The following is a 144,179-nucleotide window of genomic DNA, read 5'->3' on the forward strand; positions in this document are numbered from 1 at the left end:
GCAGCAATAGGAAGCTAAGACAACCCTCTAATTGGTCCCCCTGCTTCTTGCTTTGTCTCTCTGCAGTACCTTCACACCACAGACAGGGGGATCTTTTAAAAATGTAAATTAGATTGTCACCGTTCTTTTCAAAACTTCCTTAACAAGTAGCTTTTCTTTGTATTTGGAACAAAATCCAAATTTATAGGCCCTATATCAGTGGGTCAACCAGCCACCTCTCCAAGCTCTCCGTACTTCTTCACCCCTCCTTCCACACAACCTCTCCGCTCTTACCCCACCCTCCACCCCTACCCAGCAGCTTTGTGGACACAGGGCAACTTGCTTCCCCTTTGGGGTCTTTGTTCTAGCCATTCCCTGTGTCTGAAACACTCTGTCCCCAGATCTTTGAAAGGCTGGTCCCTTTAGCTTTCAGCTCAGAGTTCTCCTGGGAGAGATTTCCCTGACCCCATCCTAAAGTAGTCCTCTCCTCTCATTTGTATCATCCTGTTTAGTTGTCTTCATAGGCACTCATTATCTGAAGCTACACTTTCTTGTTTATTTCCTCCCTACTCCTTTAACCCAAGATTCAGGAAATCAGGAACTTATCTTGTATCCTCCTGTACCCCCAGCGCCTACAACAGTCCTGGCACAGGCTAAGAGGCCCTCAGTGAAAGCTCGTTACACGATTTCATGCTTGACTCCACCGAGGCCTAAGGTTCAAGGTGGCTACTGGCAGAGCCAGGCCTAGACCCCAGGGCTCCTGACTGAACCCAGAGGTGAAACTAATTCCCAGCTCCAGGCCCTTGTGCTAGAGCTGGGGTCAGCCTTTGCTGCCAGAGGGAGTCAAAGAAGAGGGAGAGTTCAGCAGACCACCGAAATGTATTATGATGACAATGATAATGAAAGCCACAAAAGCTAATGCTTATTGAGCACCTTCTATGGGCCAAGCGCTGTTGTAGGTGTTTATTTATTTTTTGTTTCATTTATCACGTTTATTTTATTTTTTTATTGAAGTATAGTCAATTTACAATGTTGGGTCAATTTCTGGTGTACAACATAATATATTTAACTAAAACTATCCTTGTACAATGTGCAATCAAAAGACCACATGCAACTGAAAAGAAATTCAGTAATTTAAAGTTTCATGAAAAATTTAACCCAGTGGAACATATATACCTTTGTATAACCTTATTCAAAATTGTGCCAGTCATTTATCAGAATTCAGCAGCAGTTTATCAGAATACTGATTAAAAATCCAAAAATAAAGAGAAAACCGCAAGATTAAAGGAAGCAACAATGTTAACATCTATTTACCTTTCTGAAATAAGAGGTCTGACCAGTAAATTAGAGAAAAATCATAAACAATGCTAAACCATTTAAAATTTCCATTTAGAAACCTCGTTTGTGCTTTTAAAATGTTGATGAACAGGCAGTGATCTGCGGTATGATACCTCGTATCATGTTGTAGGTGTTTAACGCAAATTCGCTCACCCTTCACAACCACACTGTGAAGTGGATACTATTATTACAGGTTGAGGAAACTGAAGCGCCAAACTGTTACGTAATGTGGCCAGCATACAGCCGAATATACACAACCGTAGATTTCTATCATATTCTCCCCGCTCTCACTCCCTCCCACTGCCTGGGGGAGAGGATCTCTTCATAATGAAATCCCGGGAAGCCCAAGGGAACTACGCCTCATAGCTCTCCGGGGACGGGGGCGTCTTAGAGCGCAGGCGCGGGGCGGATGGGGCGGGGAGAGGGCAGAAGCAGCGATTGGGTGGAAGCCTAATAGCGGAAGCCCCGCCCAACCGGGGTGAAACTTCCGGCTCCAAACGTTTGGGCCTTATGCTGACGGAGCGGAGCCAGCAGCGCCGGGATGGTGCTGCTGGAGAGTGAGCAGGTAACGCCAGAGCTGGCCGGCCGGGGGACTGATGTAGTTCAGGGCTTAGCTCGGGACCTGTCCCCTGTGGGAGGGACTGGGACGTGACGAGGCAGGACGGGGATTTGGGTTGCCTAACGGGGCCGGGCTTGTTGTATTCCAGTTCCTGACGGAGCTGACCAGGCTGTTCCAGAAATGCCGGTTGTCGGGCAGCGTGTTCATCACCTTGAAGAAGTGTAAGCAGCTGTGGACGCCGGAAGAGAGCTGGGAGGCCGCGCGGGTGCCTAGTGACTGGGAGCCACAGGCAGTCTGTCTGCCGCACAGCCCAGCCTTCCCCTGCCTCCCTCCATCTTGTACTGGGCATGTTCGTACTGGGCATGTTCAGGGCTGAGGGACCGAACGAAGTATTAGGGACTGGCTGTTGGCGGCCCCCAGCACTGAACCACTTAGACCGATTCCGGTTCCAGAGGGCCCCAGGCATGTTAGGGCCCTTCTTTTTGTCAAGGATCCCAAACCTCGCTACGATTAGTGAGATTTAGGCTGCTTTGATATTACAATGTTCCCATCGTGGAAGTAGCAAAGCAAGTAGTTTTCCAAGGTGTGGCCAAGCCGTCGGTGATAGCAATGATGTAGTTCACAGAACTGGATCAGTGGAGGTGGATTAGGTATCCTGTGTATCCCTTCCCTACTAATTAACTTTTTGTCTACCTGCTAACAGCGACTGTGGTCATGTTCACTAGGATGTATTTTTCATGCAGATGATGGTCGGACTAAACCCATTCCAAGGAAAGGTTCTGTGGAGGGCTTTGAGCCCTCAGACAACAAGTGTCTGTTAAGAGCTACTGATGGGAAGAAGAAGATCAGCACCGTGGTGAGTTGGATTCCTAAAACTAGTTTTGGAGTTTAAAGACTTGAACTTAACTGAGGACGGGGTATATCTGAACCAGGTGTTTTTGTTTTGTTTAAATAAAGCCTAGTGTCTACCTCCACAGCTGTTTGGGATCAGGGTCTTCTTTTATTATGTTAGTAGTAGAAAACTCAAGAGCAAAATTAAAATGAAGGGTAAAAGTCAAACACCTGTTAGAAATAAAATTAGCATATTGGTCCTTACTCTTAGTAGCACTGTCAGGAGCAGTTGGTGTATTTGATTCCTTATTCCTTTACTGTGCTGGGCTTTCAGTGAACAGTTTCCTGGTACCAGATGATGCTTTTACTTTTAAGATGATTATTATGTCTTTGTGATTCATGTACCAAACATGTATTATGTTAAACTTTGTATTTGAGAGCATATAATTTAGTCAAGAGTCCTAGTGTTCCTTTCAAGGTGGAGGTTGAATATGAAAGCAAGAGACTCCTTGGATTCCAAATGAATACTCTTTTATGCTGCTGGGGTAGAATTGGACTGCCCTCTAATCAGATGATAAGATATGATAGACCATAATTAGTTGATTAAGTCTCCCTATTTTAGTTACCTTGAAGACTTTTACAGTAAAGCAAGCTTATGTGGCTTTTAAAAATAAAGTTGGGCATCATGAAATACGGAAAACTAAGGAGACTTCAGAGGTAGAATTTCTCTTGTTGCAGTAGCGTTCATTTTGCTTAAATGGGTCTGAATTAATGGAAGGTAGGTTTAAAATAAGATGGGGAGGGAGTAACTTAAATGTATCTTGTATAAAAGGTTAATACCAAGTCCTCTGATATCTCTCAGAGCCGAGGGGGAAAAAGTCAGTGCTACATGTGTAAGATTTCAACAGAGGGGAGAAGCATCTCTTCTTAAGGAGCCCACTTCTGCCTCTTTCCTATCTTGGAACAATTCTCATGTGGAAAAAAGTGCAGAGCTACTTTGCATGTTCCTCAGGTAGAGGAAGGTGAAGTAGAAAGATAGCTTTTAGCATATTGTGATCTCTGCAATTGGGAAGAAGTATTTTTAAGGATTAGGATGTTGGCTTCATGAGGCTTCTGAATTGTTACTGGGTGAGGCAGATGATTCCTCTATGGATAATGGGTGACCTTTCCCCCTTCTTTTCCAGGTGAGCTCCAAAGAAGTGAATAAGTTTCAGATGGTGAGTTTCTGGTGATCCCTGTGTCCCTTTCCTCAGGGCAGGAGTCAGCATGTTTACCACTGGGTTAAGATTGCTGTTCAGGTTCACTGCTGTCCTGTGATGTTTTACCAGCAGTTTATAAGTAAAAGCTGCCAGGCTATGAGTTTTACTTTCAATACTGATTTTGTCTTTTTTAACTGGATTTTGTTGTCTTAGGCTTCAGATACTCTCTACTTACGGCATGGCTTAAGAAATTGCCTGCAGGTTTCCATTTTTGCTTAAAAAAAAAAAAAGTAAAAAACATGCAACTCACCGTGGGTGAGTGTTGCAGAACTGCTATAATGTGAGGGTGTTTTCCTTATACCATTTCCCATAGGATACAAGTGTCCCATAGAATTATATGCTTTATCAGATCGGCTTTCTGAGTTTGGCTCCCCTAATCTATTATGGAAATGAGGCAGCTGCTCCACCAGTTTGCAGCTCTTCCCACTAAGGTCATGCTCTGTCTTTTAGGCTTATTCAAACCTACTGAGAGCTAACATGGATGGGCTGAAGAAGAGGGACAGAAAGAGCAAGAGCAAGAAGAGCAAAGCAGCACAGTGAAGGGACCCAGACTTCCTGCTTTCACCAACTAACCACTTAACATGCTGTTCTTTTGGTTTTACTTTTGGCCACAAAGCTGGGTTTCTGATTCCCATATAATAACTTGTCACGTGAGATTAGGGTCATCTTTGGATGGAAGAAGAGCTGCAGTGTTTACACGGTAGTTGTAAGAAACCAGTCTATTTTAGAGCTGGCTAAGTGGTCTGTGTTGCATGGTCGTATATTCTTGGATTATAGTTTAAAGTCTCTGTAGCCACCTATGAAGAGGACTATATCATTAAACCTGTATTTATCAGCACTGACCATCTTTTATTCCTTTTCTCTCCCCATAAAGTTTGTGGCAATAGTTACCAATTCTGGAATGATGTAATTACGAAGAGGCTCTAAGCCCTATCTCATGGGTTACTAGAATTGAAACCTGACAATTTTATAAAAAGTTGTGTTGTTTCATGGATATTTTCCTTAACTAGCTGTCTAATTGTATCATCATAGTTCCCTTAGAAAATTTGAATGAGTTCTCATAGCCAAATGAGTTTCCTTAACTAAACTTAAAATAAGCTGACAAAATCAAGAATAAAGATTCCAAGTTGTTAACAATATTTGATTTCTTTATGCCCTTTAATTTGGACATTTTTATGTGCTTACTCAGTAAGGCTAAGAGAGGAACAAGGCTGATTTCTCCTGTTCTAGCTCCACAAAACCTTTAGTTCTAATAGATTTGCAATTAAAAAACAGCAAATATATGAAAACATTTTTTTATATTCAAAAAGACAAATGTATAATATATTACACATGGAAAACTTACAAAGCTCAACTTTGTAGGACAGCTTCTTAGACTGTAAAGTTAATTTAAAATTACAATGAATGTACAATATTTTATAGTATAAGCTCCTGTCTGAACAGTGTAATGATGGTTCTTTAGGATTAAAATAAGATTCTGTAGTAGTCATCTCTGTAGCTATACAGAAATAGTACAGACACCCTGCAAAAGAAGGAAAAGACAGGATAAGGGGTTGATAAATTGTTTTGAGAAGACTTAACCGTAGGAGGTTTTTGCTTAATCAAAAACAAAATCTAGTCACTAAAAAACTACATTAAGTTTTACAGAAGCTGTGACTGGCAAGGGTCCACAGTATAAGGGTCTACATAAGGAGCCCACCACTTGCCCCACAGGTTTTGCTGTTGCCTTTTAAGCGGATGACAACATGAACAACTGGCATTTGACAAAAGGACACAAAGCAAATTAGTCACACTTGTTTTCTTTCATATAAACATTGCTAGGAGTTACCTGGGTGATTCCCATTATGACTGGGATAGCTGCTACTGGGACCACTGTGTTTTGTTATTGACAAGATCATGACTGTAAGTCACAGTCCTGGGGAATATTTACGGGTTACCAATTGTAGTTCTCACATAGCAGCTTATTAACCATCTAACCACAAGACAAAATATGTGTCACTTTAAAACCCCTCCTTCAATAACAAAAACAAGAACCCCCCCCAAAAAACCCTCCTTGAGTCTTAACCCATGTTAAAACCTGAAATGCCTAAGTGATAACTTACTTTTTTTCTACTTTGATGTTGTAAATTTCATCACAGACTAATTTGAGGTATCTTTGCTTTGGCAGGCGTGACAGCAGCTGCTTCACAGTTGTGTTAAATGCCTGTTCATCAGCATCCCACTAGGAAGAAAAATAGCTAAGACTTAACAGGTAGTAGAGTGTATTAACTGGCTTTTTCAGGGTCACTAATGAAAACTCTGTCATTCCCCCCCGTAAATACAGTGAAGAAATCAGTGATAGGGAGAGAACTAGTGGGGAGACTGCTGGGGTTCTTTCCTTTGCAGCATCGAGTTTCTTTATAAGACTACCTTACCAGATCCTGGTTAACAGTGCTGCAACCCCCGTGTGCTCATGGGACTTTATATGAGTTATTTATGCCAACTGTTTACTTTGTGTGAAATGGAGATACCACCTCTGCTGTACATGCATCTGAGTGGCTCACAAAGCAGTGAGCTGCCAGGATAGTGCATAGTGCTATGTGCTTGCTTACAGGGCAACATGACCAGTAGGGGGAAGGGGAAGTTAGCTTGTAAAATAAGCTACGAGGATATGCTATACAGCACAGAGAATACAGCCAGTATTTTATATAAATGGAGTATGACCTTTAAAGAAAAGAATAGAAAATGTATTAAATGTTAGTTCTGGGGCAAAGTTCATTTGTCATCTAACTTAATCTGTGACTAAACATTGGAGAAACAAAAGTATTCTTTGATATGACATGTTGCAAAAATCATCTGTGGCCATTCTTATAGTTAAACATACAGCAAAGGTATTAAAAAATTTTAAAGTTCAATTAGGCTATTTGATAAGGGTATGTACCCATTTTTTAAAAAGCATATAAAATAGGACCTAAATTCATTTAATTTTTACAAAAAGATCTTCCATATTGTTCTAGTTCTGCAAATGAGCTTCCCTAGTTGGAATAAAGGTTTGTTCGAAGCAGCGTAGTTCAGCGGTTAACAATATAGATCCCTCTAGTCTGCCTAGGTTCAAATCCTGTCTCTGCAACTTACTAGCTGGGGTGACTCTGAGTAAGACATTTAGCCTCTCTGCTTCTGTTCTCCATAAGACGTAAAATGATTCTGTTTATCTGTAAAAAAGGCTAACAGTACATATCTCTTGGGGTTGTTATGATTAAATGAGTTAATATTTGTAAAATGCTTAGAACAAGGCCTGCCAGAGCCTGACACACAGTAAAAGCACTAAGTGTTAAAATAAAGGCACCTGAAACTTAAAAGAATGTCACTAGAAAAGTATGATTCCTTCAAAATCTGATTTAGTAATAATATGTCACGTAAAAGGAATGATATTAGTAAATTCCTGGAATTGCCAGAAAAATACTTAATTATCACTAGGAAAATAAAGCCACTTTCCATTTTCTTTTGGCAAATCAACAGCAAAGCTTTGGGATGTTAAAGGCCGTAATGCAGAAGAGTTCATCTTGCTTACCTCTAATGATAAAAACTGTAAGATTGTTTCTTTGGGTAGATCCACCTGTTGACACACACAAACATATGTCATACGTCAGGGAACCTGGGCAGACTTGTGGCTGTGGTGTCACTTTGGATGGAGCGACATGAAGGGGATGCTCCTGTGCTGTTAAGCAGCCTTACCAAGCCGGACAGCGCTAAGACCTCAGCACTGGTGAACTAATACTCCAAGCCCACGACACCCCGAAGTTTTGACACTGCTACGAGCAAAGGACGGAAACATTTAGAAAAATGGTGCTTTTCATTTTCACTCCTCCGAACCCCATCTATCAGAGAAAGTGGGAGAAACAAATACAAAACCTATTTTCTCCCCAGTTCTTTACGGATTTAGATTATGTAATTCACCACAGTGGTAACAGGCCTGCATCTCAGTGCTGCTGACATTGAAGAAAAAAAACGGCCTGACCACTGCGGAAACTGCTTTGACAGTTATGTACGGACAGAAGCCATTCTCAAAATGTTAAAGTGACTTACAGCCAAAATTTCAATTTCACTGCTCTTCTGATGTAAGTTGGCAAGAGAGGTCTGAAGTCGGGTTTGTACCTAATAGGGAAGAAAGCGTGTCAGAATTCAGAACCTGTCAAACTGAGCCATCTTTCTCGATAGTTCATTTCCCATTGCAGAAAACAATCATGGGTGGCAAACCAAAGCCTAGGAGGGATCCCAAATATTACCTAAGGACTTGCTCTTAATCCACCTTGGAAAGATGAGTGTCTAGTGTATCATGATCTCTAAGGAAATGAGATTTTATAGCCTATCTCGATTATTTGTTTAATAATCCACCCAGTTGCTTATTTCTCTATAATTTTGAAATGACACCTAATAAAAGCTCAGTCCTATTAAAAAAAATGCATGTAGATGGTTACCAGGAGGGTAAGGGGGTAGGAAGAGATAAATTGGGAGTTCAAGATTTGCAGATATTAATATATAATAAACAACAATATTATACTGTATAGGACAGGGAACTACATTCAATATCTTATAGTAACTTAAAATGGTGAAAAAGAATATGAAAACGAATATATGTATGTTCATGTAAGACTGAAGCATTATGCTGTACACCAGAAATGGACACACATTATAAACTGACTATACTTCAGTTAAAATATATATACAAAAAATGCATGTAAAAGATTTTAGCATTAAGCTAAACTTAGAAAAGGGGGAAGGTGACAGCAATGAGAACATGGAACTGAAATATGGTAGAAAGATAGGAAAAATGAGTTTTCACCCAACATCCTGAGAAATAGCCAGGAAAGCTTACAAAATGAGGCAACTTGACCTTTTGTATTTCAGTCTAATTCCATTTCTGAATAATGATGCTCTCTAACCCTCACCGGTTCCTAAGTGACACAAGTGTCCTGATTGTGCTCATTAGCCTTGTCTGTACTGCCCGTCCTACTGTCCCTCCTTCAGGGATCACCTCCACAAAGCCTTTCTTGATCATCCTTGCCAACATTGATCTGTCTCTCCCCTATGGCTGCAGCATACTCTAACATGCATTCAGTTTATTTAATTCAGCATCTTATTACTTAGTTATAAGGAATATTACTTATTCCTTCTATTGTTCTCCAGCTATATAATGTGTGTGCTTCTAAGGTTATAAACTCTTCAAGGACTCGGGCCATGCCATACCTTTTCTGTCTCACCTGGCACTTAGCACAGAATCAGGCACAAAGCAGATACCAAAAACATGTAAGCAGCAGTGAGAAACCTGCCTCAAGTTTTGTAGACAGATCTCTTCTGCTCTGTTGTTTACAACAAAAACAAACCCCATTTGCTATTAGACCCAGATCAGGAAATTTTTGTTTAGATCCAGTAATTGTGACAATGGCTGCTTCTAGGGCCCAGTGTACACTGATGCCATTGGAGGACAAATGGCACAGGATCCTGGCCCCAGAGGTCCTCTGTGTTGGTGAAATTTTCTCCAGCCACCAAGTTTGGGAAGAGGGAAGAAAAGCATTTCCAGGAAACTTTCTTTTCCTTTCTCGTTTTCTTCCTCCTTTGCAGCTCACATTAGAGAGCCCAGGAAACTGACCATGTACCTGAGTTTCATACCGCCTCCTAGTGCTGGCGGACAGCTTCTCTGGGGCCATCACACTCACAATGGGAACAACTGTTGTTCCATGGACTTCAAACAAACCTGAAACGAAGAGTTTTAAAAATTATGGCCTTATCTGGCCCTAATTTCTACAACACACCACAGAGATGGCAGAGATGATGAGAATCCCCTCAGGGGTGATCCTGTGGATTATGTCTGGGCCTTGTTTCCTATCTCTGCACTTGAGCAGGAGCCCAGAACCCCACCCCAATGGTTTTGATGCTTCTGTCAAGATCACCAGCCTTCTCTCCTCAGGTGGCAGCTGACAAAGGCATAGGGAGGCAACGTGGGTCAAACCTCATGAACCCAAGAAGAAAAATCAAACTTAATGCCTCCCAAGCTCTAATTAAAGTTCCTCACGTATTTGAAATCTGATGGTAGAAGAAAGTCAGTGCTAACAGAAATGAACCCCAAAAGACCCACTTCTGTTAAAAGCCAAACGTCTTCCCATGGACTCCACTGGGACATTCTTTTTCAGTCAGGATGACGGAGGTGGTGAGACTAAAGGTGTAACTATCACCACCGTCCCCTCTTGGCTGTCATGAAAACAAAGGTATATATAGTGTCTTTCTGCAAGGCATTTCAAAATCCTTTTCTTCAGTCTTCTGTGTGGGGAAAATTTATCCACATTTGATCTATACAATAAACTGAATTGAAGGAGGATTAAACTACTTGTAAAAGTAAGACAGTAGACAGAGAGATATCAGGCTCAAAAAGAGTCACCAAACTCCCGGTGGTTTTATCATTTTCTAGGATTTGGGTTTCAAAGCAGAGGGGTAAGTTCCATTTGGTATAATTAATCGTATATATATTACCTTAAAAGTGTATTTCTGATGTAGTGAGTTAGCCGTAGTCCTAAGTGCTTAGAGCAAACACACACAGAAACATTATTAAGTTTAGATTACAATTAGTAATTATACCTGAAGCATTAGAAAATGACCCCTTCAGATTTTGTACTGCAAGATTATCGGAAGCTTCTCTAAAAATAAGCAAACAAAAACAATTAGAATAAACAGTCAAGAAGACAAAAGCAACACAGGTAATTTATAGTGAGCTATATACTTGGAGGCTTTTTTTCTATTAAAAGTATTTAATAAATACTTTTTTATTATTTAATAAATACTTATCAGTGGAGGAAAAAAACAAAAATTTGCACTTAATTATGCTTTTGGTTAAGAGCAAACAAAAATTTAAAAGGATGCCATTTCAAATTAACATTCTAAGGACAACATTCTGATTTATTCAGTTGGGTCTTAAATACTGGCTCAACATAAGAAGCTAATTTCAATGAAATATAATGGGTGTTCTTTCTGCTCCCCGCACAAGACAAGGAAACATTAGCAGTGCCCCACCTTCATTATGGCAGCAACCTTGGTGACCACCCACAGGAGAACACTTAGTAAATGAGATTCTTTCAAAAGCTGTGAATGGATGTTCTTTCAAAGACTGAATTAATTTATAGCCTTTGAGAGACACAATGGCACTCTATCTTGGGAAGAGGGAAATAATCATTCACATGGAAGAAAGATTTTAAACCTCTTCCTGCTAAAACCAAATCCCATCTGGCCTTTTAAGTGTCTTAATAATGTTTGCCTATACTATTACTAATAGTCACTCTTAATAAATTGTTTTCTATAATTTGTTTTCTCTTCTACACCTCTGCTTTTGATTTGGATCCTTAATCCTAATACCTGGTGACTTCGAGAACATTATATTCCCTTAGAAAAAGGCTGAAAGTGAATTTATTCAAGCTAGGTGCAGATGGGCAGTGGCAGGGGCTGGGTAAGGAGAAAAAAGCAAGAACTTTTATTTTTAATACAAGCCAGGATTTCTCAGTCTTGGCACTATCAACATTTTGGGCCAGATAAATCTTTGTTTTGCAGGGAGCGGGTGAGGGAGGTCAGTCTTGTGCACTACTGGATGTTTAACAGCATCCCTGGTCTCTAATAGATACTCGTAGTACCTCCAATTGTAACAACCAAAAATGTCTGCATGCAAACATTGCCAAATGTCCCCTAGAGGGCAAAGCCGCTGCTGACTGAGAATTGCTGATGTAAAGCCAAAAAAAGTGGGGTACTGTACTTTCTGATTATGAGCATATATATGAGTTCCAAATATATGGAAAAGCTTAAAGAAAATTAAGATCCCTTGTAAATCACACTAACCAGAAATAACTATAATTAAAAATTTGGTACATTATACCAGACATTTTTCTATGCATGGGCTATATATTTTGGTTGAAACAAAAATGGGATCATATCATACATCTTATTTGTGGACACACATCCTTGTAATTAACTCAGCTTTACTAGAATCATCATTTTTAAAGGCTGCACAGTGTTTCACTGTATTTACCATAATTTGAACAACTTTCTAAAAATGAGTACTGTGATATACTTGAAAATTTCACAAAAGAATCTTGTGATATTGTAAGTGAGGACTGGAGGTCCCTGAGATCCTTTCACAGGGTGTCGGTGAGGTCGAAACTATTTTCACAATAATCCTAAAACGTTAATTATCCCTTTTATTTTCATCCTCTCATGAACGTGTAATGGAATTTTCCAGAGACTACATGACGTGTGATATATCACAACAGACTGAATGCAGAAACAGGTAAGACAATATAGTTTCTTCTAAAGCATTAGAGATTATGAAAGTGTAGAACAATGCCACTCTTTCTGACTAAATTTATTTTGTTTTGGAAAACAGTTATTTTCTATTAAAAATGTTATTTAGGTTTGCACGTAATGGGTTTATTATTATCTAAAATATTTTTTAAATGTTCACATTTTAATTTCTAACAGAAATTATTGACAGATAAAATCCACATAAACAAAGCTTTTGTGGTCCTCAAATAATTTTTAAGCGTATAAAGGGGTTCTGAGACCAAAAAGTTTGAGAACTGCTGTAATAAACAGTGCCTTCATAGACATCTTTGTGTATATATCCCTATGGAATACTTTTTATTATGAATTCCTACAGTGGAATTGGTGGGTCAATTTTTAAAGTTTTAGTTTCAAGGCTTTTAACTTTGATAAATCCTATCCAGAGCTGAACCAATCTGTATGCCCATAATAAGTATGTGAGTTCTTTTCCCAGAACATTATTATTTCTTAGAATGTTAAGATATTTCAAAACCACTGACAAAACACTACTGAAATTCACTGATTAACAGACCAAATAAGATAATGGCAGACATATTTGGCTCCTTGGGCTTTTCAAAATGATAAAATAGTCTCTGACGTGTTATGAAGAACAAACACTGAAAGTAAGATATGACTAGTCTTACACAGGAGGTCATATACTTTTAACTGCTGAGTTATTCATAAGCAATAGAATGGATCACGAAAAATTATCCTGACCCATCTTTATTTCCCAAAAGGATCAAATTGGCTTTCTAAATAAATGTACAGAAATTCTATATAGGCAATTGCAACTGGTTTTCCGCGCTTTTGTTCACTAAATTACCTGATAGTCCTCTCATCACTGACTTTTGTCCTCAGTTTCTGTACAACGTGGTCTACAAGATCAGACTCCAACACACGTTTCTCTGTTTGTCGTTCCTTCTCAAAAGACTTAACCTTAAAAAGAATGAAACAGATCCATTATTTCTGAAGCCAATAGGCTCAAGAGTACCACAGTAAGACTAAGTCAACAGTTGAGGTTGGTGGCTCTTAACCAGGGATGACTTTGCTCCCCACTGGATGTTTGGCAATGATTAGAGACATTCCGGTTGTGACAACTGTGTGGGGGGATACTGGCATCCAGTGGGTAGAGGCTAGGGAGGCAGCTAAACATCCTACAATGCCCAGGACAGCAGTCCCCACAAAGAATTATCTAGCCCCAAATGTGAAATTGTGGCTGTTGACAAACTCTGGTGTAAATTAGAATAGCTTTTTATAGGTGACAGAATTAAAAAAAAAAAAAAGCCAAGATGAACCAACTCCTATTTCATTCGATTCTTTCACATATTTTTCCCTTCAGCATCCTCTGGTCAGTCACCAAGGTTTCTACAACTCCCCTGCTCCTTTCCAAACCCTTGATCCCACTTTTATGGTGCCTGTCCTTTCATCTTTACTCCATGGCCAGCACCCTGCCTTGGCTTGGGAGAACCTGGTGTTCTTTCCTTGGCTATCCCTGTCTTCAGTTTTCCCTCACTCCATTCTATGCAACACATCCTTGTGGATTAATTTTTCTCATCTACAACTCTGATGTCCCCTTCTGTCCAAAACATACACTGGCTCTCCACTAACTGCTAAATAAAGTCCATATTCCTTGGTTGTGCATTTTGGCTCTCCACGATCTAGCTAGAAACATTCTTTCCTGCTGAAGTGCCCTTTGTCACAGTCTCGCTTCACCCCAGACAGACTATTCAGAGTAATGCCAGAATAGTTCTCTGCTGGACTGCCTCTCTCCTTGAGACAATCTGCTGAAAGAACTACCATTACTATTGCTATTCCTTTGCTTAAAAGCCTTTTTAGCACATACCTATACTCATCCATGAGGGTCCAGCATTAATCCCACCTCCACTCGAAGACTTCCGTGCTACTCAGTAGTAATCTCTTGGGCTCCTCAGAGAACTTTCTTGTAGGATTCTTATGGTATTTAGAATTTTCTAGCTCACACCGATGCATGAATGTCTTCTGTTCTTGACAGCAGGGCTTGTGGATTAAATGGCCCTGCACCCTCATGGCCCTAAATTCAATCCTTTCTACAGTGTGAATGCTTAAAATGCATTTACTGAATGGGTAAATGAAGTGATGTCTTGCCTTTCAAATATGAAGATGATGCTACTGACCCACCATTAACAGAGGCAGAAAGGTCAAAAAAAGCTGGATGAACTGGAACAATGTATTGAAATGAACAAGATCACATTTAACAGAGATAAACATGAAGTCCTGTAATCATGTTCTCATTGTAGAAGGCCAGTCAAACATGTGATGACTGTGAAAAGGCCAAAAAGTTTTAGTTGACGATAAATTCAGTATAAGCCAAAAGAACCACATGGTTGCTAAGAATTCGCTTGTAGGCTATATTAGGAGACTTATGTTTTCTGGATCGACTCTGTCATTTAGTCAGAACATGCTTAGAATGCTCTGTAGAATTCTAGTATTGCATTTAAGGACAGACATTGACAGAGTTAAGTGTGTCTAGAGGTTAACTAGGAGAGTCAAGGATTTGGAAATCATGTTATACAGAATGGCTTAAGTAACTGCAATGTTTAAACCAGAAACGAGGACACTTAGAGTGGCATGGCAGTGGTCTCCTAAAATTTATTTGAAGGTAGTTAGGAAAAGGAGGAAGAATTAGACTTGTTGTTTTTGACAATTGTAGAGAGCATAACTAGGACCAGTGAATGTAAATTTGGGAAAGCAGATACTGATTCAAGTTTTTAAAATTTGCTAATCATTACAGCAGTGCATTACGATGCCGGAATTACCCAGCAGAGGCTAGCTGGTCATCTCTCGGTAATATTACAGGAGCAATCATTGTTCTGCAAGGGGCTTGCTTGATTAGTAGGACTTACGGTCATTTATGATTTTGTGACTAACAAGCAGACTAGTAGTGGGGACCTACAAATCTTCCCATGAAGAATTAACTACTGTAAGAACTGCCTTCCTGCCTTAAACAACTAGAAAATTAGACAAAATATATAAACAATGGTTTTCAGACCCTGGACAACAAGCAGTGGAGGACTATTATCTTAGAGGAGGTAAATAAAGTGAGCCTACAAGTGCCCCAGATTTTTGTAGTTGAGGAAGTCTGCAGTCTGCAATGGAGGGAGGAAGAGACCAGAAGTCTTGCCATTCTGGGGAGACTGACTGGAGTTTAGACAGGCCAAGATGGCTAGAAATTGTGGGGCAGAGGACTGAAGACGAGAGAGCTACACACAGAGAAAGAGAGATTTCTGAAGCTTTAGAGAGAAGTCCACTCACACCTTTGGCAGAGAACTGATCTGTGCACGAGTGAGAGGAAACTATCCAAGGCTGGAGAAACAACCACCAGAAATGAGTAGGCATAATAATTTCTGAAATCCACAGGCCTGGGAATAGTGCTTGTTCTTACCAGAGCAGAAAGACCTCCTAGTTCACAGGGCTTCAGGCAGAATCCTCCAAAGAGCATTGCCTTAGGAGTGGGGCAAAATTAGGCCTAGACTAAAGGTTGCTTTGGACCTGCTCTAACAATACTTAAGTCAAGCCTGGAAATGATCAAACAGAATCCAAGGATCTTGACTACATCCCAGAACAAAGTCCAACAGTATTTATAGGAACAGAAGAAAAGCCAGCACCAAAAAATGTAAAACTCGTAATATCCAACAACCAACCAAAAATTACTAGGCATACAAAGTAGAAGCAAAATATGACTCATAACCAGGAGAAACATCAATAGATACAAACAGACCAGAGATGTCAAGATGATGGAATTAAATGATTATTATAAGTCTTATAAAGAATATAAAGGAAACAAGAACCATGATGAGGAGAGAAATGGAAGACATTAAAAATAAGACACAAATGTAACTTATACAGATGAAAAAAATACAATATCTGAAATAAGGAATGCACTGTATGGGACTAATAGCAGATAAGATATTACAGAAAAGTTCAGTGAATGATCCAGAATAAAGCATAGAGAAAAAACAAAAATCACAAAAAGCAGAGCCTCAGTGAGCTGTGGGGTGATATCAAATGATTCATATACTATAAATCAGAGTCCCAGAAGGAAAAAGGACAGAAAAATATTTGAAGAAATAATGTCTGAAAAATGTCCATATTTGATGAAAACTACAAATCTATAGTTCAAAAAAGCTCCATGAATACCAAGTATTAGAACATAAAGGCACAGCTTTTTCAAACTGCAGAAAACTGTGACAAAGGAAAATCTCAAAGGTACCAGAAAACATACATTATATACAGAGGATCAAAGCAGACTTTTAAACAAAAATTATCAAGTCAGAAGACAATAAAATACGTTTGACGTGCAAAAAAGAAAAAATGTAAATCATGAATTCTATACCTAGCAAAAATACCTCTCAAAACTGAAGGCAAAAAACAAACAAACAAACAAAAACTGAAGGCAAAATGAAGACTTTCTCAGACCAATAACAACTAAGGGAATTCATCACCAGGAGACCTGCACTCCTCAGAAATATTAGAAAATTCTTCAGGCAGAAGGAAAATGAAATCAGAATGATATCTGTCTGAACACAAAGGAATACACAGTTCCAGAAATGATAACTATGTGGATAAAAATAAAGGACATTCCCCCCTTATTTGAAAAATCAGTTTAAAAGATAACTAATTAAAACCCCCAAAATAACAATGTATTATGGAGTTAGTAACACATGTAGGAAAAAAACTGGCAACAACAGCACAAAGGATGAGAGATAGGAAATGAAAGTATTCGTTATAAGGTTCTTATATGTAAAGGCATATAATATGTTTTGACAGCAAAATGTGGTAAGTTAAAGATGTATACTATAAACCCTAGAGAAGTCACTAAAAAATCCCACCAAAAATAAGAATTATAGTCAGTAAACCAACAGTAGAGATAAAATGGAATACTCAATCTAAAAAGAAGGCAATAAAAGGAAAAAAAAAAAAAGGAAAAAAAAAGGAAAAAAAAAGAATAGGTGGAACAAAGAAAAAATAGTAAAATGGTAGATTTAAATCCAACCATTTCAATAATTGCATTACATATAAATGGTCTAACCATTCCAATGAAAAGGCAGGGATTGTCAGAGTGGATAAAAAAGCAAACCTCAACTAGTGACTGTCTCTAAATCCAAATTTAGCAGAATGAAGAAAAAAAATGAAATCAATGAAATAGAAAACCAACGTTGGGGGGAGGTGTTAGTATAGCTCAGTGGTCGAGTGCCTGCCTAGCATGCACAAGGTCCTGGGTTCAGTCCCCAGTGCCTCCATTAAAATGCATAAATAAAAACAGAAAATAAACCCCCAAACCAAAAGTGAATAAATAAACCTAATTACAACCCCCCAAAAAAATTTAAAAAAAAAGAAGAAAGCAAGAAAGCCAATGAACAAAAAATAAGAGAAAAATCAATGACATCAAAAACTGGTTTTCTGAAAAGACAAAATTGATAAATGTCTAGCCGGGCTGATCAGGAAAAAAAGAGAAATGGCATAAATTGCCAATATCGGGAATGAAAGAAGGGATTATTACTACAGATCCTACAGATAGTGAAAGGGAGTGTTTGAAAACTTATGTGAAATGGAAACATTCTGAGAAAGATACAAACTACCAAAAACTCATTTAAGGAGAAAGAGGCAAACTGATAGCTCTGTATCTAGGCCTCTGCAGCTTTACTGGTGAATTGTGCCAAATGAGGATGAAATAACAGCAACTCTATAGAAAATGATCTGGAGAACGTAAGATCCAGCTCATTTATGAAACCAACAACACTCTGCTATCAAAAGCAGACAAAGACATTGTAAGAGAAAAACAAGGGGAAAATATGTTGATTTCTTTTTCCCTTTAAAACTAGAAATAAAGGTTATGAGGTGACACATATATGATTATTTTTAGTCAAAAGCAACATAGTAAAATTGGTTAGGAAGTAGCCAGAGGATATGCCAGCCAGCAAGTATCACCATTAGTTATTATTCTCATTTTCTTAGATGGAAAAACAGAACAAGGGGAAAAAAGTAGGAAAAAAACCTAGCCATAGCTTTTTAATTTTTTTTTTTAAGCTGAAAGAGAAGTATTCAGATTCTCTCTTCTTTATTTTATATACTTTGCCTAAAAACAGGCCCAGCAATTCAAAAGGAGAATGAAATCATGGATTTCCACCCACACCCAAGCCCAGGACCTCAGTGGGAAGTTGAGTGCTTCATGGTTAATATAGTTTGGGAAATCTGACTCCTGAATTGTCAAAGATTTCCTCTGGTCTTTACCTTAACATGGCTTCCCTCTTTATCTGAGACAAGGGCCACATAGGTGATTTCGTGATGTCTGCAGTACTCCTGTAATTCCTCTTGAGACTGAAACAAATAAACACAGAGCACCTGGAACAGCTTCAAGTAATGAGAATGAAAACACTGTGTTCAATGTACTATCAAAGTGAATTACTAAACACGCTGATTTCAGGGTTGAAATAAATATTAAGCAAGAAGAGTAAAGAACTCAAAGGAGGAATAAGACTTCTTTTGCTTTCTTTGCTTTCACAATTGTTTTAAGGGGCCACATCACTCAGTGTGGTCAGGACACACTAAGAGGGTTTCCAAAGACCTCCCATCTTCATAAAAGGTGCCAAAATACACACACACAAACACACACACACACACACAAACACACACACACACACACACACACACACACACACAGTGAAAAGGCCTTTGAGGGAAGCAAAGGCAATAAAAGAAATAGTAGATGGTGAAAAGCAGAACTGAAGCATAAAGCAAAGGAGCATCAGAGCAGAGAAGCCTGCAGGGGATGCCGCTGTGCAGGGCTGAAGTCATCGTTACCAAGCTTACAATTTTAATATAAGACAGAACACTTCTCTAACATTTTTATGAAACAAGTAAACAAACGGAATAGGATACTGCTCTGTCAAATGATTACAATTTATTTATTGCTCAGCATACTTCAGACATGAATTTTTATATAACACACACAAAAATGGACAGCAGCAGCTTCAAAGACCTCTTGGCAGGTGATGTGGGAAGAGAAGGTGGGTGGGTTGGGGTTCTGTTTACCTGGGCATCTCTTCACGCTCTGGGGCACCTTGAGTGAAAGTGAAGCATGTATAACTTGGCTGATCACTTGGGAATGCAGCCCCTTCTGTGATCTGCTTGTACAGAAGTTAGTCATCTAAAGGCTCCCCATTCAAAAGGGTAGGCAGTTGCTCAGTGGTGCCACTTTCCTCACCTCCACACCCAGAGCAGGTGTCAGACCTGCTGCGGGAGGTCTGGGGAAACACAGAATGCCTTTGGGAAGTGTGCTAGGCTGGATAATGGCCCCGAAAAGATGTCCACATCCTAATCCCTGGAACCTGGGACCATGATACCTTACGTGGTAAAAGGGACTTTACAGATGTGATTAAGTTAAGAATCTTACATAGGGAAATTATCCTGGGTTATTTGGGTGGGCCCAATGTAATCACAAGAGTCCCTGTAAGAGGAAGACAGGAAGATCAATTAGGGGGAGATGTAAGGACAGAAGCACAGGGCAGAGAGGAAAGAAGGTGCTACACAGCTGAGTCTGAAGATGGATGAAGGGGCCATGAGCTTCTAGGAGATGGAAAAAGCAAGGAAATGGAGTCTCTCTCTAAAGCCTTTAGAAGGAACCAGGCTTATTGGACGCCTTGATTTTAGTCCAGTGAAAGTGATTTCAGACTTCCAAATTCCAGAAATGTAAGATAATAAATGAGTGTTGTTTTAAACAACTAAGTTTATGGTAATTTACTGCAACAGTCAGAAACTCATACAGGAAGCAGCTCAAACCAGAGAGACAGAGTTGGCAGAAACTAAAGCCATAGAGGATGATTTGCTATCGAAGCCATGACTGTCTGTACTCCACTCCCAGGTGCTTTTTGTCTCATTACCTGTGACCAGTCATACATGATTTCTGCTGTGATTCCCGCTGACCAGAGCTTCTGGGTTAGGTTGATGGCCCTGGACATGGACATCTGGCCAACACTTACAACCAGGAGGTCACAAGAGCTTATAATAACCTGAATCAGAAGCAGAGTGATTACACAGAGGAGCGAGATTGTGGGCACGTATATGAGGCCGGGGAGGCAGCACTCATGTGAAAACAGGCATCTTAAAACCTTGCATAGCAACATAAATCCAGAAGTCTTTGCTTCAAAATGACATAGTCAAAAAACTTTTATATTAGTCTTTCAAGGTAGAAATAATTTCAACTATCCTAGGCCATCAGGAAGATAATTTTTCTCTAGGAAAACTAATCTTGCCTAAAACACAAGGGAAAAACCATTTCTAACTTTGTGGAACAGCAGTAATTTTTAACAAAGGGCTTTGAACCGAGTCTGCTAACACGTGTAGCATCTCATGTTTACACAGCCTAGCACAGACGAGGAAAGGAAGCTGGCAGACTCAGGTCCCCCAGCTAGGCAGCAGAGGCTAAGGACTGGCATGAGGACTTAGGCTTGTCTCTCGTGGTGAAGGTAACCTCCCAAGCCCTCAGTCACTCTCAGTTGCAGCTGCCGCAACTAGGGCTCCCTGTAAACAACTGCAAAAGGAAAGACACCGCAAAGCTTGTCAGAAAGCAAAGCCTGGACTCACGGGCTCTTCCGCGCCAAGGGTGGCAGCGGTGATCTTGTCTATAGCTATGCTGGCCCCGATGGCGGTCGGAACTGGCCCCAGCGCCTGTGGTCCTCTAAACTGGGGAATCTGCGGAGAGACACACACAAATCTGGTCATAAAACGGAGAAGAAACTGCAATCATGGGAAAAGCAGTATTAGCGGGCATCTACTCTAATAGCAACTTACCAAAGGGCTCAACAAAAAGAAGTGTGTGGGTGTAGCAAGAGAGTGAAGCAAGCACACAAATTTAGGAAATGTTAACGAATGCTGCATCTAGCGCTGAGCTGTTCAATATGGCAGCTGCTCGTCACACGGGGCTTGAGCACTGTAAGTGTCTAATCAAAATCAACATGCACTGTGTGTGTAAAACGTACACTGGTTGCAAAGACTCAGAATGGAAAAAAGAATGTCAAATAGCTCCTTAATAATTTTTAAAATTTTGATTACACACTTACATATTATTTTGGATATATTGGGTTAAATAAAACATTTTTAAAATTAATTTCACCTGTTTCTCTTAATTTACTTTGTTACTAGACAATTTAAAGTTGCATATGTAGGTTCTGGGCCAAGATGGGTAGGTACGTTTCTCTCTATTCTTTCTACTAAGTACAGCTAAACCCCTAGACATTACATATAAAATAAACCTAAGATGACGCTGATAGTTAAGAGAGGATGGCAGGCTGGCTAGGGATTGTGGGATGTGAGAAATGACATGCGGCAAGTTGCCTGGGTTAGTCTTGTCTCATGTATCCTTGATTGGGTGCTAGAGGAACTGGCAACCCAGAAATGCCAAGGAGAACCAACAAAAAAACCCCAAGGAAAAACTGCTTTCTCTAGCCAAAAGACCAAGTGAGGGGCAACCCAGCAAGACAGAGAACTTCTAAATAATACCTGCCCTGCTCCAGCCAAACAACATAGAAAAAGCACAGACACCCCTAGTCATAAAGGCTGAGTAGGGGCCAACACAGTCACCCTCACCCAGATGGAAGGAGCCCCCCACCAAGTCCTAGCAGGGCGGCATCAGAGAAAACTGAATGGGGACCCAGGACTTTGCTATCTGCCTGGGGGTAATGCTTACCCAAGAAGTGTCAGTGGAGACCAGGATCCCCAGGAGCTCAGATTTCCACCCCAACCCAAGCAGTAACAAGGTCCCCCTCTCCACTGGGGTGCTACTGGAAGAGGCTGGAGGGGGGATGCTGGAACTTCCACCACCATCCAGCAATAACAAAGCCATGGCCAACACCCTCCACCCCATGCCCCGGCCACCATCCCTCCACCCTTCACTGTACTATCAGCGCAGGCATGTGGGAAGCAGTAAAGGCCCCCCCTCCCACCCTGGGATGTAGAAGACAACTATAATTGTGGTGGTGGTGATGGGAATTTACGACGTGTGATAAAAATGGCACATAATTAGAATCATACAGTGTACCAATGTCCATTTCCTGGGTTTGGCATTTTATTATAGTTATGCCAGGCTTAACCATTGGAAAAAATGGGGTAAAAAGTACACAAGACCTTTCTGTACTATCTTTGCAGCAACATCCTATATACCTACAATTATTTAAATAAAAGTTTAAAAGATTACAAATGTAGTTCGCAAGACACTTCTATTCCTAGATGAAAATATATACAGGTGTTCAATTATACTACGGTTTAGTTTTCCTGTAGGCTTGCAAAATTTCAAAATAATAAGTTGAGGAAGAAATGAAATTAAGCCAGAACAAATCCACAAATACAGGGCAAGCCCTCACCAGCAGGTCGTATCTGCCACCAGCTGCAAGGATTTCAGATATGGCCCTTTGCCTCCGTCTGATGAAAGCCACAAACTGGAAGATGGTTCCGTTGTGCTGCTGCACCTTGTAAACCAAGCCCAAATTGATCAAGACCTGTAAAGTGAAATGCCACACAAATGTGTCAAGTGCTCGAGATTTAGAATGCAAAGCTGAAAATGCCATTTTCCATCAAGAGCATAGAACAGCCTATTTAGCATAATCAAAATATTCAGTAAGATCTGGCACACAGTGTGCTTAACTGTAGCCTGCCAAGTAAGAGAAGCTCTGCTCTCTTCAAGAATAACCACTCCTCTGAGGCTGACATAATAAGAATTGCTGCACAACAGGAATTGTGATGCTCGTAGAGAAATTCTGATTTAAGCCAAAATTATTACTAGATATCAAATGTTCCAAAATGTAGAAAGTTGAATTCTTCTGGAAAAATAAAACACTTACTAGTATTCATAAAATAAAACCCATTTCTCCTCCTTGTGCTATTACTAATGCTACAAATTTATACTGCCAGAATCAAACAGTTGCCAAACCTGTAACTTTATGCCAAGTTTCTTCAGCAGTCCAACAACCTCCTCTAGATCTTTTAAGGCATATTTCACCAACTGGGCAACACCTGTTTTCTGTTTTATTAATGAATTTATGGTTGGCGTCAGATCTTGCAGCTCTCCCTTCTGCTCAATAAATTTGTAGAGCCGACACAGCTGGAAAGCAGAGAGGCACAGTTAGCTTCCAAATCATGGGAGACTCACTTTGCCTTGTCTCATACTCACAGGGGGTGTGGCAGAGTGTCTGCACCTCCAAAAGGGTGGATGTTGTGGTCAAAGGAAATTTTAGTCTTTCCCACAATCCCAACTAAAGATTAACCTTTCCCAACAACTCTAAAGCACTCTGCAGAAGTGCCTTAGGCACCTACTCACAGTTAACTTTCAGTCGCACACACTTACAGCTGACGCTGACCCCAGCAGAGCAGACTCTGGCACTAGCAGAGTTTCCATGATCTATTTTCATACCAGTATTGTTCCTTTTTGCCTTCCTCATTCTCATGAATTCCCATTAGTACAGGCAAGTCCGTGGGGGACAGGAAGGCAAAGTCTGACTCATCCTGATACTACACTGAATTAGCCAAGAATTCCCCCTCCTCCCTTTGAATAATTCTTATCTGTAGCACCGAGATGTAGTTTGGATACCGTGTCCTGCAGGCAGCTTCCTGATCCTTCCCTCTGCTCATATCTCGATCCCAGACCCCAGCTCTCACAGCTGCACTCATCGTCTTCCTCAGGAGAGGGCAGTGGCTAACAAATTTCTATTTGTGGGCCAGGCACAGTCCCTGGCACGTAGGAGGTGAAAGAGGAAATAACTATGATCATAAAACCAGAAAAAAAGATTCCCAGGAGCTAAAGTAAAAATTAAGAAACAAAATTATAGCTACTTTGAGACTGCAAGCAAGCAGAACCTGGTTCACCTATAAATTGGGACGTGGAAACTAAGAGCTGAGTGAAGACTTGGCTTAATATAGTTTAATAATAAAAAACCACTTGTATTTTTTGAAAACCCCAAAGTATCAACATCTATAATTTCCTTACTGTATTAAAGATAAAAATTTTTAATTTTAAAATGATGTCTTTGAGTTTAAATTACTTTTTCTTTTTAATTAATTATTTTCTTCTCAATAAATTTTAACATTAAATCATCCCATTAATTAACTACCAGAAGCACTAGAGTTAACATCCCCAGGTTTTGGTCCTTACCCCGTCATCAACTAACTCTATATGACTTGGGATAAGTCACACTTTTTAGGCCTTAGGTGCCTCATCTGTAAAATACAGATGGGGTCAGATATTTGAAACTCTTCTGCAGTATATCTACTCCTTATTCTTGTACCCTTAGAGTTCCCTTTTAAAACAATGAGAGTACCAAATGCCTTTATTAGATACTAATTTTTCCATTTTAAACTAATCAAACAACTTTGAATTAATGCTTAACATCAAATGACCAGTGGGTAGAGATTTAGCAAAAAGAAAAGAAGCTGACATTTTAGCAATCAATGCAGTTATCAGGTGCAAGTGTGAAGTATCTTTGAAAAGTGACATTAGTTCAAAGAACCTTTTGGGCTTGAATCTTTGGGTAGGAGTCACTGAACTGGGCAGTTTCCTGCGCAGATCTTTTGTGTCATTTATACTCGGGACTATTTCTACACATAGGTATGTGCTGTGCACACATCTAGGGTATTATCTGAATACAGTTCTTCATATTAGAATATTATGCCATTGGGTCACTTTGTAATTATTAGTATTTCCTCTAGTATTTAACATTAAAAATGTAATCTGGTATAATTTCTAGAGCTCCTCATGCTATATATCTGGTTTACCTTCCCTACCTGCAAACTGAATGGGTGATTTCTTTAAACGATGGTCTATGTGTGGCCTGTGCAGGTTGTTTTGAAGAGCTGAGGGTAGATATATGCTGCACGTATCCCCTTCTCACGGCTTTCAAAGGTCAATATGCATGAAGAAGCTGAAAGTTGTCTGTGGACTCTTCAACTGACTCCTCTTTATCCCTGAGCACTGTGCCTGACACATTGTAGGTGTCCAAAAATTTGAATGACTCTGCCTGGCTTGTGTATGATCATATTTTAATCTGTCCCATATATGAATTTTGCTCATCATCACAGGATTTTGTCACTGTCAGATCAAGGTCTAGAAGAGTTCTGGGAAAGTTTAAAAAACAAAACAAAACAAAGCTCTTCTTATATAAATATTCAGGAAAATGTAAGAAATCCATGTCGTCATCTGCTTTTTAGGGACTCAATTAAGTGTGGGTGACTGTGCCAAAGATCCAGGCCCAATCTGATGCCAGGAGAGAGATTATGACAAACCTGTTTACCTCCATGAGATTCTTCCTCATTGCCAATGTGATCAAATGAAAGAATTTTAGGAGTAGGAAATGTACTAGAAAAGCAAGAGCTTTAATTCAACTCAGGTGTTAGAAGCCTGTTCTTCATATTAGAATATTATGCTATTGGGTCACTTTGTAATTATTAATATCTCCTCTAATATTAAGGCGGGCAGAAGGAGGCATGAGGGGCATGGGAGGTGGACACGCAGATGCATCTGCAGAGCTCTGTGCCTCAAACTAGTCCTGAGGAGTCTATTTCAGAAAAGGCCAAGAAGTAGGAGATCTGCTCAGCAGGAGGCCCCACCAAACACAGCCTTTACGAGGGCGTGAAAGAAAAGTATCTGGTGATGAGGAAAGAACAGAGTGATTACAGCACATTAAGAAGCAGCATGGAGAGGCATTCTTTGATCCCAGCACTGGCTTCTCTTCCCCCTAATCCAGAGGTTGCCATGGTACCTATTAATGCTCAAGGGAGGCAGCAGGAAGCGCTGCTGCAGACCTGCAGCAAGAATTCAGCGACACTTTCTGGTATCAGAGAATTACAGAGAGAGCTGTAATCATAATGTTAGAAGGTACTTACGCTATTAGACGACAAAGACAGATTACAAAATTTAGCTTCCACTTCTCTCCGAGTCAGCTTTTCTGTCTAACGTAAAGAAAAAGGTAACAGTGAGAGTCACCACATTTGGCCCTGAACAAGATACAATTTCCAGGCTAGTTCTGATAGGGATATCCTTCATTTTGGACAGACTGCTCCTAATCATGAAGGATGGAACAACTCGGTGATTAAAAAACTTTTCTTCCACATATATTTGACATAAAAGTGGAACTAACATTGTTTAAAATTGGATATCCCTGACATAAGAGAATTAATACCAGGGAAGTTGCCCTTGCTTGAAGGGTGAGGTGAACCAGAGGTGGACATTGTTAACCAGGGTGCTTATGTTTGAGCTGGGGGGAGCCAACTGATCGATGTTCCCCTAATGAAAGCTGCATGCGGTCAGGCTCCGAGCATCCCAGCGCATGCTGGCAGACAGGCTGCAGGATATGAACAGGAGTGACCCGAAGCCCTCTGCACCATCCCTGGGGTTTCTGCCAGAGTCTGACTTACACTATAATGTATCTGTTCCTGCCAAACAGCAGTAGCACTTTGGGAGGAGAAAAGAACCACTGAGAAACAGACAGTAAAGTTAGGGCCCTTGATGTGTACTCGGCAGATGAAAGAAAAGCTAGTTATGCCTTTTAGTACATAAAAAACAGTAAGCATCATGGACTTTCACTGCTCATCCTGTCTTAATCACAGACTGTCTGGCACTGTTAGTTACCGAATCTCCTGGATACCCTTATTTATTATAAAAGTAACATTTAACATGGAAAGACATTAGAAAAGATAAGGAAGGATTCACCTCCATCCCAGCACCATAATACAGAATATCATTTAAGATTTTCACTGGTTCCCCTCCATGCTCTGCACACATACTGTAGAGTAAGGAATACTATGATGTAGCTAAATCAGGAAGAGTAACTGGAGATGCCGCTGCCCTAGTCCCGCAGGAAAGAGGTGATAAATGAGACTCCAAAGAGGTCTAAATCAGTCACCCTAGTGCAATAAATCCTAGTCTATAAATGAGATAAGCTTAGACAGGTTGGAAAATTACGGGCAGGGCATTAGTCTTTTATTCTCAAAACAAATACTCCCTCTCTTGGCCTCTATAAAGTAAGGATAATGATAGCACGTGTGAGATTAGAGTGAGCTAATCCATGTGGAGCTTAGAACAACGCTTGGCACATACATACATGGTACACGCTCAATAAAGATTAACTATTTTTTAAACTACTACTGGCAAGTATCAGGACCAATTTGTACTTAACAAATTTTTTGCCTCAAGTAGTAGGTTAGTGAAGAACTTTATGATATTACAAAATAAGATAATTCAATCTTTAGAAGTTACCCTTAAAAAAACACCCTGGAGATTACTAGTAGTACAAGGCTTAGTACAGATTAAAAACTCAGCCAATACTTGTTAACTATTGATAGAATCAAAACCAAATGGTCCTTTTACCTTAGAGCAATGAAGGAAGGAGATAAAATACCCAATTCAGTTTTCTGGTTACGTCACTAAGAAAATACTCATAAACTATTACTATTATTCTTCAATATCAAGTCAAAGTAATTAAATGCTTACCACAGCATCATACAGAATAACATAGACTTGACTGAGTTTATCTTCTGGGATCCCACAGTGTAAGAGTATTGCTTTCAGTAACATGGTATGGTTTAAGTAAATACTGTAATTTCTTTCCTAGGATAGAGAAATTATTATTTTCATTAAAAAACCAATAGAGGCACATGACCAAATCTAGGATCCTACCACCAATTTACCAACCTGACACAATGGAAGGACTGAATTTTAGCATACTGCCTTCCAGTTTGCTTTTTCATATACATTCTTCTTATACTGTTGTAATCAAGGAGTACAATATAATTGAACACTTTATTTATTTATGCATATACTTTGGTCTTCGGCTACGTTAAAAATCCTGAGCAAGTTCACACAGATTTCCAAGAGGAAGAGGATCTGGTGCAATAGTAACTAACCTATAAGTTTGGCTGGTAGAATAGGTATTGTTACTTTCATAAGTCAGTTTCACAAGTCGATCACTGAGCACTGGCAGAGTGGTGAGCTGTGTGCTGAGCTGCGTGCAGAGGGAGCACAGAAAGAACACACTCTGCTTGGAGGAAACAACTAACAACTTGAGGTGGCACATGATGTCTCATCTCACGTGCTGTGAGAACTGAGAAGGAAAGGGGGCCGGCCCAACATAGAGGGCGCAGTCAGGCTTCCTGGGAGAATGGGCCCCCACCATGGGGTAGAGAAGTCTTTCTGGACAGGGGCACACTGTGACTGACAGGTGTTCGCCCTGGTAGGGGTGGAGGGAAGGCCGAGAGAGCAAACACTGTGCTTGCAGCAGTCTCCACCAGCTGGGGAGTCTGCAGAGATGATGCTGAGTGAAGCTGGTTGCCTGGGTCTATGAGCGAGCCACCGAGGGTTCTCAACAGCCCCACAAGCATCCTAGGAATCTTAGCCTAATTCCTCAAATTTTGGAAGAATGGAGAGAGAAACAAGATCCCCCCTGCCAAAACAAAGAGACAAAAACAAAATCCATTCCCACCAGGGCAGAGGTGAGAGCCTGAGACAAGTCTCAAAAGCGACATCAAACTTCTTCCAGTGACTGGTACCAATGTGTGCACTGGCGCACAACCTGAGGAGGAGCTCTGTGGTCGCTGCTTTCCCACTACGTTTGGGGAGGGACTCAGTCTAGCGGGATAATCTTGAGCTGTCACAATACAGAAAGGAACCTGAAGTGCTGGAAATTCCTGGATGATTTCATAGATGGTGTAGATGATTTCAGCAGTGGGCAGAGAGATGTTGGTGGTAGAGGTGACAATATCAAATGCACATTCCAGAAGTTCCTTGGGGTGGAATCGGTCTAATTTGCGAGGTCTGAACACACGTTCTATGCAGTATCTGGGGAGAGAAACCTGGATTTGTAAGGTCATTGCTTACTGGAATTAAATATCATAAGAGATTGTTGAATAAGATAAGAGAAATAAATATGAAAAAAACTAATCAGTAATATGATTAAGAGAACTTAGTAAAGATAGATCTGCCCAGAATAGTCTTGCCTTGTGATCTAGGATCCAAATTCCAGTGTTGCCACTATTTAACTATGGGGTCTAACTTTTTATTTTAATGTCTGAAGTAGAAATGAAATTGTACACGAAAATAATTTTATCTTAAGTGCTTGCTTTCTACCCACACCTTAGGACTATGACTATTAACTGTTCACTTGCAACTGAGAATAAAAGCATGTGAAGAGCTTTGATTTTATTTAGGAAAGGAGCTATAAAGTTGAGTGCCTCATTGACAACAATATTGCTCCAATTTATGAAGATCTCGGTGTTTGACCCCTATGGTATTTGAATGTACAGAAAACCTTTTCCCAGCGGTGAGTGCCTGGAGGTTTACTCTTCTCCACAAGCAGCTTTTATTCTGTTACCTGTATAGGCAGTTTCCACACAGAGACCATTGGCCATTTGTCCCTCTAATTAAGTTTTAAAGGGGGCCATCTGTGATCAAGAACAGCCGGATGTTTCTCTAAGCAACCATTTGTGAAAATAGTTATGTGGCTTGCGGACATTTAGAAGGCGCAGAATAGACCGTGGGAGCCTCAGGTACCTACCCAACTGCGACATTCCTTCAAAGGGGAGGCTCTGTCATAAAAAGGGGTACTGTGGCTGCTTTTTGACTATTTTCCAAGCTCAATACTTTAAACCCTAAATTCTCTACTGCATAAGGATCACAGAGGATAAAACATCCTTCCTTGGTTTCTTTCTCACATCCACCAAATGAACCCCACATTGTTTCTTACCGTTTTAAATTCAATATATTATTTCTTGCCACATATCTTGCAAAAGGTACCTGAAAAATAAAGTTTCAAAGGTCAGTGTCAAGATGTGCCAACCACCACTCCTTTTGTTTCTTTAATAACAGCTTTGAGCTGTAACTCACATACCACAGAATTCACTCCTTTAAGGTTTCCGACTCAATGGGTTTTCTTCCCCCAACTTAACGGAGGCACTGTGGATTGAACCCAGGGCCTCGTGCATGCCAAGCTGTGCACTGCTTGCCACTCACACTCCCAGGGACCTTCCTGAGCTGGTCAGTCAGCGATTGACTCCACTGTTGGCTATATCATCATCTTTATTCACTGTGGCCCTTCTCAGGTTTTTAAGTTTGAGAAAAATTCACTTTTAGTTAAATATACTCTGCCAATTTTTTTTTCACATTTTTTTCTCTGTGATTTATCATAACATTTTGTGTATATTTCCCTGTGCTATGCCAATTTTTTTATGCCAAATTAAAATCAGTGTAAGTTATTTGATTACCTGTGATTTCTTTTAAAGGGTCACTTACAATAATGCAATCAAATGGGTGTTACCTCTTACAATGGATTTCCTGACCTTCCCATAGATTTTACAGAAGAAATTCTTAATAATCATCCATTAATAATCACCACAACTTATAAAACCATTATCAGATTGCCTCTAGAGATCTGACACAGTATCATTAACTAATGGGTCAAATTGGCCTCAAAGGACAATTACTTCTTACTTTTGGGAAATTGAATATCAGCTCACAGAAAGAGAGCTGATGTTTAAAAATCTGCACTTTAGTGTCCTAATGTTTAGAGAAGAAGCCAGTTTTAAGTATAGCTATGTAAATATTTGCACGTCTCTCCTTTCTTCAACAGAGCCCAAGGGTCTGACATGCTACATACTCACCTCTCACTAAAATAACCCCAAACCACTTTACTTACTATAAAAGAAAAACTAAAGCCGAGCGTATGGAAGGCATTTCCTCTTAAATCATAAAGCAAAACATGTTCCCGTAATAAACTGTACAACACAGGTATGAAAAAAAGAAAATGCCTTGATTTCAAACCTTCCTCCAGAAAAATACAGTCAAAAGTTCGAGTCTTTGATACCTCACTCTGTGATGATACAAACAGGCTGGTATGTGTTGTTATTCACACACATGTGAGAGCATGTGTTTACCCCACACATACCAGGTCCATGCAAACATACAGTGCACCTTATGCACACACTCAGCTGCTTTTTTGAAAGAACTTTTTCTTCCTCCATGTAATAAAAATGGAATCATATTAGAGTCCCTTTGAAACATACTTTTTTTCAGCTCCCAATATAGCATGAACATTTCTACAGATCAAATATAGATATGGATATATCTAAATACATAAGTATTTTGATCTTTTACCTCCTTAATATTCCATAATAAACTAGTCAACCATGTTCCTATTGATGAACATGCAGTTTTCAGTTTCTGACCACCACAATAAATTGGCAACAGATACCCTTTCAATATCCATACACAAGTGTGTTGTTTTTAAAAATAAATTCCTCAAAGTGGGATTGCTAGTTCAAAGGGTATAGTATGTGTATTTATTTTATTAAATACTTTCCAATTACTCTTCTAAAGGTTTAGCAATTTACATTCCTATCAGCAACATATTAAGGTACCTATTTCCCTAAACCCTTGTCATCTCTGGATATTAAATATTTCTGTCACAGAGAAGTTGAAATACCTTTGCTTTCCAGTTTCTTATTAGTTAGGCTGAACATCTTTCAGAAGTTTATCAGCCCTGACCATTTTGTCTTCTGAGAACTGCCAGGTTATAGCCTTTGCTCATCTCTCTACGTGTAAGTGCTTTCTGTACAAAAGGGAAATTAAACTCTTGTTACATGCATATGCAGTACAGATGGGCTTGTTAGCAGCCAACACCATGTCAGTGATCTACTGGTGAGAGTGTTACTGTCAAAGGGAACCCTGAGGGTAAGAAAGCAAACATGAGCAAAATTCAGCACACACAATTAGCAGAGATGCTTGCTGTTATAAGAATTTAATCATTTTAGGCATTAACATTTTAGAAAGTTACTGAAGATCTAGCCAGGAAATGAAGGGAAAAACTCCATTTATGTGTCTGAGTTGGCCAGGTTAGGCTGCTGTGGTCACCTGGTGGAGCTCAACAGTGGCATGGAGGTTTCTGGTTTCTAGGGCCCTAAGCCACTTGCGGTATTGGCAAGGTGGATATACACTGGGTCAAATAATTACCAAATTCTCATAATGCTCTCACCCTCATAACTCTTTTAAGAATATGTTTCCTAAAGGTGATGTTAAGAATATAGGGGGAGAAATGACTAGTGGGGGCAATCTTTTAATACGGGTGCCACCACCAGGGCCAGGCATGGCACCTGCACTGTCAGCAGAGCATTCCCAGCCTCACCCGCAGGTCGAAAGGAAGCATCACGAGCATCCCGCTGTGGTCCATGAACAAGGCAGCTTCGTTGTGCTCGTATATTTGTCTGTTTCGGGGAAGCAGTAGCGGGGTACACAGTTGGACAGCTCCTATACCAAATGAGAAAAAATAACCGATCATCAGGTTCTCATTTGCTACTGGGACTGCTGAAACTAGTTTATTTTCAATTCTTTAAATTTACTAAAGGAAAGCTCACCTAAGGCTAAGTTTGTTAATTTAGTCATACTTCGGACTCCACAAACCAACTGTATTTTAGCAGCAAGGTTGCAATATTCAAATCTGTTTCTCCTCAACAAGCTGAATTATAAAAATAAGTTTCAATTTCACAAGTGGCAACTGTTATAAGTGAATTTAAAAGTAAAATATGGTTGCATTCAAATCCATTAACAATACTTTCTAATGAGGAAACAAAACATCTTTTGAGAAGGCACGTAATTTTTTAAAAAGGACATACCATGTCTTTTGAAGATGCGGATGATGGTTTCACACACATGTTGCTGTATCTTGGCTGTACGGATCGAGAAGCTGCCCTAAAACATGACCAATCAAAATGTCATCAAAGCCTAACCAAACGGATCCCCTAAAATATTTCTCTGTGGCTTGCAGTAGGCATTACATTGCTTGTTCCCAAGATCACAAGAGAGATCTCGACAAGTCAGTCACTCTTTGAACATATTCAGGAGAGAAGAAACCACGAGTCTTCTAATACGTCCTACTTTAGGAAGGCCGCCTAGGTTCAAAGTCCAAGCTCTTAGTCATGCGGACGTATGCCTTTCAGAAAGAGCTAGTCATGTACACAATCCCCCCTGAGGACTTTCAGGGACACTGAGGCACAGATACTAACAGCATCAAACCCACCTCATACCAAGGTGATTCCTACTGAGCCCCTTGAAAGCTACATGGCATTTAAGTATTTAGTAAACAGCTTTCTTTTTCATTTGTTTCTTATTATAAAAGTAGTACTATTCCACTATAGAAAATTTAGAAACAATAGATAAGCAAAACACTAAAAATTGAAAAGTCGGCCATAATCTTGGCAAATATCTAACATTATCTGGCAACAAAAACTGTTTGGCTCCTGAAATCTACACTGATCTTCCACAAACCTTACCACTACTTTCTTTACGACTCTTCTACAGTTCCATTTTAAGCATAGAGAAACATAAAGAATATAACAAATATCTGTTATTCATCACTCAACTTTATCAAATTTTAATATTTTGCTATATTGTTTCAGACTGCTTGTTTTTAAAAAAGAAAATGTTGAAGGCCCTCAAACCTGCCTATGCTTCAGAAACCACCTGGGAACTTTTTAAAAATTTTTTAAAAAATTGAAGTATAGTTGATTTACAATGTTGTGTTACTTTCTGGTGTACAGCATAGTGATTCAGTTATACGTATATATTCTTTTTCATTATTGGTTATGATTACAAACTGTTGAATATAGTTCCCTGTGCTACACAGTAGGACCTTGTTTATCTATTTTGTATATAGTAGCTTGTATCTGCTAATCCCAAACTCCTAATTTATCCCTCCCCCTGGATACTATCCACTTGGGAGCTTTTAAACTGAGATTCTTGAAGCACCTCACACTTAAGATTCCAAGCCCCTAGATCGGATATAGGGCCTGAGCCTCTGCAAGCTCCAAGGGCCTCACAGGTGACTTTGATGTGCAGCCAGCACTGGGAGCTACTGGCTACTTGATCTGGATCTGAGCTGGCTGGATATTTTTGGCATTGGGCAGCTGGGCCAGGGCTCAGTCCCTAAAAACGCTGCTTCTTAATCTCTTTGGTAGGGCATGGGTCAGGAACTCCTTCAATTAAGTGATTAAAAGTGTGGCTCTTTCTGGAATAATGCATATGCACACGTTTTGCATATACAGACCTCAGATTAAGAACTCATGTTGGAGGCATTAAAGGAACCCATGAAAATTAAGGAACTGACTTGGTCCTTTTGTGGACCAGGCTAAGCTCCTTCGAAGCATGGCTTAAGCCCACCTTTAGTATGTCGCTGTCGTAGGTGTAATCGATGGCAGGGGAGACGCGCTGGGAGAAGATCTGGGCCATCATGGTGCGATAGGCCTTGCCATCCACGTTGGCCAGGGTGTGGTGCAGCACCTCGTGTAGCTCCGACTCCTCCATCTGGGGCGGGGGCAGCAGCTCACTCTTGAGCAGTTCTGTGGCTGTGGGCCTCTTTGCTGGATCATGGTTCAACAGCCAGGAGATGACAGATTTCTATAACGAAACCCAGGTACACCGGTGATGGGGTGCAATGGATGATGCTCAGATCCAAAAACAGACACACTTCTTCCACTTAGTTGGTGCATCTTAATTAGTAGTTCCGAAATATCTGAATCTCTCATTTTCCCCCTGTACTGCATTATGGTCACAGAATTGTGCAACAATGTAATATCAGTATTTCTTAAGAAGTAAAGGCCCATTTTATATTTTACTGCCATATATGACTAAAAACAAATCTTCAACTAAGCAATTACATAGAAGCAGAAGTTAGGCCTTCTAAAAACTGTACCTAAAATACTGTATCAAAAAAAAATACAAGAACATGAAACAAGCATTTTTTGGTGCCTAATTTTAGTAGAAATTATAATACGTTAAGTAGTAGCTGCTGGAACCTCTAAAGCAGTGAAAAGCTTCTTGTTTTTATTTTTCCTTCTCCATTTATGTTATCTGTATTGATACCATTCCCTTGAATTTTCTTATGATATGCGTTCCTTATACTTTCACAGCTATTACCTCATTAAGCAGGGAACAATTTAAAGGCAATATATAAACTTTTGATAGGTTCCATACTGATTCCATAATTTTTTTGTTTATAATAAAGATTTATAAGGAGGTACAGGAATACTTGAGATCAGAAACTCTCAATTTTTAGGTGAATCTTTCTAATTGTATATCTTTAAAATACCCTCTCCCCAACAATACCTACCCCTTTCTTAGGCTAAAGTAAAAACACACATAATTATTTTTCACATAAAGAAAGGAACTGACATGATACAGCTTTATGAAAATTTATGTTAAACTGGTAAAAATAATATCCTGTTCAGCAAAATATATCAGACTGCCTAATGTCTGTATGTGGCAACAATTGCGTTATACTTAGTCTAAAGCATTTTCTATGTATGCTGCCTCCTTTCAGATGAAAAGCAACAACTGTGATGTGGGAGGTGGCGGTGGTTGTGGTTTTTGTGCCAGTTTCATACAGTCCAAATGCAAATGCTCAAGCGTGCCTGCTAAGTCCCTCAAATAGGAGGCCAATCACTGTCATGAGAAATGTTCTGTATAGTTGCTCTTGTGTTGCAGTTTAAGTTCCTATGCCACCAGCCCTGCTAACATGTGGACATACTGAATAAGAATGACGCTGTTACAGGGAAAGGCAGTGAAATGAACATTTACTTGTGACATCCAGAAACACAGGGGACAACTCAGTTCGAATGAATAATAATAGCTAACAAAAGAAGTAGAAACATGACCCAATGTATTTTCTAATGGTTATTCCCTAATTCAACGGTGGAGGCCGAATGGGTCCCTCTAGCCATAAATAAATGTCATGTTAAACACCACTGAATTACAGGACATTAGTGCTAATATAAATGAAGGGTACTTAATACCTCGATTTTACAAGTGAGGAAAATTAAAGTCTAGAAAAGTTAAGTGATTTGTCCATCCAGATACATAACCAATAATTTAGAAAGAGCAAATTAATACAATGTTCTAGCTAGGTTTCTGTTCTCAATGTTAATAATTTAAATAAGGGATGTTGTCTTGATTATAATTGTTTAAGAAAAGTCAGTTTAAGGAATAAACTTCCATATGACAAGAGTATTAACCATGGAAGGCTTCATCAAGACAAACAGCCAGCACTAAGAAGAAAGGCATATCAGAAGCAGTGTAATAAATTCACTAATAATTATTATTTTATATTAGCCAGATGCCAATATTTACTATGACATGAGTTATTTACACACACACACACACACACACACACACACACACACACACACATTTATAGTATGGAGGAGAAACTGTTTTGCTTTAAATTATTGTAACATCAGATGGTCTCACCGTCCTCTTTACAATTTGAACTACTTTAACCACAAGACAGAACAAAATTATAGTTTTAAAATGTATTTTCCTTTTCTTAAAGTTCCAAGCTTTATCTAAACAATGAGCTGTAAAAGCATTCTCTTTTTTTTCAACAGCTAAGCCAAGGGTCCAAACAGTACTTCAAAAGCACGATGACTCACAAAAAAGAACCCTGTAGTTTGTTCATTTTCTATGTCAGCTGTTGGCATTTCTATGGTGTATTTCAAGTCTAAATACATTGTTGAGAACTCCATCTTTTGATTTATTTCGCCACGTTGTTCCCATGACACAAGAGAATGAGTGTCAGAAGATTACTAATTGAAGAAGAAAAATAGTAATTAAAACCCAAGAGTGAGAACACAGTCATTAAAGTATCAGAAAATTACCTGCTTTGTATGCTCTCCATCGTTGAAATCTTCTGGAAACTTAGGTGAACTGGGCTAAAAAATTATTATATTCAAATCAGCAAGTGCTTGGCAGACTGTCACAGTGAAAGTATTTTATTCAACAGAAGTAAGAAAATCACATACAGAAATGAAAATTTCCTAACAAGGGAAGACAGAGGTGACACCCTCTTGAAACCCGATGCCCACTGTTCTATGTTCATACATATTATTTTAATACTAACTTTACCCAAACGACAGGCTGGGGGATAGAAAGCACCTCATTTGAGAACAAAGTATTTTAAAACCTAATGGCTTCAGAGAAAGACAAGTAGCTTTATTAAACACACAATTTTTAAAAAGGCAAAAATACCAAACCATCAACACAGAGAAAGAAAAACAACATTAAAACCTCCACTCCTCACCCCTAAATTTCTCACCTTTCTGGTAAATAAGACCTCAATCATAACATTAACTTGACAGTTGAGATTCTTGCAATGAGGGAACAAACGTGAATTTTAGACTACAGAAAGGCACTTAACCGAAGATATGATCCTCGAAGAGCATTCTAAGTCAAGGCAAGGACACAGTAACCACCTTATTTACTCCTGTACATTATGAACACAGCTATCTATGCTGTCCCAGCAGCTAAACCATTAAACACTTTTCAAAATAGCTAGAGGAGTATTCTTAGTTATGCTGTATGTGATTACACCAACAGATGTGCCTGCTTCCATCTCAGGAAGGAGGAGGAAGGCTCTCCATGTCTCTTGCTCACAAAAATGTGAATCTCAATTGCCCTTACTCAAACTTTACTCTCCATTGTCATCCTAATGCCGTTTCAAATGGGCACCCTTGACCTTGCACTCTGTAACATTAGTCTCTTCCAGTTTGAGCAATAACAGAGGCAAGGATCAATCCCAAGAACATATATGGAGAGCTCACTGGGAAAAAAATTCAAGTGGCTGATGTTTTTCCCAGGCCCTGTTTCACTTCTGGTCATGGTGGTATCCTTTCGGTATTACTACACCAGGTCCATTCAGCCAGAACCTTTAATTTCTAGATATAAATATCCATTATCCTCATAACCCATTCCCACTGCTGTAACTGAACTGATATTAGACAAAAATTTTAAATTCCTCCTTTGTTTTAAAATCAAGAGTAAATCTCAAAATATTTTTTAAAAGTAACAATACCCTAGCAATCTCTTCAAGTATGATTTCAAAAATAAAAAAAACTAGGGAAAATTTCTTATCATCGTAAGTGAATAAGCAGAGGTGGATTTCCATTTACTAGAAATATATAAAATTATGGTAGGATCACCTTCTTCTATATTATAAATACCAGAAAAATACCCCACACTGAATTTTAATGTCCACGTTTCAGGTTACTGGAAACTAAGGCACTAAAACATCTGATACATACGTCTCTCAGCTGGTTGAGAACAAAGATCCTTTCTGAGGCTGTGACCATGGGGTGATAGGACATTTCAAAGAAGATAATTCCCAGGCTGAAGAGATCCACTTTCTGAGGAAAACAAAAGAACAGTATTCAGAGCATCTACATATGAAAGCATAATTCACTAGGGAATTACAGGATTACACTGTTAGTTGGAATAAAGTTTGCATAAGTGAAAAATAAGACACTAGAAAAAAATACGCTTTGTTCTAAAAAAAAATTATAGGTATGAAGTATAGATGAGACAGGTATTTTATAGTTAGGTGATAAAATATTTGGCATGACTTCAACATTTTTCTTGAAAATTAACTGTAACTGGTTTAGCTATATGCTATATGCTAGTGAATAACCACTAGCCAAACCCTGAGAATAACCAGTAAAGAGCAAGGACAACTGACGTCTATTAAAAGAACTTGCTTTGCATGTTTACTAATCATCTCAGAAGGGACACAGACCAGAATCTGCAGCTGACAGCAAAGGTCAGCTACCGATTGCAAAGCCATACCAAGGACGGAAACACGGCACAGCAGAGAGGTCAGTGATGAGCCCTGACCAAACAGGGAAGTGCAAGTGGAGAAGAAAAGGGAGGTCAGTGCAGGGCCTCAGGCAGGGAGCTGCCAGGCGGAAGAGGGCATTCCAGGGGCCTTGTGCCCCGGGCAGCCAAGCACAGCCTGGCTGAGGGGAGACTGCGGGGTAAACCGCACACACGCACAGAAGCCACTTTCAAGGAAAACCCCTGAATGAATCTGGACTCAGGGAAAGGAGAGCCTCTCCAATTATGACTAGTGACCTCCGAAGTCTTAAAAACAAGCTCATGGTGTCATTTCCTACATGTGTTGGCTGTAGAAAATGTGGAACATACAGACAAGCACCCATAACCCACTGCTTAAGGATATCTGCTATTGAGATATGCCCGTTTAGTGGCTTGGTTTGTTTTTTTTAATGTATACATACACCTGGTATAAAATTAGAACTACACTATCGCTTGTAACTTTTATTCCCCTAATCTAGGCAGAATATTTTGATACTGGTATGTCATTTTTCTAAAACAGGCCCCTAAAACATGATTTTAATGACATATACATGTCATTCAATTCAATTACATGGAAGTTCCATAATTTATTTAATCAGTTTCCTATTTTTAAACACTTTATTTTTCACTGTTATAATGCTGTGACAAACACTTTCACACCAATTTTTTTGGACATCTCTTTGTTGTTTCCTTTGGATACATTTCAAAAAGTGGAACTCTTGGGCCAAAGGGTAGGGCCCTTTTAAGGATTTCATTACACTCTTGCAAAATGAACTCAGGAAAGTGACACTCAGATAGGTGCCTCCACTCTCTCCCACTGCCCAAGGGTGGGCACATCCATCTCCACACACCCTCGTCCTCAGCGGGTGTTGGAGGTCTGCTTCAGCTCTGTCACTGCCCCGTGCTCCGTGTCAGAACCAAAACCTTGGCTTCAGGTTCCACTGCAGGCCCGAAAATGTGCTTTGATGTGAATTGCCAGCCTCACATATTTTAAAAATTTAGTTCTATGCTCTTGCCCTAAGTGATCTCATCTAGTCTCATGGCTTTAAATCCCATCTGTGTGCTGGTGACACTCTAATTTATACCTCTGACTCTGACCTTTCTTCTGAACTCAAGTCTTGAGTCTCTAACAGCTCACCAGACATCTCTAATGGGATTTCTCATCAGGCACTTCAAACTTCACATGCCCCAAATGGAATTTTCCTATCTTCTCCTCCATCTCCCCCATCTCTCCTCAGGTTTCTTCAGCTCAGTCTACGACCCTTCCAAAGCTGTTCCAGGCAGAAACCTGAGCAATGTCCTGATTTCCTTCCTTTCCCTCACCTGATATCACCTCCATTAGGAAAACCTGTCAATTCCTCTCCAACACGTATCTTATATCTGCACACTTCTCCCTGTCTCTACTGCTACCCTGCTGGTTCCATCTATCAGCTGCTCCGCCAGGACCTCTGCAAAGCCTCCAGCAGCAGCTAGGGTGGACTCTCGCTCGAGATCCTTTGGTGGATGCCTGTGCACAATCCTTACCTGGCTCACTTGGCCCTATATCATCTGACCCCACCTTCCTTCCAGCTTCATGCCTCCCTCCCCACAGCTCACCATGCTGTGGCCACATGGACCCTCTTTTCGCCTAAGTGCGCCATGCTAGCTCTCACCCCGAGCCTTCTCCTCATGTGTGCTGTTTCTTCTGCTTACCCCTTTCTCTCCAAGGCAAGCTCCAGCCTCCAACTTTGCAAGGCTTGTCCCCCTTCCCTCCTTGATCCTGAAGCCATCCTCTTGAGGAGGCTTTCTCTGGTCAGTCTACCTAAAGATGATGTCCCTTACTGTTCTCTGGTCACAGGGCTCCATCTCTTTTCTTCTTAGTTCTTGTCAGTTTGTGATTAAATTTTTTTTTTTACTTGTTTATTGCCCATTTCATCTACCAGTGGATAAGCTCCCCGAGGGCTGCAATGAGATTTTATCAGTCGACTGCCTTGTTCCCTACATTCCTGGGGCCTAGTCCAGGACCAGTTAGTTCAAATCTCCTTTAAGTGGATGGAGGGACTGTAAGCTCCTCGGCAGCAACGATCCCAGCTTCATTCACTGTCCTTGGGCACCAAGCGTCCTATGTGGAGTAGTCAATATACACGTAGATATGTAGCGAGTGAATAAATGTTCCTGACTATTTCAGCTGATAACTAAACCCCAAATGCTGTGATCTTGATATTCTCACTATTATCTCTCTCTTGAGATCTTTCCTTTTCCCCCAAAAGCTTCCCCTTTACCTGGTTGTATGCAGATTTGGTGCTTCCTTGGACCTCTGGGCTTACATATAAAGCAGTGCCAACCATCCCAGTCAAATGACCTGCATGGAAGAAGGCAGAGGAAAGGCTTTCCAATAATAGGACTTAGAGATAAGGCAAATTTGTATCAAAAAAAAAAAAAAAGGTTTCTTAAGAGTGAGGCACGATCTGTTCACTGTTCACACTATTCACGGGAAGCAGCAGCATGCATTTCACCATGCTATGAACCCTAAATCGTGGATGGCCACACATTCTGTTCCACACAGGATCGCTCTGCTGCTGTAACAGGGAAGTGCTAGGCAAGAAGACCCCAGATGGCCAAGGTCATGAGGTAACCTCTCATCACCACCTGGGGTCATAGTATAACCGTCCACCCACAGGAGCAAATTATTCTAATTGAAGCTCTGACTTCTTAAGAGTTCTGAAGAACAGTTAATAAAGTGGAAAGGGAAAAGAAAAATTAAAGCAATTTCATAATTTTGCTAATTTAATGAATAATTATAATTTGCTTTAGGATAAAATCTTTACAAGTGAAAAACAGGTTTCAGATTGAGAAGTTTTATACTGTACCATATATTTAAAATTTTCTTAAGAGGTTAGGTCTTATGTTAAGTGTTCTTATCACAAAATTAGTAATAATAATAAATAAGAGGGAGGAAGACACTTCCAGAAGTGACAGGTACGTTTATGGCATAGATCGTGGTGATGCTTCCTGAGGTGCATATGTACCTCTAAACTCCTCATGCTGTATACGTTACAGCTTCTTGTATGTTAGAAAAAAAATTTAAAAGAGAAAAGAATGTATTTTGTGGACTGCTTTTTAACATACCAATTAAATATACTGTCTTCTGGATTTACCTGAAGGGTCTGATTTAATCAAGTGGTCTGATGTATCGTCTTGCTTGCCATCAGCCTGAAAATACAGGTAAGCCAAATATCAAATTAAAATGTTACATTATTCCACAGGAATGGATTATCATTTCTAAATGAAGCCTGACTGAAAAATATTACACAGAAACCAGAATAATTGTAATAGTGCTTTTTTGAGTTTAACATTTTTTTCATTTCATTAGCCCACTAGTGCAGGGCTCACTGGAAACCCAAGATCAAGGGGTAGGGTCAATTCACTGTTGAATTCCATGGAAGAAACCCCCAAAAACTTACAGAAACTAATCTATTTTCATACTGCAAAGGCCAAAACAGAATCTATTGACTAGGAGGAGTGAGGGTACAACAGCAACAAACTCACTTTCTGGCTTTCCCACTGTTACTACTTTATCTGAGTCAATTTTTACTCTTCTTCCCGAGAGGCTGGTCACAAAATCTATTCCACTGTCACTGCTAACACCTCTTAGGTAGCCTCACTTCCTCCGCTACACCTGTGACAGTGCCGTCTCACATATTACCTTAAATTACTGTTTTTCTGACACCACTCCACAGATTTGCATTACAAGCACCTGCCATCAATAACAACAGCTCGAACATTCTTAGAGCCAGGCGCTGTTCTAGGGCTTCACCTGTACTCTTATTTCATCCTGGTGAAAACCCTGAAGTTGGTACTTACATTAGGCACATCTTATTTATTTATTTTTTATTTTTTATTTATTTTATTGAAGTACAGTCAGTTTACAGTGCTGTGTCAATTTCTGGTGTACATTATCATGTTTTAGTCATCCATACATATATTTATTTTCATATTCTTTTTACTACTACAGGATACTGAATATAGTTCCTGTGCTGTACAGAAGAAACTTGTTTATCTAGGCAGTTTTTATAGATAAATACACTGAGAGGTTAACTAACTTGCCCAAGGATTTTAGCCCAGGTCAGTGGGCTTCTGGGGCCTGTGCTCTCACCTGTATCCCTATACAGACACCAAGTTAAATTTGTTAGTTTGGGGATCCCAAGATTTCCATCACCTGGCCCTTCCTTGCTCTCTTAAAATTCCCCACTGTTCTGCTCAGGACCACATTCTACTGTCCCCCTTCCATTTCCCCCCTCTATGCTTCTCCTAACCTGATCTTCTAATTTAGCCCTTATTCTTTTTTTTCACCATTAATCCAAATCCTAATTTCTTTCTCTGACTACCCTTAGAATTAACTGCATTTACCCCAGATTATGGTGCCCAATCTCTGGCTTATGACATTAAGTAAAACTCTTCCCCTGACTCTCAAGGTCTGCCACCGCCAAGAATCCCCAGCCTTCAAGCATCTTCTCTCACTGATCCCCAACACCTCATGGTGTCAACCAACCAGACAACATGCTGATGATCAACAATCATGTCTGCTTACCCCAGGGCCTTTGCTTATGCTATTCTCTCTGGCATCCCCTAGTCTGGTGTTATGATGCCATGCCCTCAATCTCACCCTACTGGACTCACATCCATCCTTTAAGGCCCATCTGAAATGCTTTTTTCTTTATACAACCTTTCTTAACCCTCATAACCATATGTAAATCTCTCCTGTTTTTTACATCACTATTTCTCTCACTTCACATTATTTTAGCTTTTCATATTAAACAACTATTCCACAGTGTTGTGAAGAACATTAACATTTTCTGACTTATGTTGCCTCAAATTCATTCTCCTGATGTTTTATGGTTTTAGCCTTCTTTTCTTAAGCTAACTAAAAGCCCCTCAAGTATAAAGCATCTAGCCCAGTGCCTGCCTTGGTACACCAAAATACCAAATTGTTTCATAAAGCGTGATATACCTTTGACCTAAATGTCATCCACAAACTAATAATTTTATATCCCTCAAGTGGAACGCACTCACGGTATTCACAACTTTAAAGCCTGTAAGATCATTTGCAGCTGCCCCTTCAGACTTGGATATTTTCCTGGGGATTACACAGCAGAGTTCAGTGAACTCACAGTCATGAGAGTGTTAGGGATAATTAAGGCACACAAGTCCACTTTCAGGATGCTCGAATTTAAAAAATACTCACAGCAAAGGCTAGATGGTCTGTCGCCAAACCAAAATCACCTATTTTCACATGGTCATCAGAATCCAAAAAAATGTTGACAGGCTTCAAATCCCGGTGAATCATTCCCTGATGGAAGAGAGTAAAGAAATCAACAACTGCTTCCCAAGCAGAGTTTCTGTCATACCTGTTTCCTAATGTAAAAGGCCAACCTCGTGAAGAAGATCAGATGAGGTCTTCTCCAGCAGACCATGCTAGTCCAGGCTGGCCTCTGCAATGTCTCCTGACTATCCAGCCACTGACCTCACCACCATCTCCCAGTCTACCTGCTGGTGGTTCTGATCAGGTCCAATCCTAATCTTGGCATCCAAGAGCCCCCTCTACCAGGTTCACAATGGTCATTCTCTCTGCCTTATCACAAAACCCCTGCTCTGGTCAGGGAGACACACAGCATTTTCATTCCTTCCTCTGTTCCTTTTTTTTTATGCTGTTTGCCCTGCCCAGGCTTTTCTCCACTAATTTGAACTGCACCAACATTCACAAGTGCAACTTATCCCTGAAGAATTCCAGAGTAATTCTAATAACTCAACTTTGCATTCCCAGCACACCTGGTAAGTGCTCACTAGTTTCTTGATATGTGAACACTGCTTTCTCTCCTTCTTAATGGCATCCTCACACTGCTTATTGTTTCAGATACTGCAATATAGAAAATCACTAAATGTAATAAGAACACTTTATGGTGTGATGTTACTATGATGGCAAATTTTGGCTCCTGGGGAGAAAAAGGGAAGTCCATCTCAAGTATGGGGTTTGTCAGACACTTGTGCCTTTCTGTATTTCTAGGTGTGGCAGGCACAGTGTTAGACACGCAGCAAACGGTAAGCAGTACTTAGCAGATTAGATGGCAAGGAAGAGAGCCCACAGAGCACGGTGCTAGTACTCCAGGATGACACACAGTAATAGAATTCTAGTGGCCTTCATTAGAGCTCATTTTTATGTCCAACATTGTAAATTCTGCTTCCACCAAATAATTTGTAAACTAGACATTTATAAATTATAGTCCTAAGCTTTTTAGTGTAAATATGGTACAGTATAAACATTTTAAGGTTAAATAAAATTGAGGCAAAGGAAAAAACATATTTATACTGTCTAATGCATTAGACAATCCCATTTTTCAAATGTAAGCAGTGTTTCACCCTGAAGTTAGGTCCATGGGCACTTACACTGTAATTTCGAGCTTTTATACACATGGCAAGCTCCATTACTCAGTCTCACCTCTACCCTTGTTATATGACTTTCTGTTTTTTCCATGTTCTTAGCAGGGTCAGCACTAAGTCAGTTAGAATCAAATAACCTGGCATGTATTCATCTTACTCTCACTTTATCTAAACCACTCCTCAAGGACATCCTCACATTCCGTACATGTTCAGTTATTTCCACCTAACCCAGAGGTTGGCACACTTTCTCTGTAAAGGGCCAGACAGTAAACCTTTTAGGCTTTATGGGCCACACAGTCTCTGTCACAACTACTCAGCTCCGCCAGGGAAGCACAGAAGCAGCCATGGGCAACACATAAATGTGCACGGCCCCGTTCCAGCACAACCGTATGCACGGACACAAGTTTGAATTTAACAGAATTTTTAGGTATCATAAAATACTATCCTTCTGATTTTGTACAATCATTCAAAAATGTAAAAGCCACTCTTAGCTCACAGGCTGTACAAAAGCAGAGAGGTGGATCTGACCCGTGGGCCATCGTTTGCTGACCCATCTTACCCTTCAGTGTTTTCTTTGAACTTTGATGCTATATATAACTATTTTCTTGTCTTTTGATATGCTGTTCTATTTCCTACAAAAATAGACTATTTCAACATACCCATTATTTCCCCCCTATTTGTTTTTCTCAAATCTCATATTTGATTTTTTTGTCTTAAGTTTTACATAAACTTAAGTTTTCAGGCATAAAATGCTGTACAGATTACTTTCTCATGGATATAAGCCAAGCCATCTAGAATCTCTCGGAAAAGCCTCCAGAGCCTGATGGTGTCTTGATACAGCCCCTGGTCAATGGTGTCACGTAGAGTGCTCTTTTCACAATACTCCATCTAAGGACAAGAACAAACCAGACAGGACTGGATTACACAGACTTTCAGTTAAGGAGAACAATTGCAATTAATGTAACCTTCTATTTTAAAACATGTACCATGGCTTTTAAATACTTATGGGAAAGGCTTGATTTTTTTTAATTAAAAAAAGAAATCAACATTATTAAAAAATTGGGAGGAAGGGTATAGCTAGGGGAGGGTATAGCTCAGTGGTAGAGTGCATGTCTAGTATGTACGAGGTCATGGGTTCAATTTCCAGTACCTCTGTTTAAGTAAATAAATAAATAGACAAACAAACCTAAAATTACCTCTCCCCATTAAAAAAAAATTAAGGGAATATGCATAATCTTAGCACCCCAACAAAACTTTTTATTTTTCATATTATTGATCATTTAAAAAATAAGATCTTAAAATCCTTGTCACACATAATATGAAAAAACTGAGAATTAAGTAAAATTTTATTTACTGTTTTACAAAATTGTTTCCAAACCCAAATTTCCAAGAATGGCTAATTAATAATCCAATGATGTCATTAGCCTTTCTCATTTGTACATTAAATTAATGTCAATGACCTTCACATGTACAGCAAAACACTGTAAACATCAAAACATTTAAGAAAGGGCTCTCTCCCACCCCTTCTTAAGTGTATTAATATATCAGAAAATAAACAGCATCATTAAAATCTTAAATCAACATGAAACATTTGATTTATGAAACTAGCCTATATGTTTCAAACCAGTGCCAGAGTTGAGATGTCTTGTGAAGAAGCATTATTTTAAAAGAGAGCAAGAATACATCATCTTACATGAGAGGAATATCCTCTCATGCTCAGAATAACTATCTACAAATTCTGACTCATCCTCCAGGTCTTGAGAGAGCCTGACCCCCACACTACGATCCTTCCACATCTCACAAACCTCCCCTAAGTGCTCCTGTCTCACTAGAATTGTTTAGGGACTAATGACACTTAGTAGATACTCAACAGTTAGTGGTTTGGGGGATAAATGCTTTATCATGTGTGTGAGGGGTTTGTATTAGAGAAAACCTAAAACCAGCTCCAACCCCAGGCAGGCAACCAACCTGATTAGCCTCTTTTGAAACACTGCACTTGTCTGATGGTTCTTTCTTGGGCGTAGCACTGTATCTCACATTTAAAGATCTGCCTCCTTTCAGATATGATTGAAAGTGCTAGTACCATCCCATGGCCCTGTTCACTTGGGCCAGAGGTAAGTTTTCTCTTTGGCTTGTGGCTGTCCCTCTGCTAGCAGAGCTCACCACTGACCAGAATGTGCCCCTTGGGAGTCTGAGCAGGCCCAAGCCTACAGGCTTCCCTTGAATGATGCCACTTTGGAACTAGTTTGCCTGTGGCTCCTTCCCTCAGGGGTTCCAAACCACTTTCCAAAAGCCAGGTGGGTTTTCTTCCATACACATGAGGATGTACACACATGGTACCTTACTTGTCCAGATTTAACTTATTAAAGTGGAGTTTCTGTACATGTAGAGTCTAGCTCGCCTGGAACTCAGGTATGGTTCTAATTACTTCACACACATTTTTCATTTATTCTTCACAAGTCACTGAGACAGCTGCTATTGTTTAATTTACAGGTGGGGAACCTGTGGCCCAGAAAGCTGAAGAACCTTGCTGGAGTTCACACAGCTGTGACCAGTGGGTCCCAGATGTGAACTTAGCCTAAGTGAGTCCAGAGCCCAATGCCATCTCCTGCTACCCAACAGGAGAGCACAAGTTCAAGGCCGGGGGTAAGGGTCACCATGCTGCAGTCCTCTCTGGCAGTGCTGCTGAGCCCTCTTCTGCCCACTCTCTTGCTCTCATCTCCCAAAACATACCCACTAGCGACTGCTGGGAGTTGCTGTGTCACTGAGCTGCAAGCCAGGGCCTTACCTGGATGTAGAGGTAGTGCACAGCCTCAGTGGTCGCCGGTGGCTCACTTTCACGGCAACTGCTCTTTCCATTGCAGCCTTCATCCTAATCCAAGAGGAACACATGAGAACTCAAAATGGGACTGAAATGAAACAAGATCATCACCCGTGCCCACCCCTACCACATAAATGGCCAGTCAGTGAGCAAACACAACCACCGTCCTTTAGATGCTTACAGCATTTAAAAGGCAATTCTGCTAATACCAGAATCTAATGTATAGTTTACAGGTCTGCTACTGTACAGATGGGTATTAAAAGGTGCACAATCCACAGAGAGACTAAGTCAAGTCAATTCCTTCTTACCACTGATGTCTTTCTATGGATAAGAAGGGTAGGATGTATTCAGTTTTACTGGAATGCGTTCCTTTGATGATAGGCTTACTTTGGAAACAGAAGGTGAGGAATTCACCTTTTGCTAAAGCAATTTAAATGTGATCATATTCACCAAAGGGCACACTGCCCTCTGGGCTACAGCACTGAAGAACCACAGGTGTCACTTAGGGTGACCTATCCTTTAGATGACTTTTCTACATGGTTAGTCTGTTTGTTCCCTACAGGTAGTTTTCTTTCTAACACTTATTCCTTTTTTTAAAAAAATTCTTTTTCTAATAGATATATATATATAAATACTCCCTCCTTCCCTAAGTATGGAAAAAGCATTAGGTCGCATGTGACTGTTTCTGATTTGCATTTTTTGTGTGGAAACATTTTTCCACATTTTTTTCTTTATTGAAGAAAAAAAAAAACCTGCTCTGGAAACAATCAGGTTCTACTCTTGAATCATTTATTTATTACTGAGGATTGTCTGTAGAAACTTGTTAATCTCTTAGAAGCATCTATCCATCAATTAGAATGCCCATGGGATATCTCCCCTAACTGAGCAAAACCAGAACTATAAATTTGGTGCTGCTATAATAATTAAATGCATAAAACCAAAGCAGTGTTTTAGATTACTTATGCTATTATCCCTTAAACTTCCTCAGGGGTTTAAGGTGATTTTAATAGAAAAGGGAAGTACTTCTAAAATGCTGGCTAACACATTCAAACCTCATTCAAATCAACTTAATTGCTTATCTAATAGAGTCTACATGTAGATTTTTCTTTATCTACTGTGAATGCACCCTTATAACTGTTTGTAATTATATTTTCTTCCTGGTAATAAAGTCACTACATCCAACCCCCAGTTGCAGAAGGTTGCTCTATAGCAACAACTGACAGCCCTGGAAGTTACAAAGCTTCACCCTGAACTCCACGCATCAGCACTGAGGTGCTCTGCTGACCTGGGTGGAGGAAGATACAGAATTGTGTGGGGTCCAAGGCCTAGAGCAGTGTTTTTCAAATTTTTCAGATCATGTTATACTTTATATCACACCCAATACACACACTCATAAGAGACAAGTTCTACAGAGTTTATCTTTACTAGGGTGATGCATTTGGGTATTCTAAACTCCTCTCTACAGCATTTAAAATAAAATAAAGCTGGTTGTGACCCCTGAAACTGATTTCATAACCTGTTACAGGATCATGACCCACTGTTCTAGAGGATGGTTTACAAGAATAAGTAATCAAGATTAACTGATGTGAGAGAGACTACATAACTCCACAATTAGGCTGTTTAGTTACTCAATTAATTTACATTCAACCCTCATCCCCAACCACACAATGTTTCCCCAAATCCTCTAGGAAATGGTTTTCACTAAAACCAAACCAAACCAAAACAAAAAACCCAGCATGTCAATTTACTCCTCTCTTCTCAAAGCAGACATGTCTCATTATGTGGATAAATTTAGTCCTATAAATAAACATATGAGAGGCATATTTTAAATAATTACATGTTAAAATGGACAGTTTCTATATCTGCATATCAGATTAAGGCTTTACTATTTTACCTGAGGTTTGAAACATCAAACATTTGCCTACGTACCTACTCCATGATTTAAAAAATGGTGTAATTTCTATTTAAGTATTTACCTGATTCTGACTTTTACTGTTCTCATCTTCATTGTCAAAGATGATATCGCTGTCAGAATCTGAAGCAGGTCTTAAAAAGAGAAATAGAGAAAGGCTAAAGAAACCAAATTTCCTGTTATAATTCAATAGCTAAGAGTTATGATAAACTGTATCCAATTGAATATAAGGAAATAAAAACATGAAAGTAAATGACCAGGGTGGATTCTGAAATGAATTAAACTTCATTTTAGGATCATAATTATTGGTTTGTTAACTATTTTTAGAACTGCAGTAGGCCCTGTGTCAAGACTCCAAATTGTTTTATATATTCCATAGAGTTGGAAGACCTTATCTAAAGAGAATGCTCTTTTAAAAACCTTATTAAACGTATTAGGACAAGAGACTGGAAGAAATTTCTATTTTTCCTTTCCCCAGGGCTTGGATTTTGATCTCTGGAAGACAGTTGGGGGAAAAACCTTTGGAATGAATTTGGTGATCCTCTCATACACACGTATTTCAGCACGGCCCACAGGCCTGGCTTTCTGAAGGAGCGCTCTTTCCCGGCGTGGGCTTGGCGGGTGGCTCTTACAGGAAGGACTGCGAGAAGACGCCGTCGTGCTCCTCGTCGTCCTCCTCGTCGCTGCTGGAGCCGGGGCCGGTGGCGGGGAAGCGGGCGCTGGCGGAGCGCTCGCCGGACGTGCTCCACTCCACCGAGCTGCTGAGGATGGGCGGCGGCGCGGCCGCCTCCACGCTGCCCGGGCCGTCCGTGTCGCTGTCGCCCGCCGGCTGCCGGGGCAAGGCTCGCCCGTCCCGGGCCTGGGGCCCCGCGTCTGGGGGCGGCATCGCAGGGCCGACCGGCCGCTCGTGCCTCTCGATCCAGGCGTTGTAGTAGCGCACGATGTTCTCGTGGTGCAGGCGGGACAGCAGCGTCACCTCGCCCTTGATCCTGCGGAAATGCCTGCTGGCCGGGTTGATGGGGATGCGCTTCACGGCGTAGCAGCAGCCGTCCAGCTTGTTCTGTACCTGGCGCGCGGGGAGGGGGAGAGAAGTGGGGAAGGGGCCGGTGGTGAGCTATTCCGAACCCCGCACAGACTGGCATTCATACCGCGTCAGCCCCATCCACTCCTAAACTACAGAACCCACAGCTAGTCGATGACCACATGCTTGAAACTCTTTTAAGCTGAAGGGAAGTCTTGACTGCCAAAAACTTAGAAAACATCTCGCCCCAAAGGAGATGTACTTGGCTTGCTAAGAGACTGGGAAAAACACAATCCCATTTTAATCATTCATTTTATTGACAATTACATCCCTGCTTTTCCAGTATCGCATCTGCTACCTAAATTTCCGAGTAAATATTCTCGCCTTTTTAACCTTGTTTTAAAAAAATTATTTCCTCAACTCAGTGTAAAGGTTCAGATGACGATTTTCGTTTTCCTCCAGTATTTTTTTTTTACACTTAGTCACTGAACACAAAATAAACTCCAACATTTTTAACAGACCTGCATGCAACTTCTAATTCTCAACTTATAAAGTTGTGTGAACTTGGGCAAATGACTTAATTTCCTTGAAACTCAATTTTTTAATCTATAAAATGGCACTTATACCACTTTCCCTATCTCAAAAGTGATTGAGGATTAAACGAACTGATGTGAGTAAAGCACCTTATGAAGGCCTTGCAGAGAAAGGTGCTCAGTAAATAAAAGCAACTGGCATTAACACAATCTCTGCTCATTTATTACTAAGACTGAAGTTGATACTACGTAAGGAAACAAGAACAATAAAATTAAGAAAAAATAAAAACACATGAAAAATATAAAAAAAGGTTTCACAGGTAAATTTCCATATTCTAAATGGAAGCATCCTTATTCTGGGCAGTTTCACTATGAAACTGGGCTAACTGGAGTAATTTTTATAAAATTTCATTTTCTGAACATTTCAGTCCCAATCATGCAGGTCAACTGAGGTGATGAACACCAACTTGGTCATTGGCAGAGGGAGAAACTAGTTGGTTACAAAAGAGAAAATAGAGCAGTATTCTCTTGTTTGGCTCAAAGTTTCAATTACTATGCTAAAAACTACCTTTAGGAATGAGAAAGGAATACTATATAATTGAGTTTCAGATTACCTATTTTTGGAACAGAAATAGGGGTAAGAAACATGTTTTTTGAGTGAAACAGTGAAGGTGTGAATGCTGATTTCATCTCTTGACGGATGTATGTAAATACAAGTGATACAACCTCTCTGAGCCTCAGTTGTCTCATCTGGCAAATGTGATAATACCTATTTCTTAAGACTGTCACAGGACTGAAAGACAAGGTTTGTGAGCCTCCTGGCACACAGCCTGAAATAGGGATTGTGCTCCCCAAAATGACAGCCCTGTGTTGTTTTATGCCACATTAATAGAGTGGAGGACAGTGAGAAGTTCTGGTATTGTCTTTCAACATTATGCCTCAGTAGACCTCACATACACCACTGTAACTGAGCTGGACCCTATAGGGACTTCCTAGACAGACCCTCCTCCCTGCCCTCCTCCACCTGCCTCTTGTTTGTAGAAAAGCTTTAGTCTCCCAGGCCTCCCTGAGTCACAAAAGGCTGGCCTGATAATTAAAGATTGAAAGAATGTGAATATGTAGTAACAAAAAAATAGCAGTTGGGCCAGAAGAACTGGTAACAATTTAGACAGTGAATCAGCCATATGGCAGCAACAGAATCTTTAGTTCCTTCCTGAAGGACATAGGTAACAATGTCTGATACACATTCCTGAGTTGTTTGACAGATACTAAAACTAAAACCCCACCAGATGAAAGAAGCTAACTGCATGATGACCATGAGTACATAGTCCCCAGACTGGCTGGAGCCTGAAGACAGACGTTAACCCTTGTGACACCACCCTGTTACCTCACCATCAACGAATCAGCATTGTGCATGAGCTGATCATGTACCCTGCAACTCTCTCCCTTACCCTGCCTTTAAAAAGTCTTCCCTGAAATCTACCTGGGAGTTTGGGTTTCTGGGGCATTAGCTGCCTGTGTTCTTTGCTTATTAGCACTTGCAATAAATGCGGCACTTCCCTTTACCACAACCCGGTGTCAGTAGATTGGCTTTACGACACATAAGCAAGCTGACCCAAGTTTGGTTTGGTAATCCTATAGAGTCACTGACTTGGGTATGAGACTTGCTACACTGTAACTCCTAGGAATTCATTTATTAAAATGCAGAGGTGCATACACAGTAAGGGGTCCAACTGCTAATGAAATACCACATCACTGAGCAGACGGCCCTACCTTAACCTGAAAATAGAGATGGGTGTGAGGGCTGTGGAGTTCTCATAGGGAGAAACCACAGGAAAAATATAGGGGTTTAAATTATTAAGATGTTTTTGTTATATGAGCTTACTAGTCATTTTAAAGTACTTGTAAGGAAATGAAGTTTGATCATGTTTTGCAGTCAAGAATCTAAAATACAAAGAAATTAAAGGAGTTGATCAAAATCACAGAGTTAAAGGGATAATATATACTTCAGTCCTCCACTCCTTTTAAAGATAACTGTGATGATCTGATTAGGATATCTGTTTGCCCAAAGTAGATCTATTTACTCACCTGTCATGTCTATACTTTCAAGAAGAAAGTTGAAAACTTACCTTGATACTATGGCTTCCTTTTGTAAAACTTGCTTAAGTTTATCTTTCTGTTCCTGACTACCACAGAAAAACTAACAATTCCTTTTTCAGTGTAAAAGGCCTCCCACAATAACACAGGTAATGCTTCCTAATAATACTCTTTAGAATCCTACACAAACATGTGCCTTCTTGACGGTGGACTACCTTCTTTTGTAAGACGACATCTATCTCATCTGGATTTGATAATAGTAATCTGGGTCTCTTAAATTCAAACCAAATACTTAAATTATACAAAAACAGCTGAAATCTCCCTCTCAAGGAACAGATGATAATAGAAGTCACCCAAATACCTTGGAATGAAGAAGAGAAGACCTAACAGCAGCACATCTTAACAATGCATTGCTACCTCCCCATCTCAGCAAGAGCTGGAAAATAAAACCTATCAAGACCATCTGGGGCCATTTCTCAGTTTCAATTCCATCTCAGTTCTAACCCTGTACCCCTTTTAGCTACAGCAACTCTAAAAGCAAAAAAATGGGAGAAAAAGAGAACCATTTTCTTTCTGAACCAAACCACACAAAAATGCTCCTCATGTAGAGGTCTTGACTTCACTTGAAGTGCCATTGTAATCATGTGGGTTCATGTTAATGCACTTCATCAAGCAAGGGAAGCGGAATGATGCATTCTTAATGTGTCCAGTGTAACTTTAAATAAGCCTTTAACCGCATGAAGGGGAAGATAATCATAGTTTCAAATGGTCATATTCATTTCCCTCCCCATTCTCAAAGTTGAAGTCCATAAGTCTGCAGAAATACAACAGAGAAAGAGCTCTAAAAGGGACTTGGGACAACTCTGTACCACACCTTGATGACAGCTCCAAAAGCTCCTTTGCCGAGAAGCTGTAATTCCTCAAACTCGATGAAATAGCGGGAAAACTGTCTCTGTGTCTCACTGAAGAACGCAGCACTGGGTAGCTGGTTGCTAGGAATAACAGTCTCCATGTAATCTTGTCCTCCAGAATCTGAGATAAAACAAAAAGAGGCCACTGAGAAACAGAGTAAGAGCTACAACATCCAACAAGGATGCAAGTGCTGGAGGAAGGGGCCCCGACCAGTAGTTTGAAAAAGTACCTCTTACCTGGCAGACACTTTAATACTTTCCTCACCTTGTCCTCCTTAAAGGAGGTAGAAATACACAATTAGCCCAAGTTTACAGGTCGGAGTAACTGGGAGTAAAGAAATGACTGAACCACAGAGCCAGAAGCCAAACCCAGGTTTACTGATCATCACAATCTCTACTGAGGTTCCTTCACCTGCTACTTGAGTGACAGCAGGGGCATCCAGTTACACGGCAGTACAGGTGACTCAACACTAAGAAAGGCTACACCACCAGACACTCCATCAGAAGAGACAGGAAAAACCAGGATAGCAAACACAGTTCCATGCACACAGCACATGTTTAATGAATGGGTTTATATATAGTTCAGCATATAGATAAAATAAATGATGCTTGCGGTCCTGTCCAGCCTTAGGTTTATGTGTACTCTCAAAATAATTTATGTCAAATAGGCTATGAGAAAAGAATGGTAACAGACTTACCTTCAGGACTTTGTTCCAGCAAAGGTGTTTTTGGCTGAGGATTGATAAAGCTGTGTTTTAACAACTGCTGAGGACTCCATCTTTCCTTGTCATCCAAGCAGACACACCTCAGTGAGAGGAGAAAAAAAAGAATCTCAGAAGTGCATAAAACAAATGCTAAACTAGCTAATCCAAAGCTTTTAACGATAGGTTTATTTTTAAAAGATACACATTAGAGAATTCACGTTAGTTATGGACCAAAATGCACTCATAAGTGAATTTAACTTAATTAACATTCCGGCAGGATTTATATGCTGAGCACCAGGCTGGGTACAAGTTGGGGGGTCTCACGCACACGCAAAGTAGTCTCTAGAGGCAGGAAGACTGACCCTCATGGAACAGTATTTCAAAAGTCGAGGATAAGACAGCACAAGTAGGCTGACTTTTCACTCCCACTCACAGCTCAGTGACTTGCCATGCTGAACTGAGCCTTTCTGGGGATCAGTCATAAGTAAAAGTTTCCCCAAAGACATGTAAATCAGACAGCTGATGCAGGGTTGAGGCCCAATATGATAAACTTTAGATGAAGTCTGTTCAGCATAGTACAAAGCTGGTAACAATTAAGAATGACCTTCAAAGTTCTACGTTCTATCATCTACTTTCTTTTCATTCTCATTCCTTAAGCCTATTAACCTACTGTTTAATGTTCTAATAAACAATTTATCTTTTAGTGAATGAAAAAACCTATACCTTTAACCCAGTGTTTTTCAAAGTGGGGTCCCCAACCAGCAGCATCGGTATCACCTGGAAATTTGCTAGAAATACAAATTCTTCTCCACCCCAGTCCTAGCAAACCAGCAACTCTGGGGGTCTGGGCAGTAATCTGTGCTTTAACAGGCTCTCCAGGTGGTTTCAATCAAAGAGAAAGTCTGCGAACCACTGTTCTAACTATCTAAGTGGTTGGCTTTCATAACAATCATCAAGTAGCACTGCTTGGTAGAACCTGACCCTAATTATAAAAATATATTTAAAAGAATCAGCCATCACTGTAAATTGTGGACTACACCTATAAAGTGGTGATAGAAACTATCATAAAGGGTAACATTTTATTTTTTTCATGTCATAGAACTAAAAAGTAATACACTCCAAATTTCATACCTTGAGAGAACAAGATTGCAGTAAATGCATTTGTATAAGATATTTTCCCCTAAATTTAAAATTAATTTTTAGCTACATCAGGAAATCATGAACACCTTCTTACAAATATTAAAACTTCTTACAAATATTAAATATCACTGGTAAGGGCAAAGTGCTGGACAACCACTCAAATAATGTCATTTATTGTGTGAATATTGGTTTTTTAGATGACATCCTATACATATTATTCTTCAACTTGTTTTTTTCATTTGATCACATAAAAGGTTCTGCACCCAATTCTGCTGTGGGGAGAGGGTGTCTCCCCAGATCAACAAGCAATTCTCTAACACCACTTGGATGTCATACAGTTCAACTCAATTCCAACACTATCTACCTGGAGACAGCATCAGATCCCACAGGTTAAGGGTTTAGTCTTATAAGACTGCCCTCCCCTGACCCCCACATGAGACAACAGCAAGTCCAGGTTGTCACTTGTGCTTCTGACCAATAGAGATTGGTTCTACAAACGGGAGATTCCAACTACCTTGGCCCTTGGGTTCAATTAATTTGCTAGAGCAGCTCACAGAACTCAGAACATTTTACTTACTAGATTACCAGTGTATTACGAAGGATATAACCCAGGAACAGCCAGATGTAAGAGATGCATAGGGCAAGGTGTGGGGGGGAAAGGCTTGGAGCTTCCTTGCTCTTTCCCACATGCCACCCACCCAGTACGTCCACAACCTCCGGCTGTGTTCACCAACCTGAAAGCTCTGTGAACTCTGTCCTTTTGGGTTTTTGCTTCACTACATGGGCATAATTGATTAAATCATTGACCGCTGGTAATGGATTCAAACTCCAGCCCCTCTCACTTCCACGGAGGTTAGGGCTGGGACTGAAAGTTCCAAACCCCTAAATCATATGGTTGGTTCCCCTAGAAACCAGTCCCCATCCTTAGGTGATTTCTGAAAGTCACCTCTTTAATATAATAAGAGGCATCTTTGCTGTTATCCCCATTTTTCAGAGGAAACCCAGGGTAAGGAGTTTAAGTCACTCAGCCAGTAAGGGGTAAAGGTGGAATATGAACCCAGCTGTCTGGCTCCAGAGTCTGGGCTTTTCCCCATCATAGATTTGAAATAAAACCTTTCTCCAAAGGATGTTCACCAAGAAGTAAAAATATAACTACAAATGAAATGCTGCTATGCTTGTCGGGGAGTTTTTTTCTTTTGTTAACTGGGGCTGGACAGCTTATACACATGACTTAGATGTTTAGTATATTGAAGCACAATTTGCAGATATTAACTACTGTATATGAAAATAGATTTAAAAAACAAATTTCTTCTGTAAAGCACAGGGAACTTCATTCAATATCTCACAATAACTTTTAACGAAAAAGAATATGAAAGTGAAAAAAAGCACAGGAGTAAAGTACAATTACAGAGAATCTCAATGATACTCACTTCTTCAGAAAATCTTGAAAGTCAGCTGGTAAGTCACTAGGGATGGTCACCGGGTATTCTTCACATTCCTGTCCTTGGCTGAGGGAGAGCAGCAGAAGGCCAAGTCTCCAAACATCCCCTTTCTTCCCCGTTTTATAAGGTAGGGCACTGTCACTAAAACGAACCCGGGTTTGCTCAAACACGTCCTCCTTGCAAATGTCTGCTAGGCGCTTAGAAATGCTGTAGTCCGTAATCTTGACGGTGCCCTCTGCGTCCAGCAAGACATTCGATGCACTCAGGACCTTGTGCACTACGGAGTTGCTGTGTAAATAATCGAGGCCAGATAGGAGCTGAGCTGCGTACCTGCGAAGCTGCTGCACGGGGATGGGGCCCGAGTGGCTCAGGTGGGCTGCGAGGGAGACTCCATTACTGTGCTCCACTAAAATGTCCACCACGATAGAATCGGCCTGCTCTTTGAGATTCATTGCAAAGTACCGTACTACGTTTGGGTGGCTCAGTTTTACCAGTGAGCTGAATTCCGTTTCTGCCCCTTGAATCTGATATGGAAAAAACCAGTAAGGTCATACTGGGTTGGTCAGCATTAGCTAGTGTTTCACTTCGAAAGTAAAATATTTAATAAAAAACATACTTTCAAAGGAGAGGAGAAGGATATGCCCTGAACTGAGTCCTCCCCTAAACCATATGGTCAACCTACTAGTTCAAAAGATGAATAGCTCTTAAAAGTAACTTCTTTTGCGATATGGCCACTGGAAAAACAAACATTAAACTGTTATAATTTCAGTGTATTTACTTCCAATTTTTCTTTTTGTCATAAATACACACACATTTCTAAACACAATGTTTTACCTACTGCTTTATAATCTCTTTATTTCATAACACTGCAATATACAATATTAAATGTTCTCCTTAAACTCAGTATTATACATAAACTTTAAAGTTCTCCAGTCCCCTAAACTCCAGTTGTGAAGCAGTATTTTGAAAGACTGGGAAAATAAAAATGATTGCAAATAACACAATTATGAAGTACTCTTTAGTCCCATTTCAAGAGAGAGCTATTAATGGGATGAGGGCTAAGAAAGGAGGTTGAGAAGCAGCTGCACAAGTTTTGACCATGATGTGAAAGAGGCAGCAGGGCTGAGACAACTGGTAAGAAAGGCACTGGTTCTCCAACATGCCCTCTGGTTAAGCAGAACTCACAGCATTCGGGGTCAATTATGCCAGCCAATCAGACACAGCGCTGTTCTGTTTGGTCATCTTAACCCTCGAAATTTGGCCTTTTGCTCAGTGAACCATCTTGGATGCCTACCTGCTTTTTGCACTTATCAATCTTCTCTTTTTCTTGACTGGTAAGGAACGGACCCATTTTTTTCTGCCATTGAAGGACCCACTCATACAACAAGACAAAACTGCCAGTGGCTGTTTCCAAAGCATTGTAAACTAATTTTCCAAGCTGTTCATCGCTGCCTGCACATTGAAAGAAAATACAATCAAATCTCACTGGTAAAGTCTGTGAGCATAAAAAAAGAGGGAATATACATTCATTCATTCAACAGTGGATAGATACCATGTACTAACATGAAAAATGTAATTTCATGTTATATGCTCTTTTGTAACTAATTTTTAGGATTTAACAATATACTCTGAGCCCTAAAATATTAAATTTTATAAAAGGACAGGAATCAACACTGAGATCTTAGTATCAGACCAATGTTTTCTTCTACTAGTCATTATTCACAATGTTATTTTCATAACCAGTTCACCTCTGATGACTGTGCCTACTGGTATAGCAGTGTACATAGCTAAATACTAACATGGTAGAAGGAATTTGGAAATAAGAACTCTCTATCAAGACTGCTCCATCAGTGTAGATTAGTGTGCACAGTAAAAACAGATTTTAGTAACTTGGAGATTTGAATACATTGATGATTTTCTAAATACAAAATCTGAATATGCACAGTAAACACAAACTGGCCAATGGCTTCAAGGAAAGGAATCAGAAATGAAAGTTCAAATTTGAAGCTTGAGGGAGAGAGAGGTACGCTTATTTAGTGATAGGCATATGGGTTCCATTGTACCCAGGAGAGCTAAATCTCTGTAACACCAAAAATTTTCCTACAAAAAAATCTAAATTTTTATTATAACTATAATAGAAAATTACCAAAAAATTAGAAATGGAGAAAAATATCACCCACAATGCTACCATTTGATTTCTCTTCTAGCTCCCTTTACCCTGTTTTTGCCTAATTTATTAAATCATAGTACATAGAACAGTTTCTCACCCTTGACTACTGACATGTGGGACTAGACAATCCTTTGTTGAAGGAGGTAGTCTTGTGTACTGTAAGTGTTTAGCAGTGTCCCTGGCCTTTATCTACTCGATGCTAGTAGCACCTCCACTCCAGTCTTAATCATCAAAAATATTTCAGATGTTGCCTAATGTCCCACAGGGGACAAAACTGCCCTAGTTGAGAACCACTGATGCACAGTATTCTGTCCTTTTCTCTTAGTATTTAATTAACAGTTCTCCATGATGGTAATTATCTTCATAATGAAAAGTGAAGTAACCTGTATACCTAAAACAAAGTGGTCTTAGCAAAAACACTTTGGAGAAATGTGGCTGAACTAGCTCACTTCAGTTTTACTTCATAGAAATGCTGACAGAGATTTTAATTAAAATGATCTATCGTGCTAGTCATAAATAACTCCTGACATTCTTAGCTACAGGGAAAAAAATCCTGATGTTTGAAAATTTGTCAAGCAGAGGAAGCAACCTGTGGAATATGGGATCTATGCAGTACACACTGGAGACACGATATTGAATGTTTATGGGATGGAGTGTGATGTTATTTCCATAAAGCCTAATAAAATTTGTGCACTATACAGTACAATGTCTTGCAACATTTATCTCCCTAACTGGGATTAAGTGGGAATTTCATAACTGCTGGTTAGGTTTTTATTTTGTATTATAATTTTATTATTGTCACCCTCCTCTTGTCACTTTTGCATGATGGGGATAATAAAAGGGACAAAAGAACCCACTGCAATGAGGCTGAAGGGAAGTATGTTACCAAAAGGGCTTTGACCAATAACTCTACCACGTGCTAACAATGGTCATCTATACAGAAGCCTCTATTATTCTTTGCCATAGGGAAGTTCTTGATTCCCTCCAGTTCCAACAGCTTTAAACTGAAAAGCAAATGTTAATTAGTTGATCTTTTATAAAAATATTTCATAGAAAATTAGGATATATTTTAAAAACTAGACCTGTTGTGAGAAAACAAAATAAATAATTTACTTGGCTCTATTAAAAAACATACAGATTGCAAATGTGTCTCCTAATGAGGGTATTAACGAAGGTGATTCTGTCTAATGAGCACCAATGAGACTTGGAGACCAAGGTAAGGTAATAAGCAGTTGGATTAATTTGCCTTCCTGATTTCCCTAGATTATTAAAAGTAGTGAGTTTTAGGTTGCCAATTCAGGAGTCTGAAATGCCTCAGAGTCAAGGACAGTCTCAGGGACAAAGCCAATCATCTCCGCCAAGGTCCTGATCCTGCTCAAATGGCTGCTGCATCTGAATAGGGCAGGCTGTGTATGTGCAGACTCCCGTGGTCCAGGCTGCCTCGGTCACCCAAGGTCCAGTGTCCAGATCAGACTTTTCAGACACTTGGTTTCTTCTCCTGCCACCAGCTGTCTGCTCCCTGGCAACTCCCCTGCTTATTTATATCTCCTCAAAGAGGAACGGAAAAAGATACCAAAAGAAAACAAACTTGATATAGATAATCTGGCTGCCTGTTAGCTCTGTTAAGAATATTCATGGGATTGGAAATTAAACTTAACTGTCAAATTCATCATATATAAGTGATCCCTACACCAATTAGTGGCTGAATCTGTATGGCTGATAAAAGATGACTCACATTTAGGGCAAAGAAGTAGATACTGAAAACTTGATTTTAACATAAACAATTCAAATAACAAACTGCTGAACAAGCTTCACTCTAATAAACACCTGCTAAAAAAGATGGCTAAACTGCTAAATATGACACATAGAAAACAAAGTGGTTTTCCTGGGTCAGGTACAGCATGCTAAGCAGGAAGACACTTAAGCAGATGGAGAGCAAATTGAGAAAATGAGCCTTGACCATTAAAGATCACAGGCTAAGAACTCATTTTGTTACACATGTTTTATCACCAATAGATGTACATGATGCAAAATATTGATTCAATCTTTAGGTTTTGAAAAACTTGACTATTTCTAAGGATGACAAATTTTAAATCATCTTTCTGATAACAATATTTCTAACAGCCTAGGTTTTAATTTCCACCTTACAAAAGGGGAAACCCGAATGACTACTTCTGGTCATCAGGAATAGGAGTTAGAATGACTAGCAGCATAAAAGGCTTCCTTGGACTGCTCCGGTCTAGATGATACAGTGTCTATTCTACCCCATTTCTTCATGATTAACTTTTGTCATTAGAATAATTTAAATGAGTTTAGCTAGTTTACTCACCAATACATTTCCCTTTGTGCACCATGAGCTGATCAGGACTACCCACAGGGAAATACAGGATTTCACAAGAGCCAGGGGAATCTTCACTACTACATGCAGAATACTGACGTTCTCGCCTTAAAAATAAATTTGGACAATGATTTTTTTTTTCTTTAAGATTAACACAGGAAATTCTTGCCCCTCCATCTTCTCCTGCTTACTAGCCCATTCACTGTCCAATATCTGTCTCCACTGGGAACTGAGCTGAAGGTGCTAATGGGAAAGTTGTCCAACCCCTACCATTGCCCACTGAGGTCTTCTTCACTGAACTCTGCAAACCCCTAACTCTACAGCTGTGCTGTCCAATTCATGTGGCTACTTAAATTTAATCAGGATTAAATTAAATTAAAAATTCAGTCCCCAACTGCAGTAGGCACCTTTAAATACAGGGACATCTCATTTGGTTGAGCTTTGTTTTACTGCACTTCACAGATGCTGCTTTAAAAAAAATATATCGAAGGTTTGTGGCCACCCTGTGTCAAGCAAGTCTATCAGTGTCATTCTTTCAACAGCATTTGCTCACTTGCCGTCTCTGTGTTACATTTTGATAATTCTTGCAATATTTCAAACTTTCTCGTTATTATCATATTTGTTATGGTGATCTGTGGTCATACAACTATGACTCACTGAAGGCTCAGATGATGTTAATCACTTTTTAGAAATACTTTTTAAATTAAGGTATGTATATTCTTTTTAAAAATATAATGCTATTGCACACTTAACAGACTACAGCATAGTGTAAATATAACTTTTATATGCACTGGGAAGCCAAAATTTCATGTGACTCGCTTTTCCATGATACGCACTTTACTGTGGTAGTCTGTTGCCACAACATCTCTGAGGTATGCCTGTCCTCAACAGCCACAGTGGCTAGTGGCTACCATGCTGGGTAGCACTGGTAGAGAACATTTCCATCATCACAGAAGTTCTACAGCAGTCATTTAGTTCAATCCCTTTAGCACATCTCATGCACATGCACATCTGGAGAAAGCTGCAAAATGGGGCTTGGAGCAGTATAAATTCCTGGTCTCCAACAGGGCCCCCCCACCATTGACTACTCATTCATTCTCTCCCTTGCCTTTGGTAGATACTCTCTGCCATTCTTCTTCACTTCTTCAAAACACTCAAAGCCCAACCCCTCCTCTTCTCTTCCCCTTTTTCTACTTTTCTCCCCCTGGGTAGGAAGTAATAGCTGGGAAGTTAGATTATAATGTAAAAAATAATGAATAAATCAGGAAGAAGATTGCAGGAACAAGGAAAGGGAGAGAGAGCTCTTAATAGTCAGGACTGGATGCTTGTAAGAAATGCTTTGATTGGGCACATGAACAGGTCTCCAGGAAGCAGCCTTCTCACTCTAACATGATCCTGACTTCCATGTTCACTGAGAACATGAAACAGTGAGCAGTGAAGCCCACACCTTCAGTGGGTCCACCTAGAAAGCTACTTGGCATCTGCATGATTCTGTCTTTTTCCCAGACTGAGGAAGCGCGGCTGCCCTGTCCTCAGTTCCATCCCCTACCGTCTTCCCTGGGATCCTAGTCCATGGGTCAGTCCCTCTCTCCCATATGCTCAATCTGTCCCTCTATATTGGCTCCTTCCCCTCAGCCTACAAATCTCTCCCACGCCATACTCCTCTCCCACAATCCCCATCTTGTTCTTCACTTTCAAACTTCAATACTCGCTGTCTCCATGTCTGCACCTTCTATCTACTCCTAATGCCATTGCAAAGTCAATAAAACCACCTCCCTCCTACCTACTTTCAATCTGATTTCTCCTCTTGGGTCTTTTGTTTTGGTTGGTGGCACAGTCATCTATTCTATCTCACTAGTTAAAAATGTGCAAGTCTCCCTGAGCTCCTAGATCTCCTGCATCTAATTGATCCTCAAGTACCACCCTCTCCTCTACAAGTCCCTGCTCTGTTCAGGTCATCATCAAATTTCTCCCGGACACACAAAACACCCTATTATTAACTGGTCTTGCCATACTCAGTCTTACACATCTATCCCTGCAACCCCTAACAGTCTTCCCATACTGCTGATAAGACCTATTAGGATTTGAGTCTCTCATATCACGTGTCCACATACTCTAAACATCAGGGAATGACTAATACATTGTAGCTCTGTTTAAATTTCTACTTCTTAAGTTATTTGTGCAACCACTGGGGCACAGTGAAATTTATGGAGAAAAGGGTAAGACTGATGGTTTAAAATGATGTGCTAGACTTATTAACATAAATGTCATATACCATATTGTCCTTTTCTTGACACTTTCACTAAAATTATGTCTTTGTATTTCAATTTTAATGATACATCTTTTCTTACTAGAACTCTTAAGAATCTCACTGTGTTTGTATTTAACAGTCATGACATAGGATAGACTGACAGCAGGAACAATTCTGAAGGATAAAAAGTAGACCACATAGAGGTTGGAGAGAAGTCATAAAGAAGCAAAATCCAAAGTCATCAGTGTTTCCTGTTTTCACCCCAAAACGTGTATATATTGGAGGCTAATATTGTCTACCTTGGACTCATCAGAATTGGGTTTGGAACAACCTTCTGGAACCTAATCCACTCATAAGTAAAATAGCTTCTAAATTCAGCAGAAATAGCCATCTCAAATGCAAGCAAATGGTACTTAGAAGCAGAAACACTGGTGTTATTGTCAAGGATTTATTCTAGATTATGGAATGTTCATGGGGGTTTGCAAATATAATTAGAAATACCACCCACGTTATCAGTTTTTCCAAGTAGCTGTGGCAGTACACAAGGATAAAGAGTGTTTAAACAAAATTGCCAAATAACATTAACTAGGTCTTATAAAGGACAGAGAATTAGACACAATTGAATTTTAGAAGACTAAATTAGGCATCTAGGACCTTGATACCTCAAAAAAGAAAAGATGATTAAAAAAAAGCCAAGGGGCAAGAAGTGAGGTTGCAATTTGTCAAACGGAGACTTGAGAATCAGGCTCCCATCCAAGAGACTGCCCTACCAATATAGCCAACGGTGTAGATGGTTGGGATGGGACAGAGAAAGGGGACTCTCACCTGAGGCACAGGGGGCTAGGATAGCCTCACCTTCCTGCCTAACTCACTCAGATGCCACAGAAACTCTAGTTCTTGGTCCCCCAATTTGAAACTTGGGGCAAATTTGTGAACATAAAGTTAATAAGAACTCCTGATACTGTTTAATTTGAAGTGAACCAGTCCATGCCTCTATGGAACCAATGGAGAGACCGTGAACAATGGAGGATCACAGGTGTGGAGATGTATGAAAGATCCCCTCTCCCCTGACCCACATCCTTTATACTTCAGTGTTATAACTGTTATGAAGGGGAATGAATCACAAAACTGGTTTCATGAAAGATACTTGGAAAGTGTTAAAACAAATGAAAGTTTTACTTTATATTGCTAACTAATATATTAAGATACACAGGCTTTGGAAAAGTTATTAAAACTATGATCTGACAATTTCATCAGATTTCACTACAAGTTGTTTGACTCCTCCTATGTCTTTCACTTTTCCTGATGGGAAATCTCAGGGACTTACCGAGACCTCCCAGAGGAGCTGGTCCGATGTTTACCGTTTCCGACAAAGTCAGGAGAGCCTCCGTGTAGAATGGCAGCTGCTCTATGTCCTCCGGGGTCTCTCCTCGAGGTATGATCTTGGCTTGACAAACTAGCGATTTCTAAACGCCCCTAAAAAAAGTAAAAACCTACTTTAGACATAAGTCATACATGGAAGACAATCATGGTACATAGTTATAAATATGCAGAGAGTGCAAATTTTGTTTAAGCTGAATGCTTTCAAGTGTAATAAAGTTGAACTCAACTTTTAAAAATATAATGCCCAAATTTGTACTGGTTCAGGAACTGAAGGCCAGGTTACAGTTTCAAGAGAATGTGAATTTTATCCATCAAAATGCTTAAAATCTTGTAATATACATGAAAAGTTAGGGAGAAGAGCAAGAGATGAGCAGAAGGAGGCATTCAAAGAGATATCAGACGTAAGACAGGACAGCTGGTGGGAAAACAGTATCACCTTACATTTGTATATGGCTTTGCACGTCCACAAAGAGCAGTACATCTATCTGTAGGAATAATTACATAAGACAAAAAGGAAGGCATTAACTGTGCCATTTTAAGAGATGAAGAAAAGGATGGAGAATGTCGTCTGTCAAGGTCACAGAGCCAGGCAGTGAAAAAGCCAAAGTTTTCAGCCAGGTGCTGCTTACTCAAACATCACTGCCTCCCCTCACTGCACCTCATCGTTTCCCTTAAGTTAAATGCCATAATTCTATAAAAGAGAAAGAGAAAAATTGTCTCTGATTTCCCCAAACATGTGTAACTGGTTTTTTGATTGAGCTGGACTCAGGGAAAATGTAAGAAAAAGGACTTTATCATTTTCCACCACTGCCTGTTAAACCTGTTCTGTTGAATCCTTCTTTTCCATCACTGAATGAAAACTCAGACAGATCCATGTGGTCTATTCATTCACTCTTCAGTATGAACAAACAGTCTTGTTTTCCAAGTATGAAGAATTTCAGTCCAGGTTGGTTATTAAAGCTTCAATCTCCTCTCTCTTTTGACTCTTTAGATAAACTGCTGTAGTTACATAAGCCTAAGTCATCTACAGATGACACAGAACTCTAAATTTTGCTGCCTATTTGGAGAATACAAAATACAAAATGAATGATATTTGAGGGATTTTTTTTTTTAGTGCTTCATTTTAAGATTTACTACTGATAGTAACAGACGAGGGGGAAAAGAATAATGAAGGAAAAAGAATACTGAAGGATGAAGGACAGGGTCCTGACTTCTCAGATATTCAAACATTATAAAGATACAATAATCCAAATATCAATGGAAAGAAAAAGATTTTATGTTTGGCAAAATGTAAATTATTTGAAGTATGGCAGAATTGATAGACTACCTGCTTAGCCATTTCTTTCCTTTTTTTCTCTTCTTTTATCTCTTCTTTCCTTCTCTGAATCTCATGAAGGATTTCACGTTGCTGAAATAAATCACACTGCCATCAAATGCTGTTCTCTGAAACCCATACAACATATAAATTCTGGAATCACAAAAAATCTTTAGAATTTCAATAATTCAAGTCCTCCTCTAAGAGACCTGAATATACAGACCTAGTACAAACTGTGGTTATATCAGTTTTATCAGAGTTCTAATGCAATAGGCTTCTCACTTAAACAGGTGTCAAGACTGTGTAGGGAGGGGCATTTACTCTCCACTCCTCAAGTTTCCATGCGGAGGGACTTTCACTGCAGCACCACCACTGGCCTCTCCCTTCTCCCTACACTTGACTGAGCCCCTTCTCTTCAATACCTGCCTGTCTGCAGAGGACAAGCACTCGTGCCTGCTCTGTGCCACCAGGTGCGGGGGCTGACCTGGTGGAGGTGGGCTGAGCTGGCACCACACCCACAAGCCATAGACTTCAGCTGCACTCCCCAATCAGCTTTCTCAGTATTAAAAGTGGCATTTTGCTTTCTGTCCATCTGACTCACGTATCTATTGCTCAAATGGTTCTGAATTGAGGTAGAGAAAAATAGTATTTTTTATGCGTCTGTTAAAATTCTGGGTTGAAAATATCAAAACCATTGAGAGACTTACCAAAAACTATTACAGCAATAACATAAAATGAAAAAACATACCCCAAACTTACAGGTAGTTACAGCAGTACACCAAACCAAGATTAGCTAAATATCTTTATCTTCTAATAAAAACGTGTCTGCCTAAGAACAATGACAACAATAAGGAACTGTAAACCCTAAGTGATAACTAGGCTACACAATTAAATAGGAGATAAGCAGTAACAAAAAGAATGGGACTTACAAAGACATTGTTAACATAAGCAAAGGCTGAACAAAATGAAGCAGGGGAAAAAAAAAAAAAAGAACCAGGAATAAGAAACGAAGAAAAGCAGAAAAAACAAAACCATAGAAGTAACTGTAAGAAACAGTAACATCTAAAGAAAACCAAAAAGCCTCACTGAGAGATGAAAATAAATGGAAAAACATTCCTGGATAGGAAGTTTGAATATTGTCATATTAATTCTTCCTAAATGAATCCATAGGTCCAGTGCAATTTTACTCAAAATCCTGGAGGCTTTGTTTTGTTCTGATTTTGAGAAAGCAATCCTATAATGCATCTATAAGAATAAATGTGTGAGAATAGTTGAGGGAAAAAAAAAAGAATAATGGAAGATGAAGGGACAGGGGCCCTGACTTCTCTTATAAAGATACAATAAACTAAAGAGTCTGGCAGAGACTCAAGAAAAAAACAGATGAATTGAACAAAATAGATAATATGCAAATAGAACTTAGTATATATAATTAGGTAAAATATACTTTAAAGGAAGTATTACAAATCACTTAAAGAGAGATTATTTAATAAATGTGTTAGAAAAATGTCTGATAAAAAAAAGAAAAACTGAACCTCATTTTCACAACCCACCCCAAAATAAGTTCTAGATAAGTTTATTAAAAGACTAAGTATGAAAAGAAAACTAAGTTAAAAATCACGAAGGAAATTTAGATACATGTATTATCTTTGATTAAAAGATTTGAAAAATAACACAGGAGTGTAACCCTTATGCAAATAGATTAAAGAAAAAATACAAATGGTTAGTGAACACAAAAAATTTCCATCTCTGGTTTTGGCTACTCATTTGGGCACAAGATACTTGTGCCACAGCGGGAAGATAGTAATAGCCTCTAAAACTCCGTGCATCCCGCACAGCTTTACAAGCGCAGAAGGCGCACAAGAAGATTGGTTAAATGACTTCTTTTGTCTTTTCTTTAAAGACCTGGACTAAGGGTTCTAGGGCCAGCACTGATATTTGTTGGTAGGGAATATTTATTTCTCAGTTACTCTGATGGCCTCCTCTCAAGTGAATCCATGGTTCTTGGATCAATTGTTGAGCAAAACTTAAATAAATACTGATAAGTGTGTAGGCAGAGACAGAGTAAACACCTATAGGAGCTTTCAGTACTTGGGGCTGGTTGCCGTGGTGACCCGGGTCTCACCTCCTGTTCCTCTCTCCGCTTGGCCTCAAGCTGCCTCCGCTGCTCCTCCTGAGCCTGCCTTGCCAGCATTTCTTCATGAAACGACTTGGGAGGGGGCTTGTTGTGCTCGCTGAGAAATGACTGCACGTAGTAAGCCAGTTCAAATATCATCACCTAAACATGTGGATGGAAATCAACCACAAATGGTCAAGTGATGGGAAGACAGGGCCCAAACAGAGACTATAGAAAGACATGCAGGCCGTCAGAGACACTCATAATGGTGATAATCATTTTGATGGGACATGTTCTGAATTATAGGATGTAACCACAGCAGGAAAAAGCTTTTATAGGGCTCATCTCATTGTGTGACTATCAAGACAAATCACTATCCAGATAAATAAAAAACTTCACTTTCCTTTGGCAGTCCCATTCAATTTATTGGCATTTTTCAGTATAATAAATTCGGTAAAACATTTTTCTATATAAATAAATCTGGTAAAATATTTAAGACTGCATAAAAGTAAAAACTACCTTCCCAGCTAGAAAACCTGCCTACATAATGACAGCTGAACAGAGAACAATCATTGCTGATGTGAGAGCATTCATCTATCCATACAGCATACTGAAAACGTCCGACTGGGGTACAGAGGCAAATATTTAAAGGTCTCACTATCTCCCTGCTAGGGAAGCAGACCAGGAGCAGACTAATCAATGCTCAGAAAGCACTTCATTTCCACTTAGGGAAGCATTCACAGTATCAGAAGGAAAAAGGCCCCCTCTCAGACATCCTACGTGAATGAAGGAAGCTACTTTCCCCTGCTCCTAGGAGTCATAAATCATAACAGGGTTGGTAAATCAACAGAACAGGCTTTCTAGGACCCCACACTGACCACTATCCCAGCCCCAAAGAGGTCAAGAGTGCCAAGGTCCTTCTGCAGGTGAGGACCACCACTCTGAAATTTTTTCCTCAATTACAATGAATCAAGATTAAAAATTCCTGTTTCTAACGGGCTGGTAAAAAGTAATATAAGTTACTGTACACAAGAATATAACGTTAGTTTGCTTGGTGTTCACCTTTCTCTTGGAGAGAAAGCACAGCTATTGTGGGGAGATCATGTATTTTTTACTATACCAGAAGCTGTGGTTTTCTCTGAATACATTTCTATTTACAGTTGAGAAACACCAGTCTAGAGTCTAAGAGGCAAACTATTGTATGAAAAGCTCTTTTAAGGAAAGCTGGCCAGTGAAGGCAGTTTCCGTTAAGTTAAAGAGAAACCATTTCTACACCAGAAAGGAGACAGGAGCCAGGAGCCAAGGAGTGGAGGGATTTTTCTTTTGCTAATCTATCTATAGAATTTTCTATACAAATCTGACAAAATATATGAGTAGATGTAAATAAGAGCTGCTCTCCAAACTGGCTCTTGTCCACCTTGCCTCTTAATCTACACAGTTCACTGCCTTGCTTCTCTCAAGGCCTCTGCTCAAATGTCACCTTATCAGGGGTCTCTCCTGACCTCCTTATGTACAACAGCCACTCCACCTCACCTCGCAATAAACATCTGTACTAGTCAGGATTCTCCAGAGAAACAGAACCAAATAGAAACCAAAACACACACACACACACACAGTCATCCCTCAGTATCCACGGATGCTCAAGTCTCTTATATAAAATGATGTAGTATTTGTATACAACCTACATATACCCTCCTGTATACTTTAAATCATCTCTAGATTACTTATAATACCTAATAGAATGACAATACTATGTAAACATCATGCAAATACTATGTAAATAGTTACTGACATGAGGCAAATTCAAGTTTTGGTTTTTGGAACTATCCGGATTTTTTTTTCCTGAATATTTTTGATCTGTGCTTGCCTGAATCCACAGATGCAGCACCCATGGATACGGTGGGCCCACTGAATGTGTGTGTGTAAAGAGGGTGAGGGGTGGTGATTGAGACTGATTTTTAAGGAATTGGTTCATGTGATTATAGAGCCTGGTAAGTCTAAAATCTGCAGGGTAGGCCAGCAGGCTAGTGACCCAGGGCAAAACTGATACTGCAGTTCAAGTCTGAAGGCCATCTCCTGGCAATTCCCTCTTCTTCCTAGGTGGCCAGTCTTTTTCTATTAAAGCCCTCAGCTGACTGGGTGAGGCCCACGAACATTATGTAAAGTAACCTGCTAAACTCACAGTCTACTGATTTAAATGTTAATTTCATATTAAAAAATACCTTCACAAAAACATCTAGAATAATGTTTGGCCCAATATCTGGGTACTATGGCCTAGCCAACTGACACATAAAATTAACCATCACAACATCTATTAGAACAGCTAAAATAAAAAAGTGACAACATCAAATGCTGACAAGGATGTGGAAAAACTGGATCACTCACCTATTGCTGATGGGAAGGTAAAGTGGTACAGACAATCTGGAAAAGTTTGGCAGTTTCTTAAAAAACTGAACATGCAACTACCATACACTCACAATTGCACTCCTGGGTTTTTATTCCAGAGAAATGAAAACTTATGTACACACAAAAACCTGTACATAAATGTTTATAGCAACTTTATTTTTAAAAGTCCAAAGCTGGAAATAATCCAGATGGCTTTCACCTGGTGGATGGTTAAACAAACAGTAGTACATCTATTCCATGGAACATTACTTAGCAACAAAAAGTAACAACTACTGATACATGTAACAACATGGATGAGTCTTCAGAGAGTAATGCTGAAGTGGAAAAAAAGCCAATACTATGACTCTACTTATATAACATCCTTGAAATAAGAAAAGTATAGGAATAGAGAATAGATTAGTGGTTGCCAGGTTAATTAAGGAGGGCATGGGGGGGTTGGAGGGGTTTACGGAGTTGGCTATAAATACGCAACACAAGGGATCTTGTGGTGATGGAATTATTCTGTATCTTGACTGTATCAATGTCAATATCCTGGTTATAATATTACACTACAGTTTTGCAAAACGTTACCATTAGGGCAAACTGAGAAAAGGGTACATGGGCTCTCTTGGCATTGTTTCTTACAACTTCATAAGAATCTATAATTATTTCCTAATAAAAAGTGTAGTTTAAAATAAAGCCAAAAAATGGCAGGGGGGACAAAAGCAGAAATAAACAAGTGAGACTACATCAAATTACAAAGTTTTTGCACAAAATGAAAAGGCAACCTATGGAAGGAGAGAAGATATTTGCAAATCATTTATCTGATAAGGGGTTAATATTTAAATATATAAAGAACTCATAAAAACTGAATAGCAAAGAACAAACAATCCAATTTAAAAATGAGTAGAAGAATGCAATAGACATTTTTCCAATGCAGACAAAGGGCCAAAGGTACATGAAAAGATGCTCAACGTCACTAATCATCCAGAAACGCAAATCAACAACATAATGAGATATCATCTCAGACCTGTTAGAAGGGCTATCATCAAAAAAGACAACAAGTAACAAGTGTTGCTGAGGATGTGGAGAAAAGAGAGCCCTGGTACTCTGCTGGTGAGAATGTAAACTGGTGCAGCCACTACGGAAAAGAGTATAGAAGTTCCTCAGAAAATTAAAAACAGAACTACTATATGATCCAACAATACCACTTTTGAGTATATATTCAAAGGGAATGAAAACAAAGGATCTTGAAGAGATATCTGTACTCTCATGTTATTACAGCACTGTTTACCATAGCCAAGCTAGGGAAACAACCCAAGTATCAACAGATGAATGAACAAAGAAGATAGGATACATATAATGTATGACATGTATGATACAATGGAATACTATTCAGTGACGAAAAACAACACCCTCCTGTTTGTAACAATGCAGATGTACCTTGAGGCATTATATTAAGTTAAATTAAGTCAGACAAAGAAAAATACTGCATGATGTCACTTACATGTGGAATCTAAAAAGGCTGAACTCATAGAAACAGACTAGAATGGTGGTTACCAGGGACTGGGGTGCGGGTGGGAGAAAAGGGAATATATGTTGGTCAAAGAGTACAAACTTCTAGTTAAAAGATAAGTTAAGTTCTGGAGATTTAATGTACAGCATAGTGATTATAGTTAATAATACTGTATTGTAAAAGGAAATAGCAAAAAATTTTTCAAAAAGGAAATCATAAATCCAAGAAACCAGAGGATTCTGTAGCTGAATTTTCAATATAACTGCATATTATTTTTCAGTTAGACATTAGACTACACTAGAAAGAACTAGGCGAAAAAAAAGAAATAAACTAGAGAGAACTCTGGAAGAATTCCCAAGGCCTAGTTTTTTGTTCAGGCTGTTCTACAGTCACTTTCTGTACCTCAACAATGACTGACATTCTTTGAAACACAACTTAGATAGGCAAAGTTTTCACAGCCAAAAAGCACCTCACGGGGCATGTTGTGACTCACTGTGTTACAAAGTGCAAGTAAAAACTGCCCGGCCACTTTTCTAGAGCTCCAAAATAGACACGGAATCCTTTCTTAACTCCTGTCAGTTTCTACAGGATGGAATAGTAAAGCATAAGCTGTCCAGGCAAACACACTGAATGATTTTACACCAAAGTGAGGAAAAGATGGATTATACTTAAGGGGATCCGTGGGGCTTAAGGAACACACAGTAACACTCTGCACTGAGAAGTCACCTAGTCTAGCCCTCTAGAAAGAGTTCTGCCACCCAAGGGGGAGCTAGTGTAGACTCTGCTGTGCAGAGGATTCAACAAGAATCAGTACCGAACGAGGTATGAATGCTCAGGGAGAGGAGGGACATGGACTGAGGAGAGTAGGTTGCTCATTACTGAGAAGGAAAACAATTAGTACGAAAAGGGGAGAGGTATCAAAGTTTGGTCAGAAATCACTTGTCTGCAAACATTTTCCAACATAAAGATTCAAGACAAGATCAGACAATGTCAAGTTCAAAGTGTGCGAAAAGTATGGCTAGGTTCATATGGACTGTTCTCAGAAGAATTCTTACGCATCAATATTACTGTCTATACACATTCTACAATTTGTAATTCATAGATACCATACGCTAAAGAAATACAAATGCCAATGTTCCTCCTTATAGGTAGCAATAAAAACTAAAACATCCCAGTGAAATTTAGATTTAAGGTGCAATAAGGAAGGCCTTTAACCCAAAGAAAATGCAGGAAAGCAAACACTGGTGAACATGAAATTTTTTTACTGTCCTCTTATAATTCCAGTTTAACAAATCATACCTCGCCACAATGTTTTTTGGCCACTTCTTCTAGGTGAGACTTTAACAAATTAACACTTTCATTTGATAGACCTTTGGCATTCTTTAATTCTATTTCAGGGACTCTGGAAAAAAGAAAAAAGAAAAAACAAAACGGAGTTACTCTAGAAAGCATAGATTATTTGCATTAACATTTGCTAAGTTCCAAGCTGAGGGCCTGGAGATTTCAATGGGACCTCATTTGCGAGCCTTACTGTTCATTCCCCACCAACACTTCACTTCCCTTCATCTCAAAAGGATTTCAACTCTACCTCTGCAACTCTGTTGACACAGTGCTCAACATGGAGTTGCCTATCGCCTGTGGGGCAGAACTGCGCTGGCCAGTGGTCAGAGTGGGCTGTCAGGTGCCCTGTTCCCCAAGATGACCAGACTTACTGGGGCTCAATTGGGTGTCTCCTCAGCTCCTCTGATTTCAACTTTATAATCTGATTCAAATTTCCAACATCTACTGTTTACTGCCTTTTAAAAAAATCACTCCAGCTCAGTGCATGACTCTAGCCTAGTAACTTAACCATGTACTCCCTTGTATGGTAATGCTCGATCCCTCCACATCAGGTAACTCTAACAGCTTACCCACAAGAGTCCAAGCCCTTTGTGCTCATTGGCGTGCTCTGGCATAAAGCTGGACAAGAATAACTAGGCAAGATGGAGCCACAGTTATCCATCCAGTATTCCCACACATGCTGTGTCCCAGTCACCCGTTCGGATTGTAAATGAGCTCACTCACTCATGTACAAATCTAGGCATGCACACTCTGCAAACTTTGCCATTCCAAGGATGCCTAACACTCCTCTTGATCCCTACAGAGCACAACTAAGAGACAACACCTTCTACCCAAGGAAGGTACAACCTGCCCTTGGGGTTCCTCTTACTTCCAACCAATAAACATCCAATAACAACTCACTGAGATTAAGTAGGCTTCATTTAATTTTACAGAAGAGAAGATGATTCATCACTTCCCACTAAGCATTTCTGAGTGATTCATGGCATTTCACCTTGGCAAGGCCTTTACTACTCACCCCTGCATTCTCTCAATGCTTCAGTATGACAGACTGCTTCCATCATCTACTTGGACGGATGGAAATCTGAGAGAAAGTTCTGAGTCCACGTATAGATGATCTAAGCCAGGAGTCTCTCTCTCACAGTGTTATCAAGGACTAATTTGCAGAAAAGGAAAGTTTTCCTGTACCATATCATCTCAAAAGACAGAAATGTCCCCTCAAGTCAAGACTTACATAATTATTTTTAAAAAATCAAGCAATTGTTATACAGTATTAACAGATGGTGAAAAATTCATCTACAATACTAATTAAACTTGCTTTACATTTTTCAATGTTGTCTTTATGCCCTTGCCACATAATTCATACTTTTATGTACCTGGTATTATAATGTTCACTTTTAAACTTTTTATAAGCATTTGCATGTAGTTTCTTAAATAATCATCCCATTGTATTTTTACCAAGTGGACACATCAAGATTTACCTGAATAGTTCCCTAATGCTGAGGCTCTCAACCAGGGGTGATCAAGCCCTCCCTCCGCCCCCCAACCCAGGGGATATTTGTCAATGTCAACATGGCAAAGAAGCTCTACGCCCCTTCTCAAATTCCTTGTCTATGCATCTCTTCCATTTGACTCATCTTGAGTTGTATTCTTTCTGATAAACTGGTAATAGTAAGTGAAGTGCCTTCTTGAGTTCTGTGTGCTGTTCTAGCAAATTATCAAACCTCATAGCGGGTCAAGGGAACCTGCAAATTTACAGCCAGTTGATCAGAAGTACTGGGACCGCAACTGGTGTCTGAAGTCTTGTGGGAATGAGCCCTTAACCATGGACATCTGTCAGAAATGAGTTGAATTGTTTGGACACCCAGTTGATGTCAGAAAAGACACCACCTATTTGGTGTCAGGAAAAAAAAAAAACCTAGAGAGGCACTGTCTTATTTTTCTTTCATAAAATTAATAACACTTTAATTAATTCACTAATTAACATTCTGCATACCTACTACATCTACTCTAGAACTAGAGGTTGGGGTAAAAGTGGGTTACTAACTTTGAGAAGCTCATCTTGACCTATCTGTATTTTCATATCCTCCATTACTTATTAAGTCTGCAAATTTCATAAATTTACCACCAAGTGTACATTAAGCACCATGTGTGAGGCAGTGCTTCCTTTTATTTGTCACTTTCCTTCACTGGTTCACTGTACAACAAGCTCAAACCATAAAACATCATCCAGGCCAATCTACTTTTCCACATAGAAAGTCTAGGGGGAGATTACATGGAATATACATGATAAATCAAAAAAAAAAATCGAGTCCTGATTGCTAATGCTACCAATGGTTTCCAACCAGAGGTGGTATCCTATTCAGTGGGGGTTTCTTTGGCTGTCTCACTGACTGGGGACCTCTCTTGGCATTAGTGGGTGGAGGCCAGCAATGCTGCACGCCCTGCAGGCGTGGGACTGCCCAGTGAGGACCCCTTAGCGGTGTCCCCAGAAACAGGGTGACTCTAAATCCTCCTTTACTCTAGGAAGTAAAGGTCCCATTAGGCCCAGAAGGCTACTCTAAGTCCTAACACCAATCATACTTTATAACTAAGTACACAATGCTTGAATAGTCTCCACACCTTTATCCTTTTCTTCTAGATTGTTCCTCTTCCCAGTTTATGAAGAACTAAACAAACAAAAGTTAGTTAACACATCAGAGGAAGCAAACATTAGTCACAGAACAAATATCAGTATCTGCAGAGAACACTAACTGTCAGCTGACTTAGCAGGAGATAGGTTTCAGGAAAATGTCTATTGCTGATGTAGTTTTGATGAAATACAGGTGGTAGGAAATGAAATTTTAAATGGAATGAAGGCTGGAAGGAGAAAATGTCATTAACTTCAACCAGTTTCTACGTTGTCAAAACAGAACTGAAATCTTATCAAAGCTATTTATAAACGTACTCACACATCTGGATAAGTGGGTGGGCATTTAACCCTCAAATCCACTTTCACGTATACTTCTTCACCAGTCAGGCCCTGAGGATACAGAACTAAATTGATTTCAGGAGGCTCTTTGACCTAAAAGAGAAAAAGAAAATCTTTTTTTTTTCTAGAAAGCCAATCATTAACAATTAAGACAATAATTATTTTAGCTCTAAAGTTCTGCTTTCAAAATATTACATATAATTTTATGTAATATAGGTGTTCGGTCACATTTTCCTAAAGCACGGTTTAAAAACAAAACTGGTGCCAGAGAGAATGCATTTTCCTTTTCAAAGTTATCTAAGGAGTGACCTGAAATGTTCCACATAGCCTCCATTCGTTCAAATGTCACTGAGTGCTCATGGCGTTCTGGGTGCTGCCCTGGGACTTCAGAGGCAGATCTAGGCAGACATGACTCAACTAGCTGACACAAACTAGAAGACAAGAGTTCAAAACAGTGATGAGTGCTGTAAAGAAAGCAAAGCAGAGTCATGGAACATAGTGGTGGTGAAGGAGAAGGTCAGGGAAGGCCTCCTGAGCAGGGGATACTTCAACTGAGATTAGAACGTTGAGATAATAAGTGAAAACCTAGATGTGGAGAAGTCTGGGAGCAATTCCAAAATTGTGTACGCTTGCAACCAACTGCTTTTCACCAAACACCTAACTACTCTACTGTTCTCTGATTTAATTATATATGCTTTTTCCAAAAAAGGGATTTGAGATATATACATCATGAGAAAGGGGAGGCCAAGGCACCACCTGTGCATATGGCCTGGGCACCTGACTAACAAGGCTGGACTTCAAATCCAGCTCTGATTCCCATATCTGCATCTTTTCCATCAGCCCTCCTTGTTAATGTCAACCCTGAGTTGCTGTGACTGAGCCTTGACTTTGCCTTGGAATGTCCAGGCAGCCAGGGCAAAAAGATAAATGCAGCATTATCAGAAAAGAGAGAGGGCGCAACAAAGTACTGAGCAACACTAAATTCTAACAGAAACTCATAACGTGAACCTGACACATGGCACCCTGAATTATATAATCAACTATGTACATAAAATATGTAAGCTCAGTTTTTCTATGGCTTTATAACAATCCTTGATAAAACCTGTGGTAAGGCTCCACAAAGCACAATTCTGTGACTGTGTTCCTGGGGTCAATTTATCTTTTTTTTTTTTTTGTAACAGATTGCTTTATTTATTAATATGTCATTCTACACATTACATAAATACAGCCTATATAATTAGAGTATTAAAACATTATTCCAGTAAGAAGTTCAGGAGTACCTTTAAGGGCTATTTTAAGATATATGAATACTTTGGCTTTCATTACTACATCAGATGAAAAAAGCAATTCGAAGAATAGTTTCCATCCTGCTATGAGTAACAACAAAACCAAGTAGAAAAATAAGAGTGTATTAAAAACAAACAGATTCTCAAGTACTTTCTGAAGGACTTATTCCTGTTCTCTTCAGTGAATATATACTCATACAAATTACTTAGTTATCTGAGAAGTGATTCTTCACCTATTAGGAACTCAATAAATATTTGTTGAAAGAATGAACTGTCTATAGAAATGGACCTACTACTTTACTTTGTGCTTTTTTTAAAGTTTTTTTTCCAAGTGAGAGCAACAGTAAACATACTGAAGTTCCTGTTTTGTCCAGATCATAAGCCTACAGACAGTGATTGTTACAAACACTACCGATCATAGCTAATAATCAAATTGATGTACAATTATCAACCTAGTAAGAAAATCCTATCATATTACAGAACTAAATCTAACCTAATAATTCAGCAGGCTTCAATCACTTGCAACATAGTCGAGAAAACGGGGCCAGGACTTCAGGGTTTGTGTTTATTTCAATGATCAATGAATTTCCATCTTTGGGCCCTCACCTCCCAACACACACTTTTAGAAACATTGCTAAAAATAGTAGCTGCAGCATTTCCTCACCCTCTTGTAAATTTGGCTCTGAAAATGTATTTAGGCTCCAAGTTCAGATGGGGGACCTTCCAAACAGGAAAAGAGTTCACTAAGGGAGCCCCACAAATGGAAACCAGTCTGTGGGCCAGAGAGCAGAACAAAGCTTTGTTCATGAAGCAAGTTCAACGGACACACATGATAAAACTCAGAGCTGAACACTCTTAACCTCCCAAAGTCAGATTTCATAACCACTGGGATCAATTTATCTTATGTTAATATATCTTCACATATACATTATTCTGACCTTCATTTTCTCATTTGGCTGCTGACCAATGAAAACTTGATTTCAAAATGCAAATGGGAATATTGCTCTAAATCTATATGGACCAACATAGCTTAAAGTAAATAGGAAGGTAAGAAAATAAGAGGAAATGCCATATGGATGCTCGGCAGGCCCAACGCACAAGGGGTATAAGATTTTAAAATGCAAACACACCACCTAGGAGCAATGGCAGATTTTCTGTCTTGAAGCAACTAAACTGGAGTAGTCTATAATTGAAAGGAGTAATAATCATAAAACTATAACAGCAAGCTGTGTAAGTAGAAGCTACAAATGCAAACCATGGGATAGGACTCTCTTGGGCTCTGTATAAAAATGAACTTGCAACATATAGACAACATATGCCACATGAAATGGGTTATCTCTGCATATGTAATAACAAATCAGGTTTAGCATTTCCTTTCGTCTTTATGCAGGAAGTAAAGAGTATATCTGAATGTAACTAACCCCAGGAGATGGTACAGGGAAGTCTCCACTTTATGTCTGGAGTCAATGGCACAGGCAGCTAGCTTCAGAAAACAGTGATCTACTGGGGGACTACACATTTTGAAGATATTCTTTACTACAGGAAATGCGTATTAAAGCACAATGAATCCAGTTAAAGACTGCTGGCAAGCCTCAGGGAAGGAGGCCTCCCTCAGCTACCAGGTGGAACATTAGTATATAGAACAATGGGGCCTAAAAAAGTGGTTAGGATCTTGTAAACACTCCTGTGCTGGCCCAGCCATAGAACACATACAGATCTAGTGTTCGTTATTCCACAGCAGAGCAGCACTAGCAGGACAGCAGAGATAATAGTGGTGAGTACAGATAATGCCAAAGCAAACTTTTAGGAAAGAGGGAAGAGCTTTAATGCAAAGTGAAGACTCCTAGAGGCATAAAGGTTTCAGCTTTAAGAAATGCGTGAGTCCAAGGGAGGGTGGGTGTAGCTCAGTGGTAGAGTGCATGTTTAGAATGCATGAGGTCCTGTGTTCAAACTCCAGTAGCTCCATTAAAAAAAACAAAAAGCAAAGAAAGAAATGCATGAGTTCAGTAATGGTGGTTTGGATGAACGAACAGACCCATGGCCACTGAGAAATGACATATGTTGGACAAAAACCTGACAACTTGTCTGGTTCTGAGTACCAACTGAGACCAACCCAAAGAGCAGGGCACTGAAGCTACCAGGTGACTGGCTACTTCTAAGGCTTTTACCTTTGGCTGACTGTTTGGACCAGAGTGATATTCCTCTCCATAGGGCACAGACTTTGGGGTATTTATCGACAGAGACTATTAATTGTTCCCCAATACCCATTCTCTTTTTATTTCTCTGTAACAAAATCCCTGATTTTTTAGCTGGATACATTTCCCAGACTCCTCTGCAGCTCAGTGTGGCTATTGGATTAATTTCTGGCCGGTAAGATGAAAAACTATAATATACAATTTCCAGGAAGTGACCCTTATCAAAAGAAAGGGGTGAAACTTCTTCATCCTTTTCTCTTTCCAGCTGGCTGGAATGCAGATGTGATGGCTGGAGGTCAGACAACCATTTTAGACCATGAAGGACACATTAAGGATGATGGAACAGCAATTCAAAGAAGCCCTAGACTCCAGACTTTTACATGTAAAAAAAATAAACTTTGTTATTTTAAGTTTTCTGTCATATGTAGCTAAACTTAATCCTAACCAGTACAGGCTCATGGGAGAAAAGGAAAAAGAAAAGGAAAAGAAAAGAAAAGAAGACAAGTCAAGACAGTTCAGGAACAGTGCTTTCAGAGGTAAGCGTGGAATATCTGCCAGTAAATATTCTCAAGCAAACTAAGAAGCTTCATTTCCCCAGTGTGGGAAGGGGCTTTTCTGCAAGATATGTTTAGGATACCAAGTACTAGTTCATATTAGGGCATTCAAGGACTCCTGGAGCTGAATAGGACTTGATTAAAAACAGTTCAACAACCAAGATGTACCAGGGAGTGGGATGGGGGCGGGCCTCCTTCATGCCTTTAAAAGATAAATGGTCATTAGAATTCAGTGTTGATAAAATCTCTGACTTAACCTACACAAGGAAATAATGAATTCCTGGAATATTTTTATGCAAATAAACAAAGTAAGGGGTAACCGAAAGTTTTTGAGAGCACCAAAGGAGAGGAAAACACAATGCAGAATGTATCAGATAAAAGTCAATTCTAAGGTTCATATAGAAAAAACAAAGTAAAACTAGTCAGGAATATTTTGTAAAGTAAATGATGATAACACTAAACACTGAGGCTTGTTACAAATCTACAGCAATGAAAGCAACGTGGTCACAGTACCTAAACTGATGACTGGGATAGAACAGAGAGTCAAGAAACAGATCCAAATATATTTGGTATTTCAATTAAAAAAAATTTTTTTTGAAGAGCTTTTTACCAGGCACTAGGCATGTAGGTGTGAACAAATACACAGATGCTGTCCTTATGAAGCTAGCATAGTCTCATATCATGTAAAGGCAGCATTTCAAATGAGAGGGAAAGACTGAAAAAAATCACCTGTGTTAGTCTAACTGGCTAATTGGGGGTGAGAGAGGGCAGTCTAGATTCACACTTAGACAGAGGTAAGAACTTTAAAAAAAAAAAAAAACTAAAGCTATTTCTATATTTATTTAATGGAAGTTTAAAAACAAAGTCATGAAAGAATTAAAAGAGAGCCTTGAAGAATTCATTTTTTGGTAACACTGGAGGAGGGAGAAAAACAAACCACAAGGACTATGTGACAATAACAATAAAAAAAATCACTATGACTATATTAAAGTTCTAAAAAATTGTGTAAAATACCCAAATATCAAAATACATTATGATTAACTGGGAAAAAAAATTTGCAATATATGACCCCAAATGCTAATTTTCTTAACAGATAAATAGCTCCAACAAATGAATAAGAAAATTAGACAACAGAGTGGAAAAATAAACCAAATAACATTGAACAGTCATTAGAAAAAGAGAAATTCATGGCTTACAAAGGTGGCCTTCATAATTCATAAAGAAAGAGTAAAAATCCATCTACTGGCAAGGATGAAAAAGGCTGACATCTACAATGTAGGTGAAGATGTAGGAAAGAAGCACTCGTACACTATTGGTGGGTCCAGAGACAGAAGCAAGCTTTTAGGAGAGCAGTTTGCAACAGCTTTCAAATGTTAAATGAGCAGACCTTTGGCTAACAAAAAGTTAGCCAAGATAATTAAGTGAATAATAAATTTATAACTGTAGAGTAAATTATATTTTAAACTAGCAGTGCCCAGACTTTTTTAGTATGTAAAATAATTTTTAGCATGCACTCCCAAAATGTTTATTTAGAAGTGATATACATACGATGCTAAACCAAAATCTATATTATAACACATCCTCCAAAAAGCAGTTTAAAAGACAGAAGTTTTTTAAAAACTTGAAGTTTATCCGGGTTAATAATTCTGCTCTGAATTTACTGGCAGCAAATCTGGTCTGAACTGACATGAGGCTATTAATAGTCTTTATTCATCCCGCTGAGTGTGAATATTTAAATATTCACGTTTCACTGTGTTTGATTTTGGATGTTGACCCGACACTGAGGGAGGTATTAGGTAAGGTATAGAATGTGCACACAGGACCATGAACACAAACTCTTGTGAATTCTGAAACCTGTCAGGCTTCAAGGTTTTGGATAAAGGATTGTGGACTTGCATAACCCTTCCCTAAAGACTGGTGAATAGCAAGTAATAAGTACTTGTTGAGTGACTACACCCTAATTCATCCTTAGGACCATCAGATATTTGCCTGTGGGGCCTATGAAAGTACTGAGGCTATCTGCCCGAGTACCTCAGGCCACAGTATCTGAATTCTTCTGCCTGCCTATTGCAGTTTTTGTTTTGTTTTGTTTATTCTTCTATCTTGTTATAAAGGCCACCAGTTATAAATTCTGAGATTATCATTATCCCTACCTAGTAGCTCCTTTTCCTTTTCTGTTTTTCTGTAGTCTTAGAATCACTAACTAAGCTCATGTAAATAAACTGGTTCTGAATGAAGTCTTAGGGGCTCTGTATTGACTCCCATTGTATAATTTGTGACAGGTATTTTGGCTTAATGAGCCTACTTCCTGGTTCTCAATGTTTGAGAACAGAGAGGTTACCAGATCACCAGAAAGTTATGCTATTATTTTTACTATAAGCCTGTATTATAAGGGGAATACTACATTTTTTACTATTTCAGGTTAAACAGGCACATGTTGTAAAATGCCAGAATTAAAGGTAGATGAAGGAAGGTACTACTTTAAAAATAATACACATAGGCTTAACAGTTTGGTAGATAATTCTTCAAGGATGGAAGAAAACTGTCAGTATTAGTGGCTTAACTTACTATGTCTCAACTTACTTCCAGACAAGAAAGAAAATAATATTTTAAACCAAATAACATTTAAAAAGGTCTGTACTCAGCACAGTCCCTTTCCATTACAGCTAAGAAGAATGTATTCTATGCTCTCTAAGTGCTTTAGAGGAAGGTACGGAGGAAAGTTCCTCCATACCGCACAGCACAGTGAGGATGCTGAGGAGTAGAGTGGGGTTCTATGTTTAACAGAACACACAACAGAGGGTGAGACCTGAGAACTCTAATGACGGCATCGGTAAAATCTGTGCAAGGGCCCCCAACCCATTCCCAGAACAAAGTTGCAGTGGGTCCCTATGAACTCGCTGTTGTATCAAACTCAAAGGTTTTCAGCGGGTAAAGAAATGTAAGGGTGTAAGAAGGCAGGGATGTTATGGAATGTCCGTGGAAATAAGAAGCAGAGCCAGGTAAGAGAAGCCGACTTGGGGAAAGGCCCAGGTAGGTGTTGGAGACGCGCCAAGCGGCTGCGGATGCAAGGACAAAAAGTGTGCGTGGGAGGAACGGAGAGGGGTGAAAAGACTGCAGAATTTTAAGAAGGGTCGGCGGTTCGGCTCCAACGGGGCCCCGCGGGCCTGGCCGGGGTAGACCGCGCCAAGGGAGGCTGGGCCGCAGCACGCCAGCCCCGATCTGACCAGCGAAGTTCCTACCCGTCCGCACGCGTCCGGCCGCAGGTCCTGGAAGTCTGCGCCATAGATGGCCTCCAGGGCTTGCAGCTCGTGGTCTTGTCTCTGCGGGTAGCTCTCTGACGGCTCGTCTCGGCCACGCCCGGGGGCCCCGCGGCCCCCAGCCATGGTAGTGCTGCCAGCAAGGCACCGAGGCCTTGCGGTGGCGGGTGGGCCCCAGGCGGGCTCCGTTCCGGGGGCGGGCCCGCGGGCGGGGCTCCACGCCGGGGGCGGGGCTCCAGCCGGGGCGGGGCCAGGGGTGGGTGGGGCTCCAGGCTTGGAGGAAGGATTGCTGCCGGAACTCCAAGGCCGAAGTGGGACGGTGGTCAGGGACTGGGAGGGGCTCCGCGCCTGTGGGTAGGATCCCGGCCCAATCTCCGCGCCCTGGGCGGGCCCGTGGGCGAGACCCTGCGGCCAGAGCGCTGCTAGCGCGAGAACTGTGGAGGCGAAGGAGCGAGGCTGGGGGAAGGCTTGGCCCGCATCCTGCTGGGGGAACTTGAGCAGAGGAACCTGCAGGAGCGTGGGGAATCAAATCAATTAGAATGGAATGATAATAATGCCAAATGGTCTGGTTTTCAAGAAATAAATCTCTTTAACAGAAATGACTGCTGGAACTCCTTCACTCTGGCATGAGTAGTGAGACGAAACTCTTAAGGGCAGAATTTAATGGGTTTTCCAGCGGCTTATTGACTCACCTTGAGCTTTCCCAGAAGACGACCAGGAGCTAAAAACGTGACCATTACTCCCCAACCCCCTAGTTTGGTACCCTCCGTCCCAGTGCCACTAACTGAGTTCAGGCCACCATTATCTCTTCCCTGGATGACTTCAGCAGCTCGGAAACCAGTCACTGTTTTCATTCTTACCCCACTTTTAAGCCATTCTTTCTATTGCAGCCAGAGTAATGTTCCTAAATCAAAAATATGATCATAACTACAATCCTTTAAAACTTCCCATTTCTCCATTGGTTTTTTTCATTAAAAACTCTAAATATGGAAAATTTAACATATATATAAAAGTACAGGAAATATTATAATGAACCCCCCTGTACTCATTGCTCAGCTTCAACACATTTAGATATCCTGTCAATCTTATTTCACTTCTCCCTTCTGCACCACCTCCCACCAAAATACACCTCCCTAGGAGTGAATCTCAAAGAAAATCTCAGATATACCATTTTTTCTATAAACACTTAAATACATATCTCTAACAGATAAAGACATTTTACAAACATAATACTGTCCTTACACCTTAAAAATGTAACAATTGCTTAACATCATTTAATACCCAATTTATGTTCAAAAATCTCCATTTGTCTAAAATTAGAATCTGTACTGGATGCTGGATCTATAAAGAGTATAATCAAAACAATGAGCAAAGTTTGAAGGGGGTCTGTGGACTAGATGGCAGTACTCTATCAGGGTTAATTTCCTGACATTAATAGTTGTACTGTGGTCAAACAGAAACTGTCTTTGTTATTAGAAAGAAAATATCCATTCCAATCTTAAGGGGTAACAGGTTATTACATATGCAGTTAGGTCTCAAATGATTCAGAAAATAGATGATAATAACTCGAGTGTAGAATTAGACCATTGGGGAATTTACATGAAGGATATATGAGAGTTCTTTGAATGATTCTTACAACTTTTATGTAAGCTTGGAATTATTTCAAAGTCAAAATTGCACAAGGAAAAAATCCTGGCAAACTGTTTTCCAAAGTGGTTGTACTATTATATATTTTCACCAGTTTATGAGAATTCTAGTTACTCTCCATCCTTGCCAGTAATTGTTCTTAGTCTTTCAAATTTTAAACATTTTAATTGGTGTGTAGTAGTATCTCATTGTGTCTTAATTTATATTTCCCTAATGATTAATGATGTTGAGCATCTTTTCATGTGCTTGTCATTCATATGTCTTCTGTCTGTTCAAATCTTTTGCCCATTTAAAAAATTGGGTTTTTTTTATTATTGAGTTTTGGGAATTCTTTATATATTCTGGAAGTAATTCATTTATCAGATACATGATTTGCATTTTCATTCTCTTAACAGTGTTTTTTTTAAGAAACAACCGAACAACCCAATCCAAAAATGGGCAAAAGACCTAAACAAGCAATTCTCCAAGGAAGACATACAAATGATCAATAGGCACATGAAAAAATGCTCTATATCACTAATTATCAGAGAAATGCAAATCAAAACTACAATGAGGTATCAACCTGACACCAGTCAGAATGGCCATCATTCAAAAAATCCACAAATGACAAATGCTGGAGAGGCTATGGAGAAAGGGGAACTCTCCTACACTGCTGGTGGGAATGTAGTTTGGTGCAGCCACTGTGGAAAACAGTATGGAGATTCCTCAAAAGACTAGGAATAGACTTACTGTATGACCCAGGAATCTCGCTCCTGGGCATATATCCAGAAGGAACCCTACTTCAGGATGACACCTGCACCCCAATGTTCATAGCAGCACTATTTACAATAGCCAAGACATGGAGACAGCCTCAATGTCCATCAACAGATGACTGGATAAAGAAGATGTGGTATATTTATACAATGGAATACTACTCAGTCATAAAAACCAACAACATAACGCCATTTGCAGCAACGTGGATGCTCCTAGAGAATGTCATTCCAAGTGAAGTCAGCCAGAAAGAGAAAGAAAAATACCGTATGAAATCACTCATATATGGAATCTAAAAAAAAAAAAAAAACCACAAACAAAGCATAAATACTAAACAGAAATAGACTCATAGACATAGAATACAAACTTGTGGTTGCCAAGGGGGCAGAGGGAGGGAAGGGATAGACTGGGATTTCAAAATTGTAGACTAGATAAACAAGATTATACTGTATAGCACAGGGAAATATATACAAGATCTTATGGTAGTTCACGGAGAAAAAAATGTGACAATGAATATATATATGTTCATGTATAACTGAAAAATTGTGCTTTACACTGGAATTTGATACAACATTGTAAAATGATTATAAATGAATAAAAAATGTTAAAACAAATGCATTCATGCACACACAAAAAGACCAAAAAAAAACAGTGATTTTATTTCCAAAAAGCATAGTTCTTACTTTTGCATAAGCTCAGTTTATCAGTTCTTTCTTTTATGACTCATGTTTTGTTGTCCTATCCAATAAATATTTCCCTAATTCAAGGTCACAAAGATTTTCCTCAATGTTTTCTTCTAGAAGTTTTATAGTTTTAGGTTTTACATTTAGGCCTATCATGAGTTTTACTTAAAAAGCTAAGCATATACCTACCATATGAGTCAGCTATGCACTGTTAGGTATTTATTTACTCAAGAGAAATGAAAACACATAAAGACTTGTAAATGCATGTTCATAACCCCTTAAACCCCCAAACTGGAACAACCCAAGGCTCATAAACAAGTGATGGACAAATTGAGGTAGAAACAAATTGAGATGTATCAATACAATCAATGGAACACTATTCAGCAACAAAAAGAAATGTGCTATCTATATAGTAATAACATGGATGAATCTCAAAATAATTAGGCTAAGTGCCAGACAAAAGAGTACATACTGTATGATTCCATTTACAGAAAATTCTAAAAATACAAATTTAGTAATAGAAAGAAGATACATGGCTGCCTGGGATAAGGAGGACAGGGATGAGCCAGAGGGAGGGAGTCCAGAAAGACAAGACGAAACTCTTGGGGATAATGGATGTGTTCATTACCTTGATTGTGGTGCTGGTTTCATAGGAGTTTGTATCAAAACTTATCAACTTTATAATTTGAATATATGCAATTTATTGTATGTCAGTTATGTCCCAATACTCCATTAAAAGAAAAAAGGTTGTTGTTTTATTTTGTTTTACAGTGATTTGTTTGTATCAGGATCCAAACAAGTCCATATATTACATTTGGTTGCCCTACATGAAATAAAGGATTAACTCAGCAGGCTTGGGATATGCAAAATCTGATCATTTCAAAGAAAAGACTGGTCCTTGACAAGCTTCTGGCAGATAAGCTATAAACTCCAGGGGCATCCAGCCTGGTAAGAGTTTTTGTATAACTGGGGTTGACAAACAATTTGTCAGGACACCCTAAGATTTCCTTACTCTCCAGGCCCTCCCTAACCCCTTAGATCAGTTCTCCAAGGAAGACTCTCTACTTCCCTGTGTCTTCCCTGCTCCCCTAAAGTGCATCTCCTGGTCTTGCTGTTTACTCTCAACTACCCAAGGAAAAACTCCCAAACTGTTGGTCATTATCCCCAAATTTTAAAACCACAATCCCCTTCATTCCTGAAGGATATTTTCATTGGATATAGCATTCTGGGCCAATGGTTCTTTTCTTTCAGCCCTTGAAAATGTTATGCCTCTTCTTTCTGGCCCACTTTCTGGTGGTTTCAATTAGCTCTCCACTGTTATTCACATTGTTTTTCCCCTCTAGGTAAAGTGGCTTTTTGCTTTGGCTACTTTTAAAGATGTTTTTTCTTCATCTTAGTGTCCAGAAGTTTGGCTGTGATGTGTCTTTGTATAGATTTCTTTGGGTTTATCCTGTTTAAAGCTCACCCAGCTTCTTGAATCTGTAGGCTTATGATTTTTGCCAAATATGGGAAATTTTCAGCCATTACTCCTTTGAATACTTCTTCACCCCTTCCCTCTTTCCCCTCTCCTCCTAGGAGGTAAAAGCACTTAACTGTTCTTACACCTCTCTGTGGCCTGGCAGTCAGAAGTAGGAGAAACAACGTGGCTCCTGCTGCTCAAATATGTATGAAATAAAAATTATTTAGTGACTTAAACATGATTTTGTGGGGTTTGTATGCATTTACATATTTATATACTTAATGAATTTGTCCTTTAAGTTCTGGAATAAGTTAAATATATATTTTTATTCCAAAGCTGTGCCATTACTTCCAAGTCAGACTATGAGTCGTAGTATTTCATAATTAGATCGCATCTTTTAGCAAAGAAGATACTGTCTTGATCACTTAAATCACCAGAAGTCGTCCTAGATAACTTTTGGCTCTTTCAAGAAAATCAAATTTATTCTTAAAAGACGTATTTGTTATGATCGGGGAAAGAATGTTTCCTATTATGATAAAGGAAAGATTGTGCCAGCTTCTGAAGTTAAACATAAAAGAGAGTCCCCAAAAAGTGTGGAGAAATCATGATATACTTCAAAAGTTAAACAGCTTCCCAAGGTGACTCCTTTAAAAGTGCTAATACTCATGGGTATTTTAGTTTTGGCACACTTGCTATTAAAAAATTAGTCAGGTTGCTTTATAATCACTGTGTGTGTGTGTGTGTGTGTGTGTTTGTGTGTGTGTGTGTGTGTGTGTGTGTGTGTGTGTGTGTGTATGAAATTACTGCGCCTTTCTGGGGGAAGGGGGATTCAACCTCCCACCTCTCAGATATTCTTGATGAGTTTAATAGAAAACCATAGGTGGGAGGATTATTACAAATTGGGAAGCTGCATTAGGAATTACACTCATAGATTCATATTCGTAGAAAACTATTTCCCAGTCCACATAGTGAGATCATTTAGATGACATGAAGGACTGTATTAGTATCTTTTAAACAAATAATTGCTTTAATGTTTATTTAACATACCCCAAACCATAAAGAACCATAAAGTACTATATTTAGCCCAATAGTGTAAAGGCTAAATTTTGGACTTCTAAATCTTCAAGCAAAATTTCCCCAAAGGTCACTGTGTCCTTCATTAATTGCAAAGTAAGTAGTCCTCCCATTTTTTTTGAAAAATAGGATCTATTAGGCAACAATTTATTTAAATCTACAAAGGGAGCATTCTTCAAAATATTTAAAGATGATGCTTTTTTCTCCTTAGATATTTGTTGACTTTAAGCATCAATAAACAGGAATCAGTATTACTTAGTTACACTTTACTGATTTCCTACAGTGTGCCAGATACTGTTAGAAATTTTCATTAAGTTGGTATTTCACTGTCCTCCAAACAGGCTTGCAAAATAGGCATTTTTATTCTTACTTAGTAGAGAAGGAAACTGAGTTTAGATAGGGGATGTAACTGTCCAGTGTCACAAGTGAAAATGGGGGCGCAGGCATTCAAATCCTGGTCCAGCTGACACAAACATCATGCTGCCTCCGCTGCACCCTGCCGCCCTCTCCCATAGTAGACTCTTTATTTTGAGGGAGTTGGTAGGTGTGCCTTTGTAAAGAGACAATCTGAGTTTATAGGGAGAAAAAAATTGGTTATCACCTGTACTAAGCTTAAATACTCTCCAAAAAAGATCCTTAAATGACAGAAATTTATCAGAGACCAGTATGTTTTTAGACATGAAAAGCCCAATCGTCCAATTCCAAGATGCCCAGAGGCTTTACTATCAGCTACCACTTTCATTTCACAAGGGCCTGGGATATCCTTATTGCCACCAGAATACACAGAGATTTTTTTTAAGTCCTGACTCAATACCTTCCATACCCTAGAAATGAAGTCTATGCTCTCTTAAATAGGCAGGCCCTACTTTTCATAACTATATCTGCCAGGATAGGCTGGGTTATGCTGTGATAATGAGCAGCTCCAAAAATCTTGGTTGTTTAGTTCAATAAAGGTTTATTTCTTACTTATACAAAATTTGCTGTGGGTTTGGGTGGGTCTCCAGGGCTTCTGCACTCCCCTCCCCAATATGGTGATTCAGAAACTAATGGCTGCTTCAATATTTCAGCTCTTCCAGTTCAACACAAGGCCCCTTCCACAATCACAATGGCAGGGCAGCAAGACTTGAGAATCACAAACAGCTTTTCACCTCTGCAGCCCAGAAATGATTCGTCACTTCTGCTCACCTATCATTAGTCATTATAACCACATGACCCTGCCCCTTTGCAAAGGTAGCTGAGAAAAACAGTCCTCTGAGTGCTCTGAAGAAGAGAACAAGATACTGTTGAATACTAGTAATGTTTGCATAATAACTTGCATTGTCTATGTCTTTTATATAGGCAGAGAAATAGCCATTTGGAAATGAACCACCTATTCCAGGAGGGTAGCCAGGGGCCATAAGGACCCCTCTCAGCATGCAGCTGCTTGGGCTTATCAGCACAAAATACTCCCAGCTTTTCTCCTCTCTCCACCTTTAGTGAGACGCCATGAAGGCCCTTGTGAGGTGTGGTGGGAGGGACAAGAAGGAGAAGGAAGAGACAGTCAATGAGGAAAATGAAGAAAGGGAAGAAGGAAGGGAAAATAAAACCCATAGTTTCCTCCTCACTTTCCTCACCTTCCCCTTGGACTTTGCAATTACCCTAAATCCCATTCCATCTCTTCTTCCCCCGACCCAAGCCCCTTCCTGTGCTTCAATAAATTCCCAGGACAGTTGAAATCTAGGAATTCTTCTGAACATAAGTGGATTCTGTTTCATTCTACAGGTATGGAATGACTTATTATTAGCACCTATATGCAAATTTTGCCCCACAATACCACAGGAGTATAAGAGAGAAAAAAACAAAAACAAAAACAAAAACAGAAAAGAACATAGGCTTTTTAAAATTACCAAAGATATTTATCATAAGGAATTGACTCATTTGATTATGGAGGCTAAGTCCCAAGATCTGCATTCAGCAAGCTGGAGATGCAGGAGAGTGGACAGATTGTTCTAGTCCCAATCTAAAGGCCTGAGAAAAAAGAAAGTTGATGGTGGTGTTCCAGTCTGAAAGCCGGCAGGCTTGTGACCCAGAAGAGCCAATGTGTTGATTCCAAAGGCAGAGAAAAGCTGATATACCAGATGGAAGGTTGTCAGGAGAGAGAATCCTCTCTCATTCAGCTTTTATGTTCTAGTCAGATCTTCAACTGTTTAGATGAGGCCCACCCACATTGAGGGCAATCTTTACTCAATCTACAGATTCAAACATTAATCCATCCAGAAATATCTTAACAGATACACTCAGAATAATATTTGGCCAAATATGGACAACCTCGGCCCTGTTAAGTTGACACATAAAATTAAGCATCGTATCTATTTTCTCATGGTTATAAGAAGGAAGAAAAGTCCCTAAGCAAATCCCAGGAGGTATATGATTAAGGAACAGGTTATTGGAGACTCACTGCAACAATCTCTGTTCACATGCTCTTCTTATAATACGGTTGACACTCCTTCCATTGAGAGATGTGGTCTCTGTCCTCTCTTCTTAGATGTGGTGGCTTTTGACTGCTTCAACAAACAGAGTATGGTGGAAGTGATGTTATGTGACTTCTGAGATGAGTGATATAAGTTAGCCAGCTTCTGCCTTGTCCTCTTGGGAGTCTATCTTGAGATGCTCATTTTTGGAACATAGCTGCCAGGCTTTGAGGAAGCCAAGCAGCCACACAGAGAGGTCACATAAAAGTATTCCAGCTGACAGTCCCAGCTGAGGTCCCAACAATAGCCAGCATCAACTGCCAGACATGTGAGTTAACAATCCTTCAGTTTCCATACTCCGGCCTGGACTTTGAGCTGCCCCAGCTGATACCATGTGGAGCAGAGCTAAGCTGTTTCAGTGGCCCAAACTGCATATTTGTAAGCAAAATTAAGTGATTGCTTTTGGTGCCAACTGGTGCCTCCTGAGGCCCTGTGAACCCCAAACTTCCAGCATCTGCCTGTTCCTCTGTGGAAGATAAAGCACATCTTTTCCTGACATGTGTCTGCCTTAGCAAAATTAACAGCCCTGGGAAATGGCTAACCTCACTGTAGCTCAGGCTGACTTGTCTCAGCCCATGTTTCCTCCTTATAGGAGTCATAAATTGCACTACCTGGCTTGTCTCAGCCCATGTCTTCATCTTTTGGGGTCATAAATTCAACTATCCTACCATATACCAAAGCCCTTTACCTCACAGCCAACCAAAAATCTGTTCCCTTATCACTTTGCGTTCACAGCTCCTTCCTCAGTAAGGCCCTGCACGTTCACCTCAGCACTCACATAGGCACCTCTGTCTATGCGGTCTGCTGTTTCCTATAGCAGCTTAGCTATTAAATGTTTTCCTTGTCTCTTAAACTTTTGCCTTTGGTAAATTCTTTTACCACCCACGACACTGGCCTGCCATGTCCCCCAACATTGCTGTCGTAATTAAAGCCACTAAGTTTGTGATGACCAGACAGGTATAGATAACACTATTATATACACTTTGACACACATTTAAACTATGTCCAATCTCTTATGTCAATCTTAAATTATCTTATAATCAGTGAAAAAGAGACTGGAGTAGCACAGGGCCATAAGAAATAATGTTACTCCAGTCTCTTCCTTGGTGCTGTATTTTCACAAGGCAGTCCTTCCTCAAGTCTGAGAATGATGGTGACCTCAGCTTATGTTATTTCTTAATTCAACTAACCCCCATATCCCAACACCAACATAGAGGCTGGAAAGAATTTACTGGTATCTTTTCAAGATACAAAAAGGAGAGGTTTCTTGCTTTATTAAACACTCTTTACATCTGCAAAACTGAACAATCTTTTCTACATTTTTATCCCAATCCTTTTTATTAGTTTTGAATAGGGATGGCAGGTGAAGGTGGGTAAAGTGGTATTTTTACAACTGTTACTACACATCTCATGCATTCTCCCCTCACCTTTCCTAAGGAGTGTGCTGGCTGTTGCTTAATGATTATTATAAATTCTGTTTTGTAATGACTACAGTGAAAGGAGGTTCATCTTGAAAAGATGTTTGGATTCCCACAACAGATTTTAACTACTGGAAATGGCTTATTTTTTTTGAAAGCACAATTAATCATTAACTTCCCCTCCATTTCCTTCCTTCTTTCTTTTTTGCTTTCTTCCTTCCTTCGTTTCGTCTCTAAAATGTCTAAACTAACTGCTCCCAGAGAGGACTGCAAGTGCAAGTTTTGTGAGAATCCAAATATGTACAAGACTTGGACCTATGCCCTTTCAAGAAGAGTAAGTAATAAGGGTTATTTATTGGAGTAATAACAAGACAGTGAAAGCACTGTGTATGGTAGCAGGATCTGCCTTTAGACAACCCAGAAATAACCCTGAAATTTTAATCAATTCTTAAAAGAGTTATTGTCCTGGGACCTAGTGCCACCTGTTAATACGCCAAAGCCCTCTACTTTTATTCCCGTTTCTCCTTTCCCTTGAGCCTTTTTCTGAGTACCATACACGTTCCTTTTCCCATTTGGCTTCTCTTACTTTACCGTTTTTTCTGGTTTACTTGGTCACTCCCGCCTCCCAACCGTTTGCAGCAGCCTGCAGGAAGTTGCTCCCTCCCCACCTCTTCGTTGCCGGAATCTACCTGACCCAGGTTGTATTGTGTACGTTTTAGAAATGAGACTCAATAAAAAGGCCCAGGAAAACCGTGCACTGGATTTTTAAATCCCATCTTTCTGAAACGCTTCAGCTACACCCAAGGCCTGACGGAGACGACAGGGATAGGGCTCCCTGCCCAAGTGGCAGCGACGTGGAATTATCAGCCTCCGGCAGCCCCAGGTGACGAGCATTAACGACAGAAGTAAACTGAGCGAAGCACAGAGGAGCCGCGAGCTTGTCCACGGCAGCCGGACGGTGATCCTCCGCGCCTCCCACGTTCCCCGGCGGTCACGATCCCGAGGCGGGACTGGCTGTGGGAACGGGGTGTGGAAGATGGCGCCGTCCCCGGGGCGGCCTCGGCGTGGGGGCGGGGCCACGTGCGTCACGGGACCTCCTCGCGGGCCGCGCGCCCCCAGCTGCCCGAAGCGCGCGCCGGGAGCCTGGCAGTCGCGCAGACCGTGTCCCTGCCCCTCTAGGGGCGTCCTCCCATGTTCCTGCACGGCCGCGACGCTCTTTCCCAGCAGCCGAGTGCCGGAGTGGGGCCGGGAAAGGGGACACAGGCCGTGCAGAGGCTGAGGGGCTGCGAAACGGCGTCCCTTCAGGCGACGCCGAGGGGGGAGGTGGGAACCCCCAGCAAGGGGCTGGGCGGGAGGAGACCGCGCGGGCGTCCTGGGGGACGGCCAGGCGCGGAGGGCGAGGCTGTTGAGAAGGTTCAGGGCATTTCACCAGGACCGCGGGCGCCGTCCGTGAATCAGGGGTCCCCTCGGGGCTCCAAGCATTTGACTTGGGCATTTCGCGGGTTTCCCAGCGCCATCTAGCCTTGAAACCAACAAGACTGAAAAACGGCTCCAGCCAAATGTTCTCTTCCCTCTAAGGAGAGAAACTGAGCGCGTCAGCTAGAGGGGACTCCAGAGGGCTGCTCCGGCCCTCAGTGGGTTGAAGGAGCAGAAGTTGACAGGGAGGCGGGAGTGGAAAGCGCCCACCTTGACCCTTGAATGCCCCCTGTGTTTCTCTCTCTGCTGAGTGGGTTTGGCCGCGCTGACCACCCGGGAGGAGGAGGGACGGACGACGTTCGGCGAGCTCCGACCGTGCCGCCTTCATGTGGCCGCTGACGGGGACCCAGGAGGGAACCAGCATGAGGCGAAGCCTCTCCTCCCCCCTCGCCTCCCAGGTGCCGGAGCTGGCAATGTGGAGACGTGAGGGGACCCGCGGCTGACCCCGGGTTCTCCAGGACTCCACGAGGAACCCAGGCGGTCCTCCGCGCCCGGGGCAGGAGAGAGTGGCGCGGGGGTCCGAGGCAGGCGCCCGGGAAGAGCCCCAGCCTCGCCATGGGGCATAACGGCAGCTGGATCTACCGAAACGCCAGCGAGCCGCGCAACGCGTCGGGCGCTGAGACTGCTGATGCCAACCGCAGCGCGCTCGGGGAGTTTGGCGAGGCGCAGCTGTACCGCCAGTTCACCACCACCGTGCAGGTCGTCATCTTCATAGGCTCGCTGCTCGGTAAGACGCCCGCGGGGGCGCCTCTAGGGTGGGCTTCCCCAAGGGCGCAGGCTCGAAGACCCGGGATCGGGGGTTGCCGGAGCCGCCGTAGGTTTCTGGGTGCCTGGCACAGTGCAGATAGTTGAAGGAGGTTGAAGCATGCTAGAGTAACTGCAGGGAAGTTAAGCAGGGACGGTCGACTCCAGCCCCTAAGCTGGAAGCAGAAGAGTTCGTAGGGCTTTGTCCCGGCTTGGGGACTGTTGCCTGGTCCCCTCGGAGGTCAGCTTCTCCAGGCGGCCCTTGTGGAACGCTTTGGGATGGGTACGGGGTCGTGCCCACTTTGTAATAGCTGGAGCTTTTGTTTACAGATAGCGAGCAACAAAGCTTCTGTTTTGTTGCTGATGACTGATCTGTTTTGCGCTCCCATCTATTCCTTGTCTATAAAATTTCTTTGGAAAGAGCATTATGTTGCGCGGTTTTTAAATGGTTTGCTTCTTCCGAACACCGACCTGATGGTAAACAACACTGTGGAGTTAACCTCCGTTGTCTTCATATTTTTTAAAACCTCAAAACAAAGTCCCAGTCTACTACTCTCCCTATGTTTTGTTTGAAGTACAGGGTAAAAAGCCCAAAACACCACACACAACAAATTAAGGAATACTTGTTTGGAGACGAAAAGATCAACGAACTGAAATGAGTGGTTAGTAAAAATGTTTGTCCACGAGTGTGAGAGTTACCGGTACTTCTTGTAGCTCCTCTTTAAATGAATGATAGTCAGTATTCACCTTTGTAGGGTTTGTTGAACATATTGCATATTACCTGTAAATATGTGCCTTCCCTTCAAGTGTAAATTCTCTGATGTGGCATTTATGAGGATGTGAAAAGATTGTTCATGATTATGTGTGATATTCTGGCTAAGAGCAGTTTTGAAGTTTCAAAGTAGAAATAGATTACTGTTTGTAGACACCTGTGAATTTCCGTGAAAACCAGGATAACTGACATCAAAAAGACTATGAAGCATCAACTATCCTTCAATTAAAAAAATAAAAAGAATAAATAATACAATGTAATACCAAAAAAAAAAAGACTGTGAAAGAATTGTATTTGGAATTTCCCTTCATACTTTCTCTAATTGTCATCATCCTTTCCCACTCTAGCATAATATTTATCTTCCATTTTTTGTCATGAGGGCATTTTCAGGAATTGACATCAGTGTGGCTATGTCTAGATTAGTGTGTGTATGTTAAGATATGTTTTTATGAGTGAATATGTTATAAATGCATGTTAACAAAGCAAAAACTTGTGTCCCAAATATTTTCAATATTCATTTAACAAATAACAAACATTGAACACCTCCTAGGTACCAGGCACAGTGCACTGTAGATTACTGAGAGTTACATTCTAGTATTGTCCAGTTACTAAAAGTGAAGATTATTGGGGAGGCAGTAGAAGTGGCTGCATTTTTCTCTCTGTGTGTGTGTGTGTGTGTGTGTGTGTGTGTGTGTGTGTATGGTTTGGTTATTTTATTTTGTTTTCTCCACTGGTAACTTTAACCCTGAAGAATGATGTTGCTGGGAGACATTTTCCCATAGTTTGATTCTAAAAATTTGAGTACTGTTGAAGTAGAAGACAGAGCATGTATGTAAAGGGCAGAGCAAATAGTGCACATTTAACAAATGTTAGTTCTGCTTCTGAGGTACTTGCTATTCTTGTAACTTGCATTAGAGTCAGGAATTCCTAGGTAAATTTGCCCTTAATTCAACTCTTTCCACATGGAACATTAATTGATATGCAAAAACTGCTCTTGTGGATGTCTTCAAAGAGGAAACTAATTTTGCCCTTGATCTTTGGTTATGCCTGACTTGGCCTAGCTAGAATTCCCCCTTGCACAAGACTTGGGCCCTGCTAAAAGAGAATTCCATTTACTTTTTATTTTCAGAAAAAGTATAAATATAGTTACATTTCTAGAAATCAAGAGTCTGAGAATTTGTGCAAAAGTGAAAGGCCTTTCTGGTTTCCTTAAAAGCTTAGTTAAGTAACATTGCCCTGTGCAATTGTTACTGGTATTCTTGATTCATTGTTCTCTGAGGATTTGACCCATACAAACATATCTATGTCATTGAATCCTAGTAATGCCAGTTGAGGCTCCGAGTTTAAGTTCCAAAACCATGTGCAGTCAGTTGCAAGGCAAGAAATCTTGGGAGACATAGTTTCATGAAGCCCCAAAATAGAGAAAAATCCCAGAAGAATCGATAAGGCTGAAAAGTAAATGAAGGGTGAAGTAGCATTTAGAAGAGCGTATGACACTGATTTAATCTACTTGTTTCCCCACCCCCAAACACAGATGTGTGAGTTTTTCCCTTTAAATAAATCCAAATATATTTTCCACATTCTGTAAATAAAACTTTTCGTTGGGATTTCCAGATGCCTACTGTTATGTGAAAATAATTCCTTTGTGCTATTGGTGTCTTGCAGCTCTTTTTGAAAACTGTTTTAGTGCCCTGTATGAGGATAAATCCCCAACAATTTGGAATGACTATAATATTCCAACCAGCGGCAACATTATTTGCTGTGTTGGAAATGAACTTAAGAATTGTATATAATATTCAAATAATGACTTTTGAAGGTTTGTGTAAACTAGTGTTTCTCAGCCTTCTTTATGTAACATCTTGGGGTATCTTCAGATATATTGTAGATTTTGAAAGAGAGTCAGATAATTTAGATTGCCCTTTGGTAAATATATGGATAGCAAAGACCACTTTTAGTAGTGAACAATATGAAGTCAAATACTCAAAAATAATTGGAACCATCATTTCCAATAAGTGTTTTGGATCTAACTCCTCAGAGTTGATCTTTCTGTCTCTCTCATTCTCTTGGATTTACAATTCAAGTACTTAGAGAGTTGGACCCCTCTCTGGTGCTTTTGTTACTGGGTTGGTCAGGCCCTGGCCCAGCTGAGATCCCCACTCCGGTCAGGGAGGTTCTTTTTCTGATCAGATTTCCATGGCCAGTAATAAAACTGATGCTGAGACTGGGATGCACAGGCTTTATTCAATGGCCAGAGAATGGAGAAGCAGGGACTTAGTTCGCAAATCAACTTCTCAACCCAAATATACAGGAGGGTCAAGGTAAAAGGGAGGGAATTGGGAAGACTGGGAAGAATATTCATGAGTTGGACCCAGAACTGATGCAACTCTCCTTTTTATTCCTTGTATAGGCTTTTTGGGTTTTTGTCATGGTAGTCATCAACTGTCATGGTGCTGGTGGATGTGTCATTTAGCATGCTAATAATATATTATAGTGAGTGTATAATGAGGCTAAAGGTCCACTGGAAGTCAAATTCTCCACCATCTTGGGCCTTGTTGGTTCTAACTCTAAAAAGTTACTGCTTTTTTGCTTTGCACCTTTCTCCTGAAACTTAGATAAGAGTAATTGGTTTCTGCTTGAGGGAGGGGCAGGGGATATGATTCTGGGACAGCAGGCCTGGTAACGCTTTGACTTGAAAAAGCTCAGTGGTTATGACCTAGCCTGTTACCTTTAAGCTCCTTCTGCACAAATTGCTTGTTATTGGTTGTTATCATCATTGGAGGCATTTAGATTTTTATAAATTGCTCTTATTTGAAGGAAATTAGTACTGTAGATAATAGCCAACAAGTATATATCCTACCCTAAAAGTTATTTTAAAAGAGAGAAATCAGCCTGCTTTCCTCTTGCCAAACCATCATATGTATGGTTCTTATTTTTAACCTATCTCCCCTTTCCTTAGCAGTAGTCTGTAGTGAATGGGTGTGAAATTGATGACCCTAAGTAAAGGTCCAGCCTGTCTGTTGCCTGATTCGTTGAGGGGTTATTGCAGTAATCATTTCAAAGGAAAGAGGGGGGAAATTACTTATTGAATTCATTTGACAGATGATACGGATAGACACCATTTTTGCTTATGATTGTTTATAGTCTTTAAGCAAAATTATATTGAGCACCAGCAATGTTCATGGTACTTGTTTGAAAGAGAAATATGCTTGTGCTTTTGATACTAGTTGATTAAACCGATAACAACTGGATAATTGTTGGAGTTCCTCGGTTAACTGTTTGATAGAAACAACGTTAATACTAATTGTGCTTAGAATTCATAACTGCACAGGATGATTTTTAATAATTGTGTATAATAATATAATACATTGGTCATAATTATAGCCAATAATAATGTAGTATTAACAGCCTTATAACAATATATAATAATATGTTGGCATAATTAAAACAAATAATAACATAATATCAACAGCCTTATTATATCTGCTTTTTCTGTTTTTGGTATACCTGGAAGCCTAGTAGACTACATCAAGAGTAAGTTGTCCTGAATTGGCCTAAGCAGTATGAAATGATGAGGTCGCTAGATAACAGCCTTGGTAGATGAACTCCTAATGTATTGACTCAAATTGCCTCATGTTGCCTTTGATTTCCACATAATATATGCATCACCCCCATTCTTTTATAAGGTAAGATGTTAGGCACAAAAAATCAATCTGATCTCCATCTGAATTAAACAATTTGGTAACCTTTTGCTTCTTTCTAGATGCTCAGGGTATAGCCTCCACTTTCCAGTTCCTCTGAAAATTAAATTCTGTTGTGAAAACTTGAAAACTTTATTGAGATTAAAATGCGTATATACACAATTCAACCCATTATAGTATACAGTTCAGTGGTTTTTAGTGTATTCACAGAGTTATGCAACCGTCACTACTATCAAATTCCAGGACATTTTTATTACCCCCCAAAGAAATCACATACTTCTTAGTAGTTGCTTTCCATTTCCCCTCAATACCCTGAGCCTTCAGCAGCCACTAATCTACTTTCTGTCTCAGTGGATATGCTGGTTCTGGACTTTTCATTTGTATGGACTCATATGATATGGGGTTCTTTGTAATTGTCTTCTTTCACTTAGCATAATGTTTTCAAATTTCATTCATATTGTAGCATATACTTCATTCCTTTCCTGTGGCAAAATAATATTCCATTGTATGGATACACTGCCTTTTCTTTCTTCATTCATTCATTGATGGACATCTGGGTTGTTTCCACTTTGTGGCTACTATGAATAATGCGCCTCTGAACATTTGTGTAATTTTTGTGTGGACATAATATTTTCAGTTCTCTTGGGTATTTAGCAAGAGTGAAATTTCTGGGTCATATGGTAACTCTGTTTATCTTTTTTAGGAACTGCCAGACTGCTTTGCAAAGTGGCTGCATCATTTTCTATTCCCACCAGCACCGTATGAGGGTTCTAATTTCTCCACATCTCTACCAACAGTTGTTATTATTTGTCTTTTTGATTCTAGCCATCCTGGTGGATGTTAAGAAGTATCTCATTGTGGTTTTGATTTGTCTTTTCCTAATGACTAATGATGTTGAGCATGTTTTCATGTCCTTATTGGCCATTTACATATCTTTGGGAAAATGTTTGTTTAGATCTTTTGCCTTTTTTTAAATCGAGTTGTCTTTTTTGTCGTTGAGTTGTAAGAGTTCCTATACAGTTGACCCTTGAACAATGCGGGAGTGAGGGTCACTGACCCTCTGGGCAGTCAAAAATCCAAGTATAACTTTAGTCAGCTCTATGTACTCATGATTCTGGCATCCGTGGATTCAATCAGCCATGGATTGTATAGAACTGTAGTACATATTTAGTGAAAAAAATCTGCATATAAGTGGACCTATGCAGTTCAAACCTCTGTTTTCAAAGATCAAATGTGTGTTTTAGATAGTAGGCCTTTATTGATATATGATTTGCAAATATTTTCTCCCATTTTGTGGGTTTTCTTTTCATTTTATTACTGTGTTCTTTGAAGCACAAAAGTTTTAAATTTTGATGAACTCCAGTCTGTCTAAAATTTTTTGAGGTTGCTTGTGTTTTTGGTGTCATTTCTAAGAAACCATTGCCTAATCCAAGGTTATGAAGATTTATTCTTTTCTTTTCTTCTAAGAGATTTACAGTTTTAGCTTTTACATTTAGGTCTTTAGTCCATGTATGTTAATTTTTGTACATACGTGAACTAGGGGTCCAGATTCATTCTTTTACCTGTAAGTATATAGGTGTCCCAGCACCATTCCTTGAAAAGACTCATCTTTCCCCACTGAATTGTCTTGGCACTCTTGTTGATCCTGTGGAAACTTTTGACACTAGTGTCACACTGAAGGATTTTCATAAACCTTTGACAAGCAGTAAATAAGAGGAAAATAAATGATTTTCCCCACTGGCAATTTACTTTATGTTCTTTAAAAACGTAATCTAGAAACAGGCTTTCCTAGAGGCACGGAGGAGATGAATGACCTATTCAGTGTATTAAAAGAGGCTGACTTATAATATAGTTAATTGCTTTTTTCTGTGTTTGCTAGATTCTTTACCTAGTCTAGCAATTAGGCCCCTTTTCATGTGTGCTAATATGTCTTGTCTCTGTTAAGGATCAGTAATTTGAAATTGCTAGGATGCTAATAAATGATGGCTATATCATAACTCTGCTACATTAATGTTGTTTCTAAAAAGAACTGCTGTCATCTAAAACAGCTAACTCCAGGCATATTTCAACAATTTCACTTTTACAGATGTTTCCACAGCTATGAGCCCATTGGAGCAGAAAGACATATTTAAAGTTTGGTCTTTTTTTTTCCCCCTTTTATCTGGTCCTGTTTTGTTCTGGACCTTAGTCTGTGGTTGCATGCTAAGAAATATAGAACTCCTTTGTTTAGGATTAGAAATGTAACCCTCCCCAATCAGAGCAGTGTTTATATCATGTCAACTTATTTTTTAAGGAGGAAACACTCCCAAACTCATTCTATGAAGACACCATCGCCCTGCTACCAAAACCAGACAAAGACACTACCAAAAAGGAAAATTACAGGCCAATATCTTTGATGAATATAGATGCAAAAATTCTCAGCGAAATATTAGCAAACAGAATCCAACAACACATAAAAAAGATCATACACTGTGATCAAGTTGGATTCATCCCAGGGACACAAGGATGGTTCAATGTATGCAAATCAATGTGATACACATCAAAAAAAAAAAAAAGAAAGGACAAAAATCACGTGATCATCTCAATAGATGCAGAAAAGGCATTTGATAAATTTCAACATCCATTTATGATAAAAACTCTTACCAAAGTGGGTATAGAGGGAAAATAACATAATAAAAGCTATTTATGATAAACCCACAGCCGACATAATACTCAATGGTGAAAAGTTGAAAGCCTTCCCACTAAAATCTGGAAATAGACAAGGATGCCCACTCTCACCACTTCTATTCAACAAAGTATTGGAAGTCCTAGCAATATAATCAGACAAGAAAAGTAAATAAAAGGGATCCAAATTGAAAGGGAAGATGTAAAATTATTACTATATGCAGATGACATACTATATATAGAAAACCCTAAAGACTCCACACAAAATCTACTGATAAACGAATTCAGCAAGGTATCAGGATACAAGATTAACATACAGAAATATGTTGTGTTTCTTTACACTAATACTGAAAGATCAGAACAGTAAAGTAAAAAATAAAAAATCCCTTCTAAAATTGCATCAAAAAAATAAAATATTTAGGAATAAATCTGACCAAGGAAGTGAAAGACTTATACATGGAGAACTACAAAATACTGATTAATGAAACTAAAGATGATTTAAAGAAGTGGAAAAATTTCCCATGCTTTTGGATTGGAAGAATTGATATTGTTAAGATGGCCATACTACCCAAAGCAATCTACAGATTTAATGTGATTCCTATCAAATTACCTAGGACATTTTTCACAGAACTAGAACAAATAATCCTAATATTTGTATGGAATCACAAAAGACCCAGAATTGCCAAAGCAATATTGAAGAAAATGAAGCTGGAAGAATAACCTTTCCAGATTTCAGACAATACTCCAGAGCTACAATAATTAAAACAGCATGGAATTGGCCCAAATGCAGACATGTGGATCATTGGATCACAATAGAGAGTCTAGAAATGAATCCACACATCTATGGTCAATTAATCTTTGACAAAGGAGGCAAGAATACACAATGTAGAAAAGGCAGTCTCTTCAGCAGGTGGTGTTGGGAAAGCTAGACAGACGCATGTAAATTAATGAATTTATAACACCCCCTCACACCATACACAAAAATAAACTCAAAATGGCTTAAAGACTTAAACATAAGGACACCATAAACCTAGAAGAGAACATAGGCAAAACGTTCTCTGATACAAATCTTAGCGATGTTCTCCCAGGGCAGTCTACCCAGGCAATATAAATAAGAACAAAAATAGATGGGACCTAATTAAACATAAACTTTTGCACAGCAAATGAAACCATAAATAAAACCAGAAGACAACCTACAGAATGGGAGAAAATATTTGCAAAAGATGAGGCTGACAAGGACTTAATTTCCAGGATATACAAACAGCTCATACAACTCAGTAACAACAACAACAACAACAACAACAAAAACCCAATCCAAAAATGAGCCAAAGACCTAAACAAACATTTCTCCAGTGAAGACATACAGATGGCCAATAGGCACATGAAAAAATGTTCAATATCACTAATTATCAGAGAAATGCAAATCAAAATTACAATGAGGTATCACCATACACCATCAGAATGGCTATCATTAAAAAGCATGAATGATAAATGCTGGAAAGAGTGAGGAGAAAAGGGAACCCTCCTACACTGTTGATGGGAATGTAGTTTGGTGCAGCTGTTAGGGAAAGCAATATGAAGATTCCTTAAAAAACTGAAAAGAGACTTACCATATGATCCAGCAGTCCCACCCCTGGGCATATATTCGGAGGAAACTCTAATTCCAAAGGATACATGCACCCCATTGTTCATAGCAGCACTGTATACAATAGCCAAGACATGGAAGCAACCTAACTTCATCAACAGATAACTGGATAAAGAAGTTGTGGTATATATACACAATGGAATACTACTCAGCTGTAAAAAAGAATAAAATAACACCATTTGCAGCAACATGAATGGACCTGGAGATCATTATACTAAGTGAGGTAAACTAGAAAGAGAAAGACAAATACCACATGATATCACTTATATGTAGAATCTAAAAAAGTGACACAAATGAACTTATTTACAAAACAGAAACAGACTCACAGACATAGAGAACAAACTTATGGTTACCAGGGGAGAAAGGGGAGGGTGGAAGGATAAATTGGGAGTTTGGGATTTTCAGATACTAACTACTATATATAAAATTGATAAACAACAAGGTCCTACTGTATAGCACAGAGAAATATTCAATATCTTGTAGTAGCCTATACTGAAAAATAATATGAAAAGAATATATATATATTTATGTGTAACTGAATAACTATGTTGTACACCTGAAATTAACACATTGTAAACCGACAATTAAACATTTTTTCTTTCACGAATATACCTTGTTTTGTTGTGCTTTGCTTTATTGTGCTTCAAATATAATTGAATCTTTCACAAATTGAAGGTTTGTGGCAACCCACGTTGAGCAATCTTTCAGTGCCATTTTTTGAACAGCATTTGCTAACTTTGTGTTTTTGTGTTACATTTTGGTAATTCTTGGCAATATTTCAAACTTTTTCATTATTATTATATTTGTTTGGTGATCAGTGATCTTTGATGTTCCTATTGTAATTGTTTTGGGAATGCCATGAACTGCAACCATATAAGACTGCAAATTTAATCCATAATGTTGTGTGTGTTCTGACCACTGTACTGCATGGCCGTTCCCATCTCTCTCCCTGTCCTCAGGCCTACCTGTTCCCTGAGACACAACAATATTGAAATTAGGCCAATTAATAACTCTGCAATGACATCTAAGTGTTCGAGTCAAAGAAAGAGTTGCAAATTAAAAGCTAGAATGATTAAGCTTAGTGAGGAAGGCACGTTGAAAGCCAAAAATAGGCTGAAAGCTAGGCCTTTTGTGCCAAACTGTTAGCCAATTTATAAATGCAAAGGAAAAGTTCTTGAAGGAAATTAAAAGTGCTACTCCAGTGAACACACAAATGATAAGAAAGCCAAACCAGCCTCATTGCTGATATGGAGAAATTTTCAGGGATAGAAGATCAAACCAGCCACAACATTCCCTTAAGCCAAAGCCTAATCCAGAGCAAAGCCCTACTCTCCTCAATTCAGTGAAGGCTGAGAGAGGTAAGGAAGCTTCAGAAGAAAAGTTTGAAGCTTAGTAGAGTTTGGTTCATGAGGTTTAAGGACAGAAGCTGCCTGCATTACATAAAAGTGCTGTAAGATGAAGCAGCAAATGCTGAAGCAGAAGCTGCAGCAAGTTATCCAGAAGATCTAGCTCAGATAATGAGTGACAGTGCTACACTAAACAACAGGTTTTCATATAGACAAAACAACTTTATATTGGAAGAAGATGCCATCTAGGAGGCAGAGTGGAGAAGTCAATGCCTGGTTTCAAAGCTTCAAAGAACAACTGACTCTCTTGTTAGGGGCTAATGCAGCTAGTGACTTGAAGTTGAAGCCAGTATTCATTGACCATTCTGGAAATCTTAGAGCCCTAAAGAATTAAGCCAATTCTACTCTTCCTGTGCTCTGTAAGTGAATAACAAATGACAGCACATCTGTTTACGACATGGTTTACTGACTATTTTAAGTCCGCTATTGAGACTTACTGCTCAGAAGAAAAGATTCCTTTTAAAAATTACTGCTCATTGACAGTGCTCCTCGTCACCCAGGAGCTCTGATGGAGATGTACAATGAGATTCATGTTGTTTTCTTGCCTGCTCATACAACATCCATGCTGCAGCCCATAGATCAAGAAGTACTTTAGACTTTCAAGTCTTGTTCTTTAACTTTACACGTTGTTAGGTTGTAGCTGCCATGGACAGTGATTCCTTTGATGGATCTGGACAAAGTAAATTGAAAACTTTCTGGAAAAGATTCACCATTCTAGATGCCAATTAGAATATTTGGGATTTAAGAGAAGAGGTCAAACTATCAACATTAACAGAAGTTTAGAAGGAGTTGATTCCAACCCTCATGGATGACTTTGAAGGTTTACAGACTGCAGTGGAGGAAGTGACTGCAGTTGTGGGGGAAATAGCAAGAGAACTAGAATTACAAGTGGAGCCTGAAGATGTGACTGAATTGCTATAGTCTTATGATCAAACTTTAATAGATGAGGAATTGCTTCTCATGAATGAACAAAGAAAATGGTTTCTTGAGATGGAATCTTCTGGTGAAGATGCTGTGAAGATTGTTGAAGTTACAACAAAGACTTTAGAATATGACATAAACTTAGTTGATAAAGCAGTGGCAGAGTTTGAGAGGATTGATTCCAATTTTGAAAGAAGTTCTACTGTGGGGAAAACCTTGTCAAACAGCATTGCATGCTACAGAGAAATTGTTCATGAAAAGAAGAGTCAATCAATGAGGCAGACTTAATTGTTGTCTTGTTTTAAAAAATTGCCAGAGCCACCCCAGGCTTCAGCCACCACCATCCTAATCAGTCAGCAGCCATCAACATGAAAGCAAGACCCTCACCAGCAAAAAAAATATAACTTGCTGAAGGCTCAGATGAGGGTTAGCAGGTTTCTTCTCTTTTTAGTGATAAAGTATTTTTAAATTAAGGTATGTACTTTTTTTTAGACATACTATTGCACACCACAGACTACAGTATAGTATAAACATAATTTCTATATGTACTGGGAAACTAAAAATACTGTGTGACTCACTTTACTGCAATATCCCCTTTATTGCATCGGTCTGGAATGGAATCCATAGTATCTCTGACGTATGCCTGCATGTGTTGATAGTTAAGGCATTATAGAACATTTTGGATGCTGGTAGACAAAGCAACTAATTTACTGTCTGGAATTTTCATTTTTTAATTAATTTTTTTTTGGTCCCAGAATATCAACTCCAAATATTCATCGTTCTGCAAGACATATACTTTTACTTTATTGTGTGGGATTTTGTAGAAAGGGAGGACAATTTGTCTCAAAATGGGAACAAATAGATGTGGCTCTTTTTCTCTGGGGTATTCAAGTCTCTGAAATGATCTCATCTGTAGTGTTTGTTGAAGAGTTTCTCTACGTGTCAGTTTTCTGAATAAGCCATTTAGATTGGTAGTGACTGGAAGCTGTTGTGAAAACCACTTTATTTCCAAGGAACTTCCAGATTGGCTGAAAGTTCCAATCTGGAAGTTTCTTGGCAATAAAATGGTTTTCACAGAAAATCTTTATTATTTATAAAGTAAAAAAACTTAGAGGAACTTTTAGCTGGACTGAAAGATATGAGTGACTCCAGGCAAAATTTAAAATTAAGGATTTACCATTGGCAAAACTAAAAAATAGGAAAATTATCTTTAGAAAATCAACACCTGTTTTTAGAGTTTTTACTTTCTTGTATTCATTTCACCTTTTTTCAGATACTTCTTGTTTTCTTGTCCTTTTGGATGCCCAGTGACCTTATTCTGAGTTACTTACTTGTCTTCTGTCTTCCAAACTTAACAGAAATTGAATTCCATTCCTTCATGGTGGCATACCAAAAAAAAAAAATCACTTTAGACGTAGATGTTAGCAGATGTTATTGCATTAATATATTGACCTTTAAGGGTACTTTTAAAAAAAGTTCACTACCTGAAGGAAAAAGGGTGACTAAATTGAACAGGTGATGGGGAGAAATGGGTGGAATGGATCTTTTGGAGCCTCTAGTGACATCATCATATAGGGAAGCCTGTTATTGCATGTAAGGCATTTAGAAAAGTTGAAGGTATAAGCACACACAGCAGGAGAGTATCAGTCGATACTAGTGTCTTATTCTCTTTTCTTTATGGTTTTAATTTCCTCTTTTATAATTTCAAATATGTTATTTCAGATTGTTACCTTGAGATGCTTATTGTATTTGCTGATTCTCTCTTGTGGTGGATCATTTCCTTTTGTGTTTGTAAATTTTTGGCGGTGTGTCCATCTCCTTTTTCTGATGGGTTCTGTGAGGTCTTGGCTGCAGAAGTGACCTCCAGAACAGTTTCACTCCACGAGTTGCTACAAGGTATTGAATATAGTTCCCTGTGCTATACAGTATAAACTTGTTGTTTATCTATTTTATATATAGTAGTTAGTGTCTGCAAATCTCAAACTCCCAATTTATCCGTCCACGCTCCCCTTTCCTCATGGTAACCATAAGTTTCTTTTCTATGTGAACCCATTTCTGATTTGTAAATAAGTTCATTTGTGGTTTTTTTTGTTTTGTTTTTTTAGATTCCACATACAAGTGATATCATATGGTATTTGTCTTTCTCTTCCTGGCTTACCTCACTTAGTATGATGATCTCCAGGTCCATCCAGGAATACTAGTTGCTGCAAATGGCATTTTTTAATTTTTTTTTTAATTTATCTTTTTATTTATTTATTTTTATTGAGGGAGGTAATTAGTTGTATTTATTTATTTATTTTTTAATGGAGGTACTGGGTATTGAGCCCAGGACTTCATGCATGCTAAGCATGCACTCTACCACTGTGCCATACCCTCACCCCTTATTTTATTCTTTTTTATGGCTGAGTAGTATTCCATTATATAAATATACCACGATTTCTTTATCCAGTCATCTGTTGATGGACATTTAGGTTGCTTCAATGTCTTGGCTATTTTAAATAACGCTGCTATGAAAATTGGATTGCATGTATCTTTTTGGATTAGAGTTCACTCCAGATATATGCCCAGGAGTAGGATTGCTGCATCATTTGGCAAATCTATTTTTAGCTTTTTAAGGAATCTTCATACACTGTTGTTTTCCATAATGGCTACAACAAACTACTTTCCCACCAACAATGTAGGAAGAGTTCTCTTTTCTTCATACCCTGGGGTTTTTTTGTAAACAAAAATTTGTGTCGACATAAATTGGGGTTAAATGTCACACATTTTAAAACATTTATGGAAGAACTACCTTATAAACAATATTAGAATATTTATGATATATAATTTTGAGTTGGATAGAAGAAAGGAACCCTGTTTTTTTTTTAGGGTACCTGGGAAGAGTAAAGCAGTTTAAGGCAAAGTGGGAATTTTAGAAAGAAAAGTATTGAAGCCCATATATATCAAAGTGCCTGTTTCTAATATACAATGTGGGACTTAAGTAAATTTTTATTGACTGGATGAGTCAGTAAAATTTGTGTTATTACTTTACGCTGATAAGACATTAAAATTATTTCTCTTTTCTTTTAACTCCATTTTTCCTGGGTGTCTGAGAATGTAGCTCCTATGTCAGATGCAGACCCTACAACTTGGAGGGTTGATGGGATGGAGGTTGGGCGCACACTTGGGATTTTTAGCCGAAGTAGTCTTAAACCCAGTTTTAGCCATTGTACTTGAGCTAGTGCTGTACCTGTTGTGTAACTGACTGTCTCTTGGACGACTCCTTTTCCTAGAACTTAGGTCAATTAGTAATTGTAGGACTTAATTAATTATGCAGTTTTGATTTGTATTAGAATTGGAATGCTACTAAAACCCCACTGTGAGGCTAGGGCATTGTAAAGGATTACTGACAAAAGGAAAGTTAGCATAAATAAAGCTTGCTTTAACACTCTGTAAGTCATGGCCAAAACTCAGTAAGCCAAGAGTGTAGCCCTGAACCCTGTCAATTAACACCCCTCCCCGCAATGTGTACACACACACACACACACACACAAAGGATTTCTTTCATGGCCTCTAGAACTGAAAACTCTTGAATGTTCCTGCTCTGGAATTTTGTTGTTTCCTTTTGCATTTACAAGCAATTTCAGGTTAATCTGAACCACAAATATCTAGGCACCTTAACACTAAAATTTCTAACAATGGTTTAACATCAGTTTTAGAATTAATTTTTTTAAAAAATTGTTATTTCTGATGCAAGGTTCCTCCTGAGAGGCAAAATTATAGAGGTAGAGGGGAAGCATGAAACCTATACAGTTTCTCTTTCTGGCTGCCTCACTTCTTTCTTTCGAGGGGTTTTAAAAATACAGAAAAAACTACTTAAACAATTATAAAATCACCACTCAGAAATAACAAGTAACATTTTGTCATATTTGTTTCCTGTTTTTTTAATAAAAATAAAATGTTACAGGTACATTTGAATGTCCTCTCATGCCTCTCCCCAGCCCGTGCGCCACCTTCTCTTCTAGTGCTGATGGCGACACTGAATTGGGTGTCCAGCATAAACATCCAGTCTGTGTCCTGTTGGTGCTGCCTGATGCTGGCCTGTGAACACGTTTTTGCCAGTTGATGCTTAGTCGGTACCTATTGCATGGGTAGATGACTCCATGTGCAGAGTTGGTTTCCAAATGATGGTCACCTTATCTAGGAAGACACTACCTGAGGGTGGTTCAGGAACCTCATGATGGGTCTTTAATAAGGAAAGAGTAGGAGAGTTTTCTAATGGGGGATGGATGCTTCCCGTGCCATGTAGGTACCCTTGACTTACCTGCCAAATAGTAACTACCAGTCAAGAATGCTTCTTCAGCCTTGCATTTACACTGGGTTTTGTAGTTTATAGCAATACCACATTATTCCAGTCAATCATAACATGAATTATGAAATAATTTAGGGACAACTTTCTGTTTTTATTTTCTCAACACTGCCCTTCCCTCTAACACACTGCTCTCCCTCTACAACTCCTGCACATCCACTGGAGAGTCTCCCTCCCGGTATTCATCAGGACTCTTAATTACAAACAACAGAGCCTGTTGTCAAAAGAAGACACAGCTATAAATGCATTCAGTAAAGAAAAACACTTTGTTCACAAAGATGGATTGCAAGGGAGTTCAGGTTTTGGAAGGACTGGCTTGCCAAATGAAATCTACAACAAACAGTTATTTGAAAGGAAGCAACCACCAGCTGACCATGTTTACAGTCACCATGTTAAATGTGGGGAAAAAGCAGTTATCACACAGGAGTGTTGTAACCTCAGAGATTGTGTCATATCTTCAGATGTCAGCATTGTAAAAGTCAATAAAGTTGCAGAGCAATAAAGTTGTTTTTATTAGGAGTCAGTAACTTACAGGAAAGTTTAAAGATTTCAATTAGTTTGGGGACCAGAGCTAGTTAGTGTAATCCTGGGTCTCTGTACTGTCTTTATTTTGGGGGAGGGGTAGTGGGGCTCAGGGAGCCAGTATGTATTTGTTTTCTCCTGACTGTGGGACATAATGTGCCCATTTTTGCATAATGCATCAGGGCAAGGTGTTTGTTTTAATTCTCCACTTTATTTCAGGGTATTAAGTTGCTTACAGAATTTATGGCATTCTGGGAACCAAGCCTGGATTCCACAGAACTGGGGACACAGTCAGGAAATATGCATAGCCCTACTGCTGGTTGCAGAAATGAAGCTGTTGTCATGTACCATCAGTGGTATAGGAATTAGACTCTAGAACCCTATAACACAGCTGGCCCCTAAGGACTGAAGGCATCTGTCATCCCCCTCTACTTAACAAGAAAACCTGATGGCTGCACCGGCCAACATCTCTCATTAATCATGTCTGCTTTTCTTGGGAACATCTGCTGGGCAGAACCTGGATATAAGCCTGCACTCTAACTGCAAGGCTGTCTGAAAAATAGTATTTTTAGCTTCCCAGCCTTTGTAGCAGAGGGTAGCAGATGGTCGAAAGATGATGGAATGAATATTTAGTGAATCAAACCGTGGTATCTGCCGCTTTCTACTTCATGTGCTTCCTTATAGGACTGCCCCGCACAGTACTCTGTTTAGCCCTATGGCCACCCTGGGAGACAGCGGTGGGTACATGACCCAGGAATTGTGGATCCTAGGATCCCTAATTCTCTGTCTTCAGTGATTAATCCAAAGATGGGCCATGAGATACAAGCTTGGTCAAAGCCCTTGATACAGAGATGCTGGTACAGAAGCCCTCTTTTCCAGACAGCTCAGAGCCATCTGATTAGTAGAGAATGAGGGCAGGTAGAGAAGCAGAGATGAGGGTGAGAGGAGACAGACGGGTGGAGGGAGACCAAAACTATCCTGATGATACTGTGTGAGTCCCTGCAGGTCCTGAGCCTTCATTCTTCAATGACATGAACCCAAAACCCTAAAAGTTCCCCTTTGCTTCAACTGTTGTGAGTTGGCTTCCTGTCATGCACGGCAGAAATACCCTTACTTATCTATATATTGTATTGTCACCATTCATACCCTATGTTTGAGTAAACACGTTCAGAGAGGGAGTGACTTACTTGTGTGCACACTCCCACAGTCAGGCAGGGCCTGATGCCACGGACGTCTGCTGCCCAGGAAAGAAGAGCAGCTGAAACCCAGAGCGCTGAGGTGAACTGGAGCCAGAGATGGGCTGGTAGCTGGAGAGATGCACCAACACTGAGGATGGCTGAGGCTGACAGTGCAAGAGATCAGGAGTGGAAAGTCATACTCAGGCTCAGGAATGTACTGGAGGCTGAAAGCTGTGGGGGCGTGGAAGGCCTGAGCATGTGCAGGGCCAGAAGCCTGGAGGAGATTCTCCTGGACCAGGAAATATGGTGACATCGATCCTGAACCAGCATATAGCCCCTGATGCTTTTTCTCTCTCAGTTAAACATTGTTTTAAAAAATCAAGTTACTTAAAGAGTTGTTGATAGTTAATGAATATAAAAACTTAATAGCAGGAAAAAAATCTTGCTGTGATAGAAAAGGGAAATATTGCCATTGTTAGATGCAGCCTCCCAGGAGATGATGAGCTCACCAGGCCCTGGGTCATCAGCTGGTTTCTGCTTCCTGAGTGCCTGTGTAAGAGCTGAGGAGGTCAGCAGGCCTGGCTGTGCCTGAGTCCTGGGAAACAACGCTGGCCACAGTCAGTTGTGTGGTGTGGATGACGTCCTGACAGGTATATGGTTGGGGAATGAGCTGCCCCTGTTTTCTGCTTCCAATTTCATCATGGCCAGTGTCCAGCTCTCAGAATGGTCGAAGTAGACCACTTTGGTGGGGGGTGAAATGCATGTCCACAGCTGATGCAAGTCCAGGGCGTGGGTGGGAGAATAGGAGCTTTGTCAGCACAAGGGCCAGACATTCAAGTACAGGGAAGAACCTGGGCCAGGCTTCTATAGGCATTGGCAAGTTATATAGACAATGCAAAGGCAGAAGGCATGGAGCAAGGGGCAGAAGGTGGAAAGGGGCAAAGCGGAGATGTCCCACACAGCCTCTGGAGCGTCTTTGAGCTTAACATGTCAAGTTCACTGTTTGCGAAGTCCCTTGTCCTTGCTGTTCTCTCTGCCCTGGGATGTTCATCCCTAGACACATCCCGTGGCTGGCATGTGTTCATACTTTAAATTGCAGCTAAGATGTCCCTCCATTTTTGTCACCTCATCCTGTTTATTTCCTCTATAGCAGTTATAGCCCCAGACACTACCTTGTTTGTTCAGTGTTCTGTCCCTCCCCATTAGGATGCAGAGCCTTGAGGATAGAGAATTTGTTTCATGCACTGCTGTGTCCCAAACATCCAGAACAGTGCCTGGCATATAGTTGGTGCTCAATTATTGAATGAAATGCTTGGGAGCAATTAAACAGAACAATTAACTAAATAGCCACCGTCTTGATTTGCATAAGGCTTAGGAGGTTTCTGGAAATGACCATGAATTTTGCTCACTGCCAGGACTCAGACACAAAGTCATGCCCTGGAGCAGTACTCATAAAAGCCAGATATCTGGAGGGACAGCAGGTCTCTTGATAGGAAATCTGCAAGGACAGAAGTTATAGCCTGATTTAATATAGAATGACCCTGTAAAATAAGACAGGCAGCATTTTGAACCTGGCAGCATTGTGTGTATGGGGTGTCACTAGCTTTTGGAGGCTTTTGCATCCTAGATAAAGTCAAAATGATGGCCAGAAGCAGCCTGGGGGCATGCCCCTTCCTGTAGGAGAGTGGCTGCGAGGCAGTGTTGTCGTTAGGGAGTTACAGGTGGCCTTTGGCTGTCAACACTGAGACAGATGGCTCCTAGGTGTGTGAGATCACAGTGGTGACCTTGAGTTTCTATCAGCTGTTAGGACCCACCATCCATCCTTCTACCTGTCCATCTGGGAAGCTCAGTGGTGGGAATGGGGATGTTGAATAAGGTCTGAAAATAAAGTATTTTGAGTCTAGACAAGTGTTAAGGGTTAAATTGTGCACCTCTACCCCCTAAAAGAGATACATGGAAGTCCTGACCCCTAGTAACTCACAATGTGACCATATGTGGCAGTAGGGTCATTGCAGATGTAATTACTCTCAATGGGGTCATTCTGGAGTAGGGTGGGCCCTTAATCCAACATGACTGATGTCCTCATAAGAAGGCTAAATGAAGACAGAGACACACAGGGGGAAACAGAGAAGGAGGTGAAGGCAGCGATTGGAGTTATGCAGCTATAAGCCAAGGAACACCAAAGATTGCTGGCAAACCACCAGAAGCTAGGAAGAGGCAAGGAAGCATTACCCCACAGGTTCCAGAGGGAGGATGGACTTGCCAACACCTCGATTTCAGACTTCTAGCTTCCATGACTGAGACAATAAATTTCTGTTGTTTTAAGCCACCTGGTCTGTGGTACTTTGTTTTGGCAGCCACAGTAAACTAATACACCAAGGAGCCAGCAAATATTAAGTTGAAAACCCTGATTTTTGTACAATTAAATGCAATGGGCTTTATAAACGAGTCAGACCAAATATCTTTAGCTGTCAGAGTTGAATCAGTGTAATAAAGACTGGTCATCACTTCTTCCACTGGTGTACACACAGATTTCAGAAGCTTTTAAAAAAAATTAAACCTTTTATTTTGAGGTAATTATAGATTCAGCTGCAGTTGTAAGAAGTAATACAGAGAAGCTAGGTACCTGTCACCCAGTTCCCCCCACTAGTACGTGTGTGGCCCGTGTGTGTGTGTGTGTGTATCGTGGGTACAGTATAACCAGGATGTTGACGTCAATACAGTCTAATGCAGAACATTCCCGTCACAGCAAGGGTTCCCCCTTTGTCCTCTTGTAACTACATTCACTTTCCTCGTGCTCGTACCCCTTCTTACTCGGCAACCACTAATTTGATCTCAGTTTCTATAATTTTGTCATTTTAAGAGCGTTATGTAAATGGAGTAATGTCGGGTGTAACCTTTTGGGATTGGTTTCTTCATCCAGTATAATTCCCTGAAGATTCAGCCAGATTGTGTGTATCAGTGATTTGTCCCTTTTTATTTCACTTCCACTTGTGACTTCTTCAATGAAAGCATGGGCAACTCCACAACTTCTCTGGCTATTCTTAAGTCACAGAACATTCTCAATTTAGTACATAATATGTGCAGTATGATAAAAGAGGCAAAACACCAAACTTGACTGAAAATGAAAAATTCTCCCCTCCCCACGATCAGTTCAGGCCTGCTGCCTGCGAAAAGCTTAAAGTCAGGTAAAGGAGTCTGCTTGGCTTCCTTTTCCATCTTGAGCTTCTGGCCAAGGTCTCTTAGCCTTCTGGGACTGAAGCTGATGTGGAGCTTGGTGGTACAGGGGTGGAAGTGGGAGATGTTGGAGGGACAGAAAAGGCTGTAAAGACTAACCCTGTTGTAGATGGCTTACTCTGTCCTCAACCCCTGTGAATGCTGCTGGACCTCCAGCTTCTTTCTGCCGAGGGCTGTTTGCCCCTGCAGATGACCCTCTTGGAAAAGCCCTGACCTGACCCCATGTCATTGCTCTTACACCTTGGTCCACACCTGATACAAGGGAACACACATGCATCCTTGGCCCCAACAGATTCTGGGAGTGCAGGCTGCCTACTCTAGCCTTTTCTTGGAGCAGCTTATTAACCCTCTCTTGCCCTTTGGTTTTTTCAGATAGGAACCAGTCACCATTCACTGTGAACCCCAATTGCAGGGAACATATCAAGCTGTCTGCATGGGCTTGTTGAAGCCCCTCACTAGGCTTGAAGCACCTCCTCCCTTCTTGCCTGGGTAGGACTCCATGCCCACCCATAGCTCTCTGTCTATTTTTTTAACCTCTCCAGGCGGGTGAGGATTCAAGTGTTATAACCACTTGAACATAACTTTGAAAAATTTGCATCTTGATCTGACACCTTACTTTGGTATACACTCTATCTGTTATATCCTAATGCCTTGGTAGACTTTTCCAATTCCAATGACAAAATAGTATGTTAATTTAGAAATATAAATATTTATATTTATATAAATATAAATAAAAATAAGCTTTTTTTCTACTTAAAATTCATGAAGGTGATTTTAATTCAAATTCTCCACATACCTCTTTGATATCAGTAACTGCTTTTGCTGGAAGCATTTTGGAGCCACCTCATACAGTTTTTCAGGGCCCATCTTCACTTCCAAGCTGCATGAGAGAGATACTGCCTTTTTTTTTTTTCCAACTTTCAGTGAAATTTCAACCTATACCACAAGAAACCATCCTGACTTCTTTAAGGGATTTTTTTCCCCCTCCCTGTTTGTGTGGTTGCATTCACAAACTCCATGACAATCATGTATGGCCTTTTAGTGAGATCTCATAAAACTGCAATTGTGAGTTTACATGCTCAGGAATGATAAATGATACCATTTCCTCCTTTTAAAATTATTCCATGAGGTGACCTTTATAAGAAGCCTAAAGTAACATTGATTGAGGTAATTTCAGGTCATTATGCCTTCTCAGACAAAATTCCTAATAATTCATTATTTGTTCCAAGTAAAGTGATTGAGAGAGTGCCTTGTGTTAAGAATGACTCTGTGTTTTCTGAGCAAGAATGTTTGAAGACACCTCTGCCTCATATTAGAGGATTGGTGTATTTACTCTCTGGTTCCCTGGGCTTCCCTGTGTGTGCTCATTTACACCTTTAATTACAGCTACTTTTTGGGGCGGCTCACTGTGCAGTGTCTTGGGACAAAAAACACTTCCAAAGGCTGCTAAATGGAAAGGAAAGAAAAACTCTCTGAAGTCAGCCTGAGTGTGAATTTAATTTCCAGGAACACAGAGTTCAAGCGAGACTCAAGCAGAGACAAAATGATCAAATTTCGGTTTCCAGACCCTTTTACCGATAGATGAAAATAGCACCTTTTGTATTTGTCCTGTTGTTTCTGTGGCCTTCTCCCAAGGCTGCAAATCTTTAGCAGTGATGATTCTACAAATTATCAGAAGCCCTAAAATGAAGCTTTCTGCCTCTGCCACATGAAAGGCAGAATAAAGGACTAGAGGTCTATTTCTCTGCAGGATGCTGTTATTGTTCAGATGGGATGGGACTTTTCTCTGAAGAGCACCAAATTGTTTTCCTTGTTAGTGACAAATCAATGGGCTGTAGTTGCTGAGGCTCCCACCAGGTGCTTAGGAAGAATGGATCCAGTCTGAACTGGCTGTTGAGCAGTGGGTTGACTTGGTAAATCATTTTGCCTCTCTTTGTGATTGTAATTGTGAGGCAGAGAATCTTAAACCTAGTGTGCATAAAAATCACTTGTTAAAAATGCAAATTCCTGAGTTCTACCATCAGAAATTCTGTTTCGGTGGATTTGGCGTCTATGGGTGGGCTCTTGGAGTCTATGTATATATATATTTTAACAGACTTTATTTTTTTAGAGCAGTTTCAGGTTCACAGCAGAATTGAGCAGAAAATAGAGTTCGCACATAGCCCTCCCCACTCACACATATATACTCCCCTACTCTCAACATCCCTCATCAGTGTGACATATTTGGTACAATCAATGAACCAACATGGACACATTATTATCAACTAAAGTCCATAGTTTATGTTAGGGTTCACTCCTGATGTACATTCTGTGGGTTTTAACAAAAGCATAATGACATGTAGCCACCACTATAGTATCATACAGAATCATTTCATTGCCCTAAAAATCCCTTGTGATTGGAGTCTATATTTTTTAATGAGTGCTCTCTGTGATTTTGATGCAGGTACTTCACACTTTCACATTGATCTAAGGATGCCTGGCCAACTACAGGTGGGCATCATGCATGCTTCCAGCTTCTAGCCCCAGGAATCAGGCAGTGAGAGTAGATGTCAGGAGAATGGAAGGGAGAACACTGGTTATTTCAGGCAAGTGCTCAGGTCATTAGAAGACTTGCTTTTTTTCCTCATAGGGGAGTAGTAGCATTGCCTTCAGCCAACTTATTCTTGCAAGGAGAGTAGGTTGGGATGGGGAGGAAGTAGGAATTTAATTTGGGAGTTATTAGTACCAGTTCTACCTATCTTTTAATAGCTAGTGTTGCTTAAGTTCTGAAGGTAACATGGAAAAAATGATACTCTTAAGTAGGAATAGGCAGGCAAGTATGAAAATCAAAGCTGATTTAGATAAACTTACCTCCAAATTGGATGAATTAGATAATCTCATTTCCTAATGCTGCCCCTGCCAACCATTTGCATCTCAACTCGTATCCTATAAGCAGTAATTAAATTATGTACTTAAAAAGGCAGGAGGTTGATTGCCTTTTGAGGTATATCCTTTTATAAAAGTAGTGGTGGGTTGATGTGACTCCTTCTTCTTATCTTTAGGTGCTCCTGATAATATCTCAGTATGGACATTCAGCTAGAATTCTTGGCAGTTGGAAACAATAGAACTGTCTAAAGTGACCTCAACTGGAAAACACTAAATCATCCTTCTGTTTGTACTATGCAGAATTTTTAAAACATCACAAAACTTTAATTGAGGTTGAAATTAAAAAGTGAGACGATAGACACCATCCTGTGGGGACTGTTCGCCATCCCTAGTGTTTTGGGCTCCTTTTGCCTTCAGCCCTTTCGTTCTTGCTGTGCTCCACCTTCTTCTGGGACTTCTTGATACCTCAATAATTAAGGCCTTGTAATTCCACCCACCTGTCACCAGTCCGGGCTTCCCAGGCCAAACAGTGTCCCTGAGATGTTTTAAGCCCGAGTTTGTCTTCCAGATATCCAGTATGTATGTAGCAACAATCAGAGACTGGGAAACTCAGTCTTTATCAAAATAGCCACGAGCAGTGTCATTATGGGGACACACCTAATGTAGTCAAGGGTCATTTTAAGCTTCGCACAAAGGAGAACAGAGGGGCAAGCGGGTGATCAAAAGGACCAATTAAGGGCTATTTGCCTTGGGAAGAATTGTGATTGATTCCACATGCAAATCTGTTAGAATATGAAAAACAAGGGAGCATGTGGGCAGCTTTAAGGTACACTCCACTTCAATTTGATCTGTCTATTAGTACTTCTTATTGTTAGTATCAGGCATCTTTAATTTTGACTGAGGGATCTTTGTGTACTATCTCAAGTTACAGAATGCAAAAGCTAGTTTAAATTTCTGTTGCCCCCTTTTAATCTTAATGTGAGTCTTGTGTTGTTGGGGAGTTTGGTGTGTAGGTTGAACTGAATTCACGTGTTATCCTATTGACTCCATGTTAATGTCAATATATTGACTCATATTGAATTTAGTACCTCTGAAACTCCCAAGTCTTTATTCATGTACTACTGTTATGCTTCTTTTTCATCACCCTCTCTTTATTCAAGTTAGGAGCCAAGATTAGCACTTTAATTTTATCATCATTTTAATTCATCTAAATTTAACTCCAATGTTTTAGTTCTTTGTATCAACCTGTTAATTTTTCGGGGAAGGGGGTGGTTCCTGATTATACCATGTAATATTATTGCTCTTAGTGATACTAGCTGTGTATCTTTTGTATCTCCATCTAAATTATCAATTAAAAAAAAACTGTTGAATGGTCTAGATAGAGAATATTGGGGGTCTTGTTGCTAGAGATCTGGTAATCTAGGTTAATTTTAATTTACTAGTCAAAACCTTCTTGGAATAATTGTTAAACCATTTATGAATGCGTTGAATACAACTACATATTTTTAAAATCTTGTTTACAGAAGTATTTAGAGACATTTTATCAGATCCTTCACTGAAAGTGAGACATAGCTCCTGCATCTCCTAGACTCACTGATAGAAAATAAGGAGAATCTGGCATGATTTATTCTTCATGCAGGCATGCTGGCTCCTAGTCATTACTTCTGGCCATCCTGTCAATAATTCATACTAGAGTCAGGTTGACCAATATGAATTTTGCCATATTTCTCTTCTCCCCTTTTCCCTATCTCCAGTTTTCTGGTTCCTTTCCCATTATCCATACTTCCTCTAAGTACTCCAGAGTCGGTCTGTGGTTGAGCTTCTCAAACTTCAGTGTGTAAGTGAATCTGCTAGGGATCTTGTTACAATGCAGGTTCTGATTCAGGAGGTCTGGGGTGGAGCCTGAAAATCTGCAATCTAACAAACTTCTAGATGCTGTTGATGCTATTCGTCCTTGGACCACACTTAGTAGCTAGGAGCCAGAAGACTTGGTGTTCTGGATAGAAGACCTAGATTTTTGAGTGTTCCTCTAGAGCAGGAAGGAAGTATCTGGTGGATAAAGTTCTCAAGTCTTTATTTCAAAACACTTACAAACTCATCAGCATCCATCTCCTTCAACAGTTCTCTCTCTCATTTATTTCTTTATCTTTAATGTCTCTGGCTCCTTTGCCTAATCCTTTTTGTATTTCTTCCTCTATACTACCTTTCTTCCTTCTTCTGCTCCCAGGCTTCTTGGGAGAATAGCCTTAAATTTCATACTTCCATTTAATCCTCTACTGATTATTCCTCAATCAACAACTCTGATCATGTCACTCTCCTCTTTGGAACCCTTCCCTGACCCTCTTCCCCTCCCCATTCTCTCTAGCTCCTTATGGTGACATTCTGCAACCTGGCCCCTGTTTCCCTCTCCAGCTTATCTCTTTCACACCAAGAATTCCAAACTATCCATGGTTCCCAGGGCACATTATTTTCTTTCCAGTCTCCTCACCTTAGTTTCTGTTGTTCCTTTGTTTGTAAAAAGCTTTTCCTTGGCTGACTTCTCTCATTCTTCAGATATTCCTTTTACTCTCTGTCTCCCCTGAGAAACTTAAGTTCATACCTCTGCTTATAGTTATTATATGCATAATTCGGGAATGACTAAAAGGAGAGGTACCTGTGCTTTCCTCCTCTGGCCTGCAGCTGTAACTGTAGAATTATAGTAAGGAGGTGTTATCTTGACATGATGGTGGTCATTCTTACTGAAGTATTTTGAGGATACCAAGTCACTTACTCTTACTCACCAAGTCACCATTAATCTTACTTTTTAAAAAGGGAAGACTTAACCATTTCTCTGTACGTGAAGAGAGAAAAGAATATTTTTAATTAGTTTATCATTGTGTGCATTAGCCTACCTGACCTGTACCATATTCATTGACATTATAGCTTCATGGGAATGAAGCAATAAAATGAAAATAATATATTTTATCAGATGAAGATATTTTCACTAATGTGGCCCACAGAGACAGTGATGAATAATAAGGTTTTCAGATGATAATTCAGATCTTTGATACCCTCTTTTATTGGCCACCCTTGGGAGCAGAGTGACAGACAGAATCACTTGCCAGCTTAGAGAGTGGCCTCATGGAAATCACTAAACTAATTGGGGTTTCTTGACAGTAACAGGGAATACAGACTGAGAGCTGCCTGGAAAGATGCAGACACTGAGGACTTGGTAGATTATTAGCTGATTATTCAAGCTACAGAGGCTCAGAACTTGAAATAAATTAAATTAAGTCCAAAAGAAACTAGGCTATGGCCAAATAAAATTTTTTAATAAAGTTGCAAAATGTTTTCCATAGCTATGGTTATGATCTCTCAGGCAACAAATGCAATTTGTTATCAGATGCATTGTTGCCGTGGCGCTTGCAGATATGAGAAGGAATGGTGAAAGGTGGAAGTAGAGGCCTCATAGACTTAAAACCTTATTTGCAAAATGGTCTTAATGTGTGTGTTTCAGCGACAAGTCTTAGTCCTCGTTACACAATAGGTATTCTGTAAATGTGTGTGGAGTAAATATGAAATATGTGAACTATTTGAAATTAAATGAAGGAAATACCTTTACCTTTATTAAAGAACTGTTCTTTGTGGTGTGATTTTCTGCTTGTTGGATCATGTTGTGTCCTAGATTCCTGAGGAATCCTAGAGGAAGGCAAGCAAAAGAGAATAAAGATTGTCAGCTTCATTAAAGATAGAACATGTGCTGATGTAATTTCCTTTTCCCAGGGAGATGGAACTGTTAATGAATGACTTTCTAGCTGAAATGCCTGGAGTGGGAGCTCTGGTCTCCATTATTTTCACTGGTTTCCTGGCCAGTCTATCTCAGGTAAATGACTCTCTCGGTTTATGTTGCTTTTCAGTATAATACGTTTATCCCAACTGAACTCTGCTTCTGGTAGATTGCACCAGAAAACCAAGAAACCACAACCAGAACTAGAGGCAATATTTTAAATTATGAATGCTCATAGTCATAATAGTCTATTTTGTGAAAAAACTAGTTATGCCAAACTTGTTCCTCTTCTGAGGATAATGTTCCTGGGATAAAAATAGGACTTCAGATAGGATCAGTGTTGGGTGGTGAGCCAAAGGGCTCTTGAATCAGATAGTTTTGAGTGTAAATTCTGGTTCTACCACTTAGTAGCATTTTGTCCTTGGCAGCTTTTATTATTTTTAAAATCATGTTTTTCTTATTGTAAAGTAGGAAATAATTTAGAAAACATAGAAAGTTACGAAAAAAAGACTATGAGCATTCTCTCATCATTGAACATTGGTTGAAAGCTTCATTTTGTACATTTCTGTGGTATTCAATTATTTAATCATTTAACCATTCTTTTATATTTGTACTTTGAGGATGTTTCTTTCTTTCAACCATGATAAATAGCGCTGTGATGAATATCTTAATTTAAAAAAAACTTTGTTCAAGTTTCTTTTTCAATGGGATAATTTCCTAGGAAGGGTGTTACAGAGTTTTATTTGTACATTTTTAATATTTGCTTTTGAAGTTCTTGATAACTGAACACAAAGTAAAGGATAAGTAATTTAAATGAGTGTCAGTTTCCTTATTTACCTATATCATAATGCTGGGAAGTTATGGGCCAATATCTGCAAAGCACCTAGCACAAATATTGTTAATTTTTCAGTCTTTGTTTTAATATAGCCATCATCCACACTGTCAACTTCAGTAATATAGCAGCCAGCTATTTAACCAGTAAAAATGAGTTTATTCAGGAATAGCCAGAAAAATTGCAATTTAGGATATGTGAACTATGGCAGACCACAGGCAATTACAGGGAAGAAGGCAGGGGAACTTGGTTTTTCAGGGAAAAGGGGGGAGTTGGGGAGAGGCCATAGTAACCAAACAGTCCATTAGAGGAAGCTGGGAGTCCAAAGTGTGGAGGCTTCTCATTGGTTGGGCTGCTGCTGTGTCTGATTGGCAGGGCTGTTGCTGAGTGGAGAGAAGTTTTCTTCTTCTTGCTGGATAGTAAAGCAGGCAACACTTTTCTGTTAGCATGTAGGTGTAGGTTTCTTCCTGTTTGGAGTAACTGACTATGCAGGGTGAGGTGAGAGTTACCCCTACAGGCGTGTCCCCACTCCAATTTTAGCTGAGGTTTCTTTAATTAATGTCACAATACCGTATCATTAAGTGCCCAATCACAACCATTATCCATTAAAAATAAGGAAAATAAACTTTTACTGAATTGTATGTTATTGTTGTGATATAGAATTTGTCTGTGTGAATATCTAGCCCAGTGTTCTTTTCTTTGAAAACTGCCTTTAAAAATGTGTGTGATAGTGAAAGGTAGAGGGGAAAGATCCTATTTCTAAATAAGGTCACATTCACAGCTGGGAGGACTGGGGATTAAGACTTAAACATAACCTTTTTAGGGGACACAGTTTAACCCATCACAATGGCGAACATGCTCAGTTCAAATAGAAACTCATGTTCTGTCCTTCCTCCGCATACCGTGTTACCGTCTTAAGCACAACTTCATTAAGTTGCATTACTTAACTCGGTTTCCCCTTGCCTAGTGTATTTGGTGTAAGTTTTCTGCGTGACTCTACCTATCTATCCAAGATGATTTCTTACTGCAAGAAATTGCTCTCCTTAACCTTGAATCTTCTCTCTTTGTGTTACCCCTCCACGGCTTTCTCTCTCTCTTCATCTAAGTAAATCTTCTCATTCCTAAGGGCAAGGATTGTGCTTTATACATTTCTTTTTCCTGTGGCATCTAGCCCAGTGCTGGCATATAGTATATACTCCATAAATATTTTGATTAGCTTTCTGGTAAAATAGAAGGATATAGATTATAGATTGGAAAAAAATTAAATTTATGCACTTGAATTCCAAAGTTCAAGTTGCTCAAGAATTGGTCTGTCTTGATAGCTTAAATTATTTCAGTAGACTGTTGTTTTCTCTTTGACTTAAAACTTCTACCTAGAGTATCAGTGTTGTATTTTAGTCTCATTCTGGTGCTGTAGTCTATTTTGTCTCAAAAATAGCATAAGGAGATGCTCCTGGTGTATCATTTGCTGTATAAGAAGATTTTGTTATTGTCGATACTGTTAGGGGTCTGGGAAATAATGTCTTATCAGTTGTATAATATCTGAACAGGTAAATAGAACCAGCCTTGTAGTTTGTTTTATCTTTATTACCATCATTGTTACATAACTGAAAAAGACTTAAAAGGTTTTTCCAATCTCGTCTTCTACCTCTTCAAAAAGAAGGCCTGCAGCAACACTGACTGCCTCCTCGTCTTTGGGTTCCTCTTTTTCCACTAAATTCCACAATTTTAAATTTGAAGGGACATACACTGCGGTGCCAAATTTAGTCTGTAGCCTCCAAGGAGATCCAGTCAAGCCCAACTCGTCCATGGTTGAGTAGACCTCCGATTCAGGTTTCTTGCTGTGAATAAGCCCATAGCATTAAGTGGATGGTGAGCGGATGTGTATTTCTGGTTTTTCATGAGCAAAAAGGGAAGAGTTAGTAGAGCTAAAAGATCCGTTAAATAGCAAATAACCATATTTCTGAACAAAAATTTATCATAGGAACTTTGCAACATTATATGTTCTTTTTTCTTATTATGTGTATAATATATTGTTTAGATCTTACCATTACTTACATGAGAAAAATAAATAAGAATTATAGATTGCTGGTTCCATTTGTTTCTGACAAGAAAGGAAAATAATTACATGGTGAATGTTTCAAGACCTTTAGGCTAATGAAGAGGAAAATACCCTGAGGATCACATAGAATATTGTACGCAATATTTATTTACATGCCAGCATGATGTTTCTCCAACTTTTAGCAACTATAGACCATGTAGAGGGGGCTTTGAGTATGAGTGGACCATAATTTGAAGTAAATTGAAAAACAAAACTCAAGAATTTTAATAATAAAAACTATACTTCCCCAAAACAGATACATGACATAGATCAATGGCATTGAATAGAGATCCCAGAAATAAACCTACTCACTTATGGTCAGTTAATCTATGACAAAGGAGGCAAAAATATACAATGGAGAAAAGACAGTCTCTTCAATAAATGGTGCTGGGAAAACTGGGCAGCTGTATGTACAATGAGTGGATAAAGAAGGTGTGGTGTACACACACACACACACACACACACACTGGAATACTATTCAGACATAAAAAGAATGAAATATTGCCATTTGCAACAACATGGATGGACTTGGTAGGTATTGTGCTAAGTGAAATAAGTCAGACCAAGAAAGAGAAATACTCTATGATATCACTTATACGTGGAATCTAAACAACAAACTAGTGAATATAACAAAAATGAAACACAGATATAGAAAACAAATTAGTGTTTACCAGTGGAGAGAGGGCAGGGGGAGGAGAAAGATGGAGTAGGGGATTAAGAGGTACAAAGTATTATGTATAAAATAAATAAGGTTTGAGAGTGTATTGTATAACAGAGGGGAATATAGCCAATATTCTATAATAACTGCAAATGGAGTATAATCTTTAAAAATTGTGACTCACTGTATTGTATACCTGTAACTTATACAATATTGTACATCCACTATACTTCAATAAAAACCTAAACCTCCCCCCAAAACAAACCAAAACAAGCCTATGCTTCTCAGCAGATGAGTAATAAATGTCTGTTAAGCTGAAAAAAAAAGCTTGAAAAATTAATAGTAAATGTTTTTCTCATATCAGTGAAAGATATTAATTGCAACTGAATCTCTAACATTTAGTAAGATGATGGGTTTCATATCCAGTGATTTTTTTCCTTCTCCTTATTTTAGTAGAATAGAAAATACTTCATAGAGTTTATCAGGAGGGGCAGCAAGCATGTTAGAACTGTCAGTTTGGGAAGTTGGATGATTCAAATCGAACCAGTGTCCAGAAATGATGGTAAGATTTTTCACCTAAAGAGTAGAGTCTATGTGTCATCAGATGCTAAGCCTGCAAGTCTACAAAGACATCTTCCTCAAACTTTAGTCTTCTCAAAGAATCTCTATAGTTCATTCTCAGTATTCAAAATAAACATGTTTTGGTTCTGAAGGAGAGGATTGGGAAAATCAAGATAACTACACTGCTGACATCTGCCAATTGAAACCATGGAGCTGCTCCTTCCTGACGTTATCTGTATGGCACAGGGATGCTTTAGTCTCATTCCTCCTTTCAAAAGTTGATGTGAGCGCCTTTGGCAGCCAAAGTACTTCTGGGAGGAACAATCAGTCTAGGGCTCTCTGTCCATTTCTTTGCAGAGGCTGCTGAGAAAACAAATGGACAATAGCTGTGATTTGGTTATATTCACATTTTGAACTATTTCCTACAACACTGGGATAAGATTAGGAGGCATATTGTTGAGTGTCATCCATGGTAGTGAATAAAGCCATAGGTGTTTTGGCATTAAAGTAAAACTTTTATTTGTGTAGCATCCTCCTTTCTCACTGGAAACATAGCTGGTTATTCAGTCAGTACTGATCCTAATGCACCTTTTCCAGTTTTCATAATTGCTTATGAAAATATATATTAATTAAACGAAAAAGCCTCTTTTACAGATGGGGTTTTGGTGAGAGAGTTTTTAAGCACTACTGTCTCAAATGAGTTCCATTCGTATGCTAATTGATATGCCTACTCTGCATCATTGATTTCACCTGTGCAACAAAATGCATCCTAGCGCGCATGTGATTCTAATTATTTTTCCAGGTTGCATGCCACTGATGTGTGACTCCCAACAGAACCATTAATTATTTTGCGATTCTTACATAGTCCAGTTTTCCTCTGAGCATTTTATTTGTCATTAAACTGGTTGCTGGCTTTGTGAGTTTCTTGAAAATAGAATAATCTTTGTTTTGTATGAGGAATGCAACTTGGAGGAATTCTGTTATAGTTTTGGGCTTTTTTTTTTTTTTGCCCTTAGTGACAGAATAAGCCAGTTTCTTATTGGAAAACATTATTTTGTACTTGTTTTAGAAAAACTTAGGAAGCTTAATAGGAGATTGCTGTGCAACTTTTGAAATTCAGTTTGCAATGATGTGAAAGCTTTGACTGCTTCAAGCTACACTTTGATAAGGGTTTATGACAGAAACACACTTAGATATGGAATAATTGCCTAATATAATATGTCTTAGATATTCCTTGGCAGTTGATTAGACCTCCTTCACTTATGTGAAATCATCCTCATTATATATTCACATTCTTTACTTGTACAAGAATGAGGTTCACCGTTTATATTTAAAGTATTGTAATTTCTAGTATTTTTGCTGCTATTTTCATTACACATTTATGACTTAGTGAGCACTTAAAAAAATTGAACTATAGTTGATTTACAGTATTGTGTTAGTTTCAGGTATACAGCAAAGTGATTCAGTTAAATATATATACATATATATGTATATATGTAATTTTTATAGCATGCACTTTGTTTTTTTAAACATTTTTTATTGAGTTATAGTCATTTTACAATGTTGTGTCAAATCCCAGTGTAGAGCACAATTTTTCAGTTATACATGAACATACATATATTCATTGTCACTTTTTTTTTCGCTGTGAGCTACCACAAGATCTTGTATAAGGAATAAATAATTTTTGTTCAGCTTATTTTCCATTATAGGTTATTGCAAGATATTGAATATTGTTCCCTGTGTTATACAGTAAATTCTTGTGGCTTATCTATTTTATATATAGTAGTGTGTATCTGTTAATCCCAAACTCCTAATTTATCCCTTCCCCCACTGACCCAGTCCCCTTTGGTAATCATAAATTTGTTTTCTATGTCTGTGAGTCTGTTTCTGGTTTGTAAATAAGATCATTTGTACTAATTTTTAGATTCCACATATAAGTAATATCATACAACATTCATCCTTCTCTGACTCACTCTACTTAGTATGATAATCTCTAGGTTCTTCCATGTTGCTGTAAACGGCATTATTTCATTCCTTTTTATGGCTGAGTAGTATTCTATTGTACACATGAAACACATCGTCTTTATCTGTTCATCTGTTGATGGACACTTAGGTTGCTTCCATGTCTTGGCTTTTGTAAGTAGAGCTGCTATGAATATTGGGGTGCATGTATCTTTTCAAATTAGTGTTTTCATCTTTTCTGGATATTTGCCCAGAAATGGGATTGCTGGATCATATGGTAGCTCTATTTTTAATTTTTTTAAGGAAACTCCATACTGTTTTCCATAGTGGTCGCACCAATTTACATTCCCACCACAATGAAGGAGGGTTCTCTTTTCTCTACACCCTCTTAATGAGCACTTTTGAACCATCCATTCATTTGTGTCAACTGGGGATAAAACAAAATACGTTAGTAACAGTGAAAAATGCAAATTTTATTAACAAACAGCAGCACACAAAGATGTTAAAACATGTTAGCAGGGACCAGCTGCACCAAGTACTGCCTTAATAGTGTGGCACATAACACTATTGAGTTATTAAGAACATAACAGCCAAACCAATCATGCAGAATAGAAAACAGCTAGAATGACAGTCTGTACTAGACCAATTGCCTTTGTTAATTATATATAATTAAATTAGAAAATTTAATTAAGTTCCCTTGAATGTTAGTAAGTTTGACATCTGTCCATGAATAGATTTTAAAATATGACTGATGATGATAATAAAATATGATGATCATAAAAATGATAATGATGATAAAAATAGTAGTAATAGCAACAAAAAAGAACATAGCAGGGTTGCTCTGAGAAATCCAAATTGAGTTTGCATTTCAAATTTGTAAGGTATATGGAAATAAAACTATTTCTTCCAAACTGTCAAATCACCACTGGACCACTTGACTGATTACCTAAAACCCCTACACTATTAGGTCCTTACGTCCATTGTAGGTTATGTCATGCCTTTTAAATGGAAGATTCTAAAGATTCATCCTTCAGCATTAACTGAATACAGACCATATGCCAACACTTTGTTAGATGCTAGAGATACAAAGATGAACAAGATACAGTCCCTTCCCTTATGGAATCAGCTCACAGTCTACTGGGGAAGACAGAAATATAAACAAATAGTTGTAATTCATTGTGCTAAGTGCAATGCTGGAGATACTCAAGTGAGAGCCCGCTTTGGTCTGTGGAAATCATAAGCAATTCAGAATGGCTGGAACATAAATTGTAAGGCAGAGTGTGGTGAAAGGTGAAGCTGGAGGAGTGGGCAGAAACCAGATCCCACAAGGCTGAATGAACATGGCTGGTTAGGAATTTGTCCTTTAAGCCTTAGGGAGACACAGAGTGGTTTTCAACAGGTGAGGACTAGATCAGGTTTATATTTAGTAAGATCATTCTGTTGGCTGTGTGAAGGATGGACTTGCTGGAGATGAGCTTAGAAGCAGAAAGATCAATTAGGAGGCTGTTGTAGAATTCTAAGTAAGAGAATGAGGGCTTAGACTAGAACATGGGAATAGAGGTAAAGAGCTGGTGACAAATACAAGAAATAGAGGAGATAAGATTGTCAGGGCTGGATAATTGAGCAGATATGGGGGTGAAGTTTGGGTTAAGGAAGAGTTGAGGGTGTTGATTAGTTTTCTAGATTGGCTACCTGTGGTGGTGCCGTCAATAGAGAGAGTGAGTTCAGGGGAAAAGCAAGTAGGACTAAAGTAGGGTGTGTGGGAGAAAAGGTTTTAACTTCAGTACAAGTTGAATTTGAGGTGCCTGTGGAATGCCTAGTTAGATATGAAAATCTAAAACTTGAGGGGATAAAGGTAGAAGTCATCAGAGTAGATGAGCAAATCAGAAGACGGTGGATGAGTTCACCTAATGAGAGTATGTTGAGAGGGCACTTTAAAAAACAAGTTAAAGAAGAGGAGTCCCATGAAGGAGACAGTGAAGTGATGGTCACAGAGGTGGGAGGAGGACTGATAGTGAAGTGCTCCAGAAACTAAGGGGACAGAGTGTTTCCCGTTTCCAGGAGGGAGTGATCGATGGCATTAAACCCAGCAGAGAAAGACTAGACAAAGTCTGTTGGATTGGCAAAGAGGAATGCATGTTGACCTTGGGAGAGAATAATTTAAAGAGTGGTAGGGGTAGATTACTGCCATTCTAGAAGTAAATGGAAGGGGTAAAAGTAGAGCGAGAGTGAGTTTCTCCCTTAAATCACTGTGCTCAGTTTTTAATTTCCTACCTGGAGAAGTTGAGTGATGACAAGGTTGAGGGTCTGCACTGTGTGATTAAGTGAAGCAAAGAGAAGGTCAAGTTCATTTGAGCTGAAAGGTATAGGAATTGTGGGTCTGGTCACCCTCATGGGACTTTGCAATTTTTCTAGATAACGGGAAGGCCTGGGGAGGACAGAGGCTGTGACTCAAGTGCTGAAGTCTTCAGCAAATAATGAGTGACCTGGAAGCTTGCAGATTACAGAAACAAAGAGGAAGTAGAAGGAGTTGTAGCCAGATGACATGAGCTTTAAAGGATCCATGGTTCACATGAATATGGAAGAACGGTGTTCTAGGTGTAGGACAAGGGAGTGAGGAATCTGATGGCCCAATTTCCAGCCCTGAGGTGGACTGAATAGGAAGATAGTACCCAGGGGGGAAGGCAGGTCACCTGGGTTCTAGTTAAGGCCCAAGGCTACAGGGAATAGTTCGTGAAGTAGGCAGGATATTGTCAAGTGTTGGTCTTAATCATGGAACAGAAGTCCAAGAGGGCACAGTGAGAAGTCAGAGAAGAAAGAGAGGAGAGGAAAAGGAGGTCAGGGAGAGGATTCCCTGATCAATGTGGAGATGAGCTTGTAAAAGAGAGCACGATTTACGATACATGACAAGGATGTGAAGTGTGGTAGTCTTAACTGGCTTCAAGATTTCAGTAGATCTTCAAGATAAAATTGCTTTAGGTGTTCCACAGGCATCTAAAAATCAACTCATGACCACTGACCGATTCCAATCAGGGAGGTGTGACTTCTGTAACTATATTCTTCCAATGTCACAGAATGAGGTTGGGAGGGCTTTTCCATGAAGCAACACCATAATTGTTCAAGATTTTAGCCCTGAACAGAGGGTTAAAGATTGAATTTTAGTCCTAGTTCTGCCTCTTTTGTGGTCTTGGGCGAATCACTTAACCTTTTACTGCCTTCATTTAAAAAATATTTTATTTATTATTGTATTATTTAATTATGTTTTTATTTTTGCACAGGGAGGGAGGTAATTAGGTTTATTTATTTTTAGAGGAGGTACTGGGGATTGAACCTAGGACCTCTGCATGCTAAACATGCACTCTACTGCTAGAGCTATACCCTCACCTGCTACTATCTTCATTTTTAAAGTGAAGAGGTAAACTAGATAGTCTCTGACATGGCAGGTTGATCCTGTTTATTCTCTGGTTTTCTTCCACTAGATGTGATGCTTTTGATGCCATCGTGGTACCATTCTAACACTGAATAACCTTTCACTGTAATCTCCACCAAGAAGGACCACCTTTCAGGCTTAGCCACACATATGTACATCCAGTACTGCCTACTCTCATTTTACGTCACCCATGACATTCAGGAAGGAGTGTCCTCAAAGTCTAAACATATAGGGGTTTCTTGAGTGTTCTGCTCACTTGACTTCAGAAGATGGCCCTTCAGCCAGCCAACCTTCTCTGTCAGTCTGTTCATTTCTTTTGTCTCATTCTCTTCTTTGGTATAATGATGAGTTTTATTATCCAAAGAACTTTAAAGTGGCTATATAACTAAAGGCAAGAAATATTTGTAATGAAGGAAAATGCATTTATCTCCTTTTTTTGAACACACCTATCAAGAAATACTGCATGTATGGTAGAAAGCATGGAGATAGGAACCAGGAGGCCTGGGTTTAATGTACTTGTGACCTAGTTCAGATATTGATGATAATTGAATAAAGGGCAGTGATATTTAGAACAGCATTTTCTCACATTTGATAGGGCATCTGTTGTGTTTACAGCCTCCATTTGGAATTGGGTGGGTCTGGTGAATGTGATTGTAGATGAGTGTGTGTTCAGGGATGTTTCCTGAACATATCTTTGTGGATGGGGAGGGGAGAAGAGGAACCTATTCTGCTCTTAGCTTTTGTTCTTCATCTTGTTCTTATGTTTCCTGGCAACAGTAACTTTGATCAAAGAGATCCCCCCAAGCATAATGAAACAACAAACTAAAGAATGAAAGAGGAGAGACTATAAATAGCACTGGGGACCAACATGGATTTCCATTAGGTGTTCTCAGAGCTGCTAAACTCGGTTATTGGGTTTTGTGTATGTTAGACTTTTAATTGCTTTATTAAGAAAAAGAGGATAAAATAAAATTAAACAGATAAGGCAGCCAAGCTCTGGAAAGGGAAAGATGACTCCTTTTAAGTTGAATAAGCAACCATTTCCCCCCTGATTCTAAGACCACCTCCAAGGAACAAAAGATACTGTAGACCATGTAGATGCTCTACCCGGCTACTGTGAAAATTTCTCACCAGAATATAAGCTAAGAAAAATGCTCGTTTTCATGAGATATTGAATAGGCCATCCCCTAATAACAGCAGTAGAAATTAAAGTAAAACATCATTAATATAAGCATAAACATTGTTAACATATGCCTCTTGCACTGGAACAACTGGTAGGACAGCAGTTTGAGAACTGAATCCCACACTGATCTAGTATTTAGAAGAAGAGAGACAAGGTGTGTGAAATCCAGTCTTACTGGACCTGAGTTCCCTGTGTACAAGAGGATTCTAGCAATGAGATTTCCTAAATTCAATGGGAAAAGAGATTCCTGTAATTTCCTCTTAATGGAGTGTGGCATCTGTTATTTATTTTAAATGTTTAGTATCAATTTTTAAACGCGTGTTAGTAGCACCATGAAAGGGGTTACAGGTGTATGAATGCTGAAACAATTTTTTTTAATCTACTGCCTAACATTCTTCTTTTTAAAAATACTCTTTTAAACACAGTTAAACTTTGGGAGGAATATAGAATAGATTCAAATATCTGCAAAAAATACACACCAGATAAATTAGTTGATGACAGTTGATAATGAGCCTATGTGTATGTGTGAGAACCTTTGAGTTAAGCAGAATGATAATGAGACTATTTAAACTTTTTAACATACTTCATAGTTTTCAAAACATTTTCACATATTTTACTTCATTTTTTGGACAGACCTGTTAAGTAAACAGGATTGGTATTATAATCCCATTCTGTATGTGAAGAAATTGAGAGTCAGGATGTGGATGTAACCAAGCTCCTAAAACCAAGCATATAGATTTGACCAAGCTCTTAGGGTGGCAGATTGGATGAGATTCTGGTTGCTAACTCTCAGTCTAGTGGTCTTCCTCATACTCTATACTACCTACAAGCATAGTATTGAAAAACTCAGTATTTATGAGTAAGTCAACTTTGCTTGTGTAAGTACTTATGCATTTATCCAGGAATGCCTTTAAAATGCCAACTCTAAGAGTGATATGAAAATATTTGTGCATCTCGTGTGGATTCTGCAAAGACAAATATCTCTCTGAAAAAAAATCTTACCAAACAAATTATGATACCTTTGTAGTTAAATAAACAGTAGATGTTGAAATTCATATTGTCGTGCTCATCTAAAATGTTTTCAGAAATGGTTGCTTTTACTTTTACCCGGCTCAAAAAACAAGATAGCGCCTCCCATATTTAGGAATTTTAAAATACTTTGACTTGGACAGGTAGAAACAAAGCGACCTTCCCTAACAAAAGAGAATCAACTCTGCCTGCCACCAACAGATATATCTCTATTATACAGTTGATTTCTTTCTGCCTTAAAAAGTTGTTTTTATGCCTCTACCACCATCACATTCTAACCTTGGGAATGTAAGGAACTTGTTTTAAGTATTTTTGTATTCTCCATAGAGCCTAACTCAGTGGATTGAATATTTGCAAGTGCTCAGGGAAAAAATGCTGAATTGGATAAAATAATTATAGCTTTATTAGCCCTTGTCTATTTAACAACAGTCTCATTTACAGTGCTAACGCAGGACTTTTTTTTTAAGGGTCTTTCCATTTTAGCTTTTGAGTCATTCAGTAGGGATCAGTACTTAGCATGGTGTTGACATTAGATTAATGTAGATACTTTGAATTCAAAGCACTATAGGTTAGATTCCCAGGTAAACTGACTTTTTCAGTTGCTAGGATATCATGTAATAAAAAGGTGTCCCTCCACCAGGCATTGGACACCTGAATGGGTAGAAAAAAGTCTGTGCAGATACTCTTAAGATGAAGGCAGAGGAATTTGAGTTCATTCAGGGAAGCCTGGAGAAGCGTTTTGAAACATTTATCCATAGAGCAATGAAGAACCACAGTAGAGTGTTAGGGAAGGGGGCATGAGGTCAAGGTAATTTCAGCATGTGCTGGGCACTGCCTGTTGTGTACTGGTACTCTTAAAGGCCATGAGACCTACCCTGGGGGAGGGAGATTGTACTGCGTTTCTCTCTACAGAAATACTTTGCAATGAAATGTTCCCCTATAGCTTCACTCTCCACCTTTCCCTGTGTGGTAGGAGATGGAAGAATATTAACAAAGAGTAGTTTATTTGTCCCTACTTTTTCTTTATAAACTTTCCCTACTCTTTGATATTATGCTATATGGGGACCTCCAAAGAAACAACTCAAAAAATAATTTTTTGACTGCTCCATTAGACCTTTAACTTAGTGTTCTCCATTTTTATGGGCCATTGGCTTGTTGAGAATCTGATGCAAGTTATGGACCAATTCCTTAGTTAAATACATATTTGTATGAGCACTCTAAAATTTTCATGTAATTTTAGATTGTTCATTGACCTGACCAAAGTCTATCCATGTAACTCCCTGTTCAAATTCCGTATTTGCCAACTGTATTAGTTTTCTATTATGGCATAACAAATCACCACAAACCTAGTGGCTTAAAATAGCACATTTTTATTCTTATTTTTATTAAAGTGTAGTCAGTTTTCAGTGTGAATTTCAGGTGTACAGCAAAGTGATTCAGTTATACATATACACACTTACATGTATATATTTTCAGTTTCTTTTCCATTATGGTTCATTACAAGAAATTGAATACAGTTCCCTGTACTATACAGTAGGTCCTTGTTGTTTATCTGTTTTATATGTAGTAATGTATATTTGCTAATCCCAAACTCCTAATTTATCCCTCCCACCCCTATTTCCTGCCCTGGTATCCAGAGTTTGTTTTCTATGTCTGTGAGTCTATTTCTGATTTGTAAATAAAATTTGTAATTTTTTTAGATTCCACATATAAGTGACATCTTATGTTATTTGCCTTTCTCTGACTTACTTCACTAATATGATAATCTCTAGGTCCATCCATTTTGCTGCAAATAGCATTATTTCATTCTTTTTTATGGCTGAGTAGTATTCCATTGCACGTACGCGCGCACACACACACACACACACACACACACACTAAAACAGCACACATTTTCAATCAGTTTTGAGGGGTCAGGAGTCTGGATATGGATTAGCTGGGTCATCCTCTGCTCAGGGTCTCACCAGGCTGAAATTAAGATATCACCTAGAGATGTGATCTCATCTGAGGCTGTGGTTCCTTGTCCAAACTCATTCAGGTTGCTGGCAAAATTTATTTTCAGTTCTAGGACAGGGTCTAGAGCCATTTTCTTGCTGGTGTCACCAGGAGTCACTCTCAGTTCCTAGAGGCCACCCTCTGGTCATAGTGACATGGCTCTCTCATAACACAGCTACTCTCTTCAAGGCATCAGGAGAATCTCAGTCCTGTCTGCTGTGAAGGAGTCTCATGTATCATGTAGTGCAATCAAGGGAGTGACATTTCATCATGTTCACAGGTCCCACCCACACTCAAGGGCAGAAGATTATACAGGGTGTGCACACCCAGGTAGGGAATGTTGGGGTTATTTTAGAATTCTGCCTACCACACCAACTCTCCATTTTGTTGGTTTTCTGATGTCGGTGTTAAGACACACTGGTAAGTCGAGATGAGTTGTGAGATGTCACAAATACTGTGTTATTACTAAAGTACTGGAATTTACCATTTTCTCTTAATAAGAGCAGATTCGTGATTACCCCTGAAATGATCTCACTCCCTCTCACTGGCTCTCCTGAAAGGAATAGAAATGATGGAGTTACTTAAGTCCCCCGTGCTAGGCTGAATAATGGCCTCTCAAAATATCTACCTCCTAATCCTTGGAGCCTGTGAACATTACCTTATATGACAAAAGGGATTTTGCAGATGTGATTAAGTTAGGATTTTAAAATGAGATTTTCTGGGATTACCTGGGTGGGACTTCAGTGTAATCGAAATGTAGCAAGGCAGAGGGAGATTTAACCTCAGAAGAAGATGTGACAGCAGGAAACAGGAGTCTGGAGTAATTGGAGGAAGGGGTCATGAGCCGTAGAATGTGGACAGCCTCCAGAAACTAGAATGGCAGGGAAACAGATTCCCTCCTCAAGCTTCTGAAGGAAACTGCCCTGCTGACATGTTAACTTTAGCCTGGGGAAACTGATTTTGGACTTCTGGTCTTCAGAACTGTGAGAAAATAAATTTATATTGTTTTAAGTCACTAAATTTGTGGTAATTTGTTACAGCAGCCCTAAGAGACTAATACATCCCCTAGTAACTCCACAAAATTCTGTATAGACTAGCGGAACATCTTCACCCCATATGTTTGTTAATGAGACATCTATCAGGTCTAGTTTTTTTTTTTTCAGAATGCACTGAGACCGTTTGGAGACAGAGTCGGAAGAGGTGGTGGGGAAGAGCTCTATGAATCAAATGTGATTGGGGTGAAGGACTAATATTGTGCTACTGCTGGAAGGCAGTAAAGCCTTTGAACAACAATTGATCATGGTAACCCAAAGGAAAGTGAAAGAAGAAAGGGATTAAAAAGAGAAAAAAAGGTTCTGGAAATGAAGATGGGGGAGAGAGAAAACAGGGAAGAAAAGGTTGAGAAGTACAATTTGGCTGTGCAGACTTGCTCTGTAAATAGCTTGTGACAAATGGCTTCTGTCTGGAGGATTGATGGCTCAAGTCTGGACCTCTGGGAGCCAAGAGACCTGCCAGAGATCAGCATCATGATAGAGCCATTCCCTCTCCAAGGCTCAGCAGGGATTTCACAGAAGCAGCTTGCCACAGCCTCCCATGGCCTTACCTGCTGAGCATCTGGGACTCCAGATCCAAAAATCCCTACTCTCCCTTTAAACAATTTTATGGAAGAAAAGGTACTGAGTATTTTTAATTTCACTAAACATAAGTATTTTTCAAAATACCCATGATAGAGTCCTATATAAAGTAAAATGATGGGCCCTAAAAATGCAAAATAAATAGCTCACCAAAGGGTTCTCTAACTTTTTTTTTTAACTTGCAAAAATAAACAGATGTGTGAGGTGAAGGGCAGCACTGCTACGTGGATGAAATGAAGAGAGGAGTGTACATGCAGTGTTTTTGGAACCTTAGATGTCTCAGAGCACATTCTGTAGGGCTAACGTGTGATCCGAGGAATACTTATTTAGCTAAGTAGCAAGCCCATATCCCCCTGCCAGTGTAGTCAGACCCTTTTATGAAGCTGCACCAAGTACCTTGCTGAAGACAAGTCACTCAGGTGAAGGTCAAGTTTCTGAAGAGGGAGAGACCCCAGCCTGGTTCCTCTTGTTCCTTCCTGAGGGCACAAACACCGTCCAGACAGCCCCTGCATTTAACCGGCTGCACAGAGAACTGTCAAGCTGATTGGTTTGCTGAAATTTTGGTCTAGGCCTATACTTAATTGTAACCACTGGGTTCATGGTCTTGTATTAGCACTAATTAAGGCTATGCGTCCTAAATAAAGCCTCTTTCTTGAGAGTCCATGAAAAGTACAGCAAGCCTTTTGGAAAAGTAGTTTTTAAAATTGGCTGTAAGCATAAAGCATTACTCTGTCTTGGGGTGATCTCCTTGACAGCCCCAGATAAGATGTTTACTTAGTCAGCTCTTATTTGGTTATAACAAAAATACTATGGTCTGCATGTCTTAAACAACAAATACTTATCTCTCACAGTTAAGGAGGCTGAGAAGTCCAAGATTAAGGTACAAGCAGATTCGATTCTTTATGAGACCCTCTTCCTGGCTTGCAGATGGTCACCTTCTTGCTGTGTGCTCCCATGGCTTTTCCTCAGTGCTCAGTGCACTTGGAGAGTGTTCTCTCTTTCTTCCTCTTCTTATAAGGACACTAATCCCTCCATGAGGGTCCCACCCTTGTGACCTGATCTAAACCTAATTACAGCCCAAAGGCTTCACCTCTTAATATCATCACATTGGGGTTAGGGCTTCAACATATGATTTTCTGGGGACACAAACATACATCCATAGCACTTAGCAGTGTGCCCATCCTGGTGAACTGCCTATGTTGTTAACTCCTGTTTTGTGTCTAATCATGTGTTCTACTTAAGTCATCTGACCTGATCTGTTCTACTGCTTTCATTTAGAAGCTTTCCTACACCCACAGTCGGCACTGGGGCCTGTTTGTTCTTAGGTTGGTTTATGGATTGTTTTTGCTGTGAAAACCCTGTGTTTTTCTACAGCATGTGTTCTGTTACCTCACTGATCACCTCACTCCTAACTAACAGCTAAATTTGTCAAAAAAGTGATAAAAACTCTGAGTTCCTGAAGTAATCAATTGGTAGGTGGCTGTTCACTATCCTAGACTTAATTTGTGTTCAAATCTTCTCTCTCCAGCTTTCTCCTTGAGCCAGTGTAAACCTCAATTCATTCATTTCTGCTACCCTTCTCACTTAGAAGTTTCTAGTCAATGGTGGAATGTCCTCATAGCCCCAACCCACTTCTCTAGTGAGAGTCAGTTATTGACTCTGAGAGTGGCATCATGGCCTATGTTTTGGTTGGGTCAGCCTGAGCAAATAGCTAGAATCCAGTTAATATTAAGATTGGAGGAGACACAATAGCCAAGACATGGAAGCAACATAAATATCCATGTACAGATGAATGGATGAAGAAGTTGTGATATATATATATAGGAATACTATTCATCCATAAACAAGAATAAAATGATGCCATTTGTAACAACATGGATGGACCTGGAGATTATCAAAGTGAAGCAAGTCCAACAGAGACAAATATCATATGATATCACTTATATGTGGAATCTAAAAAAATGATACAAATGAACTTATTTATGAAACAGAAACAGACTCACAGACATAGAAAACAAACTAATGGTTACCAAAAGGGAAAGGTGGCGGTGGGCGGAATAAATTGGGAGTTTGGGATTAGCAGATAAACAACAAGGACCTACTGTATAGCATAGGGAACTATATTCAATATCTTGCAATAACCTATAATGGAAAAGAATCTGAAAAATTATATATATATATATATATATATATATATATATATATATATAACTGAATCACTATGCTGTACACCAGAAACTAACACATTATAAATCAACTATACTTCAATTTAAAAAAAAAACAAAAAAACAAAAAGATTGGAAGAGACTTCAAAGCTCATACAAAATCTTGCTCCTAGTTGCCCCAAATGGTCTCTTATTGCAGAAGTACTTGGGTAAAGATGCTGCAGTTCTTATCACTCATTGTAAAGGGTGATCCAGACACTCTAGGCTCCTCCCTCTGCTGTGGCCCTGCTTCCAAGCCTCACTTTGAATCTCATCCCACTGTCATTTCAGTCTCATGCTTACTTCTCCAGAATCTTACCTCCCTCTGCTGAGAACTCTGTGCCTCCCATCTGTCTCACTCTCCTCCAATTGTTCTAAAATCCATTGCTGCTTATTTCACTCAGCTGTGTGCAATCCTTCAGTGGCCTTTCACAGCCTCAGGATGAAGTTCAAAGTCCTCAGCTTCTTTCACATCTGGCCCACCCCTTGTCTCCCCTCTGACCAGCTGTTTCCTGACAGTTCATGCATTTTCAGACCTCCATGTCTGGGCACGTGCTATCTATCGCCTCTCTCCAGCCTTCTCTGTCTCATTGTCATCCTTGAACTCTAGAGCCTGAACTCCAGCTTGAGTCTGCCGCCCCTGCTCTGTGGATCCACTGTGACTTCCAGCAGAGCCCTGAACCCTACACAGCGTGCTGGCACCAGATTCTTGTGTCTTTGGTCACCACGAGCCTTCTAGCCCATGCATTATGGGACTGACTGGGGTCAGCTGGGATGAACACCTTCAGAAAAGTTCTATACTTTCCATCCTCACCTTAGTATTCCACCTGCCACCTTCTTCTCCATTCTCAGAGGAAGAACCATCTTTGTAAAATTCATCTTGTACCTGGACTCTTCGTGACCCTGCTTTATAGGCTATCCATGTTCATGTTTGTTCTTGCTCTACTCGCTATCTCTGTCTTTCTCAGGTTTCCTTTCTTTCCTTCCCTTCAGTCCTAAAACATGTCTTGTCTCCTTTGTCTGATCCTGCCGCTCCTTCTGTTCCCTCAGTTTTGGAATATGAGTGCCCCTACTCTTCTGACTCTCCCCCGACCCTACCCCTATTTCATCAGGCTTTACAATCTGATTTCCAGACTTACCGTCTTCCTCAAATGTTTCAATGTTTTCTTTCTGGACACATGTATGGTATCATTGAAAAAGTACATTTTAGAAAAAGAAAACACATTTTTTCAGAATATGAATCAGAATCAAAGTTCTGATCTTTGTATTTTTGTTTTATTTTATATTTTTGTCTCTTTTCTTTTATTGGAAAATTTTGGTTCCTAATGACATGAATATTTTTACTTATTTTATTCATTCTAGAATATACTTAAATTAGCTTCAAAATTGGCACAGACAGTAAGTATGCTTGTGAAGCTTAAGATTTTCTGGCAGTTCCTTTTGTCCTCAGACTTTATACTTCCAAAGATTTACAGAGTAATGTGTTCAAAAGTTCCTTGAAATTATTCTTTTCTTTGTATGTTTGTGGTATTAGTTTGAGATAACATGTTCAGTTGTTTATGATTTGTTCAGTTACAGTGTTTGCTTTTCTCCTTTGTAAGTAAAAGATTTACCTTGTTCAAAATTGAGAACCATGTAAAAAGGTTCGAGAAAACATTTTTTGAAGTAACTAGAAAAGCCCAGCCCTGTCCTTTCTAATCATCCCCTTCTTTGCTACCCAAACAGCTAGGGGCAGTAAGTGCTGAACACAGGGGACAAGGAGAAGGCAAAAACTTCAAGTCAAACCAGGAGTAGTAAATACTCCAAGGGCAGAGGCAGTGTCAGAACTGGGGACTAAACCAAGAGGGTGAGTAGTCAATCAGACAGCCTGTTTTAGTCTGTTTGGGCTACTACAACAGAATACCATAGTCTAAGTGACTTCTAAACAATAAAAGTTTATTGCTCACAGTTCTGGAGGCTGGAAAGTCCAAGATCAAAGCACTGGCAGATTTTCTGGTGAGAGCCCACTTCCTGGTTCACATTCAAGCATCTTCTCTCTGTGTCCTCGCATGGTGGAAGGGTCCAGGTAGCTCTCTGGGTCTCTTATATAAGGGCACTAATCTCATTCACGAGGACTCCACCTTCCTAAACTATTTACCTCCCAAAGGCCCCACCTCCAAATATCATCACAGCAGCAATTAGGTCTCAACATGTGAATTTCTGTGGGGACATGCATTCATTCTATAGATGTGCCACTGGAATGGCAGTTCCTAAAGGGCCTCCAAGGGAGAAAAGGGAACAATTGCCTGGCACAGAGGGAGAATGCCCAAGGGCCCCATCTCTGGTACTTGAGTATACGTATTGTTAAAAGGCACAGGATTTGGGCTGGTAGTTCAACATTGAATCTAAAGATCTGGAATAACTGTCTTGTTAAGATTTGACATGAAGTTACTGCTTCCTTTGTGAAACGTCTTTAATATTTTTTGATGAAAAAATTCTGAATTGAAATACTAGAAGCTCTCCAGCTGACTGTTAACTGATGGCTCTTTGATGTGAACTGATGTCAGATTTCCTGCTGGGTGCACCATTTATCTCACTCATAAAGGATGCAGAATGTTAACTGGGGATTGTCACAGTCTTTTTTTTTTTTTTTAATCTTTTGCAAAGCCTTGGTAAAGGTACAGTCACTTAGTCATGTTGACGCTAAAATATAGTTTTATAATTAAATTATTCAAACACTTTTCATAC

General features: G+C 39.6%; 3 protein-coding genes across 6 annotated transcripts in view; 2 read left to right on the forward strand and 1 right to left on the reverse strand.

The window, feature by feature from the left end:
• Nucleotides 1-1,747: 1,747 nt before the first annotated feature.
• Nucleotides 1,748-4,804, forward strand: SRP14 (signal recognition particle 14). The gene is made up of 5 exons (XM_006201635.4): nt 1,748-1,882; nt 2,025-2,097; nt 2,620-2,732; nt 3,892-3,924; nt 4,417-4,804. Exons 1-5 carry the CDS (start codon nt 1,859-1,861, stop codon nt 4,504-4,506), a joined length of 333 nt encoding a protein of 110 aa, XP_006201697.1. The 5' UTR covers nt 1,748-1,858; the 3' UTR covers nt 4,507-4,804.
• A 441-nt stretch (nt 4,805-5,245) lies between these two features.
• Nucleotides 5,246-85,274, reverse strand: EIF2AK4 (eukaryotic translation initiation factor 2 alpha kinase 4). Of its 4 annotated transcripts, none has more exons than XM_072962689.1 (39): nt 85,063-85,274; nt 77,766-77,878; nt 74,776-74,878; nt 69,585-69,737; nt 67,475-67,555; nt 66,092-66,240; nt 62,505-62,620; nt 59,300-59,457; nt 57,994-58,529; nt 55,418-55,524; nt 54,683-54,840; nt 50,790-51,223; nt 50,222-50,291; nt 48,213-48,296; nt 46,190-46,312; nt 44,232-44,336; nt 42,145-42,199; nt 41,269-41,348; nt 38,443-38,544; nt 37,021-37,074; nt 34,529-34,765; nt 32,986-33,061; nt 32,499-32,620; nt 30,066-30,115; nt 28,993-29,161; nt 27,818-27,934; nt 26,212-26,277; nt 23,267-23,437; nt 22,701-22,835; nt 20,926-21,033; nt 20,223-20,351; nt 18,574-18,660; nt 13,127-13,239; nt 10,579-10,637; nt 9,603-9,700; nt 8,032-8,100; nt 7,517-7,561; nt 6,069-6,187; nt 5,246-5,488 (listed from the first exon to the last, which is right to left on the reverse strand). In XM_072962689.1, exons 1-39 carry the CDS (start codon nt 85,204-85,206, stop codon nt 5,431-5,433), a joined length of 4,953 nt encoding a protein of 1,650 aa, XP_072818790.1. In that variant the 5' UTR covers nt 85,207-85,274; the 3' UTR covers nt 5,246-5,430. The 4 variants fall into 4 exon arrangements, 3 of the variants coding, with proteins under 3 accessions (XP_072818790.1, XP_072818792.1, XP_072818791.1); XM_072962691.1 differs by lacking the exon at nt 85,063-85,274 and adding an exon at nt 75,833-75,970 and having other exon boundaries at nt 77,766-77,872; XM_072962690.1 differs by lacking the exons at nt 5,246-5,488; nt 6,069-6,187; nt 7,517-7,561 and adding an exon at nt 7,568-7,823.
• A 10,588-nt stretch (nt 85,275-95,862) lies between these two features.
• Nucleotides 95,863-144,179, forward strand: part of GPR176 (G protein-coupled receptor 176) — an 82,937-nt gene continuing 34,620 nt past the window's right edge. The window contains exon 1 of the mRNA XM_006201634.4: nt 95,863-96,824. Coding sequence (XP_006201696.2) covers nt 96,653-96,824 — 172 coding nt within the window. The 5' untranslated portion in view covers nt 95,863-96,652. The remainder of the gene's footprint in view (nt 96,825-144,179) is intronic.

Source organism: Vicugna pacos, chromosome 6 (genome assembly GCF_048564905.1).
Source record: "Vicugna pacos chromosome 6, VicPac4, whole genome shotgun sequence".
In the NCBI taxonomy this organism is placed as follows: domain Eukaryota; kingdom Metazoa; phylum Chordata; class Mammalia; order Artiodactyla; family Camelidae; genus Vicugna; species Vicugna pacos.

Bases quoted from the DNA above. Each gene is read 5' to 3' on its own strand.
- SRP14 (XM_006201635.4), top strand. From the start codon at position 1,859: ATGGTGCTGCTGGAGAGTGAGCAG. The intron at 2,733-3,891 runs GTGAGTTGGATT...CTTCTTTTCCAG, and splicing joins AGAAGAAGATCAGCACCGTG to GTGAGCTCCAAAGAAGTGAA. The intron at 3,925-4,416 runs GTGAGTTTCTGG...TCTGTCTTTTAG, and splicing joins AAGTGAATAAGTTTCAGATG to GCTTATTCAAACCTACTGAG.
- EIF2AK4 (XM_072962689.1), bottom strand. From the start codon at position 85,206: ATGGCTGGGGGCCGCGGGGCCCCCGGGCGTGGCCGAGACGAGCCGTCA. The intron at 50,292-50,789 runs GTAAGAGCCACC...TCTCTTTTTAAG, and splicing joins GTCTTCTCGCAGTCCTTCCT to ACCTGCTTCAGATTCTGACA. The intron at 21,034-22,700 runs GTGAGGGCTTGC...GTCTCTCCGCAG, and splicing joins GTGGCAGATACGACCTGCTG to ATTCCCCAGTTTAGAGGACC.